Genomic DNA, 138,803 nt, shown 5'->3' with positions numbered 1-138,803 from the left:
CTGTTTTTTTTTTTTTTTTTTTTTTTTTTTTTTTTATCTTACTGCCCTAAGACTTCCATACCTAAAGAGGGAGGAATGGTGAGAGTGAGTACCCTTGTCTTGTTCCTGATCTTAGGTGAAAAGCTTTCAGTCTTTCATCATTGAATATGATGTTAGCTCTGACTTGTCATATATGGCCTTTATTGCTGTAAACCCCATCCCCCTCCTCTGTAACCAACCTAATCTCTGGTGGTCAAGCCTTATTCCGTCTGATCCCCATGAAGCAAGACCTGAGTGGGCCTCCGGGGAAGCAAGCCACAATGCTAAGGGAGCTGGATGTCCACCTTCGGCTCTCTTTTTCCACCGAAGAAACCATAGGCCCCAGGAAGCCCTCTCAGTGTGGAGATGTGCCATCCTGGGAGAGGGACGATGCAGTCAGAGTGCACCATTCCTCTTACTGTCCTAATGCTGTTTCTGGTCTCTGTGGTCCAGGGGGGTGCTTCAGCCTCACGCCATGTTCTGAGATCTTCACAATGGTGTCTTGTCAATGGATAGGTGCTAGCTGGTCTTTCTTTGAGAGGGACAGAAGTCAGGAACAACATATGCTGCCATCTTGATGGCATCATTGCCAAAAACCCCGCTTTTCTGAGTCATTAGCCAGAATTTTTACTAATATTAATCAGTTCCCCCAACCCCACTAGTCTAAATAAAAGAGGACTTACTAAAATATGACATGTTGTGCTTAAAGTAAAGCAACATGACAGTGTGAAATTCCATGTGATTTTCATAACTAAAGATGTGAGCAAAGGGGTAGTTTCCAATAAGGTGGCTGATCCCTAGGCACTTATTATAAATGCACGTTTCACAAGTTGGTAGCAATATTTTCCTATAAAATGTACACTATTCGACAATATAGGCATTTTCTTATTGTATTACTAAATAAAACACGGAAATACAAGGTGTAGTTAGATTTCAATAATATTTTCCAGTATGAAGTATTGAACTTGGTAACCTCAAAGATCTATTTTAGCCCCCAAAGTTTGCTTAATAGCTCACCTTTGTGTAAAGCTTAATATGTTCTAAACACTTTGAAAAAGTAAGCTTTTTTAATGTGATTCTAATAATAATATTCATTGAGTGCTTGCTGTGTGCTGGATCCATTTAAAATTATTACCTCTTTAACCCTCTAATGATTTAGTAAAAAAATTATGATGATTATTATTATTATTTTACAAATAACAAGTGGAACCCTGGAAAGATCAAGCGCCCTGACTCCAAGCTCATTCTCCATTTTGCCAGCCTGCTGTTGCTCCCTTGCAGGGAAGGGAGCCAGTGGAACTGCAGGATTGGGGATGGTGAGCAGGAGACCAGATGAGGCAATGTTCTGGGGCTGGAAAGCCAGAACTGGGGGTCTTGTTCCCAAGTTATGGGGTGAGGTCAGGTGGCCCAATCCACAAGTGGGGAATCCAAAACCAAAACCAAATCAATCACACCATGGGCTCAAGAACCAAGAAGTCAAGCAAAAGCTGACTTGCAAAATCTATTAGCAAACGAAACCTAAAGTAGCCAACCTGAAAAAAAGTTATTCACTTAAAAACCAGGATCGTCGTGGTCACGGAGTGCAGCAAAGGGGCCTGCTGGCGAGGGAGGTAACCCCATAGCTGTCAGGTGACCGGCTGCCTCAGTTCATATCAGTTCTTGCAGTGCCAGGTGAGGAAGAACTCAATCAGACTGCCGATGGAGAAAGCACTCTGCAGAGGGATGGGGACTCGGGGCCCTTGGGAAATGGCAGCTTTACGAAGCAGCAGTGATTGAAGGAAAGAGTAAGTGCTTAGGAACTTTCTGGGCTCTGTCACTCATTGGATGTATGACTTCGGGGAAAGCCATTTAAACTCTCTGAGCCTTAATTTCTTCATCCATAACACTGAAATAATAACAACCAAACAAGCCATTTGCTCTCAAACCTAAAATAATCGCATGGTCTGAAAATAGAAATTAGAGCAACAGACATCCTCACCCTGTCACTGACCCTCAGCCCATTCCTGACCAGGGTCGCATCCACACAGCACTATCTACACAACCTGTGTTGTTGGAGAAAATAAATTTAACAGAACCTGGAACATAATAGGAATGCAATTACCGGTAGCTCTTGTAAGTGTTGGGTTTTTTATACCCAAAGGACAAGGGGAGCTAGGGGAGACTTCTCTAGGGAGTAATTCTCTTGGGCTGATAGGTATTCAACTGGTTTCTCTCTAATAGCTAAAACCTAATCCTGGTCTAATAAAATTCATCTTGACTCTCTTTTAAGAGACAAATATTTCGGCTGTGTTGTGCTTTTAGAGGTTTTTAGACTACAGCATGATTCAGTACAGATGTTGGCCGAATTGGTTTGCTTCCCCCTTGGGTTCTGTGTCTGCGTTATACACGAGGAAATCAATGCCTGGGGAGGAGGTAGCAGGAGACAGCTCAAGAAGTGTTTTTGATATGATAAGTATTTCTAGTACACAATTATCCAAAGCTTCTAGATACGAGCCACGAGGTGACACAGGGGCTTCCGTGGTTCATTTTTAACTGCCTTTTGTTCTTCATGAGTTCCTATAGATGTACGACACAATAACTCAATATGTTATTTGCCTATAGTAGTTTTTACCCAAAGAAATGTAATAATGGAAGTGAGGAAGGAAGGAAGAGAAGCAGGAAGAGGAGAAAAGGGGAAGAAGAAAAATAATAAAGTGCAATCAACATGGCCTCACCGATTTGGGGTCTAACTTAAAGGTGCATTTCTATGAAAAAATAATAAGACAAAAAATTTAAAACAGGGGCGCCTGGGTGGCTCAGTTGTCAAGCATCTGCCTTCGGCTCAGGTCATGATCTCAGGGTCCTGGGATCGAGCCCCATAACGGACTCCTTGCTTAGCGGGAGCCTGCTTCTCTCTCTCCCATCCCCCCTGCTTGTGTTCCCTCTCTCGCTGTTGCCAAATGGATAAATAAAATCTTTTTTAAAAAAAAACATTTAAAACAGATACTCCTGGGGAATCAGAGATGCATCACTGCCATTCCAATAAAGGACAGCTGCTCAAAGTCTGCCCCTAATGAGCGGGCTTGTTCCTAGTCTGACACAGAAACAGGACAGCTTATGAAAGAAAGACACAGCCGGTCAGGCCGTGCTAACTACTCTCATTAGCTTCCATTTCAGATAGCACGAAACCAATGTTCGATGAGAACGAGCCATCACACCAAACACCTTTGAAAACTTTTGTGCTTTAATTTGTCTATTAAAAAATACTATACATGAAAGAATATATGAGCCGTTATTTTCTTTTGGTTGTTAAATGCCACGCACTTTTCCATACTCTAAAGGCTCTCACACCTGGTGTTGTCTTTGCTTAGAACGCTCTCTCGGCATCCCACCTCAACTTCCATCAATTACTTCCCAGCCTTTGTCTGGTCCATTCCTACCCACATTTCTAACTTAAGTTTCAGAGTCACTTTCACCGAAAGGCCATCCTGACTCCCTATATTGGATGACGTTCTCCCGCATACATGCTCTCAAGGCAGCCTGTGCTCCTCCTTTCACTCATCATACAACTGACTTTTTCTTTTTAAGATTTTTAAAATTTATTGACTTGGCAGAGAGAGCCAGAAAGAAAGAGAGCACAAGCAGGGGGAGCATCAGGCAGAGGGAGAGAGAAGCAGGGAGCCCAATGTGGGGCTCAATTCCAGGACCCTGAGATCATGATCTGAGCAGAAGGGAGATGCTTAACGCTTAACTGACTGAGCCACCCAGGGACCCTCTGACTTCTTTTAAATACCTGTCTTCTCCTGTTTCTCCCCCCACTCCATTCCAAAAAATCCAGCCCTTACACTATAAACAACAGAAGATCCTGCCTATGTTTTCATTACGATATGCCCAGCGTACTGCCTGGCACATAATAGACACTCAATAAGTATTTGTTGAATGAATGGATAGATAGGACAGATTAAAGGAGAGAATCACACAAGTACCCTGATGAACATACTATAATAGTCAAAATAATACTAGCTTTGATAACAAGAACATCAAAATTATAATGGTTTAATACAATAGAAGTTCTTTGCTTGCTCACATAATACTTTAATGCAGGTGTTCCTAGTTGGGGAGAGGGGATCTCCTTCATGGTGAGTCAGAAGCTCCCTCTTTCCTGGGAAGGGAGGAGAGGGGGTTATTAGGGAGCCTCATCTCCACCTTAAAAGTCTCAGCCTGGAAGGGACACAGATCACTTCTGGTCACACTCCATTCAAAGGGACTAATCATCTGCCATTTGGAGGCACAGGTGCTGAGAAATGAAGTCCTTGTCTGGGCATCCTCCTCCCAGTGACAATACCACATATGACAAAGAGAATCCAAATGCTCAGGGGACAGCTAACATTTAACTAGCAAGAACATACAATTAGGCCAATCCAGACAATTCAAGCTGAAACAACCCTCCCTACCCAAACCACAGAAGCCCAAATTCTCTGGTCCTCACATTGCTGGTTGATTACATAGCCTTCTGCTCCATTTTGCATGTGAAATCGTGGCCCTATTAAGACCTTTTTCATACTGATTTTTGCATTATTAAGAGTAAAGTCCCCAAAGTTCTCTTCAGCCTTCTTGATGCCATTGCAGCTTTATTGCGTTACTGTTATAGCTTTATTTAATAGTGTGTCAAAATTCTACATACAGCAAAAATGACCTAAGTGTTTTCAACATTGCCTTGGCTGCCAATGTTCTCTTCTAATCGCCAAGCCTGCCCCTTTTTAATTGTCGGTAGTATAATGTAAGGTAGCATGACTCTATGCCCAGCAACAGCTTTGCAACAATATATAAAAGTGTAAATAATTTAAAATAGGATGACACTGGGCTTTAAACTATAGCTCAGATATTTTTTTATTAGTATCAAGGAGAAGAACTAATACAAGAATCTCTAATTGATTTTAGTGAACTCTTGCCACATCTGAGGACAAGAATTACTAGTTAATGTCTTTGGATGTTTTACAGGCACATGATGTCAATTAAATAATAGCAAGTGTATACCCAATGCCAGGTGGAATAAACAGAAAATAAAATTGCAAGTCATAGCCAAATGAATTTGTTGAGGATCATAGTCTTTCCTTGGATTTACTATAAGGAAATGGATTCCTATTTTCACACAAATCCCAATAGAGTCGTATTTTCAAAGGAGAATATTCTTGTGAGGTCACATTGATTTAAAAAGTTAAGCATGTGATGCTTAGCACCAAAAATAGGGGATGCTGATTCTATGACGGTGGCTCCCAAGATGACTATTTCTGCTCCACTGGTTCTCAATATGCTCCCAACCAGTGGTTGCTGATGTCATGAAGAAGCAGTTACTCAGGTCACCACTGGTGACTTGTCACGTCCTCTTTACCGCGAGGAGTAGATGGGTTATGCTCTTCAGACAAAGGCAGTTGAGTTGACCTTATTATTTATGTGGCCTTATTTTCCTTCCAGACAGATGACTTGTTATGACTTTAAGGATTAAGTGAAATGGGAGTCAATTTTGGTGAAAAAGTTATACTGCTCCAAGTTTGCTTACGAACGTGAGTTCTGCTTAGAATGGTAATAACATCAGGGCGCCTGGGTGGCACAGCGGTTAAGTGTCTGCCTTCGGCTCAGGGCGTGATCCCAGCGTTATGGGATCGAGCCCCACGTCAGGCTCCTCTGCTGTGAGCCTGCTTCTTCCTCTCCCACTCCCCCTGCTTGTGTTCCCTCTCTCGCTGGCTGTCTCTATCTCTGTCGAATAAATAAATAAAATCTTAAAAAAAAAAAAAAAAAGAATGGTAATAACATCAAACTTGGTTAAATATTGAGGTTAGGTTTACAATAGCACTGGCGTTCCAGTGATTACCCAAAAGAGTCTATTTCCTTGTCTTGAAAGAAAGCAGAGCTATCCAAACAGTAGCTATCCCCAGAAGATGGTAGGGCCATTTTCGTTAGTCTTCTAAGTTTCAGATGTTCACTTCTAGGATCTGTTTTTCTTTGGGGACCTCTCTGGCCAAGGGCAGCACCTGACCCAAATTAGACCAATGAACTCATTCCCCTACGATTTTTAATCCTGTTCAGATAGTCTTAACTAAAAATGGATGAAGAAAAGTCTTCTTGAACCTCGTGAAGGTATTTGCCAAAGAAATAGTTCTTTAGTTCCTGCTGTTCCCGAGGATCCCTGGTTCCTGAGGCCTGATGTTTAAATATTCCTTCAATTTTGTTGCCCATATCCTTCAAATAAACTCACTTCTTGATTAAGACTTTAAAATTCATGATCAAATAGTCACCCCAATTCACCAGAGTTCCAAGGTTTGACTGGATGTCATTTTTACAGCTTTAAGAGTTGAACAGTTCCACCAAACAGAAGCGTAGGAAAGAAAGTCTGTCAAGTCGGAAGACTTTACAACTATGTTAAGAGCCAAAGAAATGCCAGCTTCAGTCAAGTCACCTAGATGGCAATAAAGACTTCCATGAGCACAGCAGAGAGGTGGATTACATGGACTGGGAGACTAAACACCTTGCATTATAAAGTCCTTCTAATATTTGGTGTCGAAACAAGAATCCAGTCATCACCTCAGCTAATATCTTTAGTTATTATACATGTGAGAAGGTATCCCTAAAATGCCTTAGAATTTGGTAAATGTTTCTGTAGTGGATAAACATATTTTAACCCAGGAAGATTTAAAATTAAGTATAAAAACGTTTCAGAAAATTATACTTAAAATAAACTAATAATAATAATAATAATATTCATGGTTTAGGAATTTCCACATATTTTGTATTTTATGTACTACTATTCTAAAAAATCTGGCCTATTAATAGAGTCATTTTGTAATTCTTTTAAAATACACAAATATGTCATTCAGATTGGTGATTTTAAATGGAAAACTTCTTAGTTTGTATATTATTTGAATATTTAAAGGAACTAAAGAGTCACTATTTGCAAATTTAATTTGTTAGACTTAAAAGAATTATTCAAGAATTCAGAGAGGTTTTGTTCATGGAGCCTGACACCAGAAATACCTAAAAGGGAAATACAAATAATAAATTCATAATTGAAGTTTAAAATATCTTAAGAGATTTAACTTGCTTTGTGGAAGAGGCTATTACCCAAAAACTTTAAAAATGATATCTAGAATTTGACTAATTAACAAACAGAATGAAACCATAAATTGAATATAAAAGTTTCAGCATTTGTAATTTTAATAAATAGAATATTTTTATGCTCAAAACAACCAAAAAAGCCACATTGGTAAAATCCAGAAGGAGAGATGACAGGGGGAGAGACATAAGTTTCCAGGCCAGTTGGGTCAGCTGTGTTAACAGTAGGTGTGACGTTATATGTAAATGTATTATTTAATCACCTTTTTTTTCCGCCTCAGCCTCTGAGTTAAATATCTCCTGTGCTTTCCAAATACATGTGTTTTTTTTTTCTGAAGACACCCAGAAAGTGATTAGAGCTTAAATTTATTCTCCTGAAGCAACCGGTGTCAAGCTTCCTGGATTGCCTGCATTCACAAAGACAAGAAGATGAAGACAGGACACTCAATTAAAGAGTAAAATGAACAAAGCCCTAAACCAGAAGTTGTTTAAGCTGGGTTTCTCTCTGAAACCGATTACAGTGTTGGTCATATCACTGAACCTCTCTGTTCTATAGTTTCTTCATCTGTGAAGGTGGATTTCAAAATAAATGACCCAATAACCAGATGCTGTCATCCCCACTCCAAACATCAGAATTGCATAAGATTCTGGAACAATCCAGAAAGTTGGGAGTAAATCACAATGACTAGGGGTCAAGTTTTCCACCAGTTTAATGGGAGGTGAGGCTTATAACAGAAATCGAGTTAGACAAAATAAAGGGAATTAAAATGAGAAAATGGGAGGAAAAGATAAGAAAATACAAGAGGTGTTCTTATCTAGAAATAGGTAGGTCTAGTTATTCTAAAAAAAACACTTCCTGAGGCAAAAAATTTGTAAGATGCTGTATAGAGTACTGTAAACTTTTCATAAATCTATCACTGGGCTCATAAGAAAGCAAAGGCTCCCCTCCCCGGAAAGACAATAGAGCTGTGCTGTGCGTAGAGTGGTCCACAGTTCTTAAAGCTGCAGGTGCCCTAGGTTTAATGAACAGGATATAAGAGCTTGACTTGCATAAACTGGAGTAATAGGATTAGATTTCTGACCTATTGCAAGGGTGATATGTGACCACATATTTTGTTTTCAAAGACGTAATCACCTTGAAGGGTGACTACAATTTTAATGAAAAGGCTAGCAAAAAATAGGTCTGTCGGTAAAAGGAAACACAAAAGGTAACTTGTCTGTCAGGGCCTCTGCTCGGCTCCAGGTGAAAAAAGAAAAAAATAAAAATAAGGAATGAGGCTCCTTCATGAATCAGAACCATAGTCCTACCCTCACATGGGTTTGCCGTGTGAGTCTACATTACCAAGTTCAGGGAGCCGCAGGCTAATGATTTGAAGTTGTTACAGGTTGGAACCAATCCCAGATACCTAGCAGAATCAAACAGAAATCTCTGCGAAAGTGGAGGTTGGCGAACTCTGGCCAGGAGGCCAAATCTGTTTTTTGGATAGCCTGTGACCTCAGAATGGTTGGAAAAAATCAAGAGAGAGCTACTTCATAAGACATGAAAATCGTATGAAGTTCAACTTCCAGCGTCTATCACTGAAGTTGCACTGGGACACAGCTGGACTTGTTTTCGTGCTGCCTGTAGTCACTTTCACACTGGAGCGGCCGTGTTGGTTGAGGAGTCGTGACAGAGTTGTGGGACACTGTCATGGCTTCACACTGCTGCTCAGATCACAGAGATGAAGTCAGAGCCAGGCAGCCCTTTGCGTATTGCACACACCACCATACCACCATGTTTTTGTTGACTTTTTATTATTACTGCATACACATCGTGTCAAAACAAATTAAAAAAATGAAAAGTGGACTCTCAGTATCACTGTTAAAGCACAATGGAAGGCGGATGATGTTGTTAGCTAGTGGGACTGCAAAGCGTCAGGTTATGGCTGTGCTAAGTTCAATAGTACCAGACTATATCATCACCACACTGTTACCAATAACAGGATTTCCCAGTGAGAAAAATTATAAAATTTAAAACAAGTATCTCATTAGAATTTTCCATGAAAATTAAAAAATCAAAATGAAGCCGCAACCAAAGGAACTTTCTAAGTAGCTCTTTTGTTAGCCAAACAAGGAAGACCATTTATCCAATTGTGAGTTGATTAAAGTATATTTGATTGTAACAGCCAAAAACAAGTGTCCAGAAAAAGTAAACTGGTTTGGACTATTAGCCTTTCTGTTGCTCAAAGTGTTGAGGACATTAGGAGTGACAGCAATCGTCAACTTAAAAACCAGGGAAACGGTTTCTAATGGTTTTCTTTGGCTCTTGATCGGTCAGCAGATGTTACCCATGCTGTTCAGTTGTAGTTATTTGACCGAGTTTGAAATGACTGGAAAATTAGCCTCGATGAATGTTCTGAATAAAACTAAAGTTGAGAATATTTTAGAAGAAGATGAAAACATCCGAACTTAATACAACCTGAGGTAGAATGTACTAAGATGTGTTACAAATGATGGTGGCAAAAACTTATGGAGACCAGAAAAAAAGCTTAGTTGGATAAATTTGCCAATATAATGAAAATGTAAGGTGTTTACAGCCAAGGTTATTACTTGTATTTTTCATTACAACTATTTGTGGAAATCTTTGGAATTTATCACATATTATTAAGCCTGTAGAGTCATTGGGGAACCTCATTTGCTTTTATGAACTTCGCCTCTTTCAGTTCCAGAGTATTTTTTAAATAGAAACTGAACATCCTGACTTGCTCGACCATACATTGGTTCAATAAGTTAGCACGGTGTGGTTTTGCTGTGATTTTATTTTTTAGCTCAGAGCTGAGAATGGAATTTTCTTGAATGAGAAGAATCCTCTCAAGCTCTACTATTAAACACTGAATGACTTTGGAAGTTCGCTTTTGCTGCCCTCTGCGTGAGCTAATTTTTTTGGTTTCAGGTGACAGGAACCCAATTCGAACTAGCATGACCCAAAGGGGAAATTGATCGAAATTCTCATAGAGTGACGAGAAGATGTGGTGGCATCTCAGAGACAAGGGTGGCTAGGGACCAGAAAGCCACCAGACCTCTTCTCTCCCATTTCTCCTTTTCTCTGAGAGTCAAGTTTCTGGATCCTACCTCTGACTGGCTTTTTTTCACACGCTAGAGTGGTCCACCAGAATACCAGAACCCCATCATTTCATCTCCAGAGAGCAACTCTTGGTGGCATTTCCTGGTCCCAAGTTTTAAAATCCTGGGAAGTGCACTCAGTAAAGCAAACAGAGTCTGATCCACGCTATCCCAGTCACTGTGGCTAAGGAAGCAGGCTACACAGCAAGATATAGTCATCACTGGAGCCACTTGCTTCCAAAAGGGGAATACACATCTCCCTTAAAAAAAAAAGAAGTCTTCTCTGGACAGATATAACAGTTCACGTCCTTAACAAATGTCAAAGATGTCTCCCTACACCAGCAGTTCTCAAAGTGTGGTCCACTAACTCCTCGGGGTCCCAAGACCCTGTCAGGTCTGCAAAATCAAAACTACTCTCATAGTAACACTAAGATGCTATTTACCTTTTTTAAGATTTTATTTTTTTGTGGATGTTGACTTAAGCATTGGTGATGCAAAAGCAATTGTAGGTAAAACTTTGGTGTCTTGGGACACCTGGTGTCTCAGTCAGTTAAGCGTCTGCCTTTGGCTCAGGTCATGATCCCAGGGTCCTGAGATTGAGCCCCACATCAGGCTCCTTGCTCACCACAGAACCTGCTTCTCCCCTGCCTGCTGCTCACCCTGCTTGTGCACTCTCTCTCTCTCTGACAAATAAATAAATAAAGTCTTCAAAAAAAAGAAAAAAAACTTTGGTGTCTTAGCATAACTGAAGGCAACGACACCGCATTATACTGCGAGCCATTATGTTCTTCACCACCACACCTGTTGAGTTTAAAGGGGGGAAAAACAAGTTTCATTTAGGAATGTCCTCAAAGAAGCAGTAAAAATCATTAATTTGATCAAATTTCCATCTTAAGTACACATCTTTTTCATCTCCTATGTAAATAAATGGATGTATGCATAAAGCATGCTTGCTGCTACCAAAATGAGATGATTGTCGTAAGGAAATGCACTTATGCGATGACTCAGATTGCAAGCTGAACTAACCACATTTTTGGGGAACACAAATTTTATTTGAAAAAATGACTAAGACATACTACGGTTATTCAGACTTGGATATTTACATGACATTTTCTCCGTGATGTTAGCCTGTCACTTCACAGAAAACAGTTGACAGTATTTGGTGCCAATGGTAAGATTCAAGCTAAGTTAAAATTAGAATTTGGGGGCACTTGGGTAGCCCGGTCGGGTCAGTATCTGACTCTTGATTTTGGCTCCGATCATGATCTCAGGGTCATAAGACCAAGCAAGCCCTGGGCGAAGCTTCACACTGGGTGTGGAGCCTGTTGAAGAGTCTCCCTCTCCCTCTGCCCCACCCCTGCTCTCTCTTTCTCTCTGAAAGAAAGGAAGAAAGAAAGAAAAGAAAGAAAAAGAAAAGAAAAAAGAAAATTAGAATTTGGTCTAACTTGTATCCTCCACAATTAACTTAACAGCTTCCTGATATTTAAAGACTTTTCTGATGATATAGGTGGAGATACTAACAAATGTAACTTTTTGATGTTGTATATAATAGTGTGTTAAAATATGGAAGGACTTCATAATCCGGTGAACAAATATTTTCTATTATGACCAATGCATGATGTTACAAAACCATATATGGGTAAAAGATACAAAGTGCAAGATAGACCAATGAATTTTAATGTGATAGAATATAAAAATTTCATTGAGACACTTTCAGATTCCACATTGCCGCTAACTTATAAGAAAATATTGCTTGTTGGGTTTTGGTGCAATATAAAAGCAGAAAAGCCATAATTATCTGAGAGGGTTCTTAAAATGGCCCTCCCACATAAACAAATGGTTTTTGGAGTTTTTAATCCATTTTAAGAATGTAAGGGGGTCCTGAGACCAAAATGTTTTGAGAAATACTGCTCTAAACTCTACCTACATACGTAGACATCTAGGGACAAGGCATATTGTTGATCCCTCTAACTAGTAAGGAACATCCAATACTACAATGCCAATTGGAAAGATTTTACTATTACTAATCATTTTTCATCATCATCATAACCATTGCTACCAAACATAACAATAACCATTTATTGAGGCTCTGCTCTGTCTAGCGTCTGTTCTAAATGCTTTCCGTGCATTTAGTCCTTACAGTCATCCTTTGAAGGAAGATATCATTATTTATCATCATCTCCATTTCATAGAAGGGGAAACTGAGAGTCAGAGAGGTTAATGAGGGTCAGAGGCCATGCAATCAGCAAATCCTAGACCTCTAACTACTCCACTGTCAGTTAGGAAAGTCCCACTAGTACTGCTCTGTACTTTCACAGGATGTATCATGAGACCATGCAAAAGACAGGACCAGTCAATGTTCTATAACCACACTGCCCATTATGACAGCTGCTAGCCATGTTAGGTTATCGAGTTTTCAAAATGCACCCAGTCTGAATTGAGATGTTACGTAAGTGTAAAATATACTTGGGTTTCTGAAGACTTAGAACAAGAAATAGAATGTAAAATGTCTTGTTAACATGTTTATATTCATTACGCGTGAAATGATAAATATTTTAGAGATATTGGGTTAAATAAAGCATATTATTAAATACACTATTAATTAATTGATTTCACCTCTTTCTCCTCTTTTAAAATGCGACTTCCAGAAATTTTTAAATTATGTATGTGACTTGTATTTTACTTCTATTGAACAGCACAGTTCTGCAGCATTGACGGAATGACGTTTGAGACTTGTTCAAATAAGAGGTTTCATTATGTGCGTCACCTCCAAGAAGTCAGTTTCTTCCTTCCTGAAATACTTGAAGGGCTTTCTCCTTAATTAAAATAAAAATTAGTGACATGTCGTTTTGGGTCCTCGAACAGCCCATGCAGCTTCTAACAATATTATTTAAATCAGGGAAATAATCACGTTTCATCATGCCCTTTTAAAATTGCTCTTGTTCAAGCAAATATTCCTTGGCCAAGTGCCAAATTTACGCTTTTACACAGATCGCATAACCGCTTTTAATCTTTTTTTTTTTTTTTTGCCATTAATATTTAAAAAGAGGGAATCGGAGTTAAGAAGAGAAAAGCAAAGTGATGAGAGGACACGTAGCAGCACCCACGGAGACGTTTTTGCAGTGCAATGTGAGAAAAGAAAAAAACGAAGACAAAATATATCCGTGTCTTCAGGCTGCTGAGTTCCTGCCTTTGGGGAGGAGCGTGAGGTGGGGGAGGAGCTGTCAGAGCGGGTTTAGAGCTTTCCCCTGCGCCTCAGCTACAGCAGGGGTGGAATTCCTGAAGGCAGAGCCCAAGTCACATAACTGCCCTTGTGAAGAGACAGCAGGAGCAGGAGGAATGTGTTGCTCTGTACTTCAGATCCAAAAATGTAACGTACCCCCAAAGTTTCCCCTCTAATAACAGATAACATTGATCGGCACCGAGAACATGCCCATTCTTTTACATATATAATCCATTTAATCTTCCCAATAATGCCAGGAGGAAACGGAGACATAGCAGTGCCAAGTAATTAGAGTCACTTGGTGTGTAGAAGGTAGAAAGTAGATTCAAATCCAGCCTTCCGGGGCCATGGGCGAGACATCAGAACCCAGCCTCTAACCACTTCACAATCCTGCTTCACCCAGCTCTCTCAACTAAGTTATTCTGTCTCTCCCAGCCTAGGAAGAAGCCAGGAGCCCAAAGCTAACACTTCTATATTCTCTAACATATATTCTTTGACATTATCTGTAAATTATCATAAATTCAGAATATCGAAAACTAAGTCAACCAAGGGCAATTTTTTATAAGATGTTGAAAGTCTACAACCTTAGAAATTCATTTTAACAGTGATCAAAAAAGAGTGGAAGTCAGCAAAAGGCAGATTTATCTCAGATTTTATCCCAGTGGAGTATTATAAAGGAACTAAGAGAATTCTATGAAGAAACTGGTTTTTGCTACAAGGCGTGCAAGAGTTGCATGCAAATTCCATCCCTGGCCCAACTGAGGAGTGCAAGTCCCCCTGGTGTAATATCTCATAGCATCTTTTGGTTTCCTTCATGCTTACAGTCTCTTTAAGTATCTCTCAGCTCTTTATTTGTAAAATCAGTATAACCTTATGGGGTATAAAGTTTAAACAGATTATATAAAATGCTTGGAACGATTCCTAATACATAGCAGAAGCTCAATAAATGTTAGTGGGCATTATTATTTATAGTATTTAATGTAATAACTTATTGCATATATTTTAAAACTCTTTAAAAATTCAATTTGTTGGAAATGCAAAAACAGTTCACCCATTTCTCCCATCCCTCCATTTTTAACATAAAAAATTATTGCATATATTTTTCTGATTGTTCGTTCAATGCTTGAATTTCCACTACTAGAATATAAGCCCCTGATGGCAGAGACAATGAAACACCGTGGCGTACATCACAACCGCTCCCTGTTCTCTAGCTCTCCTCTCCATCTGGGCAAAGGAGACGATTGTGCTTCCTTGCTTTCTTGGGAGTTGCGCGTGGCCACTGACTCGCTTTAACCAATGAACTATGAGCAGAAGTGCCACTTCCGGGTAGGAGCCAGCAAAGGCTGCACAGAATTCTCCACTTCTCTTTCCCTGTCTCAGTGAGTGAGGAAGCAGGTTTTGTTAGTGAGGTACAACACTGAGGCCCTCGACATAGAGGATAGCTACTCTGGGAAATGACCTGGATCCACAGCAGATGTTGATGAGCAAGGAATAAATCATTATGATTTAGTCACTGAGACTTTGAGTTTATGACAGCAGCATAACCTAGCCTACCCTGTCTATTGCAACCTGTGACATTCCCACAGCCTAGCATAAGGTCTGGCATCTAGTAGCAGATCAAATATGTTTTCACTAAATTAATAAATTGAAAGTTTTAATCATTAATAAAAATGAATGATTTCAGCTAAAGAACGCAATCGTTTTCAACTCCATTCTGTGTATAGTGGGAAGTTTTGGAAATTTTAACTGATTCGGATGTGGGGATTACCATCCTTTGGGTACCAAACCATCATTTTAGGTATCAAAGTCAGAATCACACATGCTTTGCACTCCAGATGGGTTCCATTAAAGTTTTGCTAATTTCAATTGAATATTTTTTCTTTGTTAGGGGTTTTGAAAAACCTTTATTTCTGCCATAGAGTTACTTACTTCAATGGCTCTTATTTAAAGGCACCATTGCCTTATATAAATTTTATATATAAATATACAAATTTTAGTTTATATATAAAATTCATCAGTGTGTGGCCCTTGCCCCCATGACAACCACAACTCAGATACAGAAATTCTTCATAATCATATAGATTACACTAGAAACTGGAAAAACCTCAAGGCCAAAAGCACTCAGAAAATATGTTCAGAAATTAAATTTGCAGTTTCTCTGGCCAGGGAGGAGAAAAGGGGGATAGTCACTTGGTTGTGATATCTTTTACTTCTCATTCCAACAGTGATCAACAAATGAACCAAAACCAAAACCAAAAAAAGAAAGAAAGAAAGAAAGAAAGAAAGAAAGAAAGAAAGAAAACCGCCAAAACCAATAACAAAACAAAACAAACAACAACAACAAAACAAACCATCAAAACTATGAGCCCAGTTTTATCTGGTTGTGGAAGCAAGACAAACTGCACAAATGGTAAGGGTGGGGTCAGGCAGAGGAATGGATGTAGTCACAGGTGCAGTGATAAGACCCAAACAAGTGACAAAATGAAACCTGAGATTCTGATACAGGAGAAAGAAGTCACAGGCAACGAAAGCTATTCCCCAGGTCTGCGAATGGTCCTGAGTGAATTAATTCTTTAGGAAGGCTCATTAATTCCAGCCACTGTCCAGCTCTAGTGACTAGGGGACCAGCGGGCAGCTACTAACAGAGATATTGGAGATGATCTGGCATCTGGTCTGATAGAGGTGTGAGAAATAAGCAAGTCTAAGGTGGTGGGGAAGACTAAGTGCAAGGTCAGCGTTGATCTGTGTGAACATACAGAAACCCTGGGCTTTGGAGAGCCAGTACAGTACAGGGGATGACCAGGGTGCCTGGGCAGGCATCCTATCCGTGCCATTCACTAGTTGTGTGACCTAGGACATGTACTTAAACCTCCCTGTGCTTCCATTCCTCTCCTGAAAACGAAGATAGAATAGTGCCCACCTCGAAGAATTGCTGTCAGACCTTCACTTGGTTAATACCTGTGCAGCACCGTGGCCCAGCACACAAGGATCACTTACGAAATGTCAGCCTTCGTTTTTTTATGCCCTGGTGCACAAACTATTAAATTATGAGGTCCAGTCCTTACCAGCCATGTGACCTTGAGTGCATTGTTTATCTTCTCTGTGCCTCAGTCTTCTTATCTGTAAAATGGAATAATAATAATTCTTATGTCACAAGATTGTTAGAAGCAGTCATGATACCACACCTAGGAGGTTGCCTGGCTCAGTTATCCCATGATCACTATTACCTGACTTTAGTATTATTTCTTCTGGTAAGAAGCTGAAGGATAAAGGACAGCCTGGCTTAGGCACCAGAAAGTGCAGTGGCGTTGAATGTGTGGGAAGGTTTAAAGTACACGCAGGAACATTTGAAGAAATATAGGAAAAGGTTCTCATACTTGTCAAGTAACCTGTATGCTCTTTTGCAATAGTAGGGTCTTGGCTCTTGGAAGTGACACCTAGCATGGCATATGCTCACCTGTTGTAAGCTCGCGTAAGAGAAGTTGAGAGTCATTCCTGAGGGCAGAGATGCGCTCACACTTCTTTGTGTCCCCTCAGTTCCCAGCCCGGTGCTAGACGCCAGGACCTTCGCCGAACCCCGTCAGAACTCGGGTCTCGCGCCCTGACTGTCCAGCAGAGGCCGCCCTGGGCCGAGGCTCCCGGGACCCGAGCGCCGGGAGAGGGGAGGCCGGGGGTGGCCTTGTCAGCGCCGCGGGGCCCGGGTGGGAGGGGTTTGGCGGGGGCCGGCGCGGCAGCAGAGGCGGCCCGGGCTCGGGCGGCGGGGATGGAGCAGAAGCGCGCCGGGCGCGGGAGGACACGCAGCTGACGGAGCAGCGCCGCGTTTGCCTCGCTTCTCCGCCCGCCGCCGGAGCAGCCCGAGCCGCGCGGGCCGAGCGCGCAGAGCCGCCCTCGCTTTCCGCCTCCCACGGCCGCCTGCCCGGCGGAGCAAGAGCCGTACGCGCTCCCAGAGCTCGGTCAGTCCCGGAGGTTGGCACCGCACACCAGGGTACCATGGTCTGCAAGACTCTCTTCGCTCTCTGCATCTTCACGGCAGGTATTTGGGGGCGCCGTCCTCCCGGAGGGGCCGGGCGCGGTACGGGCCCCGGTGGCCAGCGCTGGGGCTGGGGCTGAAGCGGGGACACGGGGAAGTAAGTCACCACACGCGGGTGGCCGGAGTGGGACGAGACTCCGGAGTTGCGTGAGGGTATGTGCGCACTTGGATTTGGGGTGGTGTAAGCCTGTCGAGATCCTAAGCCGTGCGGGACGGAGGGGATGGCAGGGTCCTTCCTGCCGCAGCCCGCGCCCACACAAACTCTGGGCTTTGTGGAACAGGTGGCTGCGCGACGCGTTCGAACCCCAGGTGGGCGACACTGACTGCGTGCGACTCGAGGCTTCTGGCGTCTCCGAGCACACCCTGTCAGAGTCGGGCAGCAGACTTCTTGAGGCGGTTGGGCCCCGGGAGGGACGGGAGAGGCGCGGGGAATCGCATCTGGAAGGCTCTAAGCAGTGGCTGCGCGCGCGGCGGGGACTCGGTCTGGTCTCGGGTCTCCGGCGTCCCTCCGTGTTTGCGCGCTGGGGATGATGCGGCACTCACAGCCCCGCCGGCAGCTGCCTTAACCCGGCTCGAGCTCGCGATCACCACCTGGGTTTGCAGTTCTACCCTGTGGCCCGGAGCCTCCCCCCAAAATGAGTGCAGTGGCAGAAACTGTCAAGTTGGCTAAAACTACCCGCCGCCCCCGACACCAATTCTGGGCCGCTTCTCTTCGCGCGCCTCGCTGGTCTCGGGACCAACGGCGGCGGCCTCTGGCAGGGGCTGCGGAGAGACGAGCAGGAGGACTGAGCTCGGCTTAGTGGGGGCCGGGAGATGTTCGAACAACGCTTTCAGTCTGGTGTTGGGTGCCCAGTTTTTCCAGAAAATGCAGCCCCACAAGGTACAATCGACTATGGATAAGGCACCAATGGAACCAGCAGCCCGAGTGCGCGGACTATGTATGGTATGTTTCGATAAGAATGTTCCAAAGCCACATAGCACAAGCTGATTTGACACATACTTCTAGTCCGTGGTTTTTATCCTGAATTGCTTGGGTTCCTGTTCTTGTGGACACAGGTTGTTACAATCCCTTGAAAAGAAGCTAGGGGTTTCCTGGCCGCTCGCAAAGGATACTGCAATTTTGAGGAAAAGTTTCCCAACTCAAGATTATAGCGTGCTTTGTTTCGTTTCTGTTTTCTTCCTTTACTTGCTGAAAGCCTGGGGAAAACCCCCTTTTCGTTTTGGTGTCCGCACTGTTTGCAGTCGCGTCCGCAGACATTCCCGAACTCTCTGGCGGCTTTGGCTATGCAGCCTCCGGGGGGCTGCGAGCGCCAGGATCCCAGCAGGTGTAACAGCCGCGTCCCAAACCACGGGATTGCCATGTGAGGCAGTTCCAGGAACCCTCCACGCAAGAGATGTTTACGAAACGACATGAAAGGTGCCTTTACTTTCCTCCTCACTGGAAATCTTTTCATGAAGCCCAAGGCTCAGAAAAACTTGAGAGAGCCAGTAGAGCCAGTGCGTAGGTTTGTTTGCTAATTTTATCTTGTGGCTTGTCTTTTTAATTTTTATCGACAGCTCTGGCAGCTGGCAATACCCGGACTAACCCTACTGGGCGGTGTATGTAGCATTTTTTTTCTTAGGAGCTCAACCTTCTTTTTTTCTTGGTCAATTTTAGAGTGTAGTCCAGCTGTTCTGGGGGTGAGAATATTGCCCTTGTCCATCGCTGGAGTGAGGGGGCTTGCGGGGCCACTGAGCAGCCTCATATGTGGGGGGTGGAGGTGTCAGAACCAAGACAATCACAGCCTCCCAGTTCTGGGGCTCTTCTGACCCCAGAAGACATAGTTTCTGTGTACATCTTACAAACAGAGTGATGAAGCTTCAACCTTCCCTGTTTAGGGATCCCTGTGTTGTTAGAGCTACTTGCAATAAGTGGCAAGGAAAATAATATGAAAATTGGCATAAATACCTCATGAGACTCTTTGCATCCCAAAGTAGGGTGTTTTAAGAAACCAAAATATCATTTTTCTAGGAAAAGAAATTGCTGTGTTGGGGAAGGAGGGGGGGGTGAAGGTTCCGGAAATGAAAGTGGGGTGGGTGTTTCTGTGGCATCCCCCAGCTCCCTCGTAAAGCTCTGGTCAGTTTCACCCAGCAGTTGCTGCTTTTCTGTTCTTCTTCTCTCCTTCCTCTTCCTCCTCCTCCTCCTCCCACCCTGGCCTCCTCCTCTTCCACCTTCTCCTCTTCCTTCTTCTTTTTTACCCCTCCAGTAAAACTCTTAAAGTGATACTTTCTTGAGCCAGGAATGGGGTTTGGCAGGGGACTTTATTTTAGCTTAATAAATCCACTCAATGTATACATAGCATTTTCTCCTGCCTGTATAATGGACTTGCAAATATGTGGGTATTGTCAACAACAATAATCTCTACATTTATTCACTTGTATTTTAAAAAGAAGGAAGAGGGAAAGCTTGGACTGTCTTCAGTTCTTTCAAAGTTGATCGTGGTATAAACTATAGTTGGCTCTTTTACAGACCATTCTCAAATATCTCTGTGCTCAAGGTGTGTAGAAATACAGCCCCCAAATTAAAATACAAGGCCACACCCCTGAGTTTTGGCTACAGAACTGATGAGGGAGGGAGAATGGCAGGCCACAGGAAGCTTCCCTCTTCATCCCTCTCCCTCTTCCCTCCAGATTCTCGTCTTTTTTCCCACCACCATCATTACCCTCCATTGGTGTTTTGCATTGATTTAAAATCTCCCTCACTGAGACATCTGAGATATACTGGAACTTTCAAAAGGCCTTTTCCAACACTCAAGGAGGACAAAAGGGAAAGAAGCATAGGTAAAAAGAGGCACAAACCCCATGATCCTACTTTCCTGCCTTGGATTCTGCCCTGTCTGTCCCTGCTCTCCCCACAGAGAGACCATCACATCCCACTCCATTACCTAGGCCGATATACTGGCCGTTGGTGACCAAACCCAAAAGAGCTAGACTCCAGTCTGCCACCCAGCTAGAAATCCCGTCTGTGTTCTGGGCCTGTCAGATCACTCTTCTCTGGGTGACTAATACCTAGAATGTCCTGATCATTGAAGGGAGACCCCATCCTACACATTTACAGCTCTGTTGTCACTACGAATCATGATACAGGTCAACACCTTATCGTAAGCCTATTAAAGCCTTGTCATGAATCATATCTTAAGCATATTAAAAAAACTCAAAATGCACACACATTTATGAGAAAAGCAAGGTTGCCTGTGGTTATGGGGGGGAGGGGTGAAGGGTTACTCCCATTCCTTTAGCCTGGTCTCCTCCCATTCCCCTGAAGTCTGTATCACAGTCCAAGAAGTGACACCTCCTTCCCATGAAACCCGACCTGAGAAGTTGGAAGCTCTTTGTGGTTATCTGATACGTTTGTTTGCTGGGGCAGTGTTGCAAAGTGATAAGCCCGGGGATTCTGCAGCGAGATTGCCTAGGTACAAAGCTGAGGTTTACTACTTACTAAGTGTGTAATTTCGGGCAAGTAACTTAACCATTCTCAGTTTTCTCATCCAAAAAATTGGGCAAATAAAACCTCATAAGGTTGTTGAAAGTTTTAAATGACTGTACTTACAGCGCCTGGGACGTAGGAAGCACTCAGTAAGTGCTAGCCCCCGTTGTTTCTATTGATCTTATTGATAAGGTTTGCCAGTGTTTGGTACCCATTAGGTCGTCCTCTCAGAAGTAGAGCTTCTACGTTTGCGCTTAGACTATGTAAATCAAAGATCTCAACTAATAGTCCAGCATAGAGCCAGCTGTTCTGGCAAACCTTAATGTGCAAATGAAGAAAATATTCAGCTGAGCCTACTAAATGCCTAATTTGAAAAGGTTAATAATGTGCCAGCTCCGATTTAGCACAACGGTCCAAAAGAATGCTCTGTAACGAATAGAAGCAAAGGCTCACGTGGACTTTGTTTCTTCCACAAAGTCTTTTGCAACCTGGTGTGTTTCAGAAGCCCAACTCCGCTAAATCTTTTAAGTCAGTTTCCCAGAGCCACAAATTTTAGATGATTCCAATGAAAGAACTTAGGAAAAGGCAGTTCATGGTAGCTGAAGGATCCAGAATGGCTCTCTTGAAAACCCAGAAGCGTCAGTAATGACCAGACCTCTAATTTACCTTGAGTGTTTGGGCCAGGTCTAATTGTGTGTGTGTGTTTCTAAGGAAAATACTGGCCAAGTTTTGTATACTGTTTGATCAGACTTTCTTAAGCAATAATTTTCCCTGTGGGAGTAGGGAGGTGGGGAAGTGGCCACAGCATCCACTGGAAACAATAGAGAGGGACATTTTAGAAATGTTTTCAAAAGGGATTAGCTGTCTTCACATCCAAATGAACGGAATTCTGCCATAGCGTTTATAATTGTTTGCTTCCTTTTGGAGGTATCTGTCAGTTAAACTGAACGTGTTAGTTTGGGAATCAAATATTTGCTTTGCTAATAAGATACTGACTGAAACAGTTGTTTGGAAAAATTAATGTTTCATTTAGAAGACAGCAGCAATTCTAGAAAGAGGTAGGCAATTAGTAATGTGTGCCTTAGGCAAAGCTGGCTTTTTACTCGGAAATGCAGGGCTAATGGGTGATTGTCCAGTTCAGGTGACTATAAAATAAGACTGATTTGTGTGCGGCATGACTTTACTTTAGTCACAGCATAAATTATTTAAATGACAGAATTCACATAACAGCAGATTTTCTGATGTGTGGGTCTTTAAATGTTCATCATTATCCTTACACCAGCATAGCCCGTTTCTTTTACCTGTTTTATACCTGTTTTAATATCATTTCTAATCATTGAGACCTTTGCCACTTTTAAATAATAGAAATCATTACAACAAAATAGACAATTACATAATTCTTTTCATCAGTGTTTTCCATTGGTACAGGGCAGTATGATGTCAATTGAAAATAATCTGTTTTAATTTTCCTTTGGCTAGTGTTGCCAGATTTAGCAAATAAAAATACAGATTGCCCAGTCCAATTTGAATTTCAAATAAACGGTGAATTCTAAGCATGCCCCACACAATAGTTGGGACACACTTAAACTAAGTAATTTTTCACGGTTTCTCTTGAATCCAAATTTAACTGGGCAACCCATATTTTATCTAGAAATCCTACGTTTGGCCTTTCATCTGCAATTCATCTATACAATGGGTTTGATATAGGACTCACTTTCCCTTGAACCCCCCCTCACCTAGCTTTAGTTGTCCTGCTCCATTTCAGTCTGTTCATGGGAAGACAGGGAGATTTCAGGGCATCTCTCTCTAAGACAGCAGCTGCAAGGAATAGGGTTCAGAGGCAACTCTCCAATGAAACATTTTTAATCTGATTGCATTTCCTTTTTTTTTTTTTTTAAGATTTATTTCTTTATTTTAGAGAGCATGCGTGTGCGCTGGAGTTGAGGGGAGGGGCAGAGGGAGAGGTAGAGAATCTTGAAGTAGACTCCCTGCTGAGTGCGGAACTGGGAGTGGGGGGCTCAATCCCAGGACCCTGAGATCATAACCTGACCCCAAATCAAGAGTCAGACACCTAACCAACTGAGCCACCCAGGCGCCCCTCTGATTGCATTTCCATTAACCATGCACTCTTACGTGTTTCTGAACAGCTGGAATTTCTGTAGCCTTCCTGAAGCTACATTACCTTAGCCTCTTGTGACTTTTGCTTTAAAAAAAAAAAAAACAGAAACGGTATCCATATTTTACATGGTAGCAATATTCTTGCCTGGGAGCTGGAACTAGAAGCCTTCTAGAATCCAGCTGGCAACTGATTAAAAAAGAAAGTTATAGAATAGCTTTGGATTTCAATGCTCTTTTCTGTGCCAGGATCCTAATACATCTCACAAATATTAATTATATAAGGTTACATAATTCCTGCAGGATAGGACTATTGGTACACTTGAAATCTGTAGGTATAAAGCCTGAAGCAGCATATTAGAATTTCAAGGCAAATTGGAAAAAAAAAAAAAAAAACAAAACCCTTGAGCAATTGAACTGTGGTGGAAATTAGCATCTTTTATACCTATGGCAGAATCTGTGAGATCTGTGAACAGGTAACTGTTAAGTGGGGAAAAAAACTGTGTCAGGTTACCAGTGTGCTATTTGGAAAACACGTCTGTTCGATACAAAATAAGATGAATGGTAGAATATAACTTTGATGATAGTATCTTCCACTTACAGTCCAAATTCTGACACCTGATTTTGTTTTCTATGGGGGGGGGGGAGATAAGGACAGAGGAACTTCGGTGCAGGTGTTGAACACGAAAAGAATTGGAAGAGAGAAAATTTTGTTTGTTTGATTTTTTGTGGTTTTTGGCCGTGATTGAATGGGGTGATTAAAACATGTTACCTTTTAAATGATGGTATTCTTGCCAGTTTTGTGTTATCCGGAAGCATACCCTCGTTCCTGACAGTTTGTTCACTTACTGTTGGGTCCTGTGATGGATTACTAGTAGTGCTTTTGCTTCTTAGGACCTAGAAAAGCTTTTGTGATCCTACAGATGGACAGCAGACAGATAGCATTATACTGGCGTTGAGTATTTATTTGATTGTTAAACACTCCATGCCATAGGATTCTTGCTTTGTGCTGTAATTTGGATTCTTTAGGAAGAACGATAACAATTATCGTAAGGATAAAAGGATGCTCTCTTTCTTCACCCTACAGAAGCTACAATGCCTTGTCTCTATGTGTTGAGGGAAACGTTTAAGACGCCATCAATCTCTTGAGTTCATGTAGTGTGTCAGATTACATCAAATTATGGGAGGATTTCAGTACATCGCAGAATTACAATACGGAGGGGTCTTGATGCCCGTTTGTTCATGAGAGGGTCCTAAAGAAATCTGGTGGACTGAACACCTCTCTGTTGGCCTGGGAAAAGAGGCAAGTTGTTGGTGGATCGCACACTCTGCCGGTGAGGAGTTCTTGCTCTCAGTGGATTAGCTGCATGAGAGGCAACATCAAGAGGAATATGGCCATCACCCGACAGATGAGGAAGCCTGGGTGTTTTGTCTTAAAAATTACAATTTATATGGACAACATCCAAGAGGAAGAGCCCTGGAATTCTCCTTTTTGAAGAGCTATTCAGACAGGTCTGAGCAAGAGAAAGAGTGATCAGTTTTCAAGAATAGAAGATCATTCATCATTTACATTGTAGGAAATGTTGGTGGGGAAGTAAGTGTGATATCAAATTACATGTGGAAACTGGGTAAGAAATGGACAGTAGGAAGGAGTCATGGCTGTTCCAGAAATTCTGCATAGGATACAGGGGGGAGAGGCTGGGGGTGGTCTGTTACAAGAGACTGAGAGAATATCAGATGGCTGAATGTGGTGGCGGTCAAAGAGTAATGGGGGTAAATAATTAAAATTATTGGGGGCTATCCAGACCAAACCACCCCCTTGCTGCTGCTGGGAATGGGGAATGCATTAAGTTTCATTTTGGGTGGAGGGGGTAGGGGAAAGGGGGTGGAGGATGGGATAAAAGATTCCTCCTCAAATTTATATGAATATAAACCTACTTTAGTATGCCTTTTTAGGTCTGTGAAAGGTTGCAAATTGAGCCTTTCTGATGCAACAATGTGGTGGCCCTTAATGGCAGGTAAGTAAGGCATCCTCAGCAAGGTAAAAGGGGACAAAGAATGAGAAAATGCTTTGAGATGCCAGAAGGAATGTGCTGCTTAGTTAGGAGCCATTAAGGAGGGCTGAGTGGCCTGGGGTGCTCACTTCAAGGCAGCTATCCTAAACCCGCACTTCAAAGAGTCTTATTTTGAGCAGACTCCCCTTTCTAGTCTTAGAGAAAGAGGCGCGCAGCCCTGGTATTTATCAGGTGAGGATGAGATTTTTTTTTTAAGATTTGATTTATTTATTTGAGAGAGCTAGTGAGAGGGAGCACGAGAGAGGGGAGGGTCAGAGGGAGAAGCACACTCCCCGCTGAGCAGGGAGCCTGATGCTGGACTCAATCCTGGGACTCCAAGATCATGACCTGAGCCAAAGGCAGTCATTGGACCAACTGAGCCACCCAGGCGTCCCAAGGATGAGATTTGTGAGAAGCAATAAGGTGTGGTGGAACAGGCTTTGGCTAAGTCAGGCTGGCATGGAATGCCAACTCCAAGATCTCAATTTTCTGCCTTGTTGGGTTGTGATGTATACATTGATTACGATGTGAGTAAGCATTCAACAAATAGAAGGTTTAATTTATTTTACTTCATTTGCTTGCCTGCGTCCCACTACTAGATTGTAAGGTGCAGGGAGAGCAGGAATTTTAGCTGCTTTGTCCCCACTGTGTCCCCAGCATGTAGAACAGGGCAAGACACCTAACGAGTGCTTAGCAAATATTTGTTAAACTAATTTTTAATTGAGAACCTGATGTACTAAAACACTGTCCAAGACTCTGGAGAAACAACAATGAACAAAATAGACAAAACTCTACCCTCAGAGAATTTTCATTCTTTGAGGATGATGAATTTTGACTTGGTCAGAAGAAAATCAGTGGTTGACTATCTAATAGTCAGCAGGGAGTCTGCTTCTCCCTCCCCCTCTGCCCCTCTCCCGGCTCGTGCTCTTTCTCTTGCTCTCTCCAAAATAAATAAAGTCTTTTAAAAAATACATTTTTGAGGGTTGGCAAAATGAAGACTTAATTCAAATTTTGCCTTCGATCACCCCAAAACGAGACATTGGCAAACTTGCTTACTATCAGGTGCTTACATCTAGTGTTTCCAAATAGCTTTTAAAAAAACATATGAGTCAGCCTTTAGTTTTCATTGAGGGTTACAAAGGCTAAACTTTAAAATCAGCTTTTTTTTTTTTGAGCTATGAACATACAAGACATTTCTTTTAAAAATGTTAGCCTTTCCCCACCCCCATGGATATCACTTTGAAATAGCTGAAATGTAAAAAAATAAAATAAAATACAATTTAAAAAAAGAAAAAAAAAAAAGAAATAGCTGAAACGTTTTAAGTTCTCTGGCCAATTAAGAAAATGTCACCTTTGAGCTCAGCTACAAAAGTCCGCCATTTGAACATTTTTGAGAATTTTCAGAATAAGTAAAAATAAGCTGCTGTTGAAAAGTGCTTTGAGTCTAAAGGAAGCATGAGTGGCAGTCACCCAGTGATGTTTGAGAAAGTTAACTAAACTCTACCGCTGAGTGTTGAGAGCATAAGTTAGTCACTAATAAACTGAAGAACAGAATGGGAGTTTTCTTGACCTTAAAGACTCCGCATTCTGCCTCCACTGGTGACTCTGAATTGTGTTGTTGAAAGGGTTGAAGTCCTGACTGGAATCAGCCATGCATTCCCGTGAACGCTTGTTATCGATGCTGCAGGGCAGACCCCCCGACGTGGCTGGTGTTACAGTCACCCAGGCTGGCAGAGCCCTCAGCTTCATCGTCCAACAAATACTCATGGTACTTTCTGGCTCAAATAGAAACATTTAAGTATTTAGCAGCTGCCAAGAAGAACACGAGCTTAGGAAATAACAACATACTTGTCTTGCAGCCTCAGGGACAGTGGTACAACTGAAGATTGTACTTGGAGAGCAACCTATAAGCAAACCAAGGAACAGCAAAGATGACACTTTATACTAAAAACATCTGCCTTGCTTGTTCAGCGAGGTCCACTTGCCCATTTTTGAGGGGGGCAGATGCTCGGACAGCTGGAAGGAGAGCGGCATGGGCTGTAAACTGGGCAGTGGCCAAGGGGGCAGTTAGGCTGTCCCCGTGCCCGGTGGTGTGAGCGTGACACCGGAGGGCAGGGGACCATTCCCCACCTCTTCTCTGTGGGTCGGACCATGTTCCCGAAGGAAATGGAAAGCAGGGCCTGTGGCAATTCGAGGTTTCATTTTTGAGGAACTGTCAGACGGTTTTCCAAAGTCGCTGCACCATTTTATATTTGTGTATCCTATCTCAATAAAGTCACTCAAGTACATCTTTTTAAGAAAAGGAAGAAAAAAGACAAGAGAAGCCTCCCAAGATCTCAAAGGCAAGTGCAGCTGCTGAAGAAGGGAAAACGATTACCTCACTGAGAACTGTTTGAGTTAGGGGGGTTATCATGAAAGAGGGAGATGCGATTTCTGAGATAAGGAAATTTACAGGCAATTTTTTGTTAAAAAAATTAAATGTCAGTAAGTGACGGTCATGGCTTATTTTATAAGAGTTTCTAAAAGCTGCCCTCAAGCACTGTTTTCTTTTTTGTGTTATGATGGAAACTATAAACAGGCACAGAAATTGACAAGAATGTATCTATCACCCTCCCAGACCTGAGTCAGAGTCTGTTTTGGTTAAGAACTTTTAAAATTTTAATACGTTGGAAATCATATAAATGCCTAACCATAACGTACTGGTCGGACGAATTAGCAAACATTCAGTGTTCATTCAACTGGGCCACACCGAGCGACTGCTAAGAAGGAGGAGGCGCTTGGCTCGTTTATGTACGAACACGTTAAGTGGTTACAGTATATTGAACTAATAAGTGTAACTTTATATTTCACAATTATGTCAGAAAAGCAAGCTACAGAATAAATGTACATTGTGATGCAATATTTAAAACATTTTTGTGTGTGTGCCTGTAGAGAAAATCATTTAGAAGAATATGGTGGTTATTTCTGGCAAGTGAGCTTTGGGTTAGTTTCACTTTTTATGCTCTTTTCTTTTGTCTGAAATTGTTAGTTTGTATTGCCTTCGCCATTAAAAAAGTAAAGATATTGTCAAGATTTTAATCCCTCTTTATCAACACTTAATGCAGCTCTTGTAATTGCTGGATAGCTACTTCCGTCCTCAAAATCTTGATTCGGAAATCTTTCTGATGGATCCCTCAAAAAATACATCTTAGAAAAGCAAATAACCTGAGAAAGGTTCACAGGATATCACTGACGTAATGGGCCAGGATGGTTCTGGAAAGGAATTGACTTAAAGTAATATTATATTTTATAAAACCAGAGTGCTACATAAATCATTGATCAGAACAACCGTCTTGGATAGTATTTTAAGAAACTCTGACTTAACTGATCAGAATTTGAGATACTTTGTTTCTCTACCTTGGTTGTCACTTATGGAGCAATTTTTAAATTAAAACATTATTCTAAGCTTTTCTATAATGAAATCTGTCATCTTAGATATCAAATAAGAAAAAATAGCCCTCAGAAGATTATACAATTTGGTTTCCTTTGGCAGCATTAAATTTGTTATATCATCTTTTCAATAAATTGATCGATAAAATATGGTTTAGGGAAATGCTGGTTCATCCCTTACTACCAGTCCATGAGCAGACAGGCCAGCCCCTTCATATTCTAAATCAAGCTAAACATGCTGGTGTGGGATGGAGATTGCACATTTGTGATTTTTAGTTGTAGTAGGCATCACACATTATATGATGTTCATTTCATTTGCAATAACAACCCCATGAGATAGACTGTACCAATCCCACGGTGCAGTTCAGGTCACCAAGTCTTGGAAGTTAAGTAATGAGATGTAAATCACGCAGTTGGTAAGTGACAGAGCTAGCTTTGAACCCAGGACTGTCATCTTTTACCCACCTCAGTCTGTCCTGTCTTGAATGGCCAAATCAGACTATGTGAATTTAGTCTCTAAAGTTTCTCTAGACCCTGACCCTCTTTCCTATCCCCACACCTACACACATTTTTTTTTTTAAAGATTTTATTTATTTATTTATTTGACAGAGAGAAACACAGCGAGAGAGGAAACACAAGCAGGAGTAGTAGGAGAGGGAGAAGCAGTCTCCCCACTAAGCAGGGAGCCGGACGGGGCTTGATCCCAGGACTCTGGGATCATGACCTGAGCCGAAGGCAGACGCTTAACAACTGAGCCACCCAGGCGCCCCGTACACCTACAGGCTGGATAGAGAACCTTGTCATCTCTTCCTAGCCTATCACAGTAACTCCTAAATGGTTTCTGGCCGCCCTTTGCCTTCTCACAGTCTCTCTCCACTCTTTTGGAAGTCATTCAGGTCAGGCCAGATTGCCTGCTCCCCTCCAAAGGAGCAGAAGCAGACCTAAATCTGCCTAAGAGTTTTCCAGGTGCTCAGATCGTAGCTGTAAATCCCCTTTCCACCAGAAAAAAGGCAGGCTCCTGGGAGAAGTGGTTCATTCCTGGTATGGGTTAGAAAATATGTAAGATGAGCCTGGAATATCTTGTCATACCAGATAGCGAGGATGCTGTCAAAGACAACCATGGCTCCTGTGAAGAGGACTCAGAACCTTTTAATGAGGCTCCCACTGGCCAAAGATGAATATCAGTGAGGATAACTGCAATGGACTGAGTCACACTGTTCAAACTCAGGAGTTAATTACGATACCAAAAACAAAGCAATAATACAAAACTTCATTTGTCTTCATCGCAGGACGCTAACAAACCAACACATTATTTTGAAAAATAATAGATCAATAGGAAGAACTAAAATTCTTGATTGATTGATCTTATTTTGCCTTTATTTTATGAGGTGTATCACTGGGTGACCAAATATTAGATAGTAGGATGACTGTCTTTCAACAGGTTTTCCAGCTAGTAAATGACGATGGCCCAGTAGAAATAGAACAGCACCATACTGCATGGCCGAATGAGTTAGTGGTCTTGGCACTGACCATCAGCGGCCGCCAGCATCATGAAGTGTAACACAACCAGATACTGTATCTCCTGACAGAAGCGTACACCATCCCCCGTGAAATAGCCTTGCCACATTGAAAGGAACCCACATCTGATCAAGCCTCCACGTCCAACTATCAAGTCACAGGAAATACAGAGGACCAAAGAAAGTGTTAAATAACACCACAGGAATGAAATCAGCAAAAGCCAGACCACAGAAAGCTCTACCCGACAAACAGACCGGTTTCTTCAACAAACAGATTGCAAGGAAAAAAGAGAGATTAAAAGAAAGATGGGAAGGCAGGATTTATTGATGAAAAAGAAACTTTAAGAGACATAGCAACCAATCACAATTGTGGACCTTATTTGGATCAAACCAAAACTGTAGAAATAAATTATGACCTTTATGAGACGATTGTGAATTTAATCATTGACTAGACATTTTGTGATATTAACGTATTATCATTATCAGTACGATAATGCCATAGCCTGTATGTTTTCAACGACAGCCCTTGTCTTTTAGGATTATACACCATTATATTTACATAAGAAGTGCCACTGTGCCTGGGATTTGCTTCAAAATAATATGGGAGTGAGATATAGGTGGGGGTATTTGTAGAAAAAAAAAAAGATCTTGAGTTAATAATTCTTGAAACTGAACAAAGGGTACGTAAGGGTCCATTTTACTCTTCTCTCCCATTTTGTAGATGATTAAATTTTTCCATTAGTTTAAGTTTTTAAAGAGAATCTTCCAGAAACCCCCATTTCTTACAGAAACAAGTCCAAACTCCTTAGCAGGTGGCTTAAGATCTGAGTTAGGGGGCGCCTGGGTGGCACAGCGGTTAAGCGTCTGCCTTCGGCTCAGGGTGTGCGTGATCCCGGCGTTATGGGTTCAAGCCCCACATCAGGCTCCTCTGCTATGAGCCTGCTTCTTCCTCTCCCACTTCCCCTGCTTGTGTTCCCTCTCTCGCTGGCTGTCTCTATCTCTGTCAAATAAATAAATAAAATCTTTAAAAAAAAAAAAAAAGATCTGAGTTAGAGGCAGAACGAAAGAAAGGTGGTGCAGGTAGTCACAGTGTGAGAGGCTAGAGAAGCAAATAGATCATTCTTGTTTGGGAAGTCTTCCCCAGGACAGAATCCCATGCCATATACCTTCAGGCCTTTGCCCCTGCCAGTTCCTCATTCTAGAATGCCATACTCCACTGCCTGCCAACCAAAATTCTCTTTGTCCCGCAAGTTCAAATTTTCCCTACACTGGTTTGCCTATGTTACCCCCTTAGACTTCTGGTCTTTGGAGAGCAGGGATCTTGGTCTCAGTTTTGTATCCCTCCTGCCCATGTATGAGTGTGTACACAGTAGGTGCTCAGTACTTACTGAATTGACCCGAGGAAGCTGAAGCTCAAACATGTAGACCGCAAGGTCTCACAGCTCATTTGTGGCTGAACTAAGATTACAAATCTCACGTATAAAGGAGTAGGAGTCCCCTGACTTAAACGACTCCAAAGCTCCTTCCACATTGTTTCCCAGCAAGCCAGCACTTGAGGGTAAGGCTGGAAGGCTCCATGATCTCTGAGAGAAGTAACGCGTTAACTCAGAGTAGCTGAAAGTGATTTATGGATTGGCAGGTAGAAGGGTGTAGAGCCTCAAGGGGGTGGCCTAGCGAATAAAAACATGCTGCGAGTGCAAAGTGGCCTGGGAGCTGGGACACCACGTGGCTAAGGAGCTGCATGGGGAGAGATGCCGTGAAGGCACTGGACATCAAAGGCCCCGGGGGAAGCACAGAAAGGAGAGGAGACCCGGTTAGCCTGCGTCACACGATCACACGAGAAATTTGGAAAGCAATCGTAATGGCTTTCCAAACAAGCCTGCTGTCTTTGGGCAAGCATCCTTAGCTGCACGTATTTGCGGAATAAAATTCCACTCTAGACAAGGAAATCCAGTAAAGATTATGCTTTAAAGGATACATAGGTAGAGGAATTCAAAAGAAAGTGCGCCCTCCTGGGTAGAAGAGGCCACTGGCTCCTGTGTTCTCGGTTACCCAGCAGCAGAGGACGCCAGCCCGTGTCCTCTCCCCAAACACCGGTCCCCCGTTCTGCTGCAGGCGCTCGCTCCCTTGGACGATGCCACACTGCCAAGCTTGGGATAAATATAGATTAGCTATTGTCTTAGTTTCCTAGGGCTGTCATAACAAATTACCGCAAACTTGGATGGCTTAAAACAACAGAAATTTATTCCCTCACTGTTCTGGAAGCTGGAAGTTTGAAGTCAAGGTTTCAGCAGGGCCATGCTCCCTCCGATGCCTCGAGGAGAGGACCCTTCCTTGCTTCTTCCAGTTCCTGGTAGCCCCAGGCGTTCCTCGGCTTGTGAAAGCATGAAGGTCAATCTCTGCCTCCATCTTCATAGGACCTTCTTCCCTTTGAGTCTGTCTGTGTCCAGATCCCCTTCCTACAAGGACACCAGCCATCCAGTCATACCGGATTAGGGCACACCCTATTCAGTATGGCCTCATCTTAATTTGATTATATCTGCCAAGACCAGATTTCCAACGAAGGTCACATTCACGGGTACCTAAGGGTTGGGGCTTCATTCTGTCTTTTTGCGAGGACACAATTCAACCCAGGCCTGCTATATTATTATTCTCACATCTAAGCCATGTTCATGAAAGACCCACCCCCACTTATAAAAGAAGCAGTTAGTAATTTAATCAATTATAAATTACTTTTATTCAAGATAGCAGCTGCAATCACTTCAAGTATTTTTTGTTTTACTTGTTTACTTTTTAATGCATTTATTGCTCTCGATGATAGAAAGCTGGTTGAGACCGTTTAAATCAGGCATTTCTCAACCAGAGTGCTGTGGGCATTTGGAGGGGACATAGCTTGCAGAGACAGCATCTCTAGTCCCTGACCACTAAGTATCCAGACATTGTGACAAGCAACATAGAAGAAAAATGGGGGGGGGCGGGGGAAGGAGGGAAGAAAATGCCTTCACATATTTCTAAACTTATTAGCTGCATTGAAAACCAATGGTGTAAATTAATGAGATTTTTAATGGCTCTCCTTAGAACAAAGAATGGGTTGCACTAAACAATAGCAGTTCTGCTTATGTAACCAGAATAACTTCAAGAGACCTCTGGATGCTTCCAGAACATTCTGATACTGGCATGATTTGTAGCATGTGTGCTTTTGGGAACCATGGGGCAAATTTGAGGGCATCATTTCACTTCTTCTCTGCTGTGGTTAATACTGTATTGTTTTCCACCTTTTGCCTGAGGTAGAGTCAGGAAGAGAATAGTGAGAGCAAAAAGTTACATGGGATAAAAATAACCTCTCCTCTTTTTTGGTGTAGCTCGTTGCTTGTAGATATGATGCCTTTCCTTATGTGCAGGGAAAACGTGATCTGCTCCCTAAAAAAAGCCTCTTTCCCCCTTTCTGTGTAATGTGTTATCGGATGTAGGACATAGGAGGTCACAGGAATCTTTCATGGGAAACTTTAGAAATTGTGACATTCTAGAACACTGGATTACTGTCTGCCAGTGTGAAGTGTGTGTGCGTGTGTGTGTAACATATGTATATGTGTATTTATGGGCAGGATGTGTGTTTCCCTCCTTTCTTTACCTGCGTCCTTCCTTACCACATGCCAAATTACCAAAGTAATTAGAAGAATTTTAAAAGGAGGAGACCAGGTAACAAGAGGAAGAATTTTTTTTCAGGGAAAATTAATGTTCAAGGGATTCATACATTTTCCATAATATCTGAAATTCAACTCTTCCGCCCCATAAGAAGCTGGGTATTCTATATATTTAATTAGCCATAATCATAGTCATCCACATCTTCTGATTAGTAACCAGGACATTAATTAGATAGAACATGGACATTTATTTGGTTCTATAGCTACCTAGTCATTTGTTGTGGAATTATAGCTTCCCTTACAAGTCAGAGTGAAAATCAACATTTGAAATTCTTTTCCCTGGAAAATATACAATTTCTCTTATAGGAGATTTAATTACTCCGATAGTTTTGCTTATATAGGCAAGAGAAATATTCTAAGTGAGAGGTGTGGGTCTAAAGTCGTTATTGATTTGGGTTCTTCTCAAAGGAATAACAAAATTTAAAGCTATAAACAAAGCTCCTTGATGAGAACTGAGTTCATGCCGAGATAAAAAGTTACAAAGCAAGAGAACAGCCTCATTATATTTTTAAAATCCCAGGGAGAGCCATTGTTTTGCCAAAGCAATGTGGTAAAACAGCCTGGGACCCAACATCAGTGCCCAGGAGACTAGGAGTAAAGAGCTTTAGAAGCTTTGAATTTTTTTCTAAAACAATTAAGATGAAAGGAGCTAATCAGGAAATCTGAGGTTATATAAGGGTTGAGCAAGTCAACCAGCTCATATATCTGGTTTGGGGCACATGCTTGGGATGACCACACTTTTCCATGGAAGACTGTTCTTTATGATAATTCTTCCAGAATGAAAGGAGTGACAAGAAACATTAAAGTCTGAAAAACGATCCCCACCACCGACATCTGAGAACATCCTGGCCTCTCCAGAGACATCTGACCGAGGAAAGCAGAGGAGCCAGCTGGGGCTCAAACCCCCAAGGGCCTGACAGGAAGAAGAAGGAAAGTGGGTCAGGCCTGTTCAAACAGCTTGTCTCCCTTGGCAAGTCAAGCTGGCCACTTTGGAGGCTACCAATTCTATCGTGACTGGCCTGGCCACCTCACGACCTCCTCTCCAAACCCGGCGTGGCAGCTGCTTGAGATGACAGGGCACTCGAGGCAGAAACTTGGAGCAGATCTGGACTAGAACCTGGGAAGCATCAAGCCTCAATCCCCACAACAGATTCTTCTCAGAATTGGTAGGAAGAGATCTTTCACTCTTTTTGCAGGAACTACCCCAGAAAAATTAAAAGCCTTCTGAGATGGTGTGTGAAGAGACAGGAGTTCTAGGGAAACGACCCAGTTTCTCTTTGACTTCGTTGTTGCTGGGTTTCTAGGAAGGCACAGAAAACCTGAACTGGAGACACAGGCTTGCTGACATGTGCCAGGTCGGACTTCACCAGGTCTGTGCTGGCCAGAGTGACCTCATTTCTCTCCTTTCCTCGGGTGTGCTGAGTCTGGTCAGAATATCAACAGTGGCAGCTTGGATTTGGAAGGGCACCTATTTTTTTTGCTTACTGCAAAGGTTTTTTTTGTCCTTCCAATTTTTAAAAATTCCGGTATAGCTAGCATACAGTGTTATATCAGTTTCAGGTATACAATACAGTGATTCAGCAATTCTGTACAGTACACCGTGCCCGTCACGATAAATGTACTCTTCATCCCCTTCACCTATTTCACCCATCCCCCACCACCTCCTCTCTGGTGACCATCTGTTCTCTAGTTAAGAGTCTATTTCTTGGTTTGTCTCTGTTTGTTTTGTTTCTTAAATTGCACATTTGAGTGAAACCATATGGTATTTGTCTTTCTCTGACTGGCTTATTTCACTTAGCATAATACTCTCTAGATCCATCCATGTGGTTGCAAATGTCAGGCTTTCATTCTTTTTATGGTCTAGTAATATTCCTGGGGATATACGCACCATGCCTTCTTTGTCCATTCCTCTGTTGCTGGACACCCTGGGCTATGGCAAGTACTGCTGCAATAAAAATAGGGTGCATGGAACGTTTTGACTTCGTGTTTCCATTTTCTGTGGGTAAATAACCTATATGGTGTACTTTGGGTATAACCCACTGGATCATATAGTTGTTCTATTTGTAACTTTTTGAAGTTTTGGTAACTTTTTGAAAACAGTGTTTTCCACAGTGGCTGCACGAATTTGCATTCCCATCAGCAGTGCACCAGGGTTCCTTTTCCTCCACGTCCTGTCAACACTTGTTTCTTGTGTTTTTGATTTTAGCCATTCTGACAGGTGTGGTATCTCAGTGTGGTTTTGATTTGCCCTTTCCTGAGGGTGAGTGATGTTGAGCACTTTTTCATGTGTCTGTTGACCATCTGTATATCTTCTTGTGAGAAACGTCATTCATGTCTTCTGCCCATTTTTTATCAAAAACTATTTGGTTTTGTTTTTTTTTTTGGTGTTAAGTTGTATATGTTCTTTCTGTATTTTGGACACTAACCCTTTATCAGATATGTCATTTGCAAATACCTTCTCCCATTCAGTAGGTTGTCTTTTACACACTGCAAGGTTTTTAACAGCCCAAATTTGACCTGTGTTTGACTCATAATGCCTGAAAAAAAAAAAAAACACGCTATTTTGAAACTACACAGTGAACAATGTGTAGTTCAGACTTTGCTGTAAGCTCAGTGTTCTAAACCAGCTCATGTGCTTTTCACTTGAGACACTGATGGTATATTCTAGCATCGTGTTCAGAAAATATGAACCAACCTCACTACACCACAAGAGAGAAATTTCTATTGGTTGTGATGACAGTGAATAAGTAACAGGAACCAAATGGCCATCTGCAAGCGAAGTATTAGCCCTCATCACCTGGACTCCTTAATGTGCAAATTATATTGTTCACAAATTTTCTTGATTTTATTTTTATAAGAATATGCTTTTTTTAGCATCAAACTTAAGCAACACTTGATTTTTCTTTTTGGTGAGGAATCAGACAGAACACAGGCAATTAGCTAGATGCTATGTAAATTCAGGAAGCCTGATTAATAGTGAGATCAAAATTCATCTAAGAATTTAGGTTTAAGCCATGGTGGATAAAGTGTCCTAAAAGCATTAGCAGTTTGGCTTTAAACGGGACATTGGATTAATTCAATTTATCCTTCCTTGTGGCACAGCATCCTTTCAAGGTATAAACTCAATTCATGGTATGGGAAATGAATAAGATATGCATAAGCTTGTGTTGATTTAACAGGGATGACAAATTAAATGTTTGGGTCAATAAAATATGCCAAATAACTGAGCTTTCCCTATATAATATAGGTTGTCGGTTTTTAAAAATGGAAGAATAATATTTTTAAAACTATATGTGACATCTGTGGCCAGGTCCCTGATAAGGTCCGTGTGTCCATGCATCATCTGTTTAAACAAAAGTCTTAAATGCGATGACCTTTGGTATCTGTCCTTTATGATCTGCAAAGGACTCTTAACCTGAGGTCCAGCAAAGCCTAGATGATCCATAAATGAGCACCAGGAAGTCCACGAAACACCTAAAATTGTACCCAACATTGCATCTATATATTTATGTGTCTTTTTCCCTTGGGAGAAGATCTGTAGTTTGCACCCACTACTTGAACTCTGGCTCCCTAATAAGATTAAGAGCATCTGACGTTCATTCTGTGATTCATTTTACACTTAAATGATTTACCTTTCTTTGAAGATTCTTAGACTCCTCAGGATGGTCTGGTGCTAGAGCACGTCCTTAGCCCACCAGTAGTGTTGCCTCAAGTTTACAGGACCTACGACTTCCAATGTCCAGGTTGTTCTTGTACGCATCCACATCATGCTCTGATCACCCACAAAGGCAGGGATCGTCCCTTCTAGTTACAGATAAGGAAATCATGGTGGGTCGGGGGCAGAATGGTTCGGAGACGTGTCACTGAAGCGGTGGGTCTGAGAGCCCTGGAAGTAAGTCATGGGTATTCGGACTTCCTGGCTTTGTGTTCTTTCTGTTGCAGTCTGTTTGCTAGAATGCCATAAAAGCCATACTTCAATGCACAGCTTAGTACTTTGGAAACCACTTATGTTAGCTAAAGTCTTTAAACTCTAAGCTTCCCAGACACCTGGTCTACAATTAATCAGACTAGTGGCGAGTACGAATTTCAGCTTAAAAATGGAAAATACTACCCTAAGCATATAGATCTTCAGGCTCTTGCTTCTTAACTTCTGATGAACACATTTGAATAGCCCCTATGGTTTCCACAGAGCTTTCTGGTGCAAAATGACACTCCATCCTCACAAGCTCTCGCCAGTTGGCTCATATCCCCATTATACAGATGAGAAAAATCGAGACTCAAAGAAGTGAGGCAACGTGTCCAAAGTCCCAGTGAAAGGCGCAGAGCCGGAACTCAGTGCTGATCTCATGACTCCAACTTTGCACCTTCTCATTGTACCACAGCAGTCTTTACAGTGCCCTGAGGGCATCCAGCATAGGGCAGGGGTGCACAGGCTGGGAAATATGTTGTCATATGACAACATATGTGAAAACGTGAGACCACATTTGCAGAGACTCATGCATTGGAGAAGATGCTGTCTGCAGAAGAAATTCCATGGAGGGGATCCACAGTGCCTTCCCTGGAGTCTAGACTTGAAGAATTTTCCGAAAAGTGCAGACTCTTCCACCATACCAAGCAAAGAACAAATATATCTCCAGCCAGCAAGAAAACTACTGAGACTGAAACCCTCCCTAGTCCTAAATGCAGCCTACAGCCTTTTACAAATTTTTTTTTCTTTCGAGAAGAATATATAGCCTATTTCAAAGCAGGGGGACAACAAGAGAGATTTAGAACAAGAAAAGTTATTGTTGCTCCCTATGTCTTACTGGCTTTTTGCAAATTTCACAGGAATCAAAACCCAATGATTATTCTCTTATTCCTAAGTAGTTTTATGACAATAAGTAGCTGGCAGAGACATTTTTCTGAGCAGGCTGTGCTGAAGGTACATTAAAATGCACTGGGAGATGCATGACTTATATAGTTTGATTTTGATTCCTAAAAGACTTACAACTGGGCATAGATATATAAAATCATGGGGAGAGCGTTTGCCAGAACCACTCAAGTTCAGCTAGTCGTAGAGCAGTACCTCAGTCAAGTTCTCATTCCAGGTCTGCAGAGAACTTGGGGTTTGGAGCCCATGACCCTGCTTTTGGACTCCAGCTCAGCCACGTAGCAGACAAGGGAAGGGGGAACTAACGTGAAGTGTAATAAGGTGGCAGATACCGTGTTACGCACTTGACAGACATTTTCTTGCCCAGCTCTACAGCAGCCCTGGAAGGTTGGTACTACTGGTCTCTATTTCCAAATAAGAAAACAGAGACTCAAGGAGATCCAATGATTTGTTCAAAAGCAAGGAGTCAGTGGCACCCAAGTTTGAACCCAGCTCTCTCTGCCATGAAGCCCTTGCTCTTTCATTCAGCGCTTGTATTCTGGGCTTCAGTATCTCCATCTGTAAAATGTGGTCATTCCACATACCTTGTGGCATGGTTGGAGTACAAGAGATTAACTCACCCCAAACAATGCTGCTACACAGGAGGTCTTCAATAAATAAAATTTCTCTTGCTACGTGTTCTTCTGTCGATAGCCCTGATTTTGTGTTCATTTGTTCTGTTAATCGATTTGGGGTTTTGCTTTGTTTTTGAAGATTTGGACCTAACTCAGTTCTTTTTAAAATGCAGAAGTAAAAAGAGAGCTCTAAATGCAGGTGCCTATGTGACTTTAGAGGAAGGGCGGGCAGGCAGGCAGGAATAACTTTTTGTTCTCCAGCTTTCTGTCGGTGAGAAGAGCCACGGGGCGGGGAGGCCCAGGGCAGGGAGTGGGGTAGTGCTGTTCTGTTCCTGCCGAGACTGTGTGGGGTTACCAGGTATCCTTGTCACTGTGCACCAGGGCCCTTGTGAATAACTTGACCATCCTTCATAAAGCAGCTGCCGTCCTGCCGCTCTGGGGAGCGGTTGAAGCAAGACAGCAGCCAGGCCGCACCCTGCTAGGCCTGCAGGCTTTCCGAGCAGCCTGTGTCACTGTAGGCCACTAGCCCAGAACACTACCCAGGCCTGGTGCCTGGTGGACAATGTGGATAGAACCTCACCAGCGTTGGTGGGAAGTGGCAACATTTCCTTGTCTATAAATGACAGCCTGCTTGCAGAGAGATTTGTCTCCAAAATAATGATCATTTATGTACGTGTATATGCATTTAACTTAGCTCTCTGCCCAAAAGCCCCAGAACGCTCTGCTTGCATCTAAATGAACGCACCTAAAATGGAAAACATCTAGATAAGCTGGAGTATTTGGAAAAGGTGGTGACTCTTCATCTTAGAAAGATATTTGATATTTTGTTCAGAAAACATTAACTCAGCACCTTTTTTTGAACTGAGGATATGCAAAATGATTAAGGCACAGACTTAATCTTGAATGCACTGACAGTCTAGCAGGAAAACAGACTTGCAAACAGATGTCCTAACAGAACCTCGTGGGCTGTGTGTTTGAGGCATGAATGGAGTGTACTGGAAACCCAAAGCAGATAGGGAAACTATTTTGCCTGTTGGACAAGTGATATCTGAGTTGGTTTTTAAAGGATAATAAGAAGTTGCCAAGCAAAGGAGAAAAGGAGAGGAAGGGGACCCTACAAACAGCATGTGCAAAGGCCCAGTATCCACCAGGGGGGTGAAGGGTCCAAGAGGCTTGGCCAGAAAACAGTGAGACCAGGGAACGAGCTTAGGCCAGGGTGAAAACATCAGGGGCTCTAGATTATGACAGTCAGTGGACCCAAGTCCTCCCCCTGCCTCTTCTAGGATGTGGCTCTGCACAACTGACACAGTCACTCTGAATCTTGTTTTCCTCATTTATAAATAGGGAAAATAACAGTTCCTACCTCTAAGGGGTGTTGTGAGGATCAAATCAAAATAGCCCATAGCACAATTCTAGTAATAGGAGTGCTCAATAAATGTCAACTCTTAGCAGTATTTGTGGTAGCAATAGTTAATTTTACAGTAAAATCAATCACTAGGAACATGAATAGTGTTCACATTAGACTCCTCAAGAGTGTCTTTTAAAGAAAAAGGTCTAGAAGAGCGCCCACCGATAAAACTTTCTGCAGTGACGGCAGTGTTCTCTTTCTGCGCTAGCCATCACCTGCATACGGCTGTTGAACATTTGAAACATGTTTTCTGCAACTGAGAAACCAGAATTTTCATTTAATTGCATTTCATTCAAACGGCCACATGTGCCTAGTGGCTACTATATTAGACAGTGGAGGTCTAGCATCATGGAATCATAGAAGATTCAAATTGTAAGGGATCTTAGAGATTGATATAAACATTCTTCAGACTCTGCCCTCCCCACGCCATTATATTAATGTGGAGATGGAGGTTCCGAGAGGGAAATTGACTTGCCCAGGGTCACACAGATAGTTAATGACAAACTTAGTACTAGTACCCAGCAGGTCTTCTTGCTCCCTGAGCAAGGCTCTTATTATCCTAAAGTTGGGTTGGATTATCTTTTCCACTCTAGAAAGTTCCTGTTGCATTACCCTTGTGGGATCTGAGCCTTGAGCCACCTCTCCTCCCCCCACCATAAACATTTCTGCCCCTTTTGTTTCGCACACACATGCTGCACCCAGTAGATCCCCAGGAGTCCACAGCTCATTGACAGGTATTTTAGTCCCTGGTTTTGACAAACGCTGATGGGGGCGTCATGTATCAGCAGCAGCTCATTTGGTACAAATGCTGAGCACCACTGTCTTCACAGCCAGTGCTTCTGTTGTTGTTGTTAATACCATTACTAGTTTTTATGGCTTTGCCTGGTAGTTAACCAAACTGTCAACAAAAATATGGGCCTTATTATACTATTTACAAAACATGAGCCCAGATTATCATTGGAAAACTGAAGCTGTTGAACCATTTAGCAGAGTCATGGCTTCAGGAGGGGTGATGGGGCGAAGACACAAGTCTTGGTAGGAATCAGTGTCGCTTGTTGTCCTTGAATTCCGAGGAGGTATGCTCAGAGGACGGGTATGGTGCCCAGTCGGCCGAGGTAGTTCTTTCCTTCTGAGAGCGGGACTTCAGCCTTTGTCTGTGTCCCCGATGAGGAGTGGCACATGGGGTCAGGGAGCTGACCCTCGGGTTCGCTGTCTTGCTGTCCTTCCTGAGATGTGGGTGTGGGTGGAGAAGGAGCAGGTGGTCGGGAAGGGAGGTGTGGCCAGCCCGGCTAGCATGTACCCACAGCTCACACGGGGCTCTTCCGAGAACTGAAGGCGGCACTTCACTCCTGCCCTCCTGAGCGCTCTCCGTGCGCCTACGGGGAGGACGGCATTCACAGCCTTCAGCATGCTCTTAACCTGGCCCTGTGTGAGAGCTGAGGTCATCAGGGTCTCTGTGCTCCAAACATACTGTCCTCTGCAGTTCCTAGAACATTCCTTTCAGCCCGAACTGCACTGTTCATAATCAGCTTAGCTAACTTACTCATCCTTCAGGTCCCCTGAAAACGCTCCTCCCCTAGAAAGGCATTCCCTGCCCTCGGCTGTCAAAAAGTAAATTTGCTGCTCCCCACACCCTGCACATCTCTCCCTCTCTCTCTCAAACGCAGCAGGTCTCATTGCATCCTTCCTTGATGCTGTCATTATGATTCTTGTCATAGCTTGAAATGAGCTTAGTTTTATGATTATCTGATATCTCCTTAGACTACAGATTCTGAGAAGGTAGGGGTTGTATCTGTTTCATTTACCATCTATTTCTAGGTCCCAGTCCAGTCCCAGACATTTCGTAGGAGCTTAGAAAACATCTGCTGACTTACCACATAAAGAACTAAAAGCTGCATTAAGGGCGGGGACTACCTGATTTCCCAACTAAACACAAGGAATGATTTTTTGTTGAGTGATGGAATGAATGACTGGATGACCTGCACTCCTGATCTCTAGATTCATTTCCACTTCTCTGGGAATTTAGGGGTGGTCCTGCCTGAAGACTGTCTGGGACACGGAGAGCGGGAGTGAGTGGCGAGCTACAGCAGAGTAAATGAGTGGATTTGGGATTGCAAGGCAATGTGAAGAAAGGCAATATTGAAACTTTAGGCAGAATAAGTTCCTACTCCCCCCTCCTGACCCCCAGATACCAAGACCAAGACAATTTGCCTCCATTTACCAGTTCATCTGGCATGGGTGAACTTTTTTTTTTTTTTTTGACATCGTTTTTTGCCTACTAGATTGTGAATAGAAAAGATTTTCATAAACTTTCTTTATGTAATAGAAAAAATTGTGATTGGAAAAAATGATTGATTTAGTATCCGTAGGTGACTTTTGTGCAAATAAGTCTTCAGAATGGCCTCTGCTGAGCCAGATGATGGGGGTACAGATGCATAAGAAGAGAGTTAGGGGGATCTGGGGTGCAGATTGGAGTTGGCAGGCTCCAGAGGCCACCTGGGCACATAGAGGCCTCAGGAGCTGACCTTCCTGCATAAGAGGGAATGCTGATAGCAGTGAGGATTGATTTCTTTTTTTCTTTCTTTTTCTTTCTTTCTCTTTCTTTCTTTCTTTTTCTTTCTTTCAAAAGATTTTATTTATTTACTTGAAAGAAAGCAAGAGAGAGATCACAGAGGGGGAAGGAGAAGCAGACTCCCCGCAGAGCAGGGAGCCTGATGTGGGGCTCCATCCCAGGACCCTGAGATCATGACCTGAGCCGAAGGCAGACGCATAACTGACTGAGCCACCCAGGTTTCCCTCAGTGAGGATTTCCATTAACTTGTGCTCTGTCATAGGCTGTGCAACTTTCTTCTCCTTACCCTTCTTCCACCAGGAAACCTCTGGTCAAATGTCTCACTAATGTCTTGGGTAGGGGGTTTCCCCTTGGATCGCTTTGAAACGTAGAGTCCTGCTCTAAAATTAATGAGCAAAACCTGCCCTATTTGTAATAGAACAATTAAAATAATCACAAAAACATGACCACGTAACAAAAAGGACACTTCACCTCTGCAATATTCTTTCTGAAACCCCATTACCCCGGTCTCATGAGAAAACCATCAGACAGACTCTGGGGGACATTCTACGGGACACCTGACCAGTACTCCTGAAGGCCGTCAAGGAGATGGAAACAAGCAGAGGCCGAGAAGCTGTCACAGACCCCAAGAGGCTAGGGAGACGTGAACATCAAATGTGGTGTATAACTGGGTGGAATCCTGGAACAGAAAGTGGACATTAATGGAACACCTGATGAAATATGAATAAAGTCTAATTAATAAGAATTGTAATTAGGGGCGCCTGGGTGGCATAGCGGTTAAGCGTCTGCCTTCGGCTCAGGGCGTGATCCTGGCGTTAAGGGTTCGAGCCCCACATCAGGCTCCTCTGCTGGGAGCCTGCTTCTTCCTCTCCCACTCCCCCTGCTTGTGTTCCCTCTCTCACTAGCTGTCTCTATCTCTGTCAAATAAATAAATAAAATCTTTAAAAAAAAATAAGAATTGTAATTAAATTAAAAATTGTGATGAATAGTAATGTACCAATGACGATTTCTTAGTTTTGACAAAACTATGATATTAACAATGGGGGAAACTGGGTAGGTATATGGCAGGGTATATGGCGACTCTCGGTACTATTGCTGCAATTTTTCTGTAAATCTAAAATTATTCCAAAATAAGCAGTTTATTTACAGATAAAGACTCATAACTAAAATAGCCAGTGTTTTCTATAAATCTAAAATTATTCCAAAATAAACCATTTATTTAAAGAGAAAGCCTCAAAACTAAAATACTCAATGTTGATTCTTCATTAAACTAGTAGGGGAAGCAAATAAAATAAATTTTTTTAAGTTTATTTAAGCAAAGTAATTACAAAAAGGAAAGCTTAAGCTCCCTGTTAAGCAGACAGTGACATTTGTTGCCACCAAAATGCTTGACCTTTGGCTCCTATGGCAGCGCAGTCATTACTGTTAATGAAAACGTTATTCCGATATGTGTTCAAATGGTAAGGAAGACTTTATTCAAGACTGTTGCAGTAGGTGCCAAGACTGTCGAGTTGGAGGAGAGAGAGCAGGCTCAACTCCAAACACAGCAAGGACAAATGGGGTTTGACAGCCGAGGGTGAGGGGGCAGTAGGTGGAAAATCACTAAGAGGACACAGCAAGGGTAGGGGGATTGTTGCTAAACTGACATCACCGGAAGCTTGCTGAAGGTAAGCCAAAGACATGAATGAGTAAATGTAGAAAACATCAAAAGTGAGGAAAGAGGAACTTGGTCAGGCACCAAAGGTGGGAGGGATTCTCACTAAACTGACTTAGCAGGATTCTCGCTGAGACTAGGCTAGGCAGGCCATAGACAGGATGAGGAGGGGAAGGAAGGACCCCAAGGTCAAGGCCTAGTGGAGAGGAGGACCCAGAGGAGCCTGACAGAAGTTTGGTCAGGGAGGCTTTATCATCCTCAGTCACGCTCATACCATCTGATTCCAATTTGAGTGGCGTCTATGCTGTCAGCATTTGCCCTGCTTGACTCCTATCCAGATGATTTGGTTACATCCGTAATCTTAGCATGTTACAGACTGGGAGCACATTCCAACCTGTGACTTCACATCCAGCAGCTGGATCGTGGCCACTGGCATTACTGGGTTGATATTATAGGAGCCAATTTCCTTCCAAATTGATTAGCTTTGGGGTCTGGAAACAGCAGGCCTTGAGGATTTGGCATGCAATTTTGCAGATGGTTTGGTACCCAGACTCCACCCAGCGGTCCTTTCCCAGGGCAGAAGTCCTTTTTCCAGGCAAAAATCCTTACGCAGTTGTAAGAACTTTGGATGTAGTGCAAACACAAATTCCGTGAATCTGCCAGTTTAGGTCGAGAAGCCGAACTACAGTAGGAGGTTTCTTTCCCTCTGTGCCAGTCCAGCACGTTCGTTCACATGAACGAATCCCGGTGTGCAAGGCTTCGCAAAAATTGAAAAGCTCAGTCTCTACTTTGCATTGCTCTTGGTGGAGAATGTCTTGGTTGTTTGTCATTTGTAAGTCCTAAAGCAGTGTCTCTCCATGTGAAGCCAAGTGATGAAATGAGGACAGCCAGGCAATTTTGAGCAGAACCAGTTTTTGGTTTTGGCCTGTATTCTGATCTAAAATTATCTTCACAATAGTCCCATTTCTCTAGCTAGCTCTGGCTATGGGCACACCTAAGAGCCCAGCCTGCAGAGAGACAGACTGTGTCATGGGGAGCACAAGGTGGGAGAGCTTGTTGGGGGAGCCAACAGAGGTTGACCTTGGCACATGGGCCAAGCTGGTGAAAACTTAAGTTCAAAGTTGTTTTCTTTTCTTTTCTTTTTTTTTTTTGGCTTTAGTTCCAAAAAAAAAAAAAAAATTCATAAGCTAACACATTCTGACTCTCCCAACCCCTTAAATAAATTCTGAAAGGACATGAAAGAAGGTCACAAAATCCAACCAAATCCTTGTCTACCTGTAAAGTCCTCTTTTTCTGTTGTTATTTAACTTGTGGTTTTTCCTTGGGGCATATTTTAGTATATCAAGAAGGTGAAACAGTGGCTAGAATACTGGGCAAACTGTAGCCATTATTAAGCAACACAGTGACAGATTGTCAGCTAATAACCCCAGCATTTTGTGGGTTACTTAAGTATCCAAACCAGCACAGTAGGTAAAGCAGCAGTCATGCGATTCTGATGTCTTGGAAGAGGCGGAGAGGATATCTAGGTGTTTTATTATTTCTGAAGTCTTCCCAGAATTTTTTCCCGCTTTTTATTCTCCTTCTTGCAGAACTCTTTACTTTTAACGTCATCTCTTAGTCAGCTTTCAAAATAAAACTAATCTATGTCTATGACTTCATTTCTTTTCAGCAGTTTATGATATTTAAAGACAAGCCAACCATAATTTATTTATAGAATGTGATCCCATTTCTGTTTCTCTATTTTGTCTCCTAGAAAGCAGAGGAAAATAGCTCTAAATATATCAGGAAAATTAGACATTGAACTTTCCTTTCCCCCAAATGCTACAAATAAAATTAGAGCATTTGTCTCAAGAAAAATTAAGGAAAAGAACATTGCATCATTTGGAAATCAGATTACTGAAACATCAGGTCTAGATAATTAAGTTTGTACAGGTCAGGAAATAAGAAAGTCGATTTATTCTGGTTTTATGCCTCACCCTTTATGTGGGTATTATATTCTGTAATAAGACTTTTGTGCTTCCTGAATTCTATACCATCTCAACCTCAAAAGAGATTTGAAATTTTCCCATGTCACACTTTGATTATTTGTCAGCGTGCAGAGAAGGGAAAAGGAGGGGAAAATAATACTGGCACTTAAATGAACTGAGACAGTAATTAATTGTGAAATCAGCCTCCTTCCACCTGACGTGGTCCTGCTGACTGCACAGAGAAAAGGCCGTTAAGGATCAGTTGTCCATTGTGCTTTCTTTGGCCAATTTTGCATCCAGTTTCTTCTTCTTTTTTTTTTTTCCAGAAACAAAAAAAAAGGAACTTTTTCTTTTGATCATTTACTTCTGTCTCCCCATTACTCAAAGGCAGCGAAATACGTGATGTGATTTCAGTAGAGTGGATGTGAAACCAAAGCTGAAGTTTGGGAGAGTGTCAAAATCATATCCTAGAAATACGCGCAGATCAGCAGGATTTGGGTTTCCCTTCATTCTGAGAGCAGCAGCGCGTTCCCGTATTTAAGCAGTGCTGTGATGAGGTGAGAATGTCTCCAACTACATGATTAATGTCTGGACGTGTGACATTCATGTCGTCCCGCTGTCACTTAAGGCCAGAACACTTACACCTGAAACTCTGGGGACAGAGCTTAGGTATTGGTAATTTTGCAACATCACCACGTGCTTCTAACGTATAACTCAAGTGAAAAACCATAACTGTAAAAATATTTCTTTGCAGAAGAAGAGGAAGGAAATTCTGTGAAAAGACAATAGATTATGAACTAGTTTGCCGGAGCTGTTCACGTTCAAAAACAGAAATCACCTTCCAGACAGAGAACCGGACTAGATTGAATTCAGGCCAGAGGTCAACCACGTGTGGCTGCTGGCTCTTGGGGCAGGTGGCTGTGGTCAGGGTGGCCACAGGGGGCGCACAGAGGGCTTGTGCTGGTGACAAGACCAAGGGTGGGGAGGAGCGGCCTATAGTCTCCAGTTGCTTCGGCTCAGAGTCAGGACTACCCAGAAGCCAGCTCACAGACCCCTTGTGTCACGTTGGGGGACCCAGCGCCCCTTCTTAGCTTCAAGAGGGTCTGTTGGTGTTAGGAACGAAAGCGCGAACCTAACCTCCTACGGGAACATACAAGAGGGCACTTGAATGCAGAGCCTCCGGGATGTTGTGTCAGCCAAGTCACTGCCATGCCGACCAAATCCGAATGCCCTTGCCACCCCACCGTCTCCAGGGTGGCCTGTGTGGCTTGCCTTCCCGAGTCATGCAGCCGTCCGCCAGAGGAAGACGGGGGCAGATGGCCTCACGTTTCATCCCAAGAGCTGGACGGCCTGTGTTGCTTGTGAAAACAGTGCCTCCAGAGGAACGATACATTTGCTCAAGCAGCGGGACGGAAGGCACGGTTCCGAGAGCGTTTCCTTTCTTCACAAGGCAGGGAGTGCCAAGGAGACAAAGGCCCAAAGCCCTGGTGTTGGCACGATGGGCGTGGCTACCTCGTGGGGAGCCAGTGCCTTTGTCCCTGTCCCAGCACGGGCAGCCTGGCCGCACCTTCTCTTTTGGGTGCTCTTCGACACCTTGCTATCAGGCCAGGCAACCAGAGAGTGGCCAGGGCCCAGCAAGGTTTGGTTTCCCGCTGCTTTTGAGATCACAGTGCACCCCGCTCACATCTTGAGAAGATCTGTGGGCTGAGCTCCTAACAAGAGAATCTGGGTGCAACCTTTTCTTCTTTCCGGTCTAGGGTATTGGCATACTTAGGAAAGCAAAGCAGTTCACAGCCAGATGACCAGCCCTGGGCCCCAAGGGGGAGTCACAGGGGGGAGGAGAGAGGGGGTGAGAGGGACATTATGCGCAGTCACCTGCAATCCAGGTATTGGAATGCTTTGAGTTAAAGGAAGCTGGTCCCCACGTGAGGAATTAGAGGCCATGCCTCCCTGAGCTAAACTTAGAAGTGACAGTATGTAGACAAGAGGTACACAGCATCTGGGGTTCCTGGGGCACCAGCCAGATGCGACATTCCCAATCATTCTCTTCCAAACCTAATTTATGCCTTGATGCCAGCCTGCCCAGAGGAGGCACTGAAGAGGGGGCCGTCTTCTTGTGTGGCCCTGGCCCCCTCCTCAAGGCTGCAGGGGGCTCTGGGCCATGTGGGGCTGCCAAGTTCGCATGCCAGCTACCAGAGCATTTAGTGACGAGCAGGGCAAGCTTCCACCATCTACACGGTAGAGGAATCTCAGCCAGCTTTGGGGAGGGAAGGGCTAGGCCTGCAGGAAATCAAGTCCTTCTCAGCCCCTTCCACATTGCAGTGAAGTCCAGATGGAGAGAAACATCAAATCTAACTGCCGTAAGTAGCTCTTCAGCTACCAGGCATGTGGTGATCTTCTTTGGAGACTTCCCCGAGTGCATTTGAAGTCCAGAAACACTATCTTCCTCATTGGCAAATGTCTGCCCTGACTGCCTCCAACCCGCTGCTTGGGTTCAGGACAGCAGGTGAATTTTGATCTTATCATCAGCAAAGCCTCATCAGGAGACAAATGCAATTCTGTTTTCCAACGCCAGAGATCAATACCTTGACGCAGAGGCCGCACACTTGTGGGGGCCGCCTGTAGGGGTCGGGGCGTAGCCGGGGCCCCTCCTCTGCTCCCCATTAGCTCAGTGACCGAGAGAGTCACCCAGCGACTGGACTCCTGCTTCGTCATCTGCAAAGCAGAAGCTACATGGCGCAGCAGAGGACCGAACAAACCCCCGAGGGCCGAGTAGGGGTCGTTGGGAGGCAAGCTGCCTCCACCCCTCATCAGTCGTAAGACACTGACTTTTTGTTCTTCACATTTACCACCTCTGGACCTGGATGCATGTCACAGTCAGTGGCCTGTGGTGGCTTGTCCGCAGCATCTTGCCTCTCTCTTGCCAGCACACGAAGTACCGGTGCATTGATAACCACGACTTGTTAGGCTTGCTAAAAACACAGTCGTTTTCGTGGCTGGGGTTGCTTACCTGAAATGAAGAGGATGGGGAGGCCAGCTCTGAGGTTCTGAGTGCCACTTTGCTGAATCGTTCATTCCATCGCTTTCCTCCACTGGTGGGGCGAATGAGGGCCGTCACCTTTAAATAACCTTACACCTGATCCTTTCTCCCAGCTGGGGCTGCCCTCTTCTTTCCAGGAGAAAGTCCTCAAGGTTTTCTAGAAGCCTGAGGTATCAGAACACATTCTCCCCACAGCACGGATTAGCTGGGTGGTGCCACTCCCCACCAGGACCAGAGGACGGCCACCAGCATAATGATTTCTTGTCACAGATCCTTCTTTACTCACCTATAGCTCCTTGAGGTCACAGGTGGTAGGGGCTGGGCTGGGGTGTGCAAGGGTGTGCGAGGGCGAGCGGGGGTTTTGATGCCATGCATATCCCTGTCTCTAAGCAGGTCAGGGGATGGAAATGTTGAAATTCCTGGGTCCTGTCTGGCTGCCTGGAAGAGCAAGGCTGTCTGCACCACCTTCCTGAGGAACCATAGAGCCAAGGAAAGACAAGCTAAAGCCGTGCAGCTCAGCTCTGCAATCTCCCGACCATCCACATTTTGGGCCCCTGTGAGGGATCCCTCCCCTTTGCCTTAAATATTAGATTTGTGTGGTTTGCTTTTTTTACAATGTTAACAAAAATGCCTATGACAATATTTCCTTTTCAACCATATTTGTCCCCTCAGTTTTGAAAGCACTCCGTTGCCTTCAGAACTCCTCTGTTTATCATTGAGTTGTGTGTTTATATGTCTCATAACAATCAGATAACTTCAGAAAGAAGCACAAATAAGTTAAAACCTTTTTTGAAATCCTTGCCTATTTCGACATCACAGTGGAATCTGAATGTTCCAGAATTCCATCTTTGTAGTGCGGCTCTTCACTAGCAGTGCTAACTTGAGCTCTGACGCTCTGCTGTAAACAGCTTCTTGGAATCAAGCGTTGTATTTGAAGGACTTATCTTTTACTTTAACACCCTTGTGAAAACTCTTCTGGTAAACACTCAAAGTACTGCTCCACGATTTCTTATTCTGATCGGCGGAGGCTCTAAGAAAGGAACGCACACTCCATCTGAGTCTAGGAACACAACAGGGCCCTCTGTGTCCTCTGCGTTACTTAACTTTAAGCATACAGTCCTTGATGATGTAGTGTGGATGACGCGCTGGGTTTGCAGGCAGAGAGATGAAATGACAGTTTACAGTTTCGGCTTAGGATAATTGAGGGGCCTCTGGGAGCTGGTCCAGAGAAGGCATGGGCTTTGCTTTCAGGCAGGTGACAGTTGAAAATGTTGGCTCTGCCCCTTATCTGCTAAACGGTCTTTGTTTCTCTAAGGCTCATTTTCCTCATTTGTAAATAATGAGACAATACCTCGGAGTGTTATTTTTTTTCAAGATTTTATTTATTTGACAGAGAGAGCGCACAAGTGGGGGGCAGTGGCAGGCAGAGGGAGAGGGAGAAGCAGGCTCCCAGCGGAGCAGCCCCCTCCCCCTGCCCCTGGGATTATGACCTGAGCCACCCAGGCGCCCCCTCAGAGTGTTATTCGTAAGATTAAACAAATAGTGTACAAATGTGCCTACTATAATCCCATCATACAGTAGGTATTTAAATTTACTCCTTCTTTCCCATTTCCACAGTGCTTTTAGAAGATTTATGCAATATTTTTGTTGGTTTGAATTTTGGTTTTGCTTTTGCTTTTATATTTCAGTCAGCAGAGTGTAAATTCTGGATGTTCTCACAGCGGTACACATGTATGCAACATAAACTTGAAAGAGAATAATTAGCAAAACCTGTGATTTAGGCGATGCTGGAGAATATATGTGGAAGAAAGTAACATATTTTTCCGATAAATGTGAACAGACTTTTAAACAGTATAAAAGAGTAAATAATCTCAGGATATAAAATACTTGTGTTTCCCGCATAAAATTCTCAGCATCTTGAAAGTGGTCAAGGCATTTCCCAGCGTTAAATCCCAGTGCAGGGTAGAGCTGGGGACATTGTCTCTTCTGGAGGCCACAGGAGGAGGGTCAGGTCTCCTCATCCGCATCTGAGTCCTGGTTGGGAGTACAAGTTGAGGACAAAGTCCTGCTGTGGGGTCTGGATCACCTCAGATCCTCCCCAGACCCTCTTACGCTGGCATAAGCCTCAAGCTGGACATTGAGTTGAACATACATTTTTCAGGTGTAGGAAACCCATACTGTCCACCTGCTGCGGATTCTGGCTCTCTCCTCTCTCCTGGCACAAGGGAGCCCAGGCCACCTCCCTCAGGTTTCAGGACCCGGGGACCCCCAGCTCACTCCTGACCTAGCAAAGACGTGCTGGCGGAAAGACCACTGGGAAGTGTGGAATAGCAGCCAAGAGAGGATTTGGCCGGCTTTCTAGACTTCCGTATCTATGCCAATATGGCTCTGTTCATCCCATTTCAGGAGATATGGAGACCTAGACTTTTATTGGCCATACCAGCCTGTCAGAAGTTTTTCGCTCCCCGTTTTGGTTTATCAGCAGAGAATGTGGAGTTGGTTGCATTCACAGTAGAGTCTCCCGATTTGGTCACCCGAAGGGGATGCGTCTCAGGGGCAGCGCCGGACACAGCAATGGCCCGGCCACCCCACTGCGTGTGTCAGGAAGACTCCGTCCAGCGCTACCCTGAAAGCTGACGCTACCAGCTCATGTTCCTTAGGAAACAATTCGCACATTTTCCCAGCCCCCACCCCCACCTTTGATTGTCAGCACAGCCTCTGAAAAGTTAGAACAGGTGGACCATAGCATCCAGTTTTTGAAAGATTACAGCCTCTATCAGGTGCATTAAATTTGGATGTATCATTTTTCTTAAAAGTATCTTTAGCCTAGCCTTAGAGTTCAATGAGCTGTAATTAGACATAACCAGACAATGTAGTTAATGAGAGTTTGGCACATCCAGTGAAGCTAGATTATGATTTTGTTTTTGTTTCTGGAAGGCAAAACAAAACAAAAATATGGGATGCGAAGCTCCAAAAGCAGTAGTTCACTGATCTCAATTTCCTTGATCCACTTTGTGAGTTTTGAGGAAGCTGAAAGACATAAGCCTAACTGTGAATACAAGGAAGGGTGTCCCTTACTAGGTTTTGACCCTTGCCAGACATTTTACAGGCATCCATGTACCAAAGAAGTTTGGGAAACACTGGTATCAAGTCACCTTTGACTCCATTCATTATATTGATTAGATTTTTTAAAAAGATGTATGGGTATTAAGGAGGGCAAGTATTGCATGGTGCACTGGGTGTTATACACAAATGATGAATCATGGAATATTACATCAAAAACTAAGGATATACTGTATGGTGATTAACATAACATAATAAAAAATTATTATAAAAATTTTATTTATTTATTTGTCAGAGAGAGAGCACAAGCAGGGGGGCAGCAGGCTCCCTGCTGAGCAAGGAGCCGATGTGCACTCGATCCCAGGACCCTGGGATCATGACCTGAGCCGAAGGCAGACGCTTAACCAACTGAGCCACCCAGGCATCCCTGATTAGATTAATATGGTTAGAAAAGACAAGTGAATTGGTAGTTTACCAACCCCTGTATAATCAACCCTCCCACAGTGGCTTGGTTATAGCTTTTTTTTTTTTTTTTGCTTTTTTTTTTTAAACAAGCTTTACATTATTACAGTTGCAATATATATGTTTTATAGAAAAATTAGAAAATTCAGGGGTTGCTTGCAGGGAGTCTGCTTCTCCCTCTCCCTCTGCCCCTCCCCACAGTTCACGTCCTCTCTCTCTCTCTCTCTCTCTCTCTCCCTCAAATAAATAAAGTCTCTTTTAAAAAAAAGGAAAATTAGAAAATTCAAACAAGCAAACTTTATTTTATTTTTTAATTTATTTAATTTTTTTATTATGTTATCTTAGTCACCATACAGCACTTCATTAGTTTTTGTTGTAGTACAGACTTGAAAGAAACTAACAACTTCCTCTTCCAACCACCCATAGATCACCCCTGTTCAGTCTTAGTGCATGGGTGTATTTTTCAAATAAAGTCGCTGTGACCTGGGATTAAGGTTTCAAACCTGGCCACCGTTGGTGCATGTGAACTTTAGTCCAGAGGCAATGGCCCTCCATTTCCAGGGTGACTTTCAGAAACGCTTCCTTCAGGAACATTTTCTGAGAAGTTCAGTCGAGCTTTAAAAGAAAAAAAATTCTAAAGCAATTTCCCCAATGATATGCCTGAATTCAGTTGCCATTATTCCAAGACATGTAGAGTTTAGTTCTAGTTCTTTTTATACAGAAAATCATTATCACTTCTGGAGTCAATCAGCTCCCTATTCAGAGGATTCTGGGCCCTGACCCCATAAAGTATGCTTGCTGGTCTCGTGCAGATTTTCCTACTTTTCCACTAACACTTTACCAGGAGAAGAAAGTCAGGTCTCCCTTGCCCTACCTCACCCCTAACATCATTTTAAAAAAGTTGTTCCAGGGACCAGATACTGTCATGTTTCTACGACGACAGCTCAAATCTTATACTCAGTGGGAAGAAAACCAGAGGAGCCAAGGACAGGTGGGAAGCTGGAGAGGCTCATCGAGGGGGACCTGCATCGCCACGCACATGCTGGGAGGTTCACGGCAGACTGTGGCTTTCGTGACTGACTGATGGTGGTCCGGGAAGGAGATCATTCAGAAAACGAAAATCTCTATGCTTTTATGGAGGGTGTTCTTGAAATCTTAACCTTTAACTCTTTTACGAGGGAAATCTTTCTGAAATGCATGGTTTCCTGACTCAGAAAACAAAGCAGGCTCTATGTACATCATTCTCGCATCTCCGGGTGATATAAGGTCATTGTTACAGAAGCGCGTGTTGCAGCGATGCTGTGGGACCCTGGTGGCCGTGTGTCCTCCCATGTGCTCGTAGCCTTGCCGCAGCTAAGGGCCCCTTGTCACACATCTGCTCCTGCCCCCGTGCGCAGCTTCCGGGGCCCACAACACGTCAGCCCCCCTCCTCCCTCTCGCTTCCACTTACTCCTCTCTCCCACTACTTTTCCTCTCTTCTTTATTTATGTTAGGCCCCAGAGAGTTTGCCTTTTGAACTAGAACCAGTGCCTGGAAATTCGTGGGCACTGAGTTATTGCTTCCCTCCGGCTTCCCTTTCCCCCCTGACCCTTCACCTTCCAGTCTAGCTGGCTTCCCAGACCTACCTTGTCTCTAGTCTTTGTGTCCCTGATGTCTTCCTGGCTGCTTGAGTTCATCCTTCCCCTCAGAGGCTGTCTGCACCATTAAGAGTTAATCAGTTAGTGAGACTTACCTCATCTCCTGTCCTGTTGTAGAAACCATCCCACAGTCACCTGGGGTCACTAAAGAGACCTGTGAGCCCCTCTGAGTTCCAGGCTTAACAACCTTTATCATGTTAAAAATGATCATGTCTGCCCAGCACACAGGGGTAAACAGAGGAGAGGGTCCAAGCCCGGTTGCCCAGCTGCCCTGAAAGCTGAGGGGTTTGATGTCTACACCCACACTTGTAATCTATCTACTCTTTTTTTTTTAAAACCTGTAATCTATTCCTGGCACTGCATCGGGAAGCCTGATAATAAAGAATTGTCCTGTAACCAAAGAGGCAGAACTCACTTGCAGGAGTGGAAAAAACTAGTCTCTGTGCATCATACGTGCTCCAGAAAGTTCTCCATTGTTTGGGAACATTATTTGGAGCACTGACGGGGTTGCCTTAGGTTTAGAGATGCACAGGCGAAAAGCCTGAAGTGTAAGGACAGCTAATGTGTTCTGGATTTTCACGAATCTAGTGCGTGTTGTTTTAAGTGCTTTAGGTGGCTATCAGGGAAGAACCCAGCCTCATAAAAGTGGGGGTCATATCCAGCCCTCAGCTTATTTTTTTCAATGTGTGGATTAAAAATGGTTTTCACATTATGAAAAGTTGTTAAAGAAAAGAAATTCACAAAGAAGACTCTGCAGTGTCAATCATATGTGGCCCCAGAGCTTAAAATATTCATTGTCTGGCCCCTACCAAAAAAAGTGTGGCAACTCCTGCCACAGAGGATGGCAAGGGGTAAGAAGAGCCCCCAGAAAGAGCCAAAGGACACGAGCGAGCAGGAAGCCTAGCTTGCCGAGACTCCGTAGTTGCCCAAAGTGGACAATGAGCCTCGGGGGACTCCGGCAAGACAATTCTTCCTTACAGCACAGAGCACAGCAGGGGCGTCCCGTGAGGGGGCCCACGCGACAGGATGGACCCAGAGGGTGCCCGTGCAGCCAGCTGTGCTCCCACTGGGGAAGCCGGGGCCAAGGGCTCAGCAGCTCTTAGAGCCAGCAGTGAACACGCCGGGTTCCCCCGGGGGAACACGCCGTCAGATGGCTGTCGCTCGGCACCACCTTGGCTTACTTAACTGGCTGCATGACTGGCTGCAGAAATGGCTCTGCATGGGGGGACGGTTGGGCCTTGCCGTCAGGCACTCTTAGCAAGGAAGTCTACAGACGCTTGGGCCTGGGGCACACCGTCTCTCCCAGCAGCGGATCGTCTGTTTTGTCCTCACCACAATCCTGCAAAGTAAATAAATACTACCGGTCCCCCATTTTACAGATGAAGACACAGAGGCTCAGAGGAAGGAGAGCAACAAAGTAACCCGCCCAAGGTCAAAAGTCACTCGCGCCAGGTTGCATAGCTCAGAGGCCGGGAGCAGTGAGTTAGCCCTGATCTGTCTGAATGCGGAGCCCTGAATATAGTTGCTTCATTTGACTCAACAGGAAGCCAAGAACCACAAGGGCTCGACGTACATTCTATACCTGATAAAGTAACTCATTGTTTTGCCTTCTTGCTTTCACAACGGTAATGCTGAGAGATGGCACTTTTACAACGCGTAGGGCCTCCTATGCCCAACCCGTTCGAAGATTTACACGTGTTTAGATGCCAGCAAAAGTTTGCCACAAACTTTCCCGGTTAAAAAAAAATGGATTTGGCGAGGTTTTACCTTTCTCAGTTGTTTTGAAAGGTTTCCTTTGCAGTAGGAAAAGCAAAACACGGATTTAATTACCCTTCTCTAGCTAATGTTGGAACTGCCTAATTACACTAAAAACATTAATTGCAGATATTACGGACAGCAACTCACAATAAAATGTTTTCTCCTAATTTATCCAGGCCCATCAATTAAGCAAAGTCCCAGGCATCTTCTTCCAAAACGCTTTTGCATTATTCTCTCTACATTTCCACAAACAAGTAACCAATTTGTATGTAGAGCGTCGAAGCAGGTGCAAAGCTGTGGTGTGCGGGTGTGGCCTACACGCAGAAATGAACACAGCCGCCGAGGAGGCTGCTGGCGATGGGAATGCGAGCACATGCACGTGAACTTCAGTGACAAAGCTAGGTCTGACGTGGGGTGTACATGAGGGGGGCAGGGCTGTTGTATGTGACTTTTGCATTGCAGGTAACAAACCTCTGCAATTGTTTAAGCAAAGGGGGGAGAATTTAATAAAAGAAATTGGTCTTGGGTGCCTGGATGGCTCAGTCAGCTAAGGCTTCAGCTCAGGCCATGATCCCAGGGTCCTTGGATCAAGCCCCACATTGGGCTCCCTGCTCAGCAGGAACCTTCCTTTCCCTCTCCCTCTGCCCCTCCCCCTTCTTGTGCGCTCTCTCTCCCAAATAAATAAAATCTTTAAAAAAAAAAAGGAAAAAAAATGAAATTGGTCTTCCTTATAATATTCAAAGGCAGAAAGTTCAGATGAGTCACAGGCAAGATGGGGAAATCTGATAAAGGAGCCAGCCAGCTCTGCTCCCTGGGGTCTCAGGGCCCTTCACCTAGCTCTGCTGCTCTGGGCAGTCTAAGGTCACACTAACAAATCTGGTTCTGCAGTCAGACTGCTGGATTCACATCGCAACCCTGCCATTCCCATTAACTTCTCTTTGCCTCAGTTTCCTTGACTGCACATGCTTGAATTTAATTGAGTTTAAATGAGATAGTACCTGGACACCTATTAAATGCTATTATCTGTGATTCTTTTTTATGTTTGCTTCATTCTTTTCCATCTGAAAATCGGTTTCCCCTTCTTCTTTATGTATATGGGATGATGCCATCTCAACATAAACATTAATTCTAACAAACTACCTAATGTCTCAGTTGCAAATACAATTAATTTTCCAGAGGAAAGGGTTTGATTGGTCCTGCTTGGGTCAAGAGTTTACCCCCGTTCTGGTCAGCTGTGGTTGGAGGACAGGATCAGTGTTTCAGTGCAACCCCAGGGGCCCATTCCATTGTTTGTTCTTAGAAGACACATAACATTTTCATAACACTTTTGTATTCACTGTAAATATTCACAGTTAAAAGTCAGATGCAGTGAATATTCTAGTAGCCCTATCTGTAAACAATAATTATAGTAAGGAAAGGTGTGTGTAAAGCAAACCCTATTTTAAATGGTATACAAGAGGACCATGAAGTAAAATTATTTGTATGTAAAGACTCCTTTTAAATTAGAAATAATAGCTTCACTGAATATCCATTTTGTGTATTAAAAAATAAATTATTTGAGGTGTTATTCAAGCCAGATTTTGTCAAGGTCAGCAGATGAAATTGAAGTTTAAAGTCTGCCACTCAATTAGCTTGATTACCTTTTGAAGAAACTAAACTTGACAGATTTTGTGTTGTCGGTGGTATTCCCTTACGGTTGATCACTAAGGACTGAATCCTTTCTGTTTTGAAAGGGATTAAAGTCAATTAAAAAGAAGTGAGTCAGGGGCTCCTGGGTGGCTCAGTCAGTTGAGCGGCTGATGCTTGGTTTCAGCTCAGGTCATGACCTCAGGGTCCTGGGATCGAGCCCTGTGTCAGGCTCCGTGCTCAGCAGGGAGTTTGCTTGAGATTCTCTCTCCCTCTCCCTCTGCCCCTCCTGCCTGTGCTCTCTCTCTCTCCAAAATAAACAAATCTTTAAAAAAGAAAGAAGAAGAAGTAAGTCAGCACCTACCTCCTCCAGGGGTATTAAATGACCTTGGTCCTCCTTTCAATTGTTTGAGACATAAACAGATTGTCAGTATCCTGACTCTTAATTGAGCTGCATTTATTTCATTAATTCAGAAGTCATTCAAGTCATTCAAGGCTCTGTACTAGGTTCCATGGAGGAAGCCAGGAGGAATAAGATGCCGTATGTTCCTTTCGGAACCTCGCTGGGGGAAAAAGTGACCGTGTATGGAGTGGACACATTCGAAGTGCCTCTGGAATGAGATGGCCATGTATGCGGTGGACATTTTCACACTGCTATGAGAGAGACAGCCGTATATACTCTGACATTCCATACTGCTATGAGAAAGAGAGCCAGGTATGCACTGGACACATTCACACTATTGTGGGAGAGACAGCCATGTATACAGCAGATATATTCACACTGCCGTGGGAGAAATGGATGTGTCTACACTGGACACATTCACACTGCTATGGGAGAGACAGCTGTGTATACAGTGGACACATTCACACTGCTGTGGGAGAGGTAGGTGTGTATACAGTGAACACATTCACACTGCTGTGGGAGAGATAGGTGTGTATGCAGTGGACACATTCACACTGCTGTGGGAGAGATGGACCATTATTTGGTTAACTCTCTAGCATGGAACCTTGCACATCATGGGTGCTCAGTCATTTCTTGTTGAATGAATAAACTAATTAGTGCATCAAGGCAGGATGATAAAAGTGCTGTTAAACAAGTACAAAATGTTATGAAAGCATAGAAGAGAAAGAGTCATTCATTCATCAAATAAATACTTCATTTGTGCCTTCTATGTGCTAGGCACTGTTCTAAGCATAACCACACGGCTATTACTTCTGGCTAGAACCTTTGAGAAAATGACACGAAGGAGTTGGCATTTGTGCTGGACCTTCAAATTCAGACTCATAGGTTTAAAGAGGTGTTGCTGGGCCTGAGAGAATTCCAAGAGAAGAGACAAGTGCAGTTTGCCTGGAGCTCTGGGGTGAGTCATGACGGCTAAGATTACAACAATGGTATAAGCCAGAGTGACTGAGGAGAGAGCCTCTGGTGCTGGAAAATTCTTTTGGACTTCATGTCATAGACAGTGGACAGCTGTTGAAACTTTTAAGGAGAGAAGTCATATAAGCAGGCTGTCCTTGCGGGAGATTTACCTGGAAAGACCATGTGGGATGGATTGGTGGTACTAGAGGTAGGGCATCAGGGATGAGGACTTGAAGGAAGGGAGTGATGATGGGAATGTAGAGGAAAAATGAATAAGAGAAACATTGGAGGGTGAGAACCTGTAACATACAGGAGACATCATAAACGTAAAAAAAAACTGTTAGAACTGGAAACCAGATCAGGGGAAAACAGTAAGAGACTGAGGTGTCCTAGATGAGTCCTGGGCTTCAAGTGTCCCTAATTAGGAGACTGAAGGCACCATTAATGAAAATGGGCACCACAGGGGGAGGATCAGAAAGGCAAGAGAGATGAAAAGGTGAATTGTGGATAGACTGGGCTTGAGGTGACAGCAGAGTAGCCATGTGGTTGAAAGCATTTCTAATTCAAGAAAGCAAGGCCTGGGAGCCACTGCAGAAGGTCCTTAAGGGAATGACTTTTGCCTATGAAATAATAATTTCATTGATACCTTCATCAACAAAACCAGTTTTTCCAGCTGGAAGGAAGAAGAATTTTGCAACTGCAGTAGAAATAGGGATTATTGAGCTCCTTCAGATTATTGCTGGCCGCAGCACAACACCGATCTAACTAGAGATGAAATTTAGAATAGTACCAGAAATAGGAAATGGACCTCAGGCTCTGCCTATGATCCAAGAGACAGGGACTTAGGATCATCCAGGGAAGGTCTTCGAAAGTCACAGGTTGCCACCATCTGAGTTGGGAAGACACTGAAAATCATAGCAGAGAGCTGGAGCTCGGGATCAGAAGGCAGGGAGATGGCCAAAATAATGGGAGTCAACCAAATGTAGTAATTAAGATAATCAGATAATCCAAATGGTGGGGGAGGGTTTGCCTGTGTTCCTCTTTAAAATATTTGGCATGTAAATTCCAATTTGAGGCCTTCTGGTGTTGTAAAGTTGCCACTTAGGATTTAGCAAAGATAACAGCTGAAGCCATCAGATTCAGTGACATTGTGCAGAGGAGCTCCTGTATCTGTGAAGTGGTAAGAAAAACCAAATATGGAGAAAACAGAGATAAGAGAAGGACCGCAAGGATGAGCTATTATGGAGTAAACAGGAGATACTTCACAGCCAGCCCTTCCAAGAAACCATGTAAGAAGAAACATATCTGTCAACATATGTATAGCACCGTGTTAGGTGCAAAAAAAGTCAAGTGATACATGTTCTGCCCTCTGGGAGCACTTTTTCATGAGCATACGGGATATATGAAAATTGAGGGGGAGGGGGGTAAACTGTGTTATAGATTTCTAAAGCATATGGAACAGATTTCCACTTCTGAACATAATGGAGTGACAGAGACCAGATTTAACTTTCTGCCTTAAACAGCTAAAAAACAAAAACATAAAACCAGACAAACTATATGAATCAATGCTTTCCCCATATTGGACAACAGGTAGTAATCTCTTAAGAGAAGGGAAGCAAACAGAATGAGCCCCTCAAGTGCCTCAGTTTGACACCTAGACAGAGTGCCAGGCTGGGGAACAGAGAAAAGGAACTTAGGGAGAGCCAGGCAATCTCCCTGAGTTGAAGAGATAGAATTGAGAATTTTAGACGAGGACAAAGCAGCTAAAATTCCTAAGCAGTGTACCAGAAATACACATGGAGGGAGCTCCAGAACCTGAGGAAGGTTTTTTTCAAGTCCTAAGCTGAGTATTAAGTACTGCATGCTTGAGTGGGAAGTGCTTCAAGTTGAGGAAAGAATCACCAGACGTGAACATGATTTGACAGAAAATTTCCTGGCATTCATTCAAGACTGGAAATAATTCAAATTCCCAGCAGCCAGAGGAGAGAAACTCCATAACACATGGGCATCAGATTTAGTACTCAAAAGGATATTGCCTAAGTAGAGGGGCCAAATTAACCTTAGCCTAAAGCCAGCTATGGTCCCACCTAACAAAGCTTAAATGTAAGCTGTGAAAAGATCAAAATGATTCCAAATAACCATGTTACAGAACAAAGTTCAAAAACAGTTTAAATAATGCAAAAATAAATAGATAAATAAATAAATACCCAACATAAGACACACTGCCTGTCACCTAATCAAAAATTACCAGGCACATAAAGAGGCAATAAAATACAACTCCTAATGAAGAGAAAATTAATGAATAGCATTTTAAGGAGAGATGTGGAAGATTTTTAAAAGAGACATATCAAACTTATAGAGAAGAAAATTACAATGTTGAAAAACCAAACCAAACAAACAACAACAACAACAACCAAAAAAAAAAAACAAAAACAAAGTAAAATTGCACTGAATGGGACTAACAGAACCTAGACCTGGCATAAGATAAATTGGTAAATTTAAGGACAAAGTGATAGAAATTTTCCAAAATAAGATACTGAGAAAAAAGAGTTAAAAAATAATCGAAAAAGGCAGCAGTAAGTGGACGGACCTCACTGTGTGGCCTCCTCTACATGTCCTCAAGGGAAATGGGGAGTTCAGAAAAAATATTTGAGGACCTATGGCTGAAATTTGTCCAAACTTGATGGGAACTAGAAACTTAGAAATCCAAGAAATTCCAACAAACTCCAAGCAAAAGAAACATGAAGAAAACTACATCAGGCCACAATCGTAATCAAATTGTTTAAAACCAATGAAAAGGAGAAAGTCTTTAAAGCAGCCAGAAAAAAAAAATATAATAAAGAACAAAGGTAAAAATCATAGCAGATTCCTCATTGGAAGCAGTGCAAGTCAGAAGAAAGTGAAATAACAACATTAAAGTACTTGAAAAAAAAAATACTGTCAATCTAGAATTCTGTACCCAGCAAAAAAAAACTAACTAACTTTAAAAAACAAAGGTGAGGTAAAGATTCCTTCAGACGTATAAAAGCTGAAAGACTGTGTGTGCAGCAGCAGACAAGCAATGTAAGAAATGTTAAAGGAAATCCAGAAGGAACATGATGTCAGGTGGAAATCTGGATCTAACCAAAGGAATGATGAGCTCCAGGAATTGTCTTTCTAAAATAAAAATGATAACAGTGTGTTGTTCACTTTATAACATAGGTACTGAAAAAAACAAAAAACAACAAAAACAAAACCAGTAGTAGTCCAATTCTAAAATGGCTCCCAGTGATCCCCACTTTCTGGTATAATCCCTTACCCTGTATGTGCAAGAGCCCTGGAAACTTGCTTCTGGTGAATGGAATATAGCAAGAGTGCTGGGATCTCACTTCCAAGATTAGGTTATAAAAGACTGTTATTTCCCTCTTGCTCACACTCTCTGAAGCAACCCACCATGTTGTGTGCTGCACTGTGGAAAAACCCATGTGATAGAGAACGGAGGGTGACCTTTCGCCAAGGGTCATGATGGAATTGAAGTGTTCAGTCTAAACACTCTTCAGGACCTGAATCCTGCCAGCCACCAGATGAATGAATTCAGAAGCAGTTCCTTCCCAGTTGAATCTTGAGCTGACTAAAGTTCTAGATGCTTTTTTGACAACTTTGTGAGAAACCTGGAGGGGACCCAACCAAGTCCCATACGAATTCCTGACCCACAGAAACTGTAAAATAATACATGATGTTCTAATACTCAGTTTTGGGGTAATTTGTTAGGCTAGGCAGCAATATATAACTGATACGCCAGGAGAAGGGAAATGGAATATATATGAGGATAAATGTAAAATCCTTTTGCCCGATTTTTTACATATCTTTATAAGATAATTGAGTGTTTAAGGCAAAAATAATTTTGTAACAAATGAAGAAATGAAATGCATGGCAATTTTTTAAATTTTTGTGACAGAAAACAGATCAGTGGTTGTTTAGAAACAGCGCAAGGTATGAAGAAGGATGGGATTTCAAGGGGGCATAGGGAAACTTGGAGGCGACGGATATGTTCACTGTCTTGACCGTGGTGTTGGTTTCATAAGAGTACACATATGCTAAATCTCATCAGTGTTGTATACTTCAAGTATGTGCTGTTTATTGTGCATTATTTATATACTCAAAAAAGATGTGAGTAAAAGAATAAAAAATAAATAATAGAAGTTTGGAGAAGGGAAAAGTCCATGTAGGTTGTAATTATTACAAAAAACTTCACAAAGGACAGAAGACCTAGCAACAGGGTCGGGCTTTGGTAAAGAGGTAGAAGGAAGGCAGGGAGGCATTAAGGCAGAGGGTACAGTACCCAAGACCGAGAAGCAGGAAGTACTATTGGTGTGTGGATGGGGAGAATTAGCCAGAAAACCACCTTCCCCAATCTTTCAAGGGTAATTTCTTCCAGAAAATCTCCATAGGACAAATTCCTATAAGTCTAAGACATAGATATTATTCATTCCAAAAGATGTTGATACTTCCTGAGCCTGGAAATTAAGCTACTTATACTAAAACAATATCAAATTTCCTTTAAAATGGACACTGTCACTTAAGTAAATGACATTAGTTATCATGGCCTGGCCTTCCAAGGCAATTTCCCCTCAGTAAGGTTGAACGCCTTTGTTCAGCTTACTTATGGCTATTGCATCCCATACATTTAAACATTTATTATTCTATTTTAGCCAACAAAAGACAAGATAAATCAATAAAAGCAATGTAAATGGTGCATCAGATTGTCACTACTATAGACTTACAAACCAAAAATACTGGGACTCTTTCACCACTGAGACAATGGCCTCATAGGGGCTCGTTTCCTGGCACTCGGCTACTTGGGAAGTACACACCATCCAAAGCAGTTCTCATAAATGTGAATGAAAGCATCATCATAAGCCAAAGCAGATATTACATGAAACTCCTTGCAAATTTAAATTCCTGTAAGCCAGAAGGGCATACTCTGGCATATAACTATAATGGGAAATAAGCTTAAGGAAGAGCAAATAAGACCAGGTTAAGAAAGGCTTTTATTGTTAGATTAAGGATTTGGGACTTACTTGGGAGGCCTCTGCTGTCTGGAAAAGGGGAGCGACATGATGACAGGTGTGCTGATGATCACAAAGAAAGCATGAGCAGAGTAGAATCAGGCAAGGAAGGAGCGAGGCAGGAGGGCTGAGATGTCGCCATGGGGTAGATGATGAGCTTGAATAAAGCACGTGGCAGCATAATATCAAAGACATGTCATAATAATAATTAATATTGATTGCTTCTTATGTGCCTGGCACTCTTTTAAGTGCTTATATGTATGGGCTCTGCACTGACTGTGTATTTACTATGGGGTGTATACTGTTACTGTCCTGATTTTACATTTGAGAAAACCTAGGCACCAAGAGATGAAGTAACTCCCCCATGGTCAGAGAGCCACTAAGGAGCAGAGCTGGGGTTTGAAGAAGGTTGTCTGGCCCCGGAGCGCCATGTGGGCTCTGCAGACCCTCAGGTGTTCAGACTGTATGGGCCCCATGATAGTACCGAGAATGACATGGAAGGAGCTCAGCCCACAAGACCCTGAATGGGCTCACTGCTCTCCATGTCCATGCCCCCTGCCTTTGTCCAGGACAGGGGCTTCTCTTCTCTGAAACAGCCTCCAGCGCCTTCCCCAGCTCCAGACTTGTCAGCCTCCAGTCAGTTCTCTGTCCTCCCCAGAGCGATCTTCCAGAAACTAAATGCTGATCACATCACCCCCTCCCCTCCACTCCTCCACCCCCATTCAGAATCACTGGGATGAAGTCCAGAGCTCATCTGTGCCTTCTAAGGCCCTACACAATCTGGTCCCAGATCCTTTGGCATTCTAGGTTCCAGACATGACATGAGACTTCATGCTCTCTCATTTCTGGGATTTGGTACATGATGCTCTTTCCATTTAAAACACTGCTCCCCCTCTTCCCACCCCCCCCCCTTCCTCATGGTCTAACTGCTATGCATCCCTCACATCCAATCTGAGAGGTCACTTCCCTCAGAAAATCCATACTGACACCCTGAACCACGTGTGCCTGAGGCCCTCCCTCTGATGTGCGTACCCAGTGCCCTGTACTGTCATTAATTATACAGCAGTCTAACCACACCCTTCATAATTGGCTCACTAAATATTAAGCTCTGTGAGGACAGTGACCTTGTTCGTTTTTATATCCCGAGCACTTAGCATGGTACCTAGTACGTAGTGGGCTCTAAATAACTTTTTTAATTGAAGGATAAACAAAGATTGAGTTTGACAGGATATAGAAAACAAAAGTGAGAGAGAAATCAAACTTCCATCTAACACACCCAGCCTAACTAGTGCCACTGGCAGCACCAAGAGGGTATTTAAGAAAATTGTTTGGGAATTAGGTTAGCCTGGGACCTGTTGAATCTTGTGATAAAATGTCATCCGAGAAGAACTGATCTGTGTGCAGCTGGAATGATGGAACCGGGCTCATTTGTGAGGCTGGAGATTCAAACTTGCTAATGTTACCCTCTTAAGATTTCACCTCCGTTTTTAACAAGAGCACCTTGCTTTCCTGTCTTTGCTTGGTAGTGTTTACTTAGACTGATGGTAGTTTTATTACAGTGACATAGAAATCGAGGTTATTATCAGGCATATTCCTCTCTTGGTTGTGTGTACAGCATACACAGAAGGGCGAATTAATTTTTTCTACACGGTTCAGAAAGTTTGCTTGTATCTTTTTTATTCTGCTGTTCTTTGCTTACGTCGTAAATGAAAGGATGGATTTTGGAGAGAGAAGCCAAAGCTGAAATGCTCTTGATTCAATTACACAGCAAATAGGAATGCTATTCCTGATCAGACAAGGAATGATGGCTTTTCTATACATCAGTATTTGATAAGGACTTAGTAAAAGGTAGATTTTCTGGATGAAGACTTATGAATGCAATTCCAGCCCCATAGCCATACCAAGCCAAAGTGCTTTCTGCTTCCGCCTGCGGAGACCCAGCTAACAGTTGACAAGTGCTTTTAGGGTGCGATGTCAATCTGTCATGCTAAAAGTAGCCTCTAAGCTGGAGAGACGGCGTGTCGAGAGTCTGGCTGGCAGATAACCCCTGCCAAAGGCTTTGTGGGCATCTGTCCTCTAATCTCAGAATGACCCACCCATTTCCTTCTGGTTCAATATATGAGGAATTTGTATGTTTGGCTGGACTCTGTGTGTGTATGTGCGTGCGCACGCATCGTGTGTGTGCGTTCACATGTAGCTCAATATTTCACCATAGTGCAAACAAAATGCTTCCCTTATAGCCTTCATATCTACAGGAGTAAGGTCCTCCTGACAAAAAGAACTGAAGGATTACTCGAAAGAGTTAGACATATGAGGACTCAAACCCCAGCTTTGCCTCTTATGGGCTGTGTGACTTTGGATGAATGGATGAAGAAATTATGGCATATATATTTATATTTATAATAATTCAGCCTAAAAAAAAAAAAAGAGAGAGAGATCCTGCCCTTTGCAACAACATGGATGAACCTGGAGGACATTATGCTAAATCAAATAAGCCAACACAGAAAGAAAAAAAAAACCAACTTTGTGACCTCACTTATATGTGGAATCTAAAAAGTCAATTACATAGAAGCAGAGAGTACTAGAACCCTGGTTACCAAGGGGCTGGAGGTGGGGAAATGGGGGGAGATGTTGGTCAAATGATACGAAGTTGCAGATACATAAGATGAATAAGTCTGGAGATCTCATGTACTGCACCGTGAGTGTAGTTAATAATACTGTACAGAGGGGCACCTGGGTGGCTCAGTCGGTCAAGTGCCTGCCTTCGGCTCGGGTCAGTATCCCAGGGTCCTGGGATAGAGCCCCACGTCGGGCTCCCTGCTCAGTGAGGAGTCTGCTTTTCCCTCTCCCTCTGCTGCTCCCCCTGCTCGTGCTTGCTCTTTCTCTCTCTCTTTCTCTGTCAAATAAGTAAATAAAAAGTCTTTAAAAAGAGCACTGTACTGAATATGGGAAATGTGCTAAGAGAGTAGATTTCAGGTGCTCTCATCCTACACACAAAAAATGGTAACTTACATGGAGAGATGATATGTAAATTAGCTTGACTGTAATAATCATATCACTTTACATATATATGTATATATGTATATATAAAATCATCATGTTGTACTCCTTAAATATGTACCATTTTTATTAAAAATAAAATAAAAGGAACTTGCATAAGGGGAAGGGTGATGACAGGAACAAGGGAAGCCCAGAGGAGCCGGTTTGATGAGGAAAGGTAAACCAGTTGCTGGACTTACTGAATTTGAATGCAAAACCCAAAAGGTATTTGGAGATAGAGCCCTGGAACCCAGGCAAGAACAGTAGGCTGGATCGGTAGACCTGGGAACTGCTTTTAAAATACAGCACGAAGGAGGGCACATATTGCATGGTTCACTGGGTGTTAAACGCAAATAATGAATCATGGAACATTGCATCAAAAGCCGGGGATGTACTGTATGGTGACTAATATAACAAAATAAAAATTATAAAAATAATAAATAAATAAATAAATAAATAAATAAATAAATAAAATGCAGCATGAGGTAGAGCTGCCTCCACCCCAGATGAGGCCCATGTGTGTGCAGGGCGTCGCTGTGCCACCCCAAGAGGGGTCGGAATGACGACGGGCCCTTACCAAGGAGCCTGGCGCCGCAACGGTGGGGTTTGGGGACCGCCAAGCCCCAGTGCCAGACTCACCTTGTCGCCAGGCCGCCACACGGGCCCATCGGGGCCCCGCGGCTCATTCAGGACGGGAGAAAGGGCAGAGGCCTCCGAGCCCCCGAATTTGTAAGATTAGGCATACTCCTAGAAGGGACCCAAAGTTTCATCATGCTGAAATATTTGATGGTAAGAGGGGACTTAGGAATGTCTTAAAGAAGTGGTTCAGAAGGTGTCAGGTGGCAGAGTTACTTCTCGAATACATTTTTTTCTAAGCAGCCACACTTACAAATTTCTTCTAAGTAAGTATACCGAAAGCAAAATGACGCTTTGGGTCGAGCTACCAATTTTTATACATCTTCTGCAGTTCGCCCAAGTTAGCTCACGTCGCCAGCTTCTGTCCTTCCAGATCGATGCGTTTAATAGCATCTGTCAGCAGCAGCTGCAGAGCAGCATTTTGATGGATCCCAACAATTTTCATCGGAATACGCTGGACACCACTAAGGGTGCCAGGGGCGTCGGCCCCGGAGGCGTTGCTGACCGTCTTCCCAGCAGAAGGGAAGGCCTGGCTGCAGAAGAGACTGAGGGGGCAGCAGCTGCCAGTCGGTTAACAGATGAAGCCCTGAAGACGATGTCTGTGCGGCTGTGTGTACCCGACTAGTGATTTCCGATATTTTAAGCCGAGATGTACACTCTGTGATTAAGGAGAGTCAGCTGATTCTTTCTGGAGTAATGAATGTGTTCAGGAACAAGAGCCTAAGAGTGTCTGGATTTTTAGGCAAATTAAAAATCAGAAAGCTTTCTTTACACAAGCGACAAATTAGGAGGTAATTAATCACATTAAATGAGGATTCACCGTGGAATCCCTTCAAACAGCCAGTTTCCCTCATCACTTAAAGAATTTGATTAACATTCATTAGCCTCTTCTATCAAGCATGGTTCCTCATACTGATTTCAACTGATTTAGTTCATCATAAGGAATATTGTTGCAGAGAAGATTCACTCCTACAAAATAACAGGGTACCTAATAGCACATAAACTGGAAATAAGATTTGTTCTTATTTAGCTTCCATTCTTCATACCTTCATGTGAGCTGTGAGCGTGCACCTGTGACTGCAAGCTCCTCGTGACCGAGGCCCCTTCTCTTTCCTCAGGGAAATAATGGTGACTTGGTTCTCTATTGCCCTAGAATAGTATGCCTCTCTTTTTTTCCCCTTTGCTTGTTTGTTTTGTTTCTTAAATTCCACAGGAGTGAAATCGTATGGTATTTGTCTTTCTCTGATTTATTTCACTTAGCATGATACACTCTGGCTCCATCCATATCATTGCAAATGGCAAGATGTCATTCTCTTCTATGGCTGAGTAATATTCCATTGTGTGTGTGTGTGTGTGTGTGTGTGTAGCACATCTTCTTTATCCGTTCATCAGTCAGTGGACACTTGGGCTGTTGCCATAGTTTGGCTATTGTAGATAATGCTGCCATAAGCATTGGGGTGCACGTATCCCTTTGAATGAGTAGTTTTGTATTCTTTGGGTAAATACCTGGTCGTGCAATTGCTGGATCATAGTGGGATAGTTCTATTTCTAACTCTTTGAGGAAACTCCATACTGTTTTCCAGAATGGCTGCACCAGTTTGCATTCTCACCAACAGTGCAAGAGGGTTCCCCTCTCTCCGCATCCTCACCAACACCTGTTGTTTCTTGTGTTGTTGATATTAGCCATTCTGACAGGTGTGAGGGGTATCTCATTGTGGTTTTTATTCGCACTTCCCTGATGATGAGGGATGTTGAGCATCTTTTCATGCTGACACTGTTTTTAAACCTGTTGTTTAGGAGAGAGTTTAAAAGGCAGAAAGACAGCTAAAGCACAGAAATTATAATTAATTAATTTAGTGTGTTATTTAGTAGTCTACCAGTCCCTTTCACCTCATTGTCTATCTGCTTCTGTCTTAGTCTCTTCAGACTGCTGTAACAAAATTCCACAGACTGGGTAGCTTAGAAACAACAGAAATTCATTTCTCCCGATTCCTGAGGCTGGGAAGCCCAAGATCAAGGCACCGGCATTGTGGCGTTCTGTTGAAAGCCTTCTTCCTGATTCACGGCTCGTGTCTTCTCTGCATCCTCACAGGGTGGAAGGGACTGGAAGCTCTGTGGAGGTCTCTTTTATAAAAGCACTGATCCATTCATGAGGGCCCACCCTCATGACATAAGCACCTCCCAAAGGCCCCACCTCCTCATGCTGTCCCGTTGGGGGTTAGGACCCCCATGTATGAATTTGGGGGGGACACAGCAGACCATAGCACCAAGCTTTCAGCATACTTGGCAAAACAGATGATCTGTGGGGAGAAAAAGTGGTAGAGGAAGAACCACAACTGAGCTAATATCAGAGGTCTTCATTCAGAAGGCTCAGGTGCAGAAGGCATTAATCATCAACACGCACGAGTGAAAAATGGAGTCCCATTGCAGCGGTCAGTGGAAAGGCTGGATGAAACACAAAACCCATTTCTATCACTTCCAGTATGCCTTCTTCCAGAGCAGGCACTCCAGAGGGATTTGTTACATTGGACCTAAGCAAACAAAAGTCGAATTGAGTTTTTAAAAAGTAAACTAAGGGAAGCCTAAAATTTAAAAACAATAGGACGGGGCCGTTCTGGCGAGTGTGCTCTTGCTTCTCCTCCCGGCACTGATGAGGGCAGGCCAGCTGGTCTCAGAGGAAGGACAGGCAGTTCCCTGGTGCTTACTCAGTGCTACGCTCTCAGCGATCGAAACAGGTCAGCCTCATTCATGTCCTATCAAGATTCATGGTGAAACTGACCCAGAAGATTCCGAATGTTTTTTTCAATGAAATGGAAAAATACAAATCACCTTTAGCTGGGTTTTTTGTTTTTTGTTTTTTTTTCTCCCTTTCTGAGGCATTCCGGAGGTGTGGGAGTCAGCTCAGCTTTCACAGGCATCAGCCTAGCGAATGCCTCCAGGATCTCTGGCAGGTCCTGCTGCCTGTTGCTTCGTTGAAGGATGTGGGGAGCACTCCATCCCTGAGGCTCACAGCTGATGCCATGAAGAGTGATAGTCTCCCTCTGATTGTGTCCATAAAGTGCCTTTTGCAAATTATTAGCAGATTGAAGGAGGTAAAGGCATTTGGGCCCAGTTTGCAGTTAGACAGAGGTCAGCACAACAGCCTAATATTTATTGAGCCCTTATTCTGTGCAAGGCGTTGTGATAGGCCTTTTTACATGGTCTGTCATCTGTATTACAAGTAATAGAAAACCTGACCAATAGTGCCTTAATCCCCAAAGGCATTTATGTTTTATTTAACGGGAAGTTTGGAGATAGGCAGACCAGTCTTGGCTTGGCAAGATCAACAGTATCGTCAAGGAGAAAGGCTCTTTCTTTCACTTTCATCCCTAATGGATTACTTTCATCCTTAGCTTCACAAGATGGCTGCCCCTATGCCAGATATCACATCTGCATTAAAGTCAGGAAAGAGGGGGAAAGAGTAGGTACCATGGGAATTACCCTTTCTTATATATTCCTTTTATAAGGAAACAAAATTTTTCCAGAAGCCCCTTAACCTACATCCCAGCAATCCCTCTGTGCAAAACAGGGACTCATAGATACCTCTAGCTCCAAAGGAGGCCAGGAAGGGAGTATTTAACTTTCCTAACTTTCCTAGCCTCTATGGGGAGGCAGATAAGAGGGGATGGGGAGTGGATCTTAGCTTAGTTAAGCAACAGTGTCTGCCTTATTTGGATTATTGATTTCATCCTCACAATAGCTCTATGAATGGAGTACTGTAGTTACCCCCAGTGTGCAGGTGAAAAGACAGAAATTAAGAGACTTGCCCAAGATCAAGCAGCTAATAAATGCTTTGGCTTATAGCTTTCACCATAGCAGGCAGCCATCTAGCAAGATGGTTAAGAAGGCAAGTCACTGAGATAGATTGCCTTCTAGGCTCTGAATCCAAGCTCTACTTTCTTTTAGTTATATGTCTTGAGGGGTTATTTAACCTCTTTTCACCTTGGATTGCTCACTTACAAAATGGGGATAACTTTCCATTTATGGTGAAGATTAAGTGACTTAATACTTGTAAAGTGCCCAGAAAATTTGGCTTGGAATAAGCACTAGCAACCTGTTAACTAAGAAGCTACGAAGACGGCTCATTTATAACAGCCCTAAACTGGAAGGAACCCAGATGCCTCCCACTGGCAGAAGGGATCAATAAATCGTGGTGTAATCACACAGCTGAATACCATGCAGCAGTGAAAAAGGATAGGTTATTAATACACACGACAACATAAGATAGTCTCACAGTGAGTGAAAGAACCCAGACATAAACGAGTACGCACTGTATGCCTCCACGCATGTGGAGTCCAAAAACAGGTGAAGCTAATCTAGGGTGATGAAAGTCAGAATAAGAGTGACCTTTGGAGAGTGACGTCTGCGAGAGGGGATGAGAGAACTTTCTGGGCTGCTGGAGAGGTTCTGTACCTTGATCTGAGTGGTGGTTATGCCGGTATATACACATGTAAAAATTCATTGATTGGTACACTTAAGATTTGTGCATTATACTGCACGTATGTTATACTTCTATTTTAAGAGTACGTAAACAATTTTAAAAAGAGAAAAACAGAAACGATGATGCATACCTGTTTACGCTGACTGGCATTTCTGGAGGACACTCCTAGAAAAAAATGGTAGCAGGAAGAGTAAGGAGGGCTACTGGTCTTCTCTCAGAAAGCCTCTGCTTCCCCCGCCACCCTCTTTCAGAGGATACTTCCTCTGAGTCATGTGCCCAGTCATCGAGATGTGTTTGTCTTGGAGCCATCCTTGCCCTCTTGCCTGACCGTGGGTGGTCAGGGTGAGCTTTAGTGGTGAGGCAAACAGAAACACAACATCTGATGGCATTTCTTGGGCATTATCCTGTAATGAGTCAGATTGCCTACTAACTGACCCATACAAATGCCAGGATGCATCAGTCTGGGGTGCCCCCGAGGACTGTCCTTCCGAAGGCAGACTGCCATGGAGCTGACCACCTACAGAGCTCCAGCTCTTCGTGTGGAACAAGGGGTCACAGATGGTAGCCTCGCTGACCTGGGGACGATGTGGGGGCGGGGGGGAAGAGGTGGGCAAGTACATTTAGGCTGAGAAGGCAGTGGTGCCCATGGCCCAGGGCTGCCTTAGCCATCTGGGCGGTTCAAAGCCTGAAAGATCCTCTGAAGACGTTTAGAGTCAGACCAGGATAATATTAGGGGCTTTCTTACATTTTATAGTTTTCAGGGGCTACAGGGGATGGGAAATAATCTATTTGTGATTTGGGCTTTTCAGGGGTAGGGTGGAAGGAAGGGTATGGCACCCCTCAACCAGGCAAGAGACCACTGCAGTTTATAAACACCCCAAACACAAAGACCTCTTTTCTGTTCAATCCCACAAAGATATATTTTTTTAAATTTCAGAAATTGATAGAGCAAACAGGAGAGGGACAGGTTGCTGAATTGTGCCTCCAGGCCAGAGAGTGTGGCCAGCGAGCACTCCCGTGAATGTAGGGAAGAGAGAATCTCAGCCTCAGCTCTGGGTAAGGAGAGGAGTGGCTGTCTCTGCTTAAATTTGGTCACTGCAAGTCACCCAAAGTGCACCTGCACCCCACCTGCACCCCCTCCGTCCCCTGTGCTTGGGAATGCCTGAAAAGCCTGCCCTGAAGTGAGGCCTGGGGAGGGGTAGCCTGCCCACCAACGCTGCCTGGGAAATATGTCCAGGGCGGTCTCTATCCTGGGTTTGGGTGGGCCCAGGCCCAGCTTTGGCCTGCACTGCCCCAGGAGATCCCTGGCCCCACGAGTTCCCAGGTCACCAGAGGGATCCTCTGGCTGTGGGCTGCAGGGCCCTGGAAGGAATGCAGCCTGGGCCACAGACACGAAATAATGTAGAGCAGTACATATTTAGACAATTTCCGTGTGGACCTTTGTGTGTATGCTTGTCCTGGACCGCACAAATGTTGGGACAGGACCTATGGAAGGGAAGAACGAGAGAACCTGACGCTTGTTCAGAAATCCCCCCCCCCCACCTGATGGAGGTCTTAGACTGTCTTCTTCTGTCAGCCTACTACACGCACTGTACACGCCCATATTCCCCTCGACCACAAAGCAGCCAACGAGAAGGTTCTCGCCCTCCCTACATTGTCTCTTTCTCTCCACTCCTCCACCCTGAGGATCCCCAATAAGGTACCTTCGGAATTTTGGGTACCTGTTGGCATACTTGCTCAGCCGCTTCCTGAGACCAAGCATCACAGTCCCCATGCAACCAAAGATAATGAGTTTTGGGGGGCATCCTACTGACAAAAGACAGTTGTTGCTTTTGGGGGAAAGAAAGAACATGTTATATTTTTTTCTCCAGGAAGCACAACCTTCTTCCCAAATGTTATTCTGTCATTAGCATTCCCAGCACCCACAGGGAGCCTGGTGATATCATTAGTCCTGACTTTATGGAGAGAGAAATTGAGTCATACACCAGGTCTGTAGGTTCTCATTTGGTGGCTCAAAAACAGAAGCGTTTTTCCTCTTTTTGGACTAGGATTGCCTCTCCTTTCCATCAACAAAACACTCGGGAGAATATGGCTTTTCTACTTCAAACAAGTGTCTTCTTCAACCAGTTTGATGGCTGTGGGGCATACACATTCTGTCTAGTCATATGATAGCCTTCAAATACCATATGGTTGGACCAGGCTCTGATTAGTGGTGGTTTTGCAGATGTTAGATGAATCTTCTGGAATGGTGGGTGCCCTCAGTTGGGAATTTTTGTGAAAGTCCCTTACAATGGCTTCACTCAAACTAAAGAACACAAAGACCTAGTATTGATACTAAAAAATATCTATCATCGTAAGATTATTTTTACTCTCTCTTTTTCTGTCTCTTGAACAGAAGGGTAGCCCATTCAGTGAAGAAATGCTAAGGCCAGCCTGGGTTTGGGCCAACTGATCGATGGCCAGCGTCTCCAGGGCTGGTAACTCGGGTCTGTATCACGCCCAGAAAGAGGAAATCCCTGCAGTCTCCAAAGTGGAAACGAGCAAGCAAAAATAGCAAACATCTGTTTGGAGACCCATCTACAGTTTCATATTAGCTGATGGTTTTTATGGAACTTACAGACGGATCAAAGGGAAGATGCATTTGTGCTATGAGGGCCCAGCCTATAAGCCAGAGAACACTTCCGTTTTTCGAAGGGTAGAGAATCCATGTTTTCACTCAGTGAATATTTACGGAGTCCCTTATCTGTGCCAGGCACTAAGACATAAAAAATAAGCTGCAGGCCCTATCATTAGGGCTCCCAGACGGTCGGGAGACCAGCCTGGAGAGACACTATGGCTCGGTATAATGTGTGCTACAATTAAAATCTGTGTGAAGTGCTATGGCCCCATTAAGTTGGAGAACACGTTACAGGGGGGTAAGGCTCTCGAGTTCTCAGAATTGGGATGGGGAGAGGGATTTGGGGTAGGAAAACCAGCACAGGCAAAGGAAGGGAGGCAGACGGTAGGGAATAGTTCAGATTGCTAAAATATGTTTATTTTAGGAATTGTCTGAATTCCTATTAAGAGCCAGGCAAGGAGGATGCTTGGTGAGCAAATCCACTATGGCCAGTGCTCCGTGTGCAATTTGGAGGCTGGAGAGGGAGGCGTGCATTAAACAAAGCTTCTTGTAAGCAATCACATAGTTAGCACGCCAATGTCAGAGCTATCTGGTTAAGGTCTGGGGTGCTCTGAGCTCAGGAGGGCTTGGGGGTGGGGGAGGGAGGGATTTAGCAGGAGAATCAGCGAAGGCCCTTCAGCTAGCTAACCCTGGCATGATGAATAGGAGTAACTGGGGCAGAGAGGAGAGAGCACTGTTTAGGCAGAAGGAAGAGAATTAAGGGAAAAGCCTGGTGTGTTTGAGGGCCTGGTGGGGAGCAAGGCTGGGGGGGCAGACTGGGGCTGGATCATGGAGAGCCTTCCAGGCCTTGCTTATGAGGGAGCAGAAGGCTAGCTGAAGACAAAGCATAAGCTGACACCCTGCAACCTCTCCCCCACCGCACCTCCACTCCCACTCCTGGGTGGGACAGGCATGACTTTCTTCCAGGAATCTCCCAACTATCTTAATGTTAATACCTTGCTAGAGGGGAAAACAACCTTAACATGACAATGGCAAGCCCTCTGGTATCTTGTAGGTATCTTGTAGGGCCCCTGGGTGGCCTTTGGATCAGGTCAGGATCCCAGGGTCCTAGGATTGAGCCCCCCACATCGGGCTCCTTGCTCAGTGGGGATCCTGCTTCTCCCTCTGCCCCCCTCCCCCCCGCTTGTGTTCACAAGTGCTCTTTCTTACTCTCTCGCTCTCTGTGTCAAATAAATAAATAAGATCTTTAAAAAAAAAAAAAGGAAAGAAAAAGCATATGAAAGTTCTTTTGAAACCTCTCTTTCCCTTATTTCCCCCAACTCCTGAGTATACAATCACCGCCCCTCAAGACCCCAGGGCAGCAGCTCTTTCTGCCCACAGGTCCTATCCCTGTGCTTTGATAAACCACCTTTGGCACCAAAGACGTCTCAAGAATTCTCTATTGGCCAACGGCTCCGGACTCCACCCCACTGAACCTCACCTATATTATAAAACCACATCATTGCTGGGGACTTGAAGTTTTAGCCTCAGGTCAGAGAGAAACCAGTGCAGGCTGCCCGTCCTCCTGTCAAGCCTCAGAGGGGTGTGTTGTGGCCCCCTTGGCCTCTCAGGAAGCTCACGGTGGTGGCCCTCTGGCTAACCTTAGCAATCATTTAGCATGCAGCCCTCAGCAGCCATGGGGCCTCTGCCAGGCAGGCCTGGCGTGATCCGCGAGACCACAGGCAAAGGCAACACACAGCCTGACTTGGCAGCAACGGAAAGGGCCTGGCTGCGTTTTGATCGAGTTTCACTGAATTTGCCAAAGCTTTGTCACATGTTTCCTCAGGTACTTGACAAGCCAAGGGCAGGAAAGGACAGGTTGGGGGTGGTGGGCGGATGATGGGTAAGCAGCACCGGCAATCAGGCTACCAGGGACTCTAGCACTGGCCCACGTTGCTGCCCATGAAACCCAGGAAAAGGTGACAGTTGGGGGCGTTCATTGCCCCCTGGCTGCCAATGCGGCCGAATGGCGCTGACACCCGGGCTGGCCAGGAGGCGGGAGCACGTGTGCAGAATGCAGCCTCTCTACCCTGGAATATCTCAGTACAGGGAGAACTCTCCTACCCAAACCTGGAGGCCCCCTGATCCCTTCTCCTAGCAAGGCAAGAAACTGGGGATCGAACCAGACACCTTTCTTTCATACATCAAAGAGACAGCAACTCTGGTACTCATCTCTCCCATAAAGGACAATGTACACGGAAATGAATAATTTTCTTTCCAACTAAGAATCTGCTTTTCCTCTGAGCAACAATCTGCCAGCTCTTCTTGCAACATAAAAGCTTCAACCTGACCAAACTTCAGGAAGGGCTGACATTTGTAAGCCTCCAAGGAGGAATTTCAGATTAGCTAAAGTTGGCCATCATTCCCTAGAACTCTCATCTGGGCCAAGTCTAAGAGATTTCCTTCCTTGAGTCAGCCCATTTCAGGCACGTAGGCCTGTCACTCCCCAGGTGGGGCACACCACATCTGGCAATGTCACTGTTTTGGAACAATGCACATTGACCTCTAATTTAGAGAGTAATGTGTTCGATTTCTTCATTCTAGTTTTTCTGCCGTTTTCTCAAGGAAATATTAGAACTAATTCTTTTCTTTAGGGGAAAGTGGCTCTATTTGGAATGGGAAGGTGTATGGGGCATTATTTCAGCTGCCCAGACTCCCATGGGCTCCCCCGTGCTTACCCTGTAATGGTGGTTGCTGCAGTACATTCTACCACTCTTTTCGAGTCAAGGACACAGTGGGGGGGGGGGGGTTGGGGGGGGGGGGAGGTTCAGTGTCAGAGGTGGATGCTCTAGTTCTGAATCTCTCCCTACAGGTTTCTTTCTGGGCCACACAGCCCCAGCTCCCACTCTTAGAAGTATGAGTTCACTTACACCACGTTCTGCATCCATCTTCCATGTATCATATGAGGAGCTGTACTCACTTACCTCATAGCCCCTTTCTAGCTCTAAAAAAAAATTTTAATCCTGAGAAAGTATACATCCTTATGTGTTTGACTTATTCAGTTTGATATTCCTTTGGAAACACAAATCCATCATGTGAGAAAGCAGAAATGATACTTCCTCAGACTATCTCCATGATTCTGAACATTGAAGTCCTAACCCCCAAAGTGATGGTATTTGGACTTGGGGCTTTGGGGAAGTGATGAGGATTAGAAGAGATTGTGAGGGTGGGGCCCTCGGGATGGGATTGCTACCTTCAGGAGAAGAGACAGCAGAGAGCTTGCTGTCTCTCTTTCTCTCTCTCTCTCTCTCCCCATGAGCGCACGTGAGGAAAGATCATGTAAGGACACAGAGAGAAGGTGGCCACCTGTAAGCCTTGAATAGAGCTCTCATCAGAAAACACCAGAAACTGAATGGGCCCACACCTTGCTTGGACTTCCCAGCCTCCAAACTGTGAGAAGCAGACTTCTGTTGTTACAGCCGCCCAGTCTACATGGGACTTTATTCTGACAGCCTGAGCAGAGGAAGACAGCAGGCGTTCCCTGGGATACTCCTAGCAGGCCTTGGATGTCTTCATGCTGAAGGAAGACCCCCCGCCACGCGATCAGAATGTATGGAATATGCACCATCACATAAGGCAGGGCAGACGCTTCTGATGCCTTGTTCCAGTGAAGATGCCCAGCTCTGTCACAGTCTCCTGCACTGTTGTTTTGTTAGGATTAGGAATTGCTTGAACTGGACTGTAAAGTATTTTAAATAAGTACTCAGAAGGTAGCCATGGGAGATGAATGACCACCTCCAGTTCTCTTTGGAAGCAGGAAGGGTAGGAGCTATAAAAGTATATTCATCAGAGTTAAACAAGGAAAGAGATATTTCTAGCAAGAAAACCAATTACTGGAGCATGTTCTTTCCAGCACTATAATGATGTTCATGGGCCAGCTTTTCAGCTCCCCTGGAAATGACAATGCCAGTGTCACCCTGAACATCATACACTTTAAGTGGCATCTTGTGTGTTCTCATCCTTTCAAAACCAACTCAAATGTCCTCTCTTCTGTGACCTGTCTAAATGTCATTTGAAAATGACATTTGTATACTTCTGCATTCCACGGTCCCTATACAGGATGTACCCATCTTACTTCAGGGCTCCCACTGTAACCTGCTTTTGCTTCAGTGAGGCACTTACCACATCATATTACAGGAAGCTGGGTGTCCTTTCTGTCCCGCTGGATACTGAACTCTCAGAGGGCAAAGCCACAGGCATAGGAGCTACTCAGTAAAAGAATGAATGAATGAATGAATGAATGAATGAATGAATGAATGAGTGCTCCTTTGTGTTTGACTCATTCCTCATGTATCCCAGGCTTCCAAAGGCTCTGACTTGGCTACCAGGCTGAGACCGTCTCTGCCTCCTTCTGCCCGTCTATTTTATGATACTATTAACAGGAGTTAAACATCGTCATTTTGGGGTTTTCACCACAGAATAATGAGCCATGGGAGCTACCAGGATGCAGAGCCAGTCAGCTCCAAAGGTCACATATGAAGATCCAGCATTTTAATAGTATTTCCCCCAACTGTTGTTTTTGTCCATATTTTAAAGATCTCTTGCTCTGTATTCGTTCAGAAATTGTTGACACTTCAGAGCTGCCAAAAGTCCACTATGGCAACATGGACTATTATGGGGCCAAATTTAGGTCTGCCCTCCTATTTACTAGGAGAGAAACTGTCTTATAGTTTATGGTCTTGACCAACTCCTTTTCAATAAGATAAAGCCAAGTACTTCGATAACAATTCAAACGTTAAATTCAGTTAAATACGAGAAAACTGTTTTCAGGAGAGATTCTGTAGCACAGCTTGTCATCAGCTGCGGAGTCGACCGTGCCCCAGCATGAAGAAGTAAGCAGTTCTCCCCCAAGTGTCTGAATGCATCCACACACATCTTCCCCCTTCCTCTGTGCTGGAATCTAGCCCATGTTTTATTCCTTATGAAGTCTGATCATGGATAGCCATTACCCGTATGCTACCTCCAAGGAAATCTCCTCAGAGCATGGAGGGTTAAAGAGTTGAAGACCGGGGGCGCCTGGGTGGCACAGCGGTTAAGCATCTGCCTTCAGCTCAGGGCGTGATCCCGGCGTGATGGGATCGAGCCCCACATCAGGCTCCTCTGCTGTGTGCCTGCTTCTTCCTCTCCCACTCCCCTGCTTGTGTTCCCTCTCTCGCTGGTTGTCTCTATCTCTGTCAAATAAATAAATAAAATCTTAAAAAAAAAAAAAGAGTTGAAGACCTAACATGACATCAGGCATAGGTATGTGTCATGGTAGAATGACAGAGCATGAGGCTGCCTTTGCAAGCAAGGTTCCTGCGCTCACATAACACTGTGTAGGCAGCCATTCCTGAGGTAGTTCTGATGGATGTGGCCATACTGATACGTAGAAGAGAACAGAGAGATTCTGGAGTATTTTTGGATAATGTTCTTAAGTTAGTTCTCCTTCCTTCCTTCCTTCCTTCCTTCCTTCCTTCCGTCCACAAGTACTTACTGAGCACTTACCATGACCTGGGCACTGTCCTAGGCTTGGGAGAAACAGCAATGAATAAGACCAGGGCCCTGTCCCTCATGGAGCTTACATTCTGATAGAAGAGAGATAATAAATAAATAATAACATAATTTCAGGAAGAAACTTCTATTTTATGGGGGATAAAAATGAGCAAAGGGTGTGGTGGTTCTTCAAGAAACCAAACATAGAATTACCTTATGATCCACTATTTCCGTTTCTGGATATATACCCAAAGGAATTGGGGCCAGGGTCTCCAACAGATATTTGTACCTCAGATTCATAGCATTATTCACAGTCACCAAAAGGTAGAAACAACTAATCAAAGTCCATCAGTGAATGAATGGATGGATACAATGTGGTCTATATATACAATAGAACATTATTCAGCCTTAAAAAGGAAGGAAATTCTGACACATGTTACAATATGGATGAACCTTGAAGACCTTATGCTAAGTGAAATAAGCCAGTTACAAAAGGACCGTATAATATGACTTTACTTACATGCATTACCTAGAGGAGTCAAATTCATAGAGACAGAAAGTAGAATAGTGGTTTCCAGGGCTGGAGAGAGGGAAAAAGGGATACTGTTATTTAACGGTACCGAGTTTCAGTTTGGGAAGATGAGAAAGTTCTGGAGATGGGTTAGTGGTGATGGTTGAACAGGAATGTGAAGGTACTTAATGCCACTGAGCTATATGCTTAGAAATGATTAAAATGGGACGCCCGGGTGGCACAGTCAGTTAAGCCTCCAACTCTTGGTTTCAGCTCAGGTCATGATTTTAGGGTTGTGAGATCGAGGCCTGATTGAGCCCAGCATCAGGCTCCACGCTCAGCATGGAGTCTACTTGAGATTCTCTCTCTCTCCCTCTGCCCCTTCCCCCACACCCCACACTCCCTCCCTCTCTCTCCAATAAATAAATCTTTTAAAAAATGGTTAAAATGGTAAATGTTTTATGTATTCTAACAATTAAAAAGTTAATTATTTAAAAAATAAGCAAGGAGCTGGAGTAGGAATGATTTTAGTTAGGATCATCTGGGAAGGCTCCTCTGAAGAGGAGGTGGCATTTGAGCAGAGACCAACCTGAACGCTGAAGACAGCATGGGGTGACATAGGGGATTAGTTTGGAATTTTGTTCTAAGTGCAACAGATTGGCTTTGGAGGGTTTTGTCTAGTTAAAGAACCCGCTCTGATTTACCACTTTAAAAGCTCACACCGGCTGCTATGTGAAAAATGACTGAAAGGGAGAAGTCTGGGAGGCAGAAGACCAATGAAGAGATGATGGCAGTTGTCTTGGCAAGTGACTGGTGGCTCAGGTGGTGTTGAGATAATGGGGGAGGTGGGGAAAAGTGGTTGGGTTGGGATATATTTTCAAGGTAGAGTCATCCTGATTCGCCAATGGATTTGATATGGGGTGTGAGGGAAAGAGGTGCATTAAGGGTGATGTCTCAGTTTTTAACTGAGCAACTCAGTGAAAGGGGGTGCCAGCCACTGAATGGAAATGACTAGGGTAAAAGCTAGCTGGGGGATGGTGAGGGGCATGAGGACTCCATCAAACGATGGTTTACATAAAAAGTGAAATCAAAATCCAGGACTAGCTGAGTGATACACATAGAAGCCATTTATTAAGTACCTGAATGAATGAAAGAATTAATTAGTTAATTAAATGGAATGTGTAAAATGGAGGGAGAAAGGAAGGAAGAAAGGAAACTAATTCTAAATGTTCTAAAATGTGAAGGAGAACGTTTTGCAAAATGATACGACCGTAAATACGCCAACTAGAATTTGAAAGAACTCGGTTCCAGTCCCAGATAACATTTCCAAACCTCAGATTCCTCCTCTCAGCTTTTATTCTGGGACTTCCTGCCTTTCTCCCTTCACAGGGAATGTGTTCACGTCTTGACTCATCGCACCAGCAAGCCTATAGACCTGGTATCACTGTGCATAAATGCGAAAGCAGACCTCACAACCTCTGGGGCAGGGAACGGCCAGTCCATCAGCTCCGCACTCACCAACCACGGCTTCCCCACCCTCAGCACACGCCCTGGGCATCCCCGCAGGTATTGGGGTGCAGGCCCCATAGCAATCCAGACAATTCCCAGGAAAGGTCAGTTCCCCAGAGAGTCTCACTTTTTAAGAGCACAGTTTTAAGCAAGCAGGAGACAAGATTAGTTAGTTCCATGGACTGGCTAGACATGTGTTGACTGACCCACTCATTGTTCTTCCTGGGCCTTCAGGCTGGTTCCCACGGATAGTCACAAAGGGAGGAGGGAGCAGTTAGTGGGAAGAAAATATTCACAAGTCACCTTCACAGTTGGGAGGGCACAGTGCAAAATGAGGAAGACGTGTGAAATGCTGTGAAGCAGCCCGGCCTGTGAGGCGTCCATCCGCTAACCACGTTTGTGCTGGCTCTTCCACAGGACTGAGGGTGCAGAGCCTGCCTACTGCAGCCCCCTGGCCTGTTTCTCTTCCGGCAACCGCTGTCCCTTCCACGGCCATCTGGACGAGCTCTCCACAAAGCCCTCCTGCCTCCCCGACCAGGGGCACGCCCTGCAACTCGGTCTTCCCAGTTGCAGCCTCGGCCCCAGCACCTACAGCCCCCAAGAACATTTCCACAGAGCACAGAGAAGAGGAGCCGAGCAGCCCAGCCTCTCACTGGGAAGGCACGGGCACAGAGCCCTCACCAACTAGCGGTGGGGTGCCCTTAACAGCCGCCCCCTCAGAACACAGCGCAGGCACTCCGGAGGAGGCAAGCCGGCCGCCGACAGGGTCCCAGCCCCCCTCTGAGGCCCCCGCCGAGTCTCCCACCCTCAGCTCCCCTCAGGCTCCAGCCTCATCACCCCCACCCCTATCAACCTCACCCCCGGAGGTTTCTTCCGCCTCCTCCGCCAGCACCAATCACAGCTCTGCTGAGACCAGCACCAAGCCCACGGGAGCCCCAACCACCCCAGAGTCCCCAACAGAAGAGCACGGCTCTGCCCACACACCCACTTCCCATGCCACAGACGAGCCGGTGGCCACACAGACAACACCCCAAGCAACAGTGCCAGCCAAAGTGACCTGCGTGATGATGGACATCGAGACCACTGCCTCCCCCGGGGTGATCATGCAGGAAGTGGAGCACGCGCTAAGCTCAGGTGAGTCTCCGTCCCCAGCACGGAGATGTTAACGATGCAGTGCCATTAACCCCACACTACTGATTTCAGCTTGCATTTCGGAGTGCAGAGCCTCAGCTCAATTCACAAGAACTTCCACAGAAGGACAAACTGGCTTTTAGTCCCTTGATTAGCTTCCACATGCTATCTCGCTAATGGCCGCCGGTCTTTACGACTTGCCTTCACATGTCACAGAGAACGTCAACGGGGGAGACAGTATACACAGAGGGGGTAACTGTGCAGCTTTTGGCCAAGCTTCCTAGGTTTTAGTTCTGGCTTCTGCCCTTGGGCAAGTGACTTCATCTTTTTGTACTGTTATTTTTCCTCATCTGTAAAATGGGGACAAAATAGGTTCTGTTGGACAGGATTCTTGTGGGGATTAAATGAGATGACCTATGAAGTGCTCAGCACAGTTCCCAGCGGGCAGTAAGCACTCAGGAAATGTCAGCTATTGGTATTTTGCTTGGTGTACTAACAAAAGTGCTTACCTCATGGAAACCAGTCAGGCCAAGTAGGATGGGGGGAGCGGGAGGGAATTTGCTTATTCTTTATAGTCACTGATATATTTCTTGGGAAAGACAATAAATTTTACAGGACATCACATTTGTTTTTATTCTCCCAGCAGTCCTCTGAAGTCAGTATTATTCTTATCTCGATTTTGCAATCTTGGAAATTACGGTGAAGAGAGATTTAGGGGTCTCTTCTGAGGTCACATGCATCTGGCATTGACGTAAAGATGGTAAACTTTAGGGTACTGGGCAGGAAAAGGCTTTAGTGGGAGCGTTTGGTCTCCCGAGTGAGAAACAGTGAGGTGAGAACAGCCAGAAGGTGAAGGGGCAAACGGAGCTGCGGCCCCTTCCCTGGGGAATGTTCAGAACACAGCTGCACGACCAGCTGGGGTCAAAGGCATGGCTGTGCTGAGGAGAAATGAACATCTTTTAACAAACAGTCAATAAGCAACCCCTATGAACAAAAACTCCCATGAACAGTAGAAGTGGGGAGACAGGGCTAAGATAAACAAGACATGATTCCTCAGGAAAGAGCTCACAGTTTACTAGGACATGAAGTCCCAAAGAATTGTGTATTCTTATTTCAGAGGCCCGGTATATCCGTGAGAGTCCCCACGAGAGAGAGAGATACAATCACACTGGGATAAAGGAATTAATCTCAAAGGTCTTGGCCGGGGTCTGGGGGAACTACAGGGGAGCATAATAGCAGAGCTGTTATGAACCAGGCCTAGGAGGAGGGAACAGTCACCAGAGCCCGGAAAGAGAGTCTTGTAGAACAGACCACCTTGATAGAAACAGTGACTCTTGGTTGAGAGACACCACTGACTCAAGTTTCATCTCCTGGGAGCGAAGGAAATTAATCTTCCACCCTCCCTGTCTCCCTTCCCCCTGAGATGCACCCAGAAGCGAAGAACAGGGAAAGCCACCACATCCTCTATCCAGGTCAGCCTCCCGGAGGGCTCATCAGGGAGCGAAGCAGAGAAGGCCAGAGAGGGGCACAGCCAAGTTCAAATGTTGATTCTCTGTGCAGCCCCCATCCCCACCTCCGGCTGGCACTCATCACACAGCATTTAGATGTGCACTTTGTCTCCACACCAGGCCCACGCCCCCACTTGCTGCCTGACGCTCACCGTGCTTCCAGCATGCAGGGACCATCTCAGCATGGACCCAGTCCCTGGAATGGAGTGCGTGCTGACTTGACTCAGCATCTTAAGGACTCTAGCAAAGGGGCCAGCAAAGTACAGGCTCGCAGGGCTCCTGATCTCTTCTCTCTGTCCCAGTTCAGGCCCTCCCTGCCACCCCCTGTGACACTGCTTCTTCAGTCTTCTAGCTGGTCTCCCTTTCTCCACTATCTGTCCCCTCCAGAACACCCCAGGCATGGTAGATTCATATTTCTGTGCTCAGACTCTGAGCTTGGCATGCAAGAAATCTCCGTAATCTGACACAACCTACTACTTTCCGCGAGCACCCTCGTTCCATGGACTGGATTAGCTAAGGTAGCCCAGACCCAGCATTCTGGCTTGTGTTGTACAACCTGTGACTTCCTCAACTCTAAGCCAGCAGGGTGAAGAGGTACAAAATTAGTGACAGACCTGGATCTTAAGCCTTTATAGTTCTAGGGAATACTGCACCCAGGAGCAACCCCAGGGTGAATTAAGGAAGGACTGAGGGACTGACTTGAGAAGACACATGGGGGGCAGGGTGGAGAGAGAGAGGGTACATTTCATAGACCAAAAAGGATTTATCCTTGTGATCTAGTAAATCAAAAGATATTTTCTGTGTATCTACCAGTATATTGTGCTTGAGGCAAAAGACAAGACCCGTCTTTGAGATTTCATAGCTTCAGTAGAGAGAAAGGGCACAAATAAGTCTTCATACCACTACGATGACCACATTAGTTTCTCATCTGAGAAGGAACGGAAGTGGGTAGAAGGATCTTTGAGCAGATGGGATACAATCTGTTCATTTCAAAGGTGAAGAAATTATGTCCCAGAAGTTTGGAGTGCCTCGCCCAAGGTCACACCGCCCAGTGGCAGAGCTGGGCCGGGAGCCCAGATCCTGAAAACCACAATCAAGCCTTCTTTCAGCAGGCGGGGATCGTTGTGCTGCCCTTTCCCCAGCCCCGTGGGCCCGCGGCACCCAGAGACTGTGCTGGCAGATTAGTACTTGGGGGTGTTCTCGTTTGGAGCTCCTTGAGCTGCCTTCATACTGGCACTTCTTTTAGCGTTTCGTCTTACTGTGTATGAAGTTCACATGGCATATTTTTATTCATCCAAGGGCTTGTCCACTCAACACATATCTGAATGTGGTCACCAGTGAATAATTCTAAAACGAGGTAAATGCCATGGCAGTGACATGTGAGTAGGGGCTGAGGGAAGGTTCCCTCCATGATGGAGGAAGCTGAGTCCGAGGAGACGAAGGGAATTTGGACCTAAAGAGAGACAGGGCCAGGGAGGTTCAGGCGCTCGTGCGCAAATGCTGGGGGAACTGGTGGTTGAGAATCCGCCCAGCATGGCAGTCACCAGAACTGCTCTTGCGGAGGAGTCCAGCGCCCCCCACATCTGCCAAGTCTAGGGGTTAAAATGAGGCCCGGCTTGACCCGACCTATCAGCAGCATTGGCCAGGGACGGTCACTGCCCTGGGCTTTGAAGCCCTGTCTCCCCCTGACCTCCACGACACATCTCTCAGGTCTTCACCTGCCTGGCTGAGCACTCCTTCGCAGTCTCTGCTGCCTGACTTCGCCCCTCATCTCCTACACTGGAGCACCCCAGGGCCAGTCCTGCCTCCTCGGTCCCGACCTCTCCACACTCAGTCCTGAGATGATCTCATCCTGTTGCAGGACTTGACATGCTATCCATATGCTGATAACTTTGAGACAGATTTCTATCCCTGTTTTGTGTCAGTGAACTAAAGACATGTATGTCCAGTTGTCAACTAACTCATATCTCCACATGCGTGGCTCATGGGCGTCCCACACTGAATATGTATACGGTGAGTTCCTGATTTCCTCAGCCCTCCATCTGCAGCTCCCTCACCCTCCAGAAACCCTGGGCTAGTCCTGGACTCCTCCTTTCCTCACAGACTCCTCATGCAGCCCATCAGAGCTCAGGCTCCTCTCAGCCCCCTCGCTTCTCTCACCGGTATGGCTTTAATATTCCTATAATGGATCCCTACTAGCTCTCCCTTGCCAGAGAGATCCTTTTAAAACCTAGGACAGACCCTATCACTCCTTGGCTCTGACCCTTCTGGTCCTTGCCCTCTGAAGCACAGCCAAAGCCAAGTCCGTGTCACACCTGCAGTGCTCCCACAATCTAACCCGTGCTGTGTCTCTGCTGTCTTCTCTTCTTCCGCTTTCACCTGCAAACACACCGGCAGCCTTACTGTTTCCAGAACATACTGAAGACACTCTCGCCTCAGTCCTTTGTACTTGCTGTTCCCTCTGCCTGAAATATTTTCCCTCTAGGTTTTTAATGTCTCACTCCTTTTCACCCGTCCAGACTTTGTTTGGCTGCCATGCCCTCAGTGAGCCTTTCCCCTTACCCCTGTGTGAAATAGTCACCTCATCACTGTTAATCCCGTTACCCTGACTTATTTTCCTTTTGATTACTTACCACTTTCTGACTTTATCTCATTTATTTAGCGAGTGGGTGTCTGTTTTCCTCCATTAGACTGTCCGCTCCATGAAAGCAAGGAATTTGTTCACAAAGATGTAGGTTACATCCCCAGTCCCTAGAACAGAGTCTGACACATGTTCAATATGTGAATGAAAGAGTCAGTCAACCAATACCAGAGAAGTTGTTTAACCTCTGTGAGCATTTGTCATCTCATCGGTAAGATGAGATAAGGATAGTATCCCCATGATGAGATTATTGTAAGGTTTAACTAAGAAATTTACAGGTTAGTGGCTGTAGACCAATGGCTCAGTCAATGTCTATGATTGTTATTTCACTATGATTTATCATCATCATGGTTATTGCCATTTTGCTTTTGTTACTATTATTTTTTTTGTTGTCATATTTATCATAATGAAGAAGGCCCACCATCTTCAACAAACTCTTACTGAGCTTTGACTATGAGGCAGGCTTCTGGCTAGATACTGGGGATTTGGCCATGAATAAGACATCACTGTCCTCATGGAGCTTTCAGTGTATCATGTGCACAGCATGGCAAGTAGCGTAGTTTAGTGGGTCCCAGACTGCATGGAGGGGGGACTTGCAGAAGCAGGAAGCAAGGTCTCAGGACAAGTGTTAGAGGAACCTGAGGAGTAGGGTGAGGGGATTTACTTTACTTGCCAGACCACTGATGGTCATCGACAGCTTTGGATCGGGGGAAGGAAGTGCTGAGAATTATATTTTAAGGATAGTCCTGTGGCAGGAAGAGGTATGGTAAGTTGCAGGGCGTTCAGTACCAGAAACACATAGACCAGTTTCTACCTGGTTTTCAGTTTGCCATTGCCACTGATAGACCATGTCACTTCATTACTCTGACTTTAAGAGCTCTTAGATATAAACTGAATACAAGAAAGGCAGTCTTTCAGGTCCTTTTGGCTTATCATACCAGGAAATTGTGTATCACGATTATCCTCTGCTGAAGAAATGAGATCCGTATTCATATGAGACTTACCGAGAGTATACATGTTCTAAGAGTCAAGCTAGCAGTGGACACAGGTAAGCGCTGGGTGATCTTCAGAACATTCCAGTTAGGTGATCTCGATGGTATCTGCTCTACCAAAGAGATTCAGTAACTTAATCAAATTCTCACTTGAGTGACCAGACCAGGATTCCAGTTCCGTTCTCCTGACTGACCTTAAGTCAAGCGTTTGTTCTGCTACAGTGATCCTACCTGAAGTGACAGAAGTGAAAAGCTGGGGGAGGACCGATGGCCTCCATCACTACTGTGGAAATTAGCCACGTGGGATGTTGTCAAAGGCTGCGTGTGGCCAGCTGAGTCTATGGGGCGGGGCTGCCTGACGGGAAGGAAAGCAGGTGGTAGTCACAGCCATCCGAAAGCGGCCATGCAGAAGAAACGAGCTTTAGTTTTAGTTTTTCGGTTTTTGTTTTGCTTTTAAGGAAGAGAGACATGATTTGTTAAGTTGGGTCCTCTTGTGTAATTAATCGGCTCTTCAAGGGTGGACACTATGACTACGATATGTTTTGACCCATGACCCAAATTGAAGGGTGCCGTGTGCAATTCAGTGTGCAGCAGGTGCTTGATGGATTGACTGACATTGCACGAGTTATACTAGCGAGATCTTCAATTCTTGCAAATGCAAACTTTGAAATTATAGTCACTTTGCTTATTGCAGAGTGGATATTCTCTTTTGTCTGTAAAAGCCAACTGTCCACTGGCCTTACTGTGCCAGCTTATACTTCCCATTACAAAGGGAAGGCCATGTAATTGTGAAAATTGATGAAGGTTTTTGAACTTTAAATTGCTCATCTGAACCCCAGTCTTTATTCGGGGTGAACTGTGCTAATAAATACCCTTCTATAAAGGGCATTTGTCAGGCACAGCCATCTAGACAGCCCTGCATCCATACCTGCAAGGGACTTTTAGCTCCACATGACATTTCCTCATTCCATGATTAACTCTTAGGACAAGCCATAGATTTGAAAAAGAATGAAGTCCTAAAAAAGGTGGAAGTCTATTTTTTAAAGTACACATAGAAAAATTTTAGGAATAAAAAAAATGTATATTGTGGTAAGTTAATGACCATCATATTTAAATGATGTATTAAAATATGGTAAAAATATATATGATTTATTAAAAACACATAAGTGGGAAGATCATCTAAAAGAATGTTAAACATTTACTGACCAGATTCTTTTGGAATGCCCAGAATGTGTCAGGAAGTGAGAATCCTGAACGGCATTCTATCCCTCCTAGGCTCAGTGGTACAGACATCCCACTGTTGTGCGTGCCCAGGCCTGGCCTCTTACACTAAATGGTGCCGCCATCTTTTCATGTCACTCCTTCTTTACTCCCTACACCCTCTCCATCACCAAACACTGTTGATTTTGAAGTCTTGGTAGCTCCCAAATTCATCCACTTCTCTTCATTCTCCCTCTCATGTCCAGGCTCCCATAATCCCACTGTGATGGTCCCTTCACGTGCTCGCCTGCCCCAGTCTCTTCATCCTGTCCATTCTCCACATGGCAGCCAGAGGGATGATTAGACACAGATCTGCTCAGGTCACACATCACCCAGCTACCACCTGCATCCCAGCCCCTGTGGGGCCTCCCACAGCCCTGGGGATGAAACCCACAAGCCCAAAGAGCCATGCAGGGCCGGGCTGTGCCTGCCATCCTGCCTCATCCCACCCCGCCCACCCTTCACTCTCTGTACCTCCCACACTGGGGTCCCTCCGTTCCATGAACATGGTGATCTCCCTCTTGACACAGGGCCTTTCTTCATTAGAATGCTTCTCCTGGGAACCTGAAACACATCCCTTCACCAGTTAATTCCAACTCATTTCAACTCAAGGATCACCTGTTCAGGAAGCATCTCCTGGCCCCCAGTCCTGCTCTGGTCTTCTGGTTACAAACGGTCACAGTTCAGTTTTATCTCTTCTTCACATTTACTCCTGTGGCTCTTTGTGCACTGTTTACCCTGTGTTTCCAGGTACACGAGGGTGGGGCCTTGTCTGTGTCTCATATATCCCAGCACCTAACAGTCTGGTTTAACGACTAAATGTCAAACTTTAGACAATAAATCCACGTATTTTCTTAGCCTCATAAACTCTGACCTTTGGATTGAGAATGAAGAAAAACACTTTGACCTATTGTCTTAATCTCTCTGAGCTACGAGGACCAAAATCCCATGGGCCGGGTGGCCTGAACTACAATGTAGTTTTCAGAGTTCTGGAGGCTAGAAAGCACAAGATGGAGGCACTTGCAGGTTTAGTGCTTGGTGAGGCTCCCTGCTTCTTTGTTCACACATGGCCACCTTCTTACCATGTCCTCACATGGCAGAAGGGGGCACAGGAGTGCTCTGGCATCTCTTTTATAAGGGCACTAATCCCATTCATGAGGGCTCCACCCTCACGGCCTGTCACCTCCCCAAAGCCCCACCTCCTAATACTATCATATTGGGGGTAGGATCCAACATATGAGTTGGGGATTGGGTGCAGACATTCAGTTCCTAATACCTGTGCACACAGATACCCCTCCCCCAACACACTGCCATCATTAAAGACCGTCTAAAGGGCTCTCTGCTGCCACGGTGGGTTTCAGCCCAGCCCCCTTCCCACCACACCTCTCTTCCTACCCTGCTGACTCCCTCCTGCCTTTGGTTCCCATGGACTTCCGAGCTGATGAGATTATGGATTGCTATAAACCCTCACTCACATTTTAAAAAAAAATTTTGTGCCCACTTTTTGAAACTTAGGCTAAACCTCAAAGCTTGTGAATCCTGAGTAAATTCCCATAAGGAGCTCCAATGATCAGATTTTATTTTAGGTAAAAATTATTCTAAATACTTGTCTCTACTACTTTTTCTCTCCTTTGGTTTACTTTTACTTAATCTGAAATCTGATGATGAAATATTTCCAAAATATCCTTTGAAAAATATATGTCAAGGTAATAAAACCAGCTAGTTACCATTTACGTTGTTACCTAGTAGCTAGTTACCATTTCTGTTGTTACCTCGTAGCCGTTCAACTCCCTCCCATATTTTAATTGCCTCGGTATCACCTTTCATCACATTTGGATAGTTTCTGTCTCAGTGGAACACTTTCTTATTTTCTGTTTCAAATACTTTCACCAGTCATGTATGACTAAAGTGATTCTGGAAATGCTTCACTGAGAGAGTGGGAGTTCGCTTATAAGCATAGCTGATATCATTAATGAATCTATGGCTTGCTGTTTCACTGGAGAAACTGACTGGAATAGACTCGATTCTATATCCAGACCCTTTACCATAATCTTCTCACTCAAAAGATCATGTCTTTTCTTTATCAAATAATAACAGGAAAGTGAAAATGGATCAGCACCAATCCGTCATCTTTATCAGATAAGAATCTAAATATCCCACCCCAGAGTATTGACGGGGGAGCATTGCACCAGAAGAACACATGATGGATACTTAATTTAATACTGCCCTCAGCATAACTTGTGTCTCTGGTCTTATGAAAGAAAAATAGTGGCCAATAAGAGACAGCATTTCATTTAACAGTGCCTTGCTTTTATCATCAGACTCATGGCCTTCAGGTAGGAACCATAGTTTCAAAAATGAAGGGGAGGGGCACCTGGGTGGCTCAGTTGGTTAAGTGTGGGACTCTTGGTTTTGGCTCGGGTCGAGATCCTAAGAGTCATGAGATCGAGCCCCCCATCCAGCTCCAAACTCAGCACAGGGTCTGCTTGAGATTCTCTCCCTCTGCCTCTTCCCCTTGCTTGCTCTCTCTTTCTCAAATAAATAAATAAAATCTTTAAGAAAAATAAAATAAATTTTAAAATGAAGGTGAATTCAGGTTAAGATCATAAAATCTCAGTCAGTCCATGGAAGTAGGCCATCAAAAATACTTTGCCATATTTCTGTTTGGAGAAATTGTGGGGTCATTTTAAAGCCGGGCTCTGGAAGGGTAAGAATATTACTAATAGCACAAACTTTGGCATCGGGCTGCCTGGTTCAGATCTCACTGGTGCCACGTGCTGGATGGGAGATGTGAGCAAGTTTGTTCATCGCTGGGTGTCACGTTTTCCTCGCGTCTAGAATGAGGGCTGTAGCATTGCTGTATGTGGCATATAGGCTGCTTATTAACTGAAACAAGCATATGAAGTGTCTCTTGCGGAGTTCACAGGAAGTACAGGTTAGCGGATTATTATTATTACAGTGGGCAGCCAGCTCTTCGTGTGGGTACCAACAAGGGTTTGACTCTTCTAGACTTTGATATTCTTAACTTGAAAAATCAGAATGTTTGTAAAACACTTGAAGACCCCCAAAAGGATTATTACTGTCAATCTTAGGTAATAAGGATCCATTTAAGTACCTATCTATAACCCAGTACAGAAAAGAACAATCAAGAGTGTGAAAGGGAAAAACAACTACGTTCACATTTGAAATCGTAATGCTTTCATGGAACTTTGAAAATGCAGAGGAAAGGGGTAAAGAGTACACACGACTAGAGATTCCTAGCGGGGAGAAAAGAAATCTTGTGGGGAGCCGGGCTGGGGGGTAGGATGCAAAAGCTGAGCCAGGAGTTCGCCAAGGGCTCACCGGCAGCGGAGGGCAGAAAGGTAGGAGCTAGGGGTTGCATTTGTCTCTTAACTGGCCTCAAAGTTTGGAAATTTTTTCTTTCTGAAGTTTTTAACCTTACAGGCCTGCGTCTGGGAGAAATTAAAACATCGTAAAATACAGTATCCCGAAGCAGGTTTCTACCTGGCTTTGGTGACTCAGGACCTGGAGGCAAGGCTAAACGAACTGCTGATTCTGCAGGGATCCCTGAACCCTTGGGTTACAGTAATTACACTACTGTCATTGCCGTTGGCCAAGGTGTTGGGACAGGTGTCCTCTGCTCCCCACCCATATCCCATGATAAAAATCACAGATTTGCACACTGCTTGGCACACAGGGTTGGGCCTCTCTTTTGGACTCGGAGAGGTTCCTTTCCTTCCTTCTTGCTCCTGTCCCCTGAACCAAGGAAATAGCACTGTGGAAGGTCTCACTTGCTAAGGCTGGTGAACCCCGAAGGAATCAGAGCTTTTACCTGCACACTGGCTGAGGCTCAAAAAGGGCATATGCCTCCTTTTCTGGTTTATTTTACCCTCAGGATTGTTTTATCCATGGTCATGCCTCATTTTCATCATTGAAATACTAAAGAAAGAACAACAAAAAACCTCCCCTTTGGTGTCCACAGAGATAACTCTTAAACAAGACAGTGGCGTGCTTCCTACAATCCATTATTTTTTCCTTCTGAGTCGTTCACAAAGGGATGACTTCCCAGTTGAGATTCCCAACCTGGTCCTTCAGGTTGAAAGTCAGAGGCTACAGAAGGCTGACTTCCCAGCCTACACATTCCTCCTCCTCTCCCCTGCCCTGAAGCTAGTCATCCCAACCCAAGGGAAAGAACCCCAGGACGTTGTTTTGGGTCATTTCAATGCTAATTGCATTAAGGATGCTCAGGTAGCAGACTGATTTAGGGATTTCTTTTCCCTTTTCTGATTGACTCCTGAATACAAATATCTTTGTCCCCCAGTCAAGGAATAGGATGAGTTAATATGACAGAGCTGACCCGCTCACACTTACAGATCAGAATTTTCAGAAAAGGAAAAAGAGAATTCTTTGTCATCCAGGGCAAACAATAGAGGGGAGTCTCTGTTTTTGTTTTTGTTTTTTTCCTCCAGAAATCACCCCAACCCTGTGCCCCCTTCCCTATCCCCCAGGGATCTGAGCTGAAATTCCCACCCATGGCAAGTTGTGGTACTCTTAGCTCATTAGAAGTTCTAACTCAGCCCAGGCTGAATTATATTCATTGTATAAAGTAATTTAAAAATAGTGACAATAGGCTATAATGCCAGGAACTGCAAATCTGTGCCATAGGAGAGAGCGGAGAAGGGCAGAACTGACATGGGGCATGGCAGGGGACAGACATCGGGGCTTAGTTAGCATCATGGACCCAGAAATGCAGTCTTCCTCCATGTCTGCACTGCTCCTGGGAGGGGCTGAGGCAGGACAGTTGTCCCTCCTATGTCACATTTCCATCAACTTTGGCCTCCACCAAGCAGTAGTACTCATGAAACTGCCACATTCCCTAGGGCAGTGGCAGGAGTCGACACAGCATCTGCTGACCCCAACTTTCTGCCTTCCATTCTTTTTGGCCTCTTCCGGGGGGGTCTAAGGACAGCTGATGTATCCCCCAGCCTAGCATCTCATTCCCCCAACCCCTTTGAGAAACTGGTGTTCCTGGGAGCAGTGTTCCCAAAGTATGGTCCCTACATGGGTAGTGTGCAAGGTGCTGAACATTTTTTATCCTGATAAAACCTGTTTTTGTTTTCATGTGAATTTGAAAAAAGAATAAAATAGCACATTGAATTCACGACTCCAAAGCTATTATTGTTTAGGCTATATGTAGTAAATATCTAAAGAAAAATAATGACTTGATTTAAAGACATATATTAAGAAAATTACAGTGTAGGTGGTGTGGAGATGGCAGGAAAACACCATGAGAGTGGTATGGAGATGTGTGAATTTTGGAAACATTGCCGTGAAGTAGGGCCAGGATCCTTGTTTATTGTCTCAGCTACCAGCTCCACTTGGGATGAGTCCAAGAAATAGAGAATTTAAAAGAATGCAAACCAGAAATCAAATCTAGTCCCAGCTCTGCAGTTGATGGAGTCTGATCTCAACCGAATCCCTTAATTTCTATAACCTTCCATTTTATCATCTGTAAAATGAAGAGGTTAGATTCAGTGAACCTTCTTAGAACTTCCTTTCAGCAGAAAATGACACATTATCCCATTGGTCACAATCTCACTGGAAACAAAACCTGAATTTGAGATCTGCAGTCATTTCTAAGATACCCAGGTTGGCTCACATCTTCTCACATCAAGTTTTCTTACTGGCTTTAGACTTTTATGGATAAGAGGTGCCCAGAGCCTGTGAGACCCTTCTATTGCACTTCCTGATGGACAGAGTATTTTAAATACACTATTTAATTTGGAAAGATGCTCTGAAAGGAAGAGGGTGTTTCATCAAAGTTTGGCATCTCGTAAACAATAAACATCAGCTGTGTGGATGATTGAATGAATCCTCATTTTACAAGTAGAGATAGAGACACAACTGAGGCCATGAAGGTGGTGGTGGTGGTGGGGGGGGGTAAAGCGACTTGCCCAAGACTGTTCAGCTTGTGAGGGTGCCTGGGTGGTTCAGTTGGTTGAGCCTCTGACTCTTGGTTTCAGCTCAGGTCATGATCTCAGAGTGGTGAGATCGAGCCCCTCTTCGGGCTCTGTGCTCAGCACAGAGTCTGCTTGTCCCTTTTCCTTCCTCTCTGCCCACTCTCTCTCTCTCAAATAATTAAGTAAAATCTAAAAAAAAAAAAAAAAAAGACCATTCAGCTTGTGTCTTTATAAGGCCAGTCTCTATGCCAGGTCTTCTGATCACATGAAGTAGAAAAGCATGGGTTTGGGGGACCCAGCCTTAAAAGTCGAATCCCATTTTTGCCCACTAACCAGTTGAGCTGGTAACTTGAGTTACTAAGTTACTTGAGTAACAATTTGAATTTTTGGTAACTTCTTGGAGTCTTTATTTCCTAAATGCCCAAATGGAGATAAGACCCATCTGTGCCTGGCACAGGGTAGCTCGAGGAAATGATGGCTGCTCTGACTTCAATAACCAGGGTTACTTTCCTTTATGATTTTACTACTGTTCTTGGCACAATACTCCACATGTCCCCTGAGAGCAGTTGTTGAGCCAAGAATGAACTCAGGGCAGTCTTCAAGGAGACTCTGTGAATAGCATTCAGATGGAGGCTCACCCACGTTTCAGGAGAAATTCTCATTCCCCAAGGGCTCCTTTGGTCTGGGGAGTGCTGAGTGAGAGGAATGCTCCCTGACATTGACAGGAGGCTGCCGTGTGATCATCGAAATGCTGTGGGTGAAGAGGATGGGGAGCGCAGTTCCTAGAAACCCAGTCTAGTTCACATTACAAGTGTCAAAGGAGAGCTGGGATCGGGGGACCTGAACACGTAGTTCGAACAAATTGCAGGTGGGAAAGAGGCTTCATTAGTGTTGGGAGAGACTGTAATTGTAAGTGAAATGAAGAAACCTTAAGACCATGATAACCAGGGACAGTGTCCATTTGTGTGCCCTGGATTGTGTTCACTACAAACCCGGGCACCCTATGTCCCTAAAGTATAGCTCCTGTGCCCTCACAAGGAAGAGGAAACGAGCATTCGCTTGATTAATATTAATATTAGTTAATATTCATGTTTCAAGGACATATCTTCAAAGAGATTAATATTTTCAGTATACATCTTTAACTGTATGCTGCCTAAGTAGGTCAAATGCTTAGATAAAAGTGAAGCCAGTCCCCAAACCAGGTCTTCTGATTACGAGACAAAAGGGATAGGTATTGGGTATCCTGCCCCAAAGTTTGGATCCCCAGTCTGCCCACTAACCAATTCTGCCACGAAGCGAGCATTTAAATAAGCAAATAAACATGAAATAAAAGGTGCCAGTTGTGGTAATATTTGACTAAATTTGATAAAGTTTGCCTCTGCCACTCTGTGCAAAGGGATGAGTAAGCAATAATTTAATGATTTAAAGATTTGGAGATATGGGACAGTGGGGAGAAGGACTAACTTACTGAGGCAAATTTAGGTTTTGCTAATTAAAAACATTTCTGTAGCATATTTGCATGCAAGCTGTATGCCTTATAAAGGAGATCCATATTTGCATCATAACTACTAATAAAGTCCAATTTTTAAAATAGCTGTACTTTTGGAAGAAATCATATATTCTATGAATTTCTTACTTTGGGCCTAGAGAAATGAAGAAGTATATTTGGTATCCTAGGATTTAAGGGACTTTCGATCGAGAGCAGACATAAAGTCATGAGAGGGCTCACGTAAGACTATCAGTATAATAGCATATATTGTCTTTATCTTGTATGTATGTGCATAACTACCCATAGCTACATGTGTCAGAGTTAGCTATATACTAGAATGTTTATAAATTGTGCCATGCTAAGTAAAAGCGCAAACATCTAGAAAAAGAGGGCTCAAGATAAACAGCATTGCAGATGAGTTCCAAAGGAAGATTGGAGTTGACAAGGTTCTTGAAAATCATCCCTCTGCCCAGAACACTTCCACGGTCCCCATTCCCCACACTCTCATGGTATCCCCAAACACCATGTCTGGCTTTGAGAATACTCCCATGATTTGGGCCTGAATACCCAACCATTTCATGGTCCCTACTAATTTCCTTTACATCCTTTAATGGAGACTGTGGCTTTGGTTTTTTGTCAGCTCTGTAAATTGGGTGACCTTGGGTAAATTGCTTAGTGAATCCCTCAGTATTGAGGTCTCTTGAATCCTAAAGTGAAGGGGCGGGGCTATGCAAAGATCACAACAGTCCCCTCAGTTTGTGCTAATTTACAAAGCACTCCATCTCATTTGATCCTCCCAATATTCCTGTGAAGTGAAGAGGATAAGGGTTGTCCCATTTTTTAGATAAGGACACCAGTTGCATGTGCTTCCATCTCCAGGCTTAGCGCTGAACATTCAGTCCTGGAAATGTTAGGTATCTGTTCTCCATCTAGCTGGCTCCAGCCTCCGATCTTCATTGTTCTCTGTTCAAGTCCTGCCCATCCTTCAAAGAACAGCCTCATCCCCCAGATTCCAACTTTTATAGACACCCGCAAGTTAGAGGCAGAAATACAGAGTTTGGTACCATCCACCTCCCACATTTACTACCTACCTATCAATCAGTCCATTCAATCCTACTCTCTGCTGGATGGTTCTGGAGCCTGACACCAGTCTCTGCAACTGGGTAGTGAAACCTGGGAGCCCTGCCTGTTGCTTCTCCAAGCTCTGAACTGCCCTAGCTCAGAGGAACCCATGCAGCTTACTCAGGAGAAGCTCATGGGAGTAATTTGGGATCAGAGGGAGATAAGCTCAGCCTCCTTCGTTGTGGGGAAGAATGGGAGGGAAAACAGGAGTGAGATCCAAGCAGCATTCAAGGCCAGAAGTCCAAGTGAACTTAAGTAATGGTAAACTTAGGATCCACCTAGGTGGGGAATCTCCCAAATACTAAGATTTCCTTTTTCACTTTCTCTCCCCCAAACCACATCCTACACACACAGACAGATACACACACGCCTCAAAGCAAACTGCAGTTAGCGTCTGCCCTGGGTCACTTCATGTGCTGCAGTGAACAGCATTGGGCAATGCTCTCAGCGGTTCTTTTGGACCACAACACAGGCTAGAAACCAATGTCATGGGACGCCTGCTTAGGTCACTGTTCTGTGACTGTTGTCTGCTTCTAATGATTACTCTGAATTCACAGAGTTTTAACCAACTTTCACCAGGACCTACAAGACCCAAACCACCGCACAGCCCCGAGTTAGGTCGTGCCTCCTGGACAACCAACAGAAGGCAGATAGGAGAGGTGCCCAGAGCCGCAGAGTTCATCCCTGGGTAGACTCAAACTCACCACTCCAGCCCAGGGCGGCAGAAGAGCCTAGGGAGGCCCGGCATGGGCCTGGGAACCTGTGCCGGGGTCCCAGCAATTCCAGTGATCAACTCTGTGCCTCCTGGCCCTTCGTTTCTCTGTGCCTTGGTTTCTTCAGCTGTAAAATGGAGATGAGAGTCCCTACCTTACAAGTACTCTTGAGAAGAACATGAATTCGAGTAAGTGAAGCTCATAGAACAAACAGTCCCAGGCCCAGAATAAGTGACGAGAAATTGTGGGTTGCAACTATTTTTGGGTCGTTGTTAATACTATTATTAACGTCGTTGTTTGGAGGACAGAGATGTGATGTGAGACTGTGACTGTAGGGCTGGGAGGGGCTCTTCCTAGTGTTATAGACGGATTCTGGCCATGGAGGAGGTCTCACCCCCCGCGACCCCCCCCCCCGCCCCTCCTCCAGCACATGCGCAAACACACACTATTAGAGAGGAAGAATTCCTTTGAGACAGATGTTCCTTCCCTCTCCGTGACCTTGACTGAAGGAGCAGCCACACACTCTGAAGTGGTCACCTGCTCCTCTTCTCCCATTTCTTACCTACTCTCTGGACCAGGAAGAGGAAAGAAAAGAACAAGACATGTCTGTTGCGTGAGAGGCAGGTGTGGGGAGAGAGACCCCTTAACAGGATGCCATAGTTCATTCCAGGCCAGCACAGGGCACAGAACAGACTCGAAGAAGGGCAAGAGATGACCTCCAGAGCAGCCACCTGTCTCCTGGGGTGCCAGGTCTGACCGGGAGCATAGCCTTCTGGGAGTCAGCTGTGGCTACTTCAAGGATGTTATCTGACTCTGTTCGGGCAGTTATTCCCAAAATAGCTTTCCTCCAGTCCCATCATCCATGGGAACTCACAAGCCCGTGCTTCAGGGGTTGGACCACAGCTGTAAAGTCATAGGAGTAGATGCCCGGGGAAGACCTGGGGCAGGGGATCCCAAGACAGACAGATGGAAAATATGCTGCTTGGGAACCTTCTCAGCACAGCAACTGGGTTCAAAAACTGCCAATTCTCCTTTTTTTTTTTTTTTGCCAATATTACATTTATTCATTCGACATTAAATAAATGAGTCGAGTACCCACGATGGGCTAGAGACTGCACCTGGGTTGAGAGTGTGGGAAGTAGGAGCAGAGATGCAGGATGAATATGGTTAGCACCTGCCTGGGGTAGCTCATAACACAACAGAGAGCGTTTGAAAGCAGCAGACTCAGAGAGCTGAGAACCCACAATAACGCATGTCATTTGCATGGGGGTGTCAGGAAAGCTGATCAGAAGGGTTGGGATTTAGTGAGGTCACAAAGAAAGAAGAAGAGTTGGCCAAGCTAAGAAGGGCCAGTAGAAGTAACGTGTATGTTAGTGATTACAAATGCAAAGCCTGGAGGGAAATAGGCCTGGGTTCGAATGTTAGCTTAACCATTTATCAGACTGTGAAACCTGAATCAAGTTCTTTATTTCTCTGAGCCTTAAATTTTTCATCCATAAAGTGGGACTATGTCCACTCATCTCATAAAGAGAGTTAAGTGACATGATCCCCATAATGCTCTTGGCACGGTACTAGCCCAAAGTACCCACAGGTAGAGGCAACTGTGGTTGCTCTTTATCCGTTGTTGTGAAGGTGGTGAAGTGGCCCCCTGAGAATTCCCAGCCTCCAGAGAGGCCCAGTGTTCCAGGAGGCTTTGCATGGATCTTCAGCAGCCCTCTGGTCAGGCAGAACATGTTGGCACAGTGGAATGTGCTAGCACAGTGGAATATTCTTGCATCTCAGCTTATAAAATATACAGATAAGTTTCCTCCAATTCTCTCTAATTCCTTCTGGCTCCAGGGCTTTTCAGCGTGAGTCACACCCAGTCTGTAACGGGCAAATCCCACTGAGGAGGACCTGAAATGCCAGCCGCCTTCCCATCCCCCACTCTCAGCCCCTGCCCTCCGAGTGTCCATACCTTCCACACAGGGCAGAGCCTTCCTTGCCCCAGCCACACCTTCCTCATTCTCTGTCTCCCTGCCCCTCCTTGAAAAAAGAGTTAAGTAGGACGAGAAGGGGAATTCCAGTTTAGTTTAAACAGAACTAGAGGGGGAAATGACATTTGTTTTCACAAGGAGGAAATCAAGCCTTTTCAGTTACCATAAAAATTGTGCTAATGTGGGCTCAGCAACCCCCTCAGATGCTCGAACCGTGATGCCCTGAGGTGTGGAACTTCCCAGGATGAGGGTCCTGGCTGCTGCTGAAGGTAGCAGCTGCTCTGGGGATCCGAGCAGGCTCAGGCCACAAGATCTCCTAGGCTCAGGACCTTATAGAGATTGACTTCCAAGGGACCCTGGCTCCCTTGGCTGGCAGCCCTTGAGAAGAGCCGGCAGCTGGCAGAATAGTTAAGAAGATGTCCTGAATATTTCAGTACAGCCTATCCTACCACTCACCTTTTGGCCCCATATTGAGCAGTACCAACCTTCAGAAGTGCCCCTTTGCTCAGCTGCCCTCAGGAGCCCATCAGGGGGAAAAGCACCTGCTAATCCCAGCTCTGGTCATGGAGGCTGCCCCTTGTGAACAAGGAAGGATGGCCTTGAGAGCCCCATTTGAGGACTGAGGCTACTTCGAGAGCTAAACAGACAGCCACCAGCCACTAAGAGGGGCAGCAGGTCACTCTACACTTGCCGTGTTTTGAAAAAGAACAGCACTTGAGCTGGGGAACTGCCTGACTTATCTTTAGAAAGAGGCACTGTATAAATATATCCAGTAAATCGCAGAATTGGAGGCGATTCAACTGCCTAGGGTTAGGAAAGAAACTTTGAAAAAGGTCAAACCTACAGTTTCCTGTATGAAACTGCTGGCACAGAAAGAAGAATCTTACAGAGAAATCAACTATAGTCTATCTCGTCTCCTGTCATTTTTTGTTTCTTTTTGTTTTGTGTTTTTTTGAAAGGGGCAAATTTAATTTAAAGGTCAGTTTTTAAACAGCTCCTAATTGCAACCACTGTATCTCTTTGAATCTTGAAAAGCCCCCAACAATTTACCTTGCAGTCATAATCCTCATTTCACAAGCTCTTAAAAGAGCTTTTAAGAGGCTTCAGTGAACTTTGAATTGTTCTCATTTCAGCACAGTTTGGAGACTGTGAAGCTAAGTGCAGCCTTTCAAAGCAGGGGTGGAAGTTTTCCATAAGGGGATCTGACCTTGAACTTTCTCTACTTGATCCAATCTGCACATCTGAGCATTCGGTGCCATAATTCTGTCTTTACTGTAGTAAAAAGGGAAGAGAATTAACCTGATAATTATACGAATCTAGCTCTGAAGGATTCCAGGAGCAAGGAGGTGGGCGTATGAGCCTCCCAATGTGCAGAAGCTCTGGAATGGTGGAGTGTGGTCAGTCTGTGTGGACACATCAAGCTCTGCTCTTAGCCTCAGTGTGTTAGCAGTGGACCTCTTTGGCTCTCTTTTAGAAATTCTAACCAGCAGAGAGAGCATGGAAGTTTGATGTAGACTTCTTTCACTCAAAACTTTTGGGGAGTTACTAAAGAGTTAATAACTAGACTGATTTACTTCTTAGCTCCGCTCTAATTCCTTTGGTGGAAGGGCTGAGGAGAAGAACAATATACAAAAGCCGTTCATAACAGAGGGAAAGAAAAAAAAGGGAGAAATGACTAAATAATCACAAATGATAAATCTCCAAAAATGCGGGGGCAGGTCCAACACCCTTGAGATCCAGTACACGACAGGTGGGCACTGGTCCAGGACGGTACATTTTGGATAAGATTTGCACTTGGTGTACGTGGCACCTCATTTAATCCCTCCTAAAGCCATGGGGGAGGGGAGAGCAGTCTTCTTTCTCAGTTGCTGCGGATGAATGGCATGTGAGTCAGTGTTTCGTAAATAACCCGTGCTACATACACAGCTAATGATGGAGCCATACTTGAATCCACATATTCAGACTCCAGACCTCTGATGCTCTTTCCAGTGTAGCGAAGAGTCCCGTTCATTTGTTGAAATAGTGAACAGTTTCCCAGTGGCCTGAAAGAGTACGTGGGGTCCCTAATACCAGCTTTAGTGCCAAAAAAGTCACTCTCACTATTAGGAGACAAGAGCCCAATTGATTCTTTGCATTTCTCAGATGAAATAAAGCTGAAGTATATACATTATTAGTCCAAAGCTCAGACAAAAAAAAGTGTTGTTCTTTCAAGTAGTAATCTTTGGAAGCAGTATGGTTATTCTTACAAAGCTACATGCTCAAAGGGTTTTTAACTGCCCATGAATAGTTGCCTTTGGAGCCAGATTTCAAATTACACAATAAAACATTCATGTTACTTTATAATTACACCTGGTTATTTCCATACAGAGAAAATAGTGTTACCTATCAGACCAGACCTTATTTTTACACCTAACTTGACTTTAGTTTCTACAAAATCGAATGGACCTTTCAAGGATGAAAACTCAACACACTTCCCAAAAAGGAGTTTAAAAAAAAAAAAAAAACAAAAACGCTTTGATTTGGTGGCATCATTAAAGGTAGTGCATCTCCTACCAAGATGATTCTTTTGAAGTGGGCACTACTGATACAGCTGCGTGGTTCTGTTTTCTTTAAAAACCAGCCGCGTTACTTTGTAGTGACCCTTGCACAGAGCGCTCTAAGCCTCCCAAGATCTCACAAATGGTAGGAAGAGAAGCCAGAACCCATCAAAGAAGAAAATAGGATGTCAGGAGATTTGAAATCCCCTACCCCTGCCACCAACGACAGCAGCAGCAACAGATGGATGTCGTTCTTAAAACAACAAATATCCCTGGAGACTGTTTACGGAACTCCAGGCCAGCCGAAAGGTCTCGGTAATGTCGGCCATTGACCCAATCTCTCGGAGCCTGAGAAGTGTATTGGTAACAGAATTAAGATGCTGGGTTTTGTTCCAGCGCTGACTTCTGTGCAGACTGATCGGAAGTGAATGCCCTTCCTTCATCTTCTCCCTGTGCCTTTCCTCCTCCGCAGGCAGCATCGCCGCCATTACGGTGACAGTCATTGCTGTGGTGTTGTTGGTGTTTGGAGTTGCAGCATATCTGAAGATCAGGTGAGACGCACCTTTTTCTTCCTTATGGAGGAAAGGATTCCATTTTATCAGGCTCCAGGCTGAGAGCTGGTTTGCTGAGTGCTTGTGTCCTGATGAGTATCTTAGCTCTCGGACATGCTGGTAGGGATGGAACAATGGGCAGCGTAGTGTATTCTGGACGGGAATCCATGGTACTGTATTTGAGCCTTGCAAAGCAGGAGAAATAAGCTGACATCTACAGCACAATGATGTAATGGAACGAGAACGAACTTGCAGTCAGGAGACGGAGGCCTTGGCCCTCTGTCTGTAACTCCCCTCCTCACCCTGAGAAAGCCACCTGCCTCCTGAACCTCAGGTTCTTCATCTGTGAAATGGGGCAGAGGCGGGAGCTCAGCGTTTCATAAATATTGATGTTCAGAATACTGCTGTGTGGTTGTGTGCCCAGCCTGTGTGGAGGTGTTCACTGATTCTAAGGCAAGATGTTGAAAGTACAAGGAAATTGTAGTGTTTTCAGGGCGCCTGGGTGGCTCAGTTGGTTACGCATCTGCCTTCAGCTTAGGTCATGATCCCAGGCTCCTGGGATTGAGTCCCACATAGGCTCCCTGCTCAGCAGGGAGCCTGCTTCTCCCTCTCTTTCTGCTCCTCCCCCCTGCTTGTGCTCTCTCTCTCTGTCTCTCAATTAAGTAAAAAATCTTGAAAGAAAGAAAGAAAGAAAGAAAGAAAGAGAGAGAGAGAGAGAGAGAAAGAAAGAAAGAAAGAAAGAAAGAAAGAAAGAAAGAAAGAAAGGAAGGTGTTTTCTATAAAATTAGATATCCGCCCCCGAGATTATGTCCTTATATTTTTAAGATATCTCATCTTTTATGAAATGAAGGTGATCACAGATGGCAGCTGACTTTTTACTTGCTTTAGCTAAATAGAAAGTTGCAATAGTCTGTGAGCCCCCAATTTTGCTGTCTACTGCTTTGTGAAATCCCAAAGGCTCAAAAACCACATGACTTACCCTGAGGGTCCTTACAGCTAGAACATGCCTAATGGCAAGTGACAATCTTGTTTGCCAGTCTGTGCAGTGCCTCTAACAAGGGACAAAAGGGCATGTGCCACTATGATGAGCACAGCCACTCTCCGACCTCCGACCCATTCTCTTGTCAACGGCTGGAGCCATCTTTATGGTAGCTCCGGGGAGACCCTGCCACTCCGTCCCTTACAAGCCCCTGGTGGCTTCCCCCTGCACTTCGAATTAAATTCTAAGCCCCCAGCTTGGCCCTCAAGGTCGTTCATGGAGCCTGTCCTACCTCTTCTCACTCATCACTTCTCTCTCTCCCTCTGAACCACCGAGCCGCAGTCACACTGGCTTTCTGTCTGATTCTTGGAAGACACCAGCCCTTTTTCTCTCCAGGCCCTTGGCTCTTGCCGGACCCTGTCTCTGAAGGCTTTTCTTCTAGCTCTTTCTCATGCAAGGTTTTCACATCACATGCTCCAGAAGACTTCCAGTTTGGTGCCTCATGACTTTCATCCTGGCTATTACCACTGTTTATTATTTTATTCATTGTTTTATATATTTGTTTACTTATTTATTGTCTCTTTTCCCCACACAAAAAAATGTTAAGCTCCATGAGGACCCAGACTCTGTGAGCACAAGACTGGGTGCAAAGAAGATGCTCAAAAAACTGAATAAGTAGGGGCGCATGGGGGGCACAGTCGTTAAGCGTCGGCCTTCGGCTCAGGGCGTGATCCCGGCGTTCTGGGATCGACCCCCACATCAGGCTCCTCCGCTGGAAGCCTGCTTCTTCCTCTCCCACTCCTCGTGCTTGTGTTCCTCTCTCACTGGCTGTCTCTGTCCAATAAATAACAACCAAAAATTAAAAAAAAAAAAACAATAAGTAAACACCGAGATGTAAGAATATACAGTTATGCAGGCGCTGCTGTGCACCCACACACGTATGCTCCTGACCGACATGTCTTCCCACAGCTGGGCCGCTACCTCCAGAGCCGCGCGCCCGGTGCCTCCCTCCTGCCCTGCTTGCCCGCATGGAGCCCACGTGTTTCATTTATTGTCTCTATCACACATTCCCTTTGCTGCCCTCTCTCATTTCCTCTGCTCCCCCCAGCCCAAACCAACACCCACCAGGAACCTCTCCCCTCCTCTTCCCCTTTTATCTCCCTCCATCTTTTGTTCTAAATTGTGCAGATCAATCTAATGATGGTGTCAAGTATGAGAGTGCCTTATAATATCACCCGTAGCTAAGTACAAAGAACCGGAAAGCCAGGTTTCAAAGAGAAATTGGAATTAAAGGGCCAGCGTTACCTGTGTCTAAAAGCCTCTATGAAAAGCATGCTTGTCTCCTTCATAGCTTAAAATAATCTCTTTTCTTCGCTAAGTCTGTATTTCCTTGACCAGAAAACTTAGTTTTATGAATTATATCTTACTAAATGGTACACTTTTCCATCCATTTCATTACTAGTTTATCAATGCAGATGCACTGTTTTCATTAGGAGTCAACTTGGCTTTGATGTGCTAGTCAGGGACCCTCATTCTCACTTTGTAGCAGTGTCTCTTTGTGTTGGGGTGGGAGGAGGCAAAAATGGAACTTACGGATAAACTTTAGAATCATTTTGCAGTCACAGTGGTGAGTTTCTGGAGAGCTGGGTCCCAAAAAATAGGACCTCCACTGGAATGTGGAGTGGAAGAGAAATGCTTTCCTCTTGCCACACACTTGCCAAAAATGATCTTTGTCTTGACTCCAGGCAAGAACTCAAACTACTGACTATACACAGGCAGTCTAGAACAGTAAGAACTCAGACTCCAGAAGCAAGGAGACCTCAGTTGGAATCCAAGCTCTACCAGTTTTTAGCAGGTTCTGGTGTGACCTGAGCACGTCACGGAGCTTCACTAACCCTCACTTCTCCTTCCTCTGTAACATGAGGGCCATAATATTAACTAGTTGGTAGCATTGTTGGGAAAATTAATGGACGCTGCTTCCCAAGTACATAGCACTGCCATCATCATCATCACAGTGGTCAACTGGAAGGAAGGGCCCCAGTAAAACCGTTGCTTGACAGTTCAAGCATCAGTTATGTGCCAGGCCCTCCTCTAAGCACCGGGGTCCCATCAGTGATGAGACACAATCCTGCCATTGCAGAACATTCTGTGTTTGGAATATTTTGTTAGCAGGTCATTAAAATCGGTTCTAATGAGTGCTGATTAAAATTGCATTACGTTTTATTTTAAAAATTTAAAGAGTGTTTTCTCCAGGCTTTCTCAACACCAGATAAATTCAGTGAATGATTAAAATGAGGTAGTCATTGTTTCTCTCCCCCATATAGGTCCTTCTTCTTAAATGCAGAAAGGCCCCAGTGGGATTAAGTTTAAGATTATTATTTATCTTCGGGACTATAAATTTAAGGATGGATAAAGTGATCAGACTCCTGTTTAGAAACCCCCTAAGGAAAGCCCCTTTCTGCTGCTCTGTTAATTATTTTGGCAGAATGATAACATAAGGAGGTTAAGAGCCCTCACGCATCTTAAGGTTGTGCCAAAACCCTTTCGAGTGTTATTTTGTCAGATTCTTGGAAAGCCCCACTTACCATTCATCAAAAATACATGTGGCTCAATTGACAAATGTGTGTGTGTGTGTGTGTGTGTGTGTGTGTGCATGCATGTGAACACACATACATGTTTGTGTGCATGTGTACCTAGGGTTAGGCTTTCCCTTGGCTGGAAATTTATTCCGTTCCTATCATCCCAGATTTCTGAGAACAGTAACATGACAAGAGGTCTCTCTCCAGTGGTCCTTCAGCTCACTTGGCTAGAGCAGCAAGTGGCTGAAATCACACCCAGGAGGAAACCACTCGTTTCTGGCCTGCAGCCCTGGGCTATCAGCCTGGTTCAGCCAGGCTCCCTGCAAATGCAGAAGAGTCTGCTTCAAAGGGTAGCCCCACAACCAAGAGAAGGGCATGTCTTGTAAGCTCTACCAACTGGCTCAGTAGTTTTCACCTTTTCCCAAATTCTGACTCCCTCTGAAGGCATCGGCCACCTCCGCCATTTCTTTCCACACTCCTTTTCCTCAGGGATGCATGACCCCTCGTCCTGTCACAATATCCCCTGCCTAGAGCACCACCTCCTTCTGTCATCTAAGCCACTGTCGGAAGTGACTTACAAACATGAACTGCCCTGAGCCTGCGGGGCTCTTCTCCATCACCGACCCCACGTCTTCGCTGGCGGCGCTGTGCCGGGGACAGAGGAACGTGGGCTTCGCCGTCGGGTTTGACAGGGACCCTTCTCCTTATGTTGAAGTGGCCTTGGGCAAGTTATAATCTCCCTGATCCTTAGTTTCTTCATCTGTAAAAATAGAGTGGATAACACCTATCCCTCAAGGCTGTTTTGAAGAAGAAATGGAGTAATGAACACAGAGCACCTGGGGGTTAAGAACATGTACTGTAGGGCAAATTTATCAATCACTCTGTGATCAGTTTTATAGTTCTACTCAGGTTAGGTAATACTAATACCTAATGCCTAACTCAGGATTGCTACGAGGATTAAATTATAATACGGAGAAACATTCAGCCCCTGGTGCGAGGTGAGGACAGCAGAAGGGCTAAGTCCTGTTCTCGTAATTGTTGTGCAACAGTGCTTACTGCCTCGGCGCTCAGAGATGGTCGCAGGCGTCCCATTCAGTAGGCACTGGGGATTTGGGGGGGAGGGGGACGGGGAAGATGACACAGCAGCCCCATTTTCTAATTAGGCACCGACGGGCAGACTTCCATGTCCCATTTGCTGGTTTCAGTCGTGTTGTGCTCTACGCCCCTGTGAGGCTGCGTCCATGTCATAGGCTCATAAGCAGAACTACTTCTGGGCAGTCTTGATTCCAAGGCTTGTGTGCAACTTGAAAAGAACGCAAAAGGCCTGCCTGCCTCTCGCAGAAGGGTGTCTTTAATTAGTGCTGATTGAAGAATGAGGTAAGTTGGTTTTGCTTTTGTTTCGATTGGCTCAAAACTGTTCTGCCACGAGATAATCCCCTGTGTGGGAGACAGTATCTGCTATCGCCAGCAATGTGGATGCTGCTATAATTAGGTGTGGGTAACCCAGACGGACAACGCGGGCTGTTTCCTTCACAAAAATAAATGTGATCTTGATTTATAGACACAACAGGGCCTGGCTCGTAAGGCATTTTGCTAGAAGTCACCTGTTTGGCTTTAAGTCTTCCAGTGATTACATTTTATACAACGGGATGCCTTTTGGTTGTTGGTAGGTTTAAAGAGTAGGCCCAGCCAGCCATAAAGTCTAAGATCTTCTAGAATTTGTTACTGATAGGTTGACTTTTTTAGATAGGCTTTTGGCATTCTTTAGGTCCGCTTGACTTGATTCTCTAGCTCAATGGTTCTGAAACGTTAATGTGCGTAAGAATCAATGGGGGAGCTTATTAAAAACACAGTTACCTTTCAGGTGACGACTCGGCGATGTTAACAGCGCCTCCTGAATGTTCTCATAAACCCAAATTAGTCACATCCTAACTTATTTTGACAGAAATCCAAAAAAGGGGAAGATGCTTACAGGTGATACCATACAAAGTCTTCAGGAAGGAAGTAGGTCTTAAAAGAAATTAAATGATGGTGACTAACATAATATAATAAAAAATTATTATAAAGAAAGAAATTAAATGAAAACAAAAATGAAATTTAATTTAGTATCCTGTATTTTATCCTCAGAATGTGTCCGTGGCTTATCTAAGCAAAGTTGGGTGCTCCTTTCTGCTAAACATTGGAAAAACAGCTTTGATGAATATTGGACACCTCATTGTCATGTTCCAACTTAGCATATTTATGCTTAGAAATAAATTCCATCCACTTATAGACCAATATCTATCTGTGAAAACGTGGGATTAGCAAATACCAGTCTATAAAAATGTTTATGATTGAAAAAACCTGTATTTCTATCTGAATTCACTTATATAATCCATTCATCACTTTTTCTCCTTCAAGTGTCTAGTGCATTCCTCATGACCATTGTCCCTGTTCACATATCTGTCATTAAGGGTCTTTTAGAAGAAATACATTTCAAAACAGTCCCCCCCAAAAACAGAAACAAAAAACACCAGCACAGTTTCCTGGGTCTGGTCTCATAGGTTCTGATGCAGTGTGGCAGCTCACAGGTGAGGCCAATGCTGCTGGGTGTGAGAACCATACTTCGAGTCGCCCTGACCTACCCCCATCTCCCAACACTCCAAACACACACACGCTAGATACGGTGCCCCACTGCTTCGTGTCTTGGTTACTTTGGACATGCTGATCCCCCTGCCAGAGGTGTTTGGTTCACCTCTTTTTTATCTGGCTAATTCCAAATTGCCTAGCTTAAAAGAGATGCTCTCTGGGAAGCCTCCTCTCCACCATCCCCATGGGGAACCCCTTACCGCATGCTTCTCCTTTATACGACTCAGTTCCCTATCCTGGAATCGCAGCCTTCTTTGTCAGTGGGCTCCACTAGAAGGACAGAAAGCCCCTGGCAGTACCTGACATACAATAATTGTTTTATACATAGTTCCTGGAGAAGTGAGTGATTCTGGGTAGCGAAATTTGGGGTATAGTGGCAGTGGTCATTTACTCCAAATATGGGGAAACGGGGTTTAGAAAAGGGGAAGCATGTGGGAACCTGTTAAAGCCATACACTTTCGTTAGTTACCTCGTGACTCTGAACTTCTTTACAAATAAACGGGTGTTTCAATATGCGGGCCTTTTCTGTGATGAGTATCTGCCAGGATGATATAGGCAGATAATTTTAAAATAGGAAACAAACAAATTTCATCTACTCCTTCAAAGTAAAGGTGATTATTTAAAGATAAATTCAAAAGTAACTGCCCTTTAAAAGAAACCCAGACTGTGGACAGAACACCTTGAAAATGAATGATTGGAATGTTTCCATCACTGGGATTTGGGTAGAAAGATAGGACTGATAGGTTTCCTAAATTATGATACTGATTCTGCCACTAACTTGCTACAGTAACTGTAAATTCACCCCTAATGGTCACAGCTTTCTTAGCCTCAAAACCTTCACTGACCGTGTTCCTTTCCTAGTTTGGACAAATGTGCCATGGCTCTGTAAGATGGCAACATCAAAGGAAGAGGGGTGAAAGACATACGCGAAGTCTTTGTACCATCTGTGCAATTTTTCTATAAATCTAAAATCATTCCAATAATTAAATAATTTATTTTGAAACAATTACAGTTCAGTAGCTAGCACACCGATATGTTGTTTGCTTCTTCCTCAGAGCCCCTGCACCTTCTGTTCTCTCTGTATGGTTTATCTCAGGCATCCACATGGCTCATCCCACATCTCATTCACCTGTCTGTTCAAATGTCATGTTAGTGAGACTTTTTTTCTGATCACCATATTCCTAATGACAATCCCCACCTCAGATTTGGAACTCCTCATTCCTCTTTGTTGCTCTGTTGTCCTCCACTGCACACATTACCATCCACCATTATATTTTTCATGTCTTATTTGTTGTGCCTGCCCCCACTGGAACATAAGGTCCCTTTGGACAGGGGTTTTGGTCTGTTTAGCTCACTGAAGTATCTCCTGGACCCTGAATAGGGCCTAATAGATTGTAAGGTTTCAGTGAATCTTTAAATGAAAGGAGCCAGGCAGGGAAATGGCAATCAGAGAAAGCAAGCCCCCGACAGAAACAAAGGAGACAGTGGCAGCTGTACCAAACTGGCTTTGCAGATGGATGATCATAGTCTGAAGGCTTAATTACCAGCGACTAATGAGCTGTAAGTTAGGCTGTGTTTTCCCAGCACTAAGCCATATCTTTTTCATCTTTTTATCCCTCCTTCTTAGCACATAATAAGTGCTCACAATTGAATGACAGGACTCACTTGACTCGAGAGGAGAGAACTTGGGGAGTTGCCACAGTAAGCAAAGCTGGAGCCTAGAGGGAGACCTGGGCTTGACCCTTGTAAAGGAGAAGGCGTTTTCTCAAATCAGTGTGTGTCAGCACAAGGGAAGTAAAACACTCCATTCATTTTCAAAGACAGTTGAGTTCCATTAAATATCAATGCTACAGTTATCATAAAATAGGTACCATTTTGGAGTTGTGGAGAAGGCCTCCAACAGCGGATGTCATCGCTGCGTGTACTAGTTGTCACAGGGCATCAGCAATTAGGGACGAGGACTGCTTCCTGTTAGAGCAAAGCCGTTTGAGAAGGAAGCCATGAGGCCAGGGCTTGACATAAATCACTCCCTATTTTGTCCCCCGGGTTCTGCTTTTAGCTCACTAACCCATACAGTAGCGGCAGCACGGTGCTCACAGCACAGGGCCATTGATTAACAGGGACTGTGAGCTCTGTGCTGAGTGCTTTAAAGCCACATCATTGCCTCAGAGAAATTTAGCTAGAATTCTCTTCCCTCTTCCTATAATTAAGGTCAAAATGTGGCTCTGACCCTTTGTATTCTTTAATAATATTTTCACTCTGCCCAGTTATATTACACAATGAATTGCCCCAGACCATAGAAATCCCTGCTGGTATTGACCAAGCAAACTCCATCTGCACTATTTATGTGTACCTGGTGTCAGCCCTCATCATCAAATATTTAAGAAAGAGCCACTCTGCCTCAAGAGCAGCGTGTGAGATGTTCAGAAAATTCAAAGAAAAGCAAGAGGCAGTCTGCCCCCAAAAGGTTTACCATCTAAGGGAGCCGAGGCATGGTGAAGAGGCATAGCTATGTTGGGTGGTGCCAGACTTGTGGAAGAAACTGAGTTAACAAAACTGCTCTGGCCTGGTGATGAGGCCGTTCGTACTGACTGCTCTTGAGAGTGAAGTGAGATGAAGCCGTGTTGCAGAAGGGAGCTGGGAGACCCAGATTTCAGTACCAGCTCTGCCATTAAATCATGTGGACAAAGGCATCGAGATTCCTCGAGCCCCACTTTCCTTATCTCAAGGGTGAGGTTGTTTGCCCCTCATGGACTCCACAGGTACCAATCTGAAAACCTCCCCATTGCCATCTAAAACATGCATGATTTAAGAAGCTCTGACCTAGAGAGATAGCTTAAAAGGATCATTAATTATTCTCATATCACACACACACACACACACACACACACACACACACACACACAAGCTTGTTTGTCTTCCTCTCTCTCCAGTATTAGAGGATTGATTCAAACCTGGCTTGCATCCCAGCACACCCAATTCTTCTTGCTTAGGCTCATTAATATATTAAAACAAGCCCTCCAGCTTCACTACATTCCCAAATAGGGCTTATCTATATCTCTTGCTTCACCTTCCTCAGTTGTTGGTATTTTGCTCAACTCCCTGTTCATTCCAACAAGAAGGCAAAGAAAAATGAAAGTAAAGGCCCATCCTTTGCTTTTATTTTTCTAGTATTCGTGTAGTGAGCATCTCTTATAAAACAGCAGATTTGGGTACAGTTCTGATCAAATAGTCTTGTCTGGACTAAATATAAGCAGGAAAACCTGATGACCAAGAGTTTTTTAATCCTCTGACCCCACTCCAGCATAATGCTTCAAAAAAAAAATTCAAATAATAATATAAGAATCTGGTTTTATAACTGTGCCCGGAGTATGGTTTCAGGAGTTCCTGGTGGGAGGGAGGCTTGCTTTTCCCTCTGTGCCCTCTTCTACTATTTGCAGATTTGCCATGTGCTGGTGTAAGTTTCATTATAATAAAAATGAAAAAGCAGTGCTGGCCAACATTTACTGTGCATTTACTATGTGCCAGGGCTTTTATATGCATTACCTCATTTAATCCTCCCACCAGCTCGAACACATTTTAAGTTTCTCCATTTTATAGATGAAGAAACAGGGGATTAAACACATATGTGAGGACATACATCTATTGACCCAACTGATACTTCTTGGGAATAAAATTATGTGATAGATATAAAACGCTGCAAGAAGCTCTATCACCATACAAGGGTGAGGCAGGGGTACGCTGCCAATAAACGAGCAGGTTTACTAGGTAGATGTTGGCCAGCCTTGCAACAGTAAGTCATGCTAAAATTTAGGCTCAGCTCCAGTCATACAATCCCCAGGTTTTTACTTGTTCATTCTCTAGCTTCCATTGCTCAACCATCCTCTTGAGGATCTGATTGAGGCTGGAGGGGTTAAATGTGGGGGGGACGTGTTGGCAATGCATGGCCAGTGATCTTGTGTACCAAAACTGGCCTCCCCTCTTCCCGTCGATCAGAAGATCAGTGGTGTGTTACGAGTGGTCTCTGTCCTTCTCACACCCACGGAAATGAGCGGGCCTTTAGGGCAAACAAAGCATATTGTGGAACATCCTCAAATTTCCAGGTGCACAGGCTAGTTCAGCTGAGCCAGCCCTCAGAATTTTGAGGACTAAGAATCTAAAACCAGCTCAGCAAGGGCCTGGTGCTTTGCCACAGATCCTCTCTTTTCAAATACCTGCATATGTAAATAAGCTTCCGAAGAGCAACAGCAGCTATTTCAGCAACAGATAGAGGTATAACAAATGCTTTTTGTGCCTTTCAGATTCTATTTTCATTTTGGTCAGTTTTCATATCGAGCTGAGAAAAAAATGAGGGGGAGTGGGCCTGTTTGCCGGTACTATATATAGCAGACATGATTTCCGGTGGCAAGGTGTAATCATTCACACACGAACGTGAACCTCAGAGCCACTCGATGCTCATTTTGTGATGTTCTCCTAATCCTGACAGTACTTTTAGCCAAACAATGACTATAAACCTCTCTGGGAAGCTCCCATCTTGTGAACAGATAGGCTTTTGGGATTTTTTTTTTCCCCAATCACTGTTTCTTCCAAAAACATTTATTAAGGACTTACTATGTGCTGGATATTCTTCTGGGCATTGGAGATAGTGCCAAGAACAAACAAAGCAGGCAGATCATCCATACTTACAGTTTAGTTGGGGGAGGTGGCGATAACAAAATAAACAAATAAATTATATAGTATGTTAGTAGGTGATGAATACTTTGAGAAAATTAAGCCAGGAATGCTGGGAGTGTGGGGAGGGAGTTGCAAGTTAAATAGAGTTCTTAAGAAAGGCCTCCCTGAGAAGGTGACATTTGTGCAAAGACTTGACAGCGGTGAAGGAAGGCGATCTGGAGGCCAGCTGTTCCAAGCTGAGGGAACAGTACGTACAAAGGCCCTGAGGCAAGAGTGTGCCAGATGTGATGGGGCGGAGCAAGGAGGCATGGTTGGAGCAGAGGGAACAAGAAGGACTCGAACAGCAGCTCATGTGTTCAGAAAAATAACAGGGGCCAGACCCGGCTTCGCAAACCATCGTAATGACTTTGGCTTTTACTCTGTGGCATAAGGAGCCACTCCAAGGTTTTAAACAAAGGAGTGAGAACTATCTGATTTCAGTTTCTTAAGAAATAATACTAATTGTGAGACAGGTTCCCAGAATGACAATCAAAGCCTGTTAAACCCAAATTGCCATTGAACTAAGGATGCTAATCAGACACTGGGAAGCTCAGAGCACGGGATCTAGACCCAGGAGGTGAGAATCTGAGTGATAGCTCAGTTGAGTAACTTTGTGCACATCAATCAATAGCTCAGAGAGAGAACTTTTCCCCGTCAGGGAAATAAGCAATTTCTCTCTGTGGCCTTATTTTGAGGATCAAGTGAAAATGGAACACAGAAACATCGTGTAGATTGTAAAATACCATATGCAGGTCAGGAGGTGGAGGGGACAGCAGCAGCGGTTGTGGTGGCGTCATTATGATTCCTGGGAAAATTCAGTCCAGGACTGAAGTCAAGTGCCAGCAGCGCAACCTTCCCTTTGCTATTACTTCTTATTAAGTAGCCATAGGAATGGGCCCTCCTTCTCCAGCACTAGAGGTCAAGTAGAGATCCAGCTGATCTCAATGGAAGGGGCCAGCGGGGCTCCCACGTGAGCAGTCCTAACTTCCTGGGGTGTGTAGACTGAGGCCTCCAGGGCTGGCGGGTGGAAAAATCATGTCTCCCCTCCTGCGGGCCCTGGAAGCCTCCCCCGGGCAGGCTGCCAGGCATTCCGCTCTCCTCAGACAGGCAACTTCTCTACATAACCACAGCGATCTCCTCCCCCCACCAGGCACTCCTCCTACGGAAGGCTTCTGGATGATCATGACTACGGATCCTGGGGAAACTACAACAACCCTCTGTACGACGACTCCTAACGAAGGAATGTGGCCAGGACGAGGGAGAACTGTTGTTTATTTATAAGTGCTTTCCCAGTAGAATTAATACGAGTACCTGACACACATCGAGCGACAATCTCTTAAGTCCTGTTTCGTTGGTTTGGTTGTTTTGTTTTCCGCCCTCTCCTCTGGCTGCTATAACTTCCCCTTTCTGGTACAAAAAGAATCATTGTTTAAAGGTGAGTGGGGGCTTCTTTGCAGCTGAAAAGGGCCAACCTGGAGCTGGAGCTGGAGCTGGAGCCGCACGCCGCCCACCGTGGTAGAAGCTTCTGTACCCACCGCAGGATGCACCGTAAGAGGGACTGGAGGCCAGGGATTGAGTTCTTCCGTCGGGGAGGGGGGTTACTTTTAGGGGAACTTTTTGTTTGTGGTATTTCTTAAACTTTTTCTTTAGGAAATTACATACATTACATCTCCATGAAATGAGGGAAAGGAGATGAGTACTGGGAGAATTTCACCCTGCAGGTGAGGAAGCAGGCGCTGCTTGGATTCCTTTTTAATCTCTGTTTTTACCTGGTTGTATCACAGGATGCCTGCTTGGCTCCGTGAGCTGGATCCCAGCTTCTTTTTTTTTTTTTTTTTTTTTTTTTTTTTTTTTTTTTTTTTTTTTNCACTCTGGAAAACAGTGTGGAGGTCCCTTAAAAAGTTAAAAATTGAACTACCCTATGACCCAGCCATTGCACTACTGGGTGTTTACCCCAAAGATACAGACGTAGTAAAGAGAAGGGCCATATGCACCCCAATGTTCATAGCTGCATTGTCCACAATAGCCAAATCATGGAAGGAGCCGAGATGCCCTTCAACAGATGACTGGATTAAGAAGCTGTGGATCCCAGCTTCTTAACTGCCTAATTAATGGAGGAAGAAACTAGATGGTGCCCTGGAGGAGGCCAGCAGGCCGAGGGACAGCGTAGCACGTTGCTGTCAGATCTCAGCGTGCCTTCTACCTGTTCTCCCCTCCAGGCCACTCTGCTCGGGGTGCCCATTCTAGGCAGCTGCTCCCCGCATCCGGCCCACAGCCTCTCCCCAGGACAAGGCTAGGAGAGGAGTTTAGTTAGAGAAGAGAAAGGGGGAGGTGCGGTGGGGCAGTGGAGGAGGCCGGGATGGGAGGGCGGGAGTGACCTGCACAGAGGACCACCTGGGGGAAACTAGGAATCAGCCCCCAATAACTAACAGAGACATCCACTGCTCGGAAGAAGCTCGAGAATCCTTGTTTTATACCCACAAAACAGCTGGCTCACTGCCTTGCTGTCTGCTGGATAACGGCTGTAGACTGTTTTGTAAAAAATTGTAAAGGCATCAGTCTATCTGCAGTTGCTCAGTGAGGCATTTCCATAGGAAACAGACACCACGATTAATCCATTCATTCTTCCCCTATGCTTACCTTGCTAATTCTGCCCTCTACTTAATAAACACTCCTAGGTACATGGTCTTAAACTCCTAGATCTCGAATTTTGAGAAAGAACTGATCATGTTTGCAGATGTCCATTTACTGCGGTGGTTATCAACCTGCAGACAGTTTTGCCTGCCCTTCCCCGACTCGGAACATTTAGAAATGTCTCATGACATTTTTGAGTGTCACAACTTGGGGGTGCTACTAGTAGGTACACACCATGGATGTGCTGAACACCCTACAATGCACAAGATAGGCCACCACAACGAAGAGTGACCCGGACCAAAATGTCGGTAGTCTGAGTTTGTGAAACCCTGGTTTATTGAAATGCCCCTTGTGACAAAATAAGACACTCCCAGATTAGTAACATTTTTTAACTAAATGAAATGACTGGTTAAATTGTTACCTAAAAAGTATTCAGTGTGTTGGCTGATGGGTTGTTTTGGCATGTGTGGTTGCCTTTTTCCTTCTGTGTGTTCTTTAGATAGCTTTATTTCATAGCTAAAATGCTATTCTCCTGAAATGCCTGATGTTAGTAACCGGCATCTTATGTCCTGATTGGAGTAGGAAACTTCATTGATTAGAAAATATCCATTGGGTCCTGATTCAGAATGCGTTCTATTGTCCTACAGTGTCCTACGATGTCATAAAGAACTTGAAACTGGATCAATTTTATTTCTAAACTTTGACCTGCTGCCATGGCTGTTTCCAGAAATTTGACCCTCAGCTCAACCTATCACTTGCTGTGGTCCAGCAAAGTACCAAAATGAAAACCACTGCTGCCATGCTATTCAGACATGCTAGGAGCTGTGCCACTGTCCCCAGCCTGCCTTCCCATGCTCTGAAATTATTCCTGAACTCCTTACGTGTCAGAGGAGAATGAGCAAGCCCCAGAAATATTTTACAACAGGACTAGGTAATGAGAAGTAGGCTGCTAGGAATTCTGATAACTCTGATTATTAAAAATTTTAAAAAATGGGCATTCTCAGAAAAATGGTGAGGGATGACCCATGGTGCCCCCTCCAGCCGTGCCAGGCCTGAGTAATTGTCTCTCTCCCCCCACCCCACCCCCCTTCATAAAGCCTGTAGGCTTTCAGTTTAGTAAAGGACAATTCAATAAAAACAGAACATCCTTTTTTTCTCCCTCGGCCACACTCATTTGGACAAAATTTCCACGAAACACCTTTAGAGCGGTGCTCTCCTGGATGCTGCTCCAGTCCCAAGTACTGGGTCAGAGGGACTGGTGTCCTCCCTGGGTATGCTGCCCGACTATGACCACAGACTCAGTAAGCATCTGCCCTCACCAGAGCCCTTGTTGTGCAAGAGCTCTTGTTGGGTTTGCTCCTGTAACTTCCAAATCCTTATGGCAAAGAGAGGGTTCTGGACCTAAAGCCAGTGTATTCAGCAAAGTGACGGCTTCCCATGAAAAACCCTAACCCTCCTTGTTATGTCAGTATAAAATAGCGATAGGATGAACCTTATTTTTCCAAGTACTTTTTTCCTGAGTTGGCCAAAGAATTTGAATAACTATATTCAACATATGTTGCTTGAAACACACACACACACACCCAAAATACATGCTGATAATTGATGTCCTATATGTCAGGGAGAGATTCTGTCCAGGTCTGTCCAAGGGAAATTGCTTCAGTGGATCTAAAACAAGCACATTTCATCCAGGAATAGGACTAGTCATAAAGTGACAGACTGTCAGAGCAGGAAGGAGGCAAGCAGCCTCTTCTAGACCATAGACTGCAAATGACGAAGAGTGGGATTCAACTTTGTTTTCTTTTCTCTTGGCCCAAGTGAAGTCTCCTGCCCTCCCTGGATGTCTGTCTTCATTTCTTAACTGAGGGCAATGCTGTCGTGTTGACCTCACCCCATGCTACCTCACAGATGTGTTGTGAGGGTTCATGAAACGACGTCTACAGTGTTTTCGGTTTCTGGAGAAAAATATTTATAGACATCTTACGTATTACATAGATATATAAGTGATCTCCGTTTCAGTTTCTTGTTTGTTTTTATACTGGTGTGTGGTTTTGACTTAAATCTATAAAACGACAGCTGTATCTTGGCTGCATCAGGCAGCTGTCCCAGCTCTGAGCTACCCCCCCAGCGCAGCTGACTGCAGGGTGAACTGTGCCTGGGACCAGGAGAATGGTTTCTATCTCCAAATGAAAAGATGTCCCAGGACCTAGGTCTCACAGACTATGAGTTAGGATCCAGGAGGTTAGGGTAACACAGGATGGATACCTGAGCACAAACAGCAGTAGGCCTCGGGCCTTCAGCATCCTGAAGTCTTCTGAGTTCTTTACGGAGTTGATTTTGGTTTGATGTCATCCGTTTGCCCTTCATCTTGCTTGCAAGGGTGCATGGTTCAATCCCTCGTGTATGGGAAGTGAATTTTGCAACTGGGCTGTGTTGATTTGCACGTTGATTCACCCTCTTTGCCTTCAACCTCTTTTTGGCAAATGAATGTTCCATTTCAACGTTGATTTTAAAAGTGCTAGTTGGTACTGGTAATAGTGCCAACCAAGAGACCAATGCCGGATTGCTTTCTTGGGGTGAGTTAGCCAACATCATTTAAAGATGGAAAGATGTGCAACTTCTTTGATATTTGATGTCATTGTATCTACATTTGTTGTCAGACATATTGCATACTAATTATATCAATTAAAGTTGTTTAAAGCTTGCATCTGACAGTGGTGATTCACATTTTGATATGTTTTGTTATTCAGGCCATTCAGTTGATATGCTCATATTAAGTAGCTTTGACTTGTTCTTAAAATTTATCCCACATCAATAAATAATATTTTCTGCACAGCAGGAAGGTCTCCCTGATCTCGAAACAGAATTGAAGGGTGTCAGAAATGAAGAAACTTTACAAGCAGTGATTTTGCTCTTAACAATACACCATGTCATCTAAAGTAGATGTAAAAATAAACACTTTGTTTCAATAAGTAGAGAGGGGTACGAAATCAAGTAATATTAAGGCATATTGGCATTAGCAGTACATTTGATACCTGCTTGTTTCATTCTCCTTCAAAAAAATTAAGTTCATCATACCCATCCTGACAGTTAAAATAGCAAGCAATTTTTCAATCATTCAGAATATAATATCAACCCTCAGGAGCTAACCAAAGATATTTCTGATTCGGAAGAAAAGAGTAACAATAAAACCCATGCATTTTACAACACAGGAGAGGAACAGAAGCACCTGCAAGCTAGAGCGAGGTGATTTGATGATTTGAAAACCTGAAGTCAGATTTAATAAGTTTAGGTGCCTGGTGTCCAGTGGCACAGCATGGAGGATTGACTGGAAAGAGTCAAGAGGAAGAAAGCAGACCAAACACGAAACAGACCCTTTCCTGTTGATGATTCGTTCAGTCGTTTCTGGAGGCCCTCCATGGGCACAAAAGCAAGTAGCAACTCCATTATTCCAAGTTTGCCTGAACACAGTCAGTCAGAAAGCACTTCAAATGTGCATGGAAAGAAAAGGCCTCATGATAATGTGTAGTGTTTACCTATTCTGAATTATTGGGTCCAAATCAACATATTTTCTTACATTGTAGCTTTTCCAAGTCAGACCATAGTATGTTTCAAGTATTTAGTAACCTATCTGCCATTTTTTACTCTCCGAAAGTTCAGCAGTACTCACCAATCACTGGCTATATTTTGATTTTTGTCAGAAAGCATTGAGATTGAAAAGTACCGATCAGATTGGGGGGAAAAGCCTGTAAGAGGTATGATCTCTTCTCTGACAAGATCTAAACTTTGGCAAGTATAGAAAGAACTCCATTTACTGCACTAAAGCAGCATTAATCAGTTTGACTCAAGAAATGTATTCTGTTTCTATCTTAAGCAAGGTACTGAATATTTACTATAAAACAGAAGGAACATAGAATCCAGTAGGAACTTTGGGTGCCTGTGGGCATTGTCTGATGCCATCCCTGTGTCAACGTCGTGGTCACTACACCCTTTCCATGTTACAGACATGGAAACTGAGGTTCCAGGATATGAAATGCACTCCTGCATGTACTGAATCCTTCTATGGACTCCACATCAAATAGGATGGCCCCTGCTCACTACATATTTACAGTTTAGTCAGTGGCAGAGGTGGGATTCCAACCAGGTCTGTCTGTCACCAAAGCCCCGGGTTATTTTCCACTCAAGGGACTGGTTTCTGATCTAAGTATAACCCAGCGCTTACACCTTCTACTAAAATGGGACCTTCCACCTTTTGCAAAGTCTCCCCTCAGCTATTTTAGGTGATCTCAAGGGGGTCTGGCATGCGGCCCAGAGCAAGCCCGGTCAGCACCCAGGCACATGTCCCCTGCCAGGCACTGTCACCTTCCTGCCAGTTCACGCTGCCCTGCTGGGCTGTGTTCTTCTCTGCCAAGGAAGAGGATGCCTCCACCTCCCCCACTCTGCTAGAGCACAGGCCCCACTGCCTCCCAGAGTTGAGTGAAAACCTCTCCTACCTTCCACCTGCAGCCTCCCCACTCCCTGTAAGAGACCCGTGTGAGTCCACAGCAGCCTGGACTAGGGATTCTGTCCTCAGAATCTCTTCCCCTTTTGCCCTAAGTTTCCATTATTTCAAGAACTTGTCTCTCCTTGGTATCATAACAATAATGCTAGCTTATTCTCGCCTAATGCTCACTAGGAGTCAGATCCTGTTTCAAGCCCTTTACCTGGATTCACATCCCCAGGAGGTAGATATTATTAATGCGGTATCCCCACTGTACAGATGAGAAAAGTAAGGGCCGAGGGTATAGAGACTTAGCCCAAGGTCACGCAGCTCGAGAGTGCTGGGGCAGAATTCAGACTGCAGAGTCCATGCTCTCCATCACTTCCACGAGCCCCCGCTCGGTGCCAAGCTTCCTGCTCATGCGCTCAGGCCGCCATCAGACAGGCTCCTCTGTGTCTGAAGCCACTGTGGCCCAGGCTGAACACCCGCTGCAGAAGCAAGCTCCCTGCCTGAAGGAAGGGCTCTGGCCTGGCAGACTGTGCTGCCTCTGTCTAGATTCTGGTACTTCCGGACAAGGTCGCCCACCCGACAACCCCCAGCTTGACAGCAGGCGACTCCAGGCTGATGCTTCCTTTGTCACCAGACCCACACAGTGGCTGTGGTGAGACAGTGCAGAACACTTGTTCTCCCACTAGCCATGCCTGCCTTGGCACTGGGACAGAATTCACTGCAACAAACACTGCTGGGCAACGTGCTGAAAAGTTCAAGCCCGTCAGAAGCCAGGGCTTGTCAGGTGGTGTGAGAGACAAATGCATACCCCGCACCAGGACACAGAGGCTGCAACTGGCATTCATCAGGGAAAACAAAAAAACACTTCTCCGTGTATTCCTGGTATATTAAAATCGTAACACAAAGCAAAGGATTTCACGTAGAAATCAGAGTCTCAGACTTTTCCAGGGTGGGAAGAGAAGGGTAGGGGAGCCATAGCAGGTAATGACTGAAATTCTTGGGTGTCTGGGAAGCTGCCACCATCTCAGGCCCCAGAAGTGAGGTGGGGGTGAGGGGGAGATGCGGGGTCCTCAAGAGCTCACTGGGGAACCACAGCTGCCCCCACACCTGACTGCAGTGGTTTCCAGAGAATGGCTTTCCCTTTCTTCCATCTTTCCTATCTCACCTGAGAACATCTCATGGACAAGCGCTAGCCAAACCCTGGAGGAAAGAGAATTGGAAGAAATGCGATTTCTGGCTTCCCCCCTGGCCTGCCAAGGAGACCTTAGACAACATGGGAAGGATGCTGAGGAGCAAATAAGTGAGCACAGTCCACCCTTCTCCTCCAAGATTAGAACATCCCCAAAAGGAAAATAACAACATCATTTTATCCCTAAGGTGACACAACTGTCCCTTACACAACTGAGGGTGCACTCACCTGCCCCCTAAAAAGAAAGAGAAAGACACGGAATATGCCACGTGTGGCTTGAGCTCTGGGAACATTCACTCCTAGTCCAGATGCAATCTTCCTTTGACATCCAACAAATTAAATGCCCAATTATAGGGTTAACCACCTTAGATTGGCCAAAGGTGGGGGATGAACAAAGAAAAGGAACTGATAAATACATACATATATATACACATATATACACACACATACACATTATGTGTATCAAATCAAGGAAGAGAATATACATAGTTACAAAAAGACTTCCTTTCTGCAACTGATAATGAGACAGCGTTGGTATTGAGAACTTCCTTCTACTAGCACTTGCATGTTCCCTTGTCCTCAGCCACATCTCATCTGGACATGGCTCTTTATGTGGCAGGGTGACTCAAACCTTCTGCTGAAATGTGAGCAAAGCTTGGGGACTGGAAAAGCAAGACAGCTCCTGAACTGGATCCTACAAACAAAGGAACATGAGAGAGAGAGGCCCAGATGGTACCTAAGTGCCAAATACTCTTGCTTCCCTACTTTCATTGCTTTTTCCTCTCTCCACCCCCATCCCTCCAGCCACATCATCCACCCCCACTCAATGGAAGGAAAAAAATAAATAAGGGCAGAGAAGAGGTTCAAAACCATTCTCAGCACTTAGCTTGCTGCATGCAGAGCCCTGGGTCATTCCACACCCCCATCCACCCACCAACTCCCCCCAGCCCCTCATCTCTGCTTGGGGTCTTCTGAGGACAATGATGCATTCTTCAGAAAGCCAGAACTTGGTAAAAGACCTGCTAGGAAGAGTGGGGGACAGTAAGAGCAAAGGTTTCCTTTCATTCGTTCACTTTCAACATAGACGTTCCACGGGCCACTCCACCCTCCACATCCCCCCAACCTCCCCATTGCTCTCCTCCCATGAGGAAGTGCCTGGCTACAGATGTTCTTGCCGAGCCGTGATGACAGGCTCTGGAGCTGATGTGCAATGAACTGAAATATATTTAACTTACAGGATGAGTAACCCCCAATGGCAATTAATCTCAAATCCTGAGGCCTGGGGGCTGCTTGAGGGACTGTGCTCTCTCCTTCAGAACAGCCATTTCTGGAAAGCAGTCAAACTTACTAAGCAGCCCTAATCATGGGGGCACAGCCTTGAAGGTTTTGCCTGGCTCCCGCCAAGGGTTCCCAGCAATACCTGGCTGCTGGACTCCTCCAGAGTGGAGAGGCTGGATTCTATATCTGTCTCCCGTAGGCCAGTTTCAATGCCCCCATAAGTTCCGGTAAATCCCTGAACTAACTCCTTGGAGACTGACATCCTGAGCTATCCAGGGAGCTGAAAGGTGACTCTTCAGTTAAAAAAAGGAAAAGCATTCAGGATGCCTGGGTGGCACAGCAAGTTAAGCATCTGTCTTCAGCTCAGGTCATGATCCCAGGGTTCTGGGATTGAGTCCCACATCGGGCTCCTTGCTCAGCAGGAAGCCTACTTCTCCCCCAGTCTGTGCTTTCTCTCTCTCATAAATAAACAAACAAATAAAATCTTTTTAAAAAGGCAAATCATTCTTTTCTAGCCTCCATAATCTCCTGGAAACTGAGGCAGCCAGCTCCCTGGAGGTAAATAGGCTCTCAGTCCAACCATAATCAAAACCATTGACAAAGGAGAAGTGGTAGGCTAGAGACTCTGCCCCGCTTTGTATCCTTCAGCATTCTGTGTCTTCTCTAGGCTTAGGACACTGGCTGTAAGAAGGGAGGGCAGCAGTGGGAAACCCAGGCTGCTACCTCACGGAGGCATTATGGGACTAGGGGCCAACTGGGAAGCCCTTGTTCATGGAGAGCCTCACTGCTCGATTAAAGGCCCCATGGATTCCACTGAGGAGTAGACTTGGTGGAACGGTAGCAGTGGAAGCAAAAATTTCATTCATTCATTTATTCACCATTCAACAAACTCTCCATTTATACATTCTAGATGTATACACAAGTGAAACAATACATGATCCCTAAGATAATACTCATCCTCAAAATGCTTTCAGTCTAATAATAAAACAGTCTAAAAATAAAATAGGGACTCTGTACAGAGTGATGGGCACCTTGGTAATGTGCAGGGGACACTGGGAGCACAGAAGAGGATATAATAAAAAGATCAGGAAGTGTTCTGACAGGTTTAGTTTCATCTTCCTTATTCCCAGATGTCTCTCTGATCCTCATTCTGCCACCATCTGCCTAATCAATTTCCTGGATCTGAACTTGCCCTCTGGGCTATTCCTTTGAAGATCCGTCCTTTGCCATCAGTCCCAGATTTTATCTTAGAAATTAAATTTGTTCCTCCTAACTGACATTTGAGCCAAGGGTACTGGCTTCTCCCCACCTTGGTCACACCCAGATCAGCCCTTGCTTCCAGTGTTCGTCATGGCCCAGGGATGCCTCAGCTGCAACTTGGTAAGTATTGTGTTTCTCACTACAGAAAGCAAGCAGGAGAGGGAGGAGGGGGCAGGGAGTGAAAATATCATCCTCTCTTCATCTTGCTGCATTTTCTCTGATCATAATTCCCTAAGGATCACCAGGGAGTTTAACTGGTTTTCCTGACTGCATTCTCTGATTGAAGAGAGAAAGGGAGAAAGGAAGTGACATTTGTTTGAATGCCTGCGATGTGCCTACACAATGAGGAAGATTGTTAGGTCTTCCTAGAGACCAGAAAACTGAGGCTCCGGAGGGTTTGGTGGCCTTCCCATTGTTAACAGAGCTAATAAGAGGCGGAGTCTTGATCTCAACCCTGGATCTTCTTACTCCAAAGCCCAGGTTCTATCTAGAATGATGATGCTTCTCAAACTTTAATGCGCATGCAAATCATTGGGGAATCTCATTAAAATGCCGCTTCTGATTCACAGGTAGGGGATGAAGGATGAGAGTCTGCATGTGTAATAAGCTCCCAGGTGGTGCTGATGCCAGGGGTTCCCCACTGCCCCCCGATTTTGAGCAGTAAGGCAGCTTTCTACTCCTATTCCCAGGTAAACCGCAAGGGTCTGCCAGCGAGCCCTTCTCAATAGGGCTGATAACACCACCTCTTACCCGGAGGCAGCAAGGTGTGGCAGCGTACTCTGGTTTTGGTTCCTAGTTATTGCTATGACTGGTGGAGTTAACAGCATTTCATATCTGGGAGTCAAGGAGTTCAGTGTAGGAAACAATCCAGGGTTGATTTTCTTGGGACAGTTGTACACAGTACGGATTGTCTCACCTAAAATTCTTAAAGCATCGTCGTCAAGGAACCCTGAGCAGCAGCTGGGGGTGGGGGCACACTACTGTTGGAAGTGATCCCTTCGGCTGCCTTATCTTGTTCTCCGTCATTGGGAACATTGGCTGTCCTCCAGCTGCTCTGCTGCGAGCTGTCATCACTGACAGCTGCTCTACAGGATATCACTGCACACACATGAGCGCATGTGGACGTCTTGCTTCCCAGGACTCCAGCATTCCAGCAGCAAAGATGATCCGAGAGGAGACTCTTCAGAGAGAGGTATGTTCACATATTTCTTGGCACCCCCAAAGAGCACAGGGATGCTGCTATGACACAAACATGGACATTTGACAAAAGCATGTTGGCCAGCTGATAAATTCATATTTTGCACTCCACGACAATTTCAAAAGGTATTTCTTGAGAAGGTGGGAGAAGGTATTTCTTGAGAAGGTATTTCTTGACATCTACTAAGCCTCTGCTATGTGCCAGGACCTGGACAGACGCTTTGCGGTGTGGAATAGACATTACAGACTCACCCTCTGGAGCTCGAGTGTTGGGTATGAATCTCACCTCAGCTACTTGCTAGTTGCATTACCTTGAAAACAATATTTAACCTCTTATTTCCTCAGTTACTTCATCTGCCAAATGCGGATCCAAATGGTATCTACCTCAGTAGCTTATTATGAAAGCTAGATGAATTAATATCTGAAGAGCACAGAGCACAGATCAAAGACTATGAAAGCATATGCTTGCTAAATTGACTCACCATATGAGATAACTTATTTTTACAGATTTTACGGATGGGGAAACTGAGGCTTACTCAAAATCACATAGCTACAATGTGGTACAAGCTGTTTGATCAATCATAATAAAAACGACTATTCACTGAGGGGTGCCTGAGTGGCTCAGTCAGTTAAGTGTCTGACTCTTGGTTTCCGCTCAGGTCATGATTTCAGGGTTGTGAGATCCAGCCCCACATCGGGCTGCACACTGAGCAGGGAGCCTGCTTAAGATTCTCTCTCTCCTTCTCCCTTTGCCCCTCCCCCACTGCTTGCGTGCTCTCTTTTTCTCTAAAAAATAAAAATAAAAAATTAAATAAAAAAATAAAATGCCAAATACTAATCATAAAATCGCTTTAGATACACACTTTGACGAACATATATTTAAAATATAAAATGAAACACATAGTATAAATCTATATTTGAAAATATCAGGGTGTGGGCATAAGTGAACTCTTCGGTTCCTGAAAATCTGAGTCAAGCAACATGTGGACTGAACATGCCTTCTTTCCTGGTAAGTTTCTTTGTAATCAGAATCAACAGTTGTCACTGCTCTAGGGACCCTGCAAATGTTCAATATTTGGTTCACCTCAGGCAAAATTTTCCACTGATGAGTTATTGAGCATAAATGGCCAATTCTCAGGGAAGAGTTTCAAAGGTAACTTCTCTTACAGTAATCTCCTGCTCCCTTTTCAAAAACATGAAACACAGATCTGGGACAGTAGCCTTCATCTTCAAAGACATCAGCCAACTTCCCCAGAGGAGCCTTCCGTGTCTTTAGATCCGTCTCTTCAGCTTCCCCTGAAATCTGAAATTTACCAGCCAGTTCATCTTCCTGAATGATTAAACCATTCTTTACACCACTTATGATCTTTTCTCGATGGTTTCCCAAGCTCTGTCCATAAGAGTTTTAAAAAGTGACAACCAATACCTATCAATAAGCTAGGAATTCATAGCTTAGCTGAGGAGCATGCACTTGAGCCAATCAGGAATTCACATTGCCCAGCGCTTTTTTTCACTTTTCAAATCGGCACACCACGTCGTCAACACCAACTATTTGCCTTGACTTAAGTCTATTCTAAAAGCACATCAGCTTCAGCTGTTAGGTACTCATAAACTCAAAGCCCGTTCGGTATGGTTAAAGTGTTACTTGCGATAAGTCTATAAAGATTGCAGTTCTCAAGTTAAGCCATCCCAAGTCAGGTGGTGTCTGTTTCCAAATATTCCATTAAGTACATGTGATGTCTTTGCTCAAAATGGGGATTCTGGTCTGTTAACTAATCCTACTAACATTGCCTCTCTCTGAGCTGGAAAAAGATGAGTTATTTTTGGCAGTAGGTAATTCCATGTCCCAGAGACAAAGTTCTTTGCATAATCAAGTTTTTAAATGTCAGTAACAGTTTGGAGCATTATTAAGGTATTTCTGGCTTCTGAAAAGGTTTCCAAATATCCTCCAGTGTGTTTAATCTTTCCTAATGAAGTCAGATAAGAGCTGAAGTTTTTTGTCAGTCTGAAGTGGATCCCGGTACATGGCCATGGATGCTGAGCGCTCTGTCTGCACATTTTGTCCTGAAAATATATATCCCTCCATCCAGAGAAAATAGCCCAGCCTTGGAAAATTTGAAGTCACAAGCTTGAAAAGCTTAAACAAACCAAGAGAAGTCATGAAGTATGTTTACAGCCCTCTAATAAAGAACCTATTTATATTTAGCCTCATTCCAACCCAGTTTTATTAATTGGCCCTTCTAGGAATTTGGGAGATTGAAGGGCAGACTAGTGTCTTATTTGATGGTAAACAAGACGAGCATACTTCAAAATCTTCTGCTGTGGGCCGTGAAAAAAAGTAGGAAAGGCAAAAAGAAATGGCCATTGGTCTGGATGACATGTAAAGACCGGGTCCAACAACATTCATGCCTCAGACATTTTAAGATTATTTTCAACCTTGTTAGTAGTTTTTAAAATTCCCAATAAAATAAGTGCACCATTTTGCATTATAAATTTAGAACACAAAAACTGAATCCCCAACTTCAAAAACCCAAGGCATCCAATAGCAGAAATTCTGGGATGAAACTATTATTTCATATAATCTAGTGGGATATAATTTGGCACAAACCTTCTGTCACAGGTCATAAACCCAAAATCACGCTCCAAGATAGAGATTCATGTGCAAGAGGTTTGTTGGGGGTGATTTACATAGAGACCAACACCTGAGAGGCAAAGCAGGAAGCAGGAATGGGCACACGGTGAACCGAGACTCTAATACCATTGCAGCAAAGGTCTCAGTCAATCCTAAAGCGATTGCAGCAAAGGTCTCAGTCAATCCTAAAGGGAGCTTAGGGCTGAAATGATCCTGCAGAGTTGTCTCAAATTAGGGTGTAATTGAAGTTTCCCCCTCTGTATAACTTTAGGCAAGGCAGCTCTCTCCAGCCTACAGAAAGTCCCAGAAGAGGAACTCAGCTATGAGCCATCTGCCACCAACACTTCTATCAGCTGGAGGAATGAATGAACCAACCTGGAGGGGCATCTGGGTGGCACACATGGCATTCTTTGTAGACAACTCCTTGCTCCACTTGGATCCACTAGCTTCATATAGTAAGTTCTTCGAGAAGCTCTTCCAGCATTCTGATTTCCCTGGGAGAATCTTATAGGAGGAAGCTTAGTGGGAACAACTAGCCATCCCTGCCATTGCACCTGATCTTGAGGAAGTAACAAACTCATCCTGCCTCTCCTCCACCATCTATTCTATAGTCTCCTTGCCCTCAACTAGTACCTCTGCTGGTCTAAGTGGCTAGGCTGCTGAGATGACACAGACACTCATTTTCTGAATAAGAGAGGCAATGGGCCACTGGTCACCATGACCTTCCAGGGCTGTGGTTGCTGCCACACTTATCATCAGAATTGGGCAGTTACCAAGAGCAGCCCAAGTGGACCCCCTGAGTGCCAAATATATACTTCCTTGACCCTAGTGTGGAACAGCAGCTCTACCTCTGCTGGATGGTCCGGGTGAATTATTCCTGCCAGTATGGTGACGACATTCCTTGCCTGCTGGTCCCTTGAGACAAGATCTTTGAAGTAACCAAGTAAGAGCTTAATCCTATTCTTACCTTAATAGGGTCTTGCTGGGTTCCTTAGTGGACCCATGAACCCTCTAAGAACCAAGACTATGAAGTGTCAGGATTCACTGTTGTGAAGAAGGGAAGCACAAATTCCCTAAAGGGGCCCTTGGGGCTGATGGTAAGCTGGGTCACTGCTGCTTTCACCTCTTGCTTCCTAGATTCATGCCTCCTACATCTTGAAAACACAGATTCATATAGTATTTAATGATTTGAGGTGTATACTACATCTTAAAGGATAGCGTTTCATCTGCACAGTGCATTCTCTCCAAGATGGCACGTCGTTAAAACTTCAACAGACCGTTTCAGTGTTCTGTCAGTCCAGCAGCCTGCGGATGGTGGCACATATGATGGGACCATAGATACCATGGTCACGTGCCTACTGCTCACCTTCTTTGCCATATAATGACAATGGGCCTCTTGGTCCAATACAATTTTATGTGGGATCCCATGTTTATGGATCAGACTCTTTTTAAGCCCTTGGTTAGTGGTGCTGGCTGAGGCACTGCAGGCAGAAAAAGCAAATGCATGTTTGGAATAGGTGTCAAACCCAGTATGGAAAAGCCTATTAGCCTGGACCTACTACAAATTTCTTTTCTGTTCTGAGACCCACACAATGATGGCAGTCTTATGGGTCATCCTATAAATGGGTTAACATTCCCAGTATACTGCTCCCAGAAATCAAAGACTCCAATTGGATACCCTTTTCTTTCCTGGTGGTGGGAAGTGCAAGATGTAATAATCTGCTCCTAACTTGGGAGAATGTTCTAGTTTGTTTCAGACCATTCACCTAAAAATTGCACTAATGCCGTGGGCCCCGGAGTCTTTTTAGAGTTTAACTCCCATCCTCTGGAACACATATTAATTTGTATTAATTTTCTGTCTTTGCAAAAATTTCCACACATTTAACCACTTGAAACAACATCCATATATGACCTCACAGTTCCATAGGTCAGAGGACCAAGCAGACTTAACTGGATTCTCTCCTTAGGGTCTCACAAGGCCAAAGTCAATGTGGTGGCTACATACCATTCCAGTTCACCACTATTAAAAAGTTTAACAATTGGGGAACCTGGGTGGCCCATTCGGTTAAACATCCAGCTCTTGATTTCGGCTCCAGTCGTGATCTCAAGTGGGATCGAGCCCCATGTAGGGCTCCATGCTCAGCAGGGAGTCTGCTTGAGAGTCTCTCCCTCTCCCTCTCCCCTCTCCCCTGCTCACTCTCTCTCTAAAGACTCTCTCTCTGTCCCCACTCTCTCTAAAATAAAAATAAATAAATCTTAAAAAAAAAAAGGTTTACGATACAAAGACTTTACAGAGAAATGGCATCATTAAAATCATATCTGTCAATAATCTCTATCAATCTAAATGGCTTAAACTCTCCCATAAAACGCCACAGGGTTGCAGATTGGATAAAAAGACATGACCCATCCATTTGCTGTCTACAAGAGACTCATTTTGAACCCAAAGATGCATTCAGACTTAGAGTAAGGGGATGGAGTACCATCTTCCACGCAAATGGACCTCAAAAGAAAGCTGGAGTAGCAATTCTCATATCAGATAGACTGGATTTTAAACTAGAGGCCATAGAGAGAGATACAGAAGGGCACTATATTATTCTTAAAGGAAGTATTCAACAAGTGGATATGACAATTATTAATATATATGCCCCCAACAGGGGAGCAGCAAGATACACAAGCCAACTCTTAACCAAAATAAAGAGACATATAGATAAGAACACAGTAATAGTAGGGGACCTCAACACCCCACTATCAGAAATAGACAGAACACCCTGGCAAAAACTAAGCAAAGAATCAAAGGCTTTGAATGCCATACTCGACGAGTTGGACCTCATAGATATATATAGAACACTACACCCCAGAACCAAAGAATACTCATTCTATTCAAATGCCCATGGAACATTCTCAAGAATAGATCATGCTCTGGGACACAAAACAGGTCTCAGCCAATACCAAAAGATTGAAATTATCCCCTGCATATTCTCAGACCACAACGCTCTGAAATTGGAACTCAACCACAAGGAAAAACCTGGAAGAAACTCAAACACTTGGAGGCTAAGAACCATCCTGCTCAAGAATGACTCGATAAACCAGGAAATCAAAAAACAAATTAAACAATTTATGGAGACCAACGAGAATGAATACACAACGGTCCAAAACCTATGGGATACTGCAAAGGCAGTCCTAAGGGGGAAATACATAGCCATCCAAGCCTCACTCAAAAGAATAGAAAAATCTAAAATGCAGTTTCTATATTCTCACCTCAAGAAACTGGAACAGCAACAGAGGGACAGGCCTAACCCACTGACAAGGAAGGAGTTGACCAAGATTAGAGCAGAAATCAATGAATTAGAGACCAGAACCACAGTAGAGCAGATCAACAGGACTAGAAGCTGGTTCTTTGAGAGAATCCATAAAATTGATAGACCACTGGCAAAACTTGTCCAAAAACAAAGAGAAAGGACTGAGATTATTAAAATTATGACTGAAAAGGGAGAGGTCACGACCAGCACCATTGAAATTGCAAGGATTATTAGAAACTTTTATCAACAGCTATATGCCAAAAAACTAAACAATCTGGAAGAGATGGAGGCCTTCCTGGAAACCTATAAACTACCAAGACTGAAACAGGAAGAAATAGATTTCTTAAATAGGCCAATTAACTATGAAGAAATTGAGTCAGTGATAAACAACCTTCCAAATAATAAAACTCCAGGCCCAGACGGTTTTCCTGGGGAATTCTACCAAACATTCAAAGAAGAAATAATACCTATTCTCCTAAAGCTATTTCAAAAAATAGAAACAGAAGGAAAGCTACCAAACTCATTCTATGAGGCTAATATTACCTTGATCCCCAAACCAGGCAAAGACCCCCTCAAAAAGGAGAATTACAGACCGATTTCTCTAATGAATATGGATGCCAAAATCCTCAACAAGATCCTTGCTAATAGAATCCAACAGTACATTAAAAGGATTATCCATCATGACCAAGTGGGATTCATACCTGGGATGCAAGCATGGTTCAACACTCGCAAATCAATCAATGTGATACATCATATCAACAAGAAAAGACTCAAGAACCATATGATCCTCTCAATTGATGCAGAAAAAGCATTTGACAAAATACAGCATCCTTTCCTGATTAAAACCCTTCAGAGTGTAGGAATAGAGGGTACATTTCTCAATCTCATAAAAGCCATCTATGAAAAGCCTACTGCAAGCATTATTCTCAATGGGGAAAAGCTGGAAGCCTTTCCCTTAAGATCAGGAACACGACAAGGATGCCCACTCTCGCCACTATTATTCAACATAGTACTAGAAGTCCTTGCAACAGCAATCAGAAGACAAAAAGGGATCAAAGGTATCCAAATCGGCAAAGAAGAAGTCAAACTGTCTCTCTTTGCAGATGACATGATACTCTATATGGAAAACCCAAAGGAATCCACTCCCAAACTATTAGAAGTTATAGAACAATTCAGTAAGGTGGCAGGATACAAAATCAATGCCCAGAAATCAGTTGCATTTCTATACACGAATAACGAGACTGAAGAAAGAGAAATTAGGGAATCCATCCCATTTACAATAACACCAAAAACCATGCGTTACCTTGGAATTAACTTAACCAGAGACGTAAAGGACCTATATGCTAGAAACTATAGATCACTTTTGAAAGATATTGAGGAAGACATAAAAAGATGGAAAAATATTCCATGCTCATGGATTGGAAGAATTAACATAGTTAAAATGTCCATACTACCCAGAGCAATCTACACTTTCAATGCTATCCCGATCAAAATACCGAGGACATTTTTCAAAGAACTGGAACAAATAGTCCTTAAATTTGTATGGAACCAGAAAAGGCCCCGAATCTCCAAGGAACTGTTGAAAAGGAAAAACAAAGCTGGGGGCATCACAATGCCGGATTTCGAGCTGTACTACAAAGCTGTGATCACAAAGACAGCATGGTACTGGCACAAAAACAGACACATCGACCAATGGAACAGAATAGAGAACCCAGAAATGGACCCTCGGCTCTTTGGGCAACTAATCTTTGATAAAGCAGGAAAAAACATCCGGTGGAAAAAAGACAGTCTCTTCAATAAATGGTGCTGGGAAAATTGGACAGCTACATGCAAAAGAATGAAACTTGACCACTCTCTCACACCATACACAAAAATAAACTCCAAATGGATGAAAGACCTCAATGTGAGACAGGAATCCATCAAAATTCTAGAGGAGAACATAGGCAACAACTTCTATGACATCGGCCAGAGCAACCTTTTTCACGACACATCTCCAAAGGCAAGAGAAATAAAAGATAAAATGAACTTATGGGACTTTATCAGGATAAAGAGCTTCTGCACAGCCAAGGAAACAGTCAAAAAAACTAAGAGACAGCCCACGGAATGGGAGAATATATTTGCAAAGGACACCACAGATAAAGGACTGGTATCCAAGATCTACAAAGAACTTCTCAAACTCAATACACGAGAAACAAATAAACAAATCATAAAATGGGCAGAAGATATGAACAGACACTTTTCCAATGAAGACATACAAATGGCTAACAGACACATGAAAAAATGTTCAAAATCATTAGCCATCAGGGAAATTCAAATCAAAACCACACTGAGATACCACCTTACGCCAGTTAGAATGGCAAAGATAGACAAGGCAAGAAACAACAATTGTTGGAGAGGATGTGGAGAAAGGGGATCCCTCCTACATTGTTGGTGGGAATGCAAGTTGGTACAGCCACTCTGGAAAACAGTGTGGAGGTCCCTTAAAAAGTTAAAAATTGAACTACCCTATGACCCAGCCATTGCACTACTGGGTGTTTACCCCAAAGATACAGACGTAGTAAAGAGAAGGGCCATATGCACCCCAATGTTCATAGCTGCATTGTCCACAATAGCCAAATCATGGAAGGAGCCGAGATGCCCTTCAACAGATGACTGGATTAAGAAGCTGTGGTCCATATATACAATGGAATATTACTCAGCTATCAGAAAGAACGAATTCTCAACATTTGCTGCAACATGGACGGCACTGGAGGAGATAATGCTAAGTGAAATAAGTCAAGCAGAGAAAGACAATTATCATATGATTTCTCTCATCTATGGAACATAAGAACTAGGATGATCGGTAGGGGAAGAAAGGGATAAAGAAAAGGGGGGTAATCAGAAGGGGGAATGAAACATGAGAGACTATGGACTATGAGAAACAAACTGAAGACTTCAGAGGGGCGGGGGTGGGGGAATGGGATAGACTGGTGATGGGTAGTAAGGAGGGCACGTATTGCATGGTGCACTGGGTGTTACACGCAACTAATGAAGCATCAAACTTTACATCGGAATCTGGGGATGTACTGTATGGTGATTAACATAATATAATAAAATAAAATTTAAAAAAAAAAAAAAGGTTTAACAATTGCTCCACCACCCCTTACGCCAGGCTGTGTTCCACCTGCCATCAGTAGACTTCACTTGCTGCCCAATTTTTTGCATAACGCATTGAACATAATGCACGAGGTAGCCACTATTTGTATTTACAACTGTGGCCCACTTCAATGTCAACTAGTCCATGTGAATGAAACAGTGAGTGATTTCACATTCCCATCGAATCTCTTTTACTTGCTGTGAACACAGCTGGTCCTCCTTTGGAACTAATCTCAATGTATATCTTCCCATCTGCATCATGACAACAAAGTTACAATTAACTGAATGAACTAAAATCTCCCATATCGTGGGTTTTCAGAATTAAATAGAACAAAAAATTATCAAGCAATTTCCCCTCATATATAACTTGACCAATGTCAGAAACTATTTAAAACTCTGAAATTGGTGATTTTTTAGAACCACAAAGCATAATGTTTACTATTATTAGGCACTCATGATAGTAATCGTCCCTTCACATTATATTTCATTGACATTGAGCAATATACAACAGAGCCATTTCATAAAGAGACTTACCAATAACCCTCATACATGATATGTATCATGAACTTGGTGAATGATTTTATAAGATTCTTGTGATTTGTGTGATAAATACTCATTCTTCATAAATAGCCCTACTTTAAGTGATTCTTCTTCCATTTTGGTCTCTGCCTTTAGCAACAAAATTTATATTGGTATTATACTGGCAAGCACAATTTTGTGATTATTTTTGAAAACTGATTAACTTGCTTTGGAGGTCATTTGTGGAAGAAAGTGCTAGACGATGTCCACTCTCCCCTTCCTCCTTAGTATCAGAACCTCAAATTTTAAGTGGACACTCTTGCTCAGATGGAGGACTACCTGCCCACTTCCCTTGCAGCTAGGATGGTCATGTGACTAAGTTCAGGTCAGTGAAATATAAATAAATGTGATTGTGTAGGATTTCTGGGAAGTCTCCTTGAAAGGGAACAGGTGAATCTATCCTTACTTTTTCTTGCTGGGTACAGTAGGAGGTGATATCTGGAACTCTGGCGGCCATCTTTGGCCATGAAGTAACTGTAAGAACAGAAGCCACCCGGGGAGCTCTGAGGACACCACAGGCCCATTATACCGAACATAGACTGCCTGCCTTAGACTTCTTTGACAAAGAAAAATTAATCTCTCTCTGAGACATTGTTGTTTTGGAGTTAATTTCTTAAATGCAGCTAAAATTATTCCTAGTGGATATATTACTCTATTCTGTTTTTAAAATATGCAAAAGCTATAATGTCTTTGTGCCTCTATTTGACTATATTTTTCAATAGATAATACACTATTAGGGAAATTTAAGTTGTCAGTCCATTAACATTCAAATTTCAAATATTTACAGTTATGCTTTCTAATAATACTCAGGTTTTTTTCTTGTGCAGAATCATCATTCCCAAGTATTTTCTTGTCCCAGTTGATGGAAATTCACAGTGTTATGGTCATTATATTCACATTCTATTTTGAGAAGTTCTGTTCATATATCCTGAGTTATAGTATTGATGTAACTATTGTTATCATTATATTTATACTTTGATAAAACTCTTTTAAGCCTTCGATTCATAGTCTAAAATCAACATATCATTCAACAGCCAAAATCAAAAGTAATAACCATTAACACTAACAGCAAATAAAATGCAATGGTAGAAAGGGGTTGAGGAAAAATACTTAACTTGCCAGATTTTCCTATGCCTAACAGTTTGTAATGGCCTCACGTCCAGTTTGGGTGTGAGGTGGACAGAGAGACTGTGAGTGTGACAC

At 44.1% G+C, this 138,803-nt stretch overlaps 1 protein-coding gene across 3 annotated transcripts; it reads left to right on the top strand.

Moving 5' to 3' along the window:
• Positions 1-17,142: 17,142 nt before the first annotated feature.
• PARM1 (prostate androgen-regulated mucin-like protein 1) lies at positions 17,143-117,715 on the top strand. Of its 3 annotated transcripts, XM_034671681.1 has the most exons (5): positions 17,143-17,465; positions 83,010-83,186; positions 83,547-84,263; positions 104,931-105,009; positions 117,059-117,715. In XM_034671681.1, exons 2-5 carry the CDS (start codon positions 83,075-83,077, stop codon positions 117,141-117,143), a joined length of 993 nt encoding a protein of 330 aa, XP_034527572.1. In that variant the 5' UTR covers positions 17,143-17,465; positions 83,010-83,074; the 3' UTR covers positions 117,144-117,715. The 3 variants fall into 3 exon arrangements, with proteins under 3 accessions (XP_034527572.1, XP_011223181.1, XP_034527573.1); XM_011224879.3 differs by lacking the exon at positions 83,010-83,186; XM_034671682.1 differs by lacking the exon at positions 104,931-105,009.
• Positions 117,716-138,803: the final 21,088 nt, after the last annotated feature.

The sequence above is a fragment of the Ailuropoda melanoleuca genome, chromosome 11, assembly GCF_002007445.2.
Source record: "Ailuropoda melanoleuca isolate Jingjing chromosome 11, ASM200744v2, whole genome shotgun sequence".
Classification (NCBI taxonomy): Eukaryota; Metazoa; Chordata; class Mammalia; order Carnivora; family Ursidae; genus Ailuropoda; species Ailuropoda melanoleuca.
Note: the sequence above shows the minus strand (reverse complement) of the source record. Positions and strands in the feature narration are given on the sequence as shown.

Excerpts from the sequence above, each read along its gene's own strand:
- PARM1 (XM_034671681.1), top strand. The coding sequence starts at position 83,075 with ATGCGAAAGCAGACCTCACAACCTCTGGGGCAGGGAACGGCCAGTCCA. Across the intron at positions 83,187-83,546 it reads CGCCCTGGGCATCCCCGCAG|GACTGAGGGTGCAGAGCCTG; the intron begins GTATTGGGGTGC and ends GCTCTTCCACAG. Across the intron at positions 84,264-104,930 it reads GGAGCACGCGCTAAGCTCAG|GCAGCATCGCCGCCATTACG; the intron begins GTGAGTCTCCGT and ends CCTCCTCCGCAG.